Source organism: Leptosomus discolor, chromosome 7, assembly GCF_034619465.1.
Source record: "Leptosomus discolor isolate bLepDis1 chromosome 7, bLepDis1.hap2, whole genome shotgun sequence".
In the NCBI taxonomy this organism is placed as follows: domain Eukaryota; kingdom Metazoa; phylum Chordata; class Aves; order Leptosomiformes; family Leptosomidae; genus Leptosomus; species Leptosomus discolor.
Genome location: NC_141397.1, coordinates 65,205,493 through 65,348,188, shown reverse-complemented (window position 1 = coordinate 65,348,188; position 142,696 = coordinate 65,205,493). Strand labels below are relative to the sequence as shown.

Below are 142,696 nucleotides of genomic sequence, written 5' to 3'. Positions count from 1 at the left end.
TACGAATGATTAGTTCTCAGAGTTCCTTTCATTCCTTTAAGTTCCGTGTAGATCAGTGTCGCTACAGTGTTTGTTGGGACGTTGTGCTCTCTAATAAGCTCTTCACAGTGATCTTTTATAACGGTGCAAAGCTAAAAAGCGAAGGCAGCGTGCTGCCAAGCTGTCTGACGTAGAGTAGTTGTGACCTGCCTGCAGGGCATCTTTTCTTTTCTTTTTTTATTTTTCATTGATGAATGACTGCAACAAAAAGTACCTACCCATGGGACAGCAAGGCAGGGGCGTGCTGCTGTAGTCAACTGCAGTGGAATGGGGTGGAAATCACCTCGGACTGACTCGGCAGCAGGAAGAACGGAAGAATGTGAGTCTGCCCTCTGATAGCCCCAAACTCAGTTAAGCTCTTTGATCAGCACCTGGATGAAGTCCCAGCTTGTTCTCTCTTTCTGTGGCTGTACTTCTTTCTTCTATTTATAATCAACAGGCTCTCCCAGCTTCCTTCTCCGGGAAGCACAGGAACCATCGCTTCCTTTTTTCCACTCTGCTGTCCGTTCTTTTTAATGCCGGAAAAAGTAAGGTTGCTGGGGAAGATGGAACGAGATTCCTGGTTTACTGACACTCAGTGCATTTGTCTGTACATTGCGGTTCTGTCGAGACCTGCCCAACCGCTATTCGAATTGTTCTCCGAGACTTTTATCCTTAAGCTCTGTCCGTCTCGGTGCGGAGCTGAGATCACCTTGGAGGAGTTGACACGATCCCAAGTTCGATGCCGCAGGCCAATAATTACAGTGCTAATTCCGCGCCTGTTTAAAGCGGAGCACTGTCATTTTGTCTTTCATGGCAAAAATAAGCCTTAACTAGAGTAAACCCTGTGAACTTCATAGAATTTTGCCATGATCAACACTTTTGCCGCCAAGTAAGTATAAGTGTGCGGAAACTGCCCAGGTTAAGCCTGAATAAACCGCGTGCGAGTCACACACCATTCCAGCCCTGACCTGGGCCGGGCCATCTGTGAGTGTTGCCTCTCAGCCGCAGACACAGGAAGATGCTGACAGGGACCACATAGAAGCTTTCCTTGGTGACTTATGTGGTTAATTTTGGGTTTTGCAATAAATCAACGCAAACTTGTAAATTTTAAAGAGTACTTCCCTTATCAGTGACAATGAGCATTGTGTAAGTACTGGCTATAGCAACATCTTTGTATTTATTGTCTAAACTTCCAGGCTTGCAGGAAAAGCCTTGTTTTTTCTTAAACCGGTAAAATCTTTGTATCTTTCTAATGGTTTTAATTGCTGTTTTGGGGGCTGCTTTGTTTCTTGTGAAAAACCTACATTTCTTTAATTATAGTATCTGCAAAGTGGATGCCAAACCTGCTGTGTCTGAATTCGGTCTGTGTTGTATGTCTGTAGTGCTTCTGCCTTTTACCAGAACTTCTGTTTTCTTTGTTAGAATAATACACGTGTACAGCTGGTTGAATTTTGTCTCATTGCATTGGGTGTATTTGAAGCCAAATTACAGAAGCAGGATAACTTTTCATACGGCACTACCTGCACTTCATGTGCAGGCCTGCACTGTACACACTGCTTGTTCCGCTGCGTGGCTGAAGAGGACAGCATAAGCAGGTGGTGGGGCTCGCAGCCATCCTTTGCAGTAGCTGCAGCTAGTGGTGGCAGGCACCAAATGTGTGAGAGGCATTTGGGAGGCAGTTTGAAGACAGTGTGCCTGCTCTACTCCTCTCCCTCTCCCTTCCTCTCCTCTCCTTTTTTGGACTAAAGGTGCAACACTGTTGGTGAACCAACAGCACAGCCACAAGGAACTGGGAAGTTCGTACAACTTTTTGCTTACTAGTGTGCTTAAACGAGCTGCAGAGCAGTTACCATAGCTCCATTGGCCAAGAGAAGCCAACTGTCCACAATTTGTTTGGGAACTGGTGATTTAAAAAATTATTTATTTGTGAAATAGTGGGTTGCTATTTCCTAGAAGTTATGTGTTGTTAAGAAGGATATCAAGAAACCAGTAGTTAAAGAAATATTTTGTTTGTAAGAAGTATCCTTCAGGATTGTCCATACTTGGCTTCAGTGCCTTCCTTTGGCAGTGAGTTTCTGAATTGCAGGCCGATGAAAAAGTTTGCTTTATGAAGTTGTGATTGTCCACATTTTTATTTTCTGAAGAACCAGCTGCCTCAGTGATTTCCAGTCTGCTTCACCTCACAGCATTTTTTTTGAAAAAGCAACTCTTCCTATTAACTGAATTACATGTGTTCTTTCATGCTTCTCTCTTCTGTGCTCAGGAATGTCAAATTCAGCTAACACTTATTAGGAAGTACTTGTCTGAAGGTTACTACTGCCACTACTTAATACATAAAGCACATTAGTTCTAATTTGAGGAATAAAAATATTGAATGCAGACTGTAAATGTTCTCGGTAAAATAAATGTTGCTGCTGTTAAAGGAAGCTTATATTACCACGTACTGTGGGAGTTCTGTTGGGTGGTTACTGCATCTGATCAGTTACCACTCCGATGCTCTGCATTCAGAGAGGTGATTTGCCAGCTTCGGGGAACACTAAAGGCAAACTGAAGTGTGTTTTTTCAAACCGTAGACCAAGGACAGGCGCTTGTGATGCAGTGTCCTACCTTCTGGACAGTAGCCAAGCATAATATTTAAAACATCTTTTTCTTCTGGGGACCATCCAATGACTACATCAGTTACTATGTGAGTAAGATTAAGCAACATTTTTGAAGATTAGCAGAAGAATCAAGAGCTAAATAAAACCGCCAGTGAATTTAAAGGTGAGCCAACAAAAATGGCGAACGAGCAAAGCTCTTAAATATTCCATCTGGACATTTGCAATCCAGAAGGGATTGCAGCTCTGTCAGAAGAGGGTTAGTGTAAAACAGCTTGACTCTCAGAAATCAAATCGAGTTCAGCGCGGTGCAATTGTCGTTGATCAAATACACATTTTCCAGTGAAACCATCTGCAATGTGATTTGCGTCTTGCCTGACCAGAATATAATGTGAATGCACTAGTGTGTTGCAGTAAATGAGTTTCTGTGCTATTGTTGACAACTTAAGTGATTCTTTTCATAAAATCAGAAAATAATCATAGTGCTGCCTGTGTAGAAAGTGGGAATATTCAGCGAAAGTTGAACTGTCTTTGAGATGTCTGTTTAAAAGGGGTGGAGGCAATGTGACACTGAGTGACCAAAGGACTGCTAGCCATGGAATGGCAGTTGCCCAGGTCGTGGGAGCAAAGACGGGCACAGCATTCACAGACACCACCTGGTTGGGCTTTTTAGCTAACGTCTTGCAGACCTGTAAAATGTGGCCATCCCAGTGCTCCTTCGACACTTGCAGATTCAAGTGAACGTCTGAGGACATCTTTGCAGTTCTGAATTGAACAGCTGCACTGTTATTAGAAGATTCATAAAACCTACAAAAGACCTCATGAATTTCTAAAGACTCTGAAATGAAGAGTGTGCAGAATAACATCTGCTCATGTTTCCTAAGGTCTATTGTGGCATCTGCCCTGACAAAGAATCCCGAAGAATGCACATTGTTTATATGTTTTCTAAACACTTCATGAGACATCATTTCTAACAGCTCATTTGAATATCCAGGAATATCCTTTCAGATGAATTCCCTCTGCAATTAAACAGGAATTAAGAGGAAAATCTGTTCTTGTTTTAATATTTGAAAAAGAAATCTGCTGAAAATCAAACAATTACAGTTGCCAGAGGCATTGATGAAAATGGTTGGGAACCAAGCGATTAGTCCCTCTCTATGATTTTCCTTTGCTGTCACATGAAGCTTTTCTAAGTTCGCTCCCACTAGTGATTGGGGGGAGGGGGCATACACTGAATTTTCAGTGCCTGTAAAAATCTTACAAAGCTTCAACAGTACTAAAATATTTGAATTATGTTAACAGGAGCGTTAGTGAAGAGGTTACAGGGAAAGGTACCACCTCTTTTTTTCCTCTTCAGAATACCCCAAACAGTAGCAGAGACAATAATGGTAATACTGAAAGGAAAATTAACTCCCTATTATTGACTTAGCTTCTGAACTAACTTTATTTCTTCATCCTTCTCTGTGTTATCAAGGCTGGAGTGTTATTTTGGAAGATTTTCTCTAGAGAAACTTGAAAAAGGCAGTGCTGTAAGATAAGCTTTATAAAAATCACTGAGCTATATGGGGATTGTGTAGTTAAAATAGAAGTACCACCACTGCTAGGAAAAACATCCTGGAGCACATCTGTTGAAACAGAGTGCCAAAGAGAAACTTCCCTCTTGAACCACTTCACAGTCTGAAGGACGTGCTCGGTTACCAGCAGTTCATGCTGTAGGTCAGTGCTCTCACAGCAACTCCACTCTGCTTTTCTGTCCAAACCCTAGCGTTGTTTTCTTGCTGGGCAGTGCTGCCTTTTCCTCTGTCCAGTCCCGTTCCCATCTCACTTGCGCCGCTGTAGAGTCGCCGATGCGCCGTTAGATTCAGGCCCTGTGGACGCTTTTGTTACGTTGCATTTTCTTTCTCCATTCCATCACCACGGTTAATGAGTAAAGAGAGGCTTCATTTAACGTTATACCAACATGATCGTGAGATTTAATATGTTCAAAAGAGACAATGTTAAGAAAACTTCTGCATTTTTCTAACTAGATAATTCTGGCTTCCTTCACTGTTACCTTGCGAGTACCTTGGGTGTGCTTGCCAAGGTACTGGCAGTTCCCCCTTGACTGACATTTTCTAATTGTTTCGTGCCCTTTTCTCCTCTGTGTATCTCTCTCCTTCCTACTCAAGCCAGTGCTTTTTAAAATAAATTCAAGCTTTTTGGATGTAATTCATATGGATTACTGTAGGCAACGGTGCTGAAAATGGGGGTATTTCTTGGCTGTGCTGCTTCACAGACCCTCCTGCAAGGACCTGGCTTTGCAGGTCAGAATGGTGGGTGCTCCCTTTGGGATCTGCACCTCCAGTCTACTCCAGATCGGTGCAGAAGACAGATCCAGCACGCTGCCTGCTTCTTCCCATCGTTTGCCTTAGAAGGAAGAGAGCAGCGTGTCTTCGTGTTATGTCTGGGGCTTGTTCTCCTCAGAACCGCTAGGGTTGGTGTTGGGATGTCAGAAAGTCACCTTGTACTTGGGCACTGCAGTTTTCATCAGTACATACCGTCCTGGGGTTTAGCAGCGCTGCTTCTAAATTGAAGCGCTCTGGCTTTCCAGTACTGCCAGGAGTTTGTGAAAGAGCCAAGAGGAAATTTCGTTCCCGGCTGACGCTGGAGCAGAGCAGACCAAGGATCCCAGCGCCCTGCGGGGCTGCAGTGCCGCGGTGGGGAGTATCATCATTCCTCACAGTGCTCCACTTGGATTAGACTGGAGTAGGATAAAATTTCAAACATGATAGATAGAGAGATAGTTTTAATATAATCCAGATTAATAATATTATTTTCATGTTCTTTTTTGAATGTGCATAAATATTATTTCAATGTTGTCTCTAAGTTATGCACAGGCCTTTTTGTCACTTTGAATAATTGGTAATTGAAAAATCTTTCCCATCTGTTTAGAATGAAAAACATCTGTTCAACATCTGCCAGAAGAAAAAAGTCTTTGGTGGGAGAGAATCTGTGGATTAGGGAAAAGGGGCTCTGTTCAGAGGCCAGAAATCATTGGGTGAACCTGCATAATCTGCATTTCCAGGTTTTAAAAGAATGCACTTCCAGGCAGAGATGGTCACCTAGGGGAAGAGGAAGGGCTGCTGAGCTCCACCTCAGCCTTGACACACAAAATCCTCCTTTCCAGCCGTTGTCTAACTCCGCCTGAATTGAAATTATTATTATAGCAGCATTAATGAGAATCACACGTTCGTCCTAGAATCTCACCACTTTGGATACTGACCTATATTTTAAAAAAAGGGTTATTTGCGATTACATGTGAAGTCATGTCTGCTGACATCTTTGCTTCGGGCCTTAACTGAAGCCTTGAAATCATCAGTCCCTTTGCAAGGTGGGCACCTATATCCATAATCGTCCTTTTTCTCTGTCCACTACGAGAAGTGGTTGGTTCATATTCCTCTGCGTTTTTTATAGTATTGCAAATCCCATACCATTATAATCTCACAGCCACTCCGTTCTCCTTGACTTTTTTACCCCTTTTGAAGCAATAAGAGAATTATACAGTTTCTAGATGAAAGCTTGTTACTGTTGATATAATCGCAGTCTGTAACAGAGAATCAGGGACAGCACATCTCTCCTAAAATATCGGTGCTTTTCTATGAACCATGTACGTGAAACTTTTTCAGAGAAAGACAAGATCTGGGCTGAATTGCAGATTGTGGTGTTTGTAAAGAAAGCAATAAGTGGAATGAAAAAAAAAAGAGTATGAGCTATTTTTGTTATGTTTTCAGAGTCTTTTTACACAAAGGCAGTATAAATACAAATTCAGAATATTCTTTGCTAGTCAGCTGTCTGTGCCTCCCAAAGCCCCTGCCCATACTGCACCAGAAAGCAGCAAAGCCAAACCCTCCCGCAGTGCTCGTGTTCCCTCCGATCAAGCCCAGACCCAAGCGGGAATCTCCCCGTTATTCCCTGGGGGCACTGCACAGACTTTACCGTAGGCAGCTTTTCTGAGCAAATCTGGCTCTCTTAGCAGGCAGCAGGAGCACACGGCTAGGCAGCCTGGAGCACGTAACTCCAGGATCATAATCCTTTGTTTTGGTTTCATGGCAGTAGCTCTCTGAAGTGCTTGCTGTCGCTGACATGAAAGCATGAAAACTCGAATTCCGTGGGTTACAAAACTAAGCTAATGCTGTTCTGAAGTGGATGCTGCATAAAGCAGTGGAAGCCCTTCAAGACAGCAGAGCTGGGCAGTATTTAAACGCAGGCTTCCAAACATTGCGTTTAGGGAATGAGAAGGATTTTGACTAAAAATATTTTTTTGCCTCTTTTTTTTTAATCTAATGAAGTCAATTTACATTTGATTTAGTCCACTCATAATATGGAATCTTCTGTTCCATCTTCCGTTGGCTCACATATATGAAGGACTTGAGGGACTAAATAAATCATTATATATTCCATAGCACACTATTCCTTTGATAGCTTTTTGAAGAAGAATTAGGAAGCTTGCATATTAAACACCTGCAATCCATGGTAATGATAAGGTCAGCTTCAAGGATACAGATTTGTTCTTGGAAGTTTGTAACTCATTATGTTCCTATAAAATTTCAGTTTGATCTAGAAAGATCTCTTCAATATGAATTCAACTGAAAATTTCATTTTTCCTTGTCAAAATGCAACATTTGAAGTATTTCTTATGAATTTGGCTCGTGGTGCATAGGGATTTGACAAAGTGTGCGTGACTTCCACTTCAAATGATACAGTACTTGATGGGGTACTTAAAGAAGGACTAAGGTTATCTTCTAACGTAAGCAGATTCACAGGGTAAGGTTTGTCAATAGTTGTTTTTACAAAACCCAGCTGCTCCTGGCCAGTGCTCTTGCTGATTACCTGCACAAAACCCGCTTGGATTCAGATTTTGGTCTGAACTTGAGATGGAGTTTTCAAACACCGTCAGCTACATGCACTGCTCTAATACTGGATGCTAAATTCACATGCGTTTTATAATGTTTTACTTTTTCAATGTAAAACTAAATAAAATGGTACTGACCATTTTTAGCAGCAGCATTTACATACTCATCCAGACATGAAGGTTAGCAGAACCTTGCAGGTGGGGGCAGACCTATAAGGATCCTGGGATGTGTTGGCACAGATTCTGCAGCGCTGGCGCTGAAGAGAGCAGCCAGGAAACGATATTGCTGAGCCCACAGGGCCTGTTGGCCCAGCTGGGAAGCGGGTGGAGGCTGCCTGCCGCCTCCTGCCTGCCCCTGCCCGGCTCTCCCGGCTCCGCTGGGCCCCCGGCATGTCCCCACGTGGAGAGGGGAGCAGGTGGGGAGTGTCGGCACAAGGGGAACCCTCAGCCACTGCCGCCTCCCTAAGGCATCCTTCTGCTTGCTTTGTTCTGCCTCAGCTGGGGCCGAGAGTCTGACCATGACAGCTGAGGTCTGACATGAATTGCCCCTGTAGACGTTAACCGATCAATTATTCTGTAGTTCTCTTTAATAAATTCTCATTTTGCATTAAAATTGGATGTTGTCTTATATCATAATCCTGTACGTTCTCTCCATGATAACAGAAGTTTATCTGTAAGAGAATGTTTTCTTACCAGCTCAGTCCATAGTGAAAAGTTGATACAGTTTTGCATCGCTGTTGTCTGTCACCTTCTCTTTGATGGTGACACTGGCTGAGTTTAATGTGTGTAGGACAAGAGTTGGAGTATAAAGCTGCTTTCTGCAGCCGTCCTTTCCTCTGGTGCAGCGTGAGAACCGTGTGCTGTGTTCTGTCCTCCAAGGCTGTTAACTCCTGCCTACATTTGGGTTTCTCTTCATCCCTTTGCTATATTCACAAGTGCTTTTGTTAAACTGAAGTCAAAACAGTGAGATGACACGTATGTCTGCACTGTAAGGTGACACATACGTCTGAACCTCTTCCACGAATTCACCTTCTCCTTTAAGCCACTCCGTAGAAAATACCTTCGGCGCTGAGGAGCAGGAGCCTCTCCTGCCAGCCTCGCTGATTGACAGAGTTGTGCCTCTGAGCCCTTATCAATGCCAAAGCCAAATACACTGAAGCATTAGTGGAGGAAAGCTTTGGTCCCATGAAACAGGTAGAACACTGCCCTGGGGCACCAAAGGCAGGTGACTTGCATGGGGAACCAGCCATCCACAGCTCCAGGTTGTTATTTGCAAGCAGTGGAGACAGCGACACGTGAAGTGCGAGAATGTCCTTTGGATGGTGTTTATTGACGCAATTGCAGATCTCCTTTTGACTGTATATATATATTGAGCTGCTCAAGTAACACTGAAAAGCAATTATCAAGCAATTACAGCGACCTAGTTTGCCCTTTCAATATTTGGTTATATGTTTTGTGCCATCTTGTCCTGTCACTCAGTGAAATCATAATTAGGTTTCACTGCAGCATAAATGTTAGTGAAATGTGCTGTCCAAGTCAATCAGTGTTATGAAGAAACTAATCAAATCCAGTTCCTCCTCCTAATGAACTTCTTCATTAGCTGCTAGCTCTTATCTCCCTGCTCTGTGCTGGTCAGGCAGAGAGTAGCTTCAGCAGCAGTTTTGTGACCTCTTTCTCTGGTGGCTTTGTCAATGCATCCCCACGTGAAGGAGGCACGAAGTGAGCCTTTTTCTGGAAAGCTGTGTTGCGTGGCCATCGATCAGAACATGGGCTTTTAAATGTGGGAGATCTGCTCGTGCATTTTGGCACAGTTAGAGTACAAGTACCACGAAATGAGGTGAGGCCTGAGCCTAGCACCGTCGATGACAGTAGGGCAGGGTTTACCTTGCACAATCCTACCCCACATTTGACAACACACTGACCTAATATTTAACTACACAGCAATTAAAGAGCAGCAAAGAATTTACAGTATAATCTTTTGTGTGTAGATATCACCAAATAATTTTGGTGAGAAATTTGTTTTCTGTACTGGTTCCTTTTAAGATTGCTATGATTTGCTGCCCCAGTTGCATACCTGTGACTCGGGAGGGCTGGAGATGGAGATGCAGACACAACCCTGCTGTCAGGGTGGAAACGCAACTGATTTGTGAATCCCTGCCCTTTGTGATTAAGTTAGACAGAGTCCATATTACATTACATTGGTCTTTTATGTAAAGCTGTAGGATAAATTATGATTTGTGTTATATTTGTTGATCAAATTATTATTTGATAAAGCCCAATTTAAGATACAATATAAGAAGAAGCACTCAGATGTAGCCCCATTTTGCTGATCATTCCCTAGCTTTTTGTTCCTCCCATTGCAGTTCTTTTAGCACTAGAGTACCTCCAGTTCTGGTATTAATTATTCAGCTGTTCCTCCAACAAACCAGGCAAGTGTAAAGACAATCTTTTGCTTAGAATATGCTTATTTAGGGGGTGGCTCAGTATGTTGCAGTTAAGCATGCAGTAAATAATACTGTAGCATCTGTACCTCACCTTCCTACGTGAGATGCAAGCACAGAGACAAGAGGGGTTTAGTCTTTATTGCTTTGTTTCTTTAGCATATGATTAGTATCAAGTTTCTTTTCAGTGCTTTGTTTGTGGATGTTTCTTGTTAGCGCTTTTGTTTCCAAGATACCATTCTTCCTCACTGAAAGATAGTTTTTCTGACTGAATCTTGCCTTTTCATCAATTACGCTATGAATTTCCCCTGATGATGCGTGGGGAAAAGGTGTTTCGTTTCCATTTTGATGACAGAATTCCCTTATATGTGATGGTGAATGGGTGAGATCCTGACCTGATCTGAAGTCTGCTGAAATCAGTGAGCATCTTCTGTTGGCTTTTGTTGGTTTTGGATCAGGCTGTAAGAGCACGATCCTGTCCGCAGAAGTCAGTAGGAATTGTGTCTGTGATTTCACTGAACGCTGATGAAGACATTTAATGAACAGTGCATTTAAGTAGTATTTGTCTGTGGCTCTGTTAAAATGAGCTACTTGCAGAGTCTTTGTTTCCCGGGTACATAGTGTTATAGGTGGAGAAGTGAAAAGTCAGTCTGGAAAGTCAGTGGGCTTCTCTTTCTACTCGGTTTAGCTTTTCTTTATGACCAACGTGACAACAATCACTGTTACAGATACTGATAAAGCCTCATATATCACTGAGCAAACTGAAAATAAGAAGTTCTGTCGAAATGCGCTGTACTAAAAAATCAGAGTAGAGTTGGTGGTGGTGCATTTCATGTTGATGTTGAGTTTAAACATCCTCCCAGCAGCCCTCGCATCTCAAGAGATGCATAAGGGCCCTGTACAGGCCTGTTTGTTCATGCATTTTAAAGCAGTTCTGTCATCTGCAGTCGCTAATATTTCAAATGGATTGCTGCACAGCTGTGAAGTGGCTTTCTGTTACTGCCCCTGGGCTGGAGTCTGACCATGTTACTCTGCCATCTCCAAATCCCGTTGCTGATTCCCCTGGGAGATTCAGTCCCCACTGAAGAGTCATTTCAAAATAGTTTGTTAGCAGTTTGGGTCCAGGGTTTAATGTTAGTTTGATGAAAAATACAGTTTTTTCCTTTCCCGTTCCCATTCTGAAGGAACCATCTCCTTGCCTTTTTCATGGGTTTACAGCCGTACAGCTGTGGCACCTTTTCTGCCCCAGAGTCACATTATACCTACATGTTATCGCTCCTCTTGCTCCTGCCAAATCTCCACGGACAGCACGACCGATACAGAGAGATGTCTGCAATTGATCTGTTGCCCTTCTGTAAACTGGAGTACGATACCCCCGAAGTTACAAAGATCCGAAGTGCAGCCTGTATCTCTCTGCTCCACTTTCTCATTGCTCTGCGTTTCTACAAGAAACGAAGCACTACATCTGCTTTTCAGCTTTGTTTGTGTAATGTCATGATCATTAGTCCCCTGGGAGACAGCACAGACCAAGAGCTCACATGAGCTTTATTAGCAGAGACAGTACATGGCAAACACTTCTGCAGATCTCACGTTCCTGGGTTTCTCTCAGAAAAACAGAGCCACACAATCCGAATTTTCTATTGCTTGGCCCATATTTAGTGCGATGAAGACAGACTATATATTTTCATACAGAGCACAGCACATATGCTTTACTGTAGTTAGTCACATATTGTAAAGCTATTTTTTTACATCATGTTTTACTGTTCCCGTTTAATTTTGGGTTGTTGGAGAAATAGTACTAGATGCTGCATGCAGATTGATGTCATGAGCCTTTCTGTTGTTAACAGCATCTCATGGCCAGTGACTGCAGGGTACAGAGTTCTGTTCTGCCCTTCTCCAGAAGGGCGAATGACCCTCTTCATGCTGGCATGCTTGCCTGTAGCCTCCTGGTGGAGGATTCCGAAGTTTTGGAGCTCCAACAGTGGGCTGGACGGGCAAGCAAAAGAGCATTGTACAAGTGAGAGTGTCGAGGTTGCTTGAGAAGCAACGTGTGCTAGCTGCCTGTCCATGCTTTGAGGGGTGGAGTGGCACAGGCAGCCGTGTGGGATTCAGTCCTGACAGGCTGGAGGATCTGCACAGCCCGAATCACCAGGGAAAGTGTTTGGACTTCCAGAGGCTCCTTCATCAGGCTCCGGTCGCTCAATTAGTAATTCCATGATGCCCCGGTAAACTAAGGTGTACTTAAACTGACAAAGGAGGGTTTTAACCTGTGTAGTACAGAATGAAAGGTCAACCTTTGCCAAGTATCCATCCCTCTCAGAGCAGTGTTGTCAAAGCTGATGGACCTAGTCATGGTGGCAGCGTCCAGTGCGTCTTACACAGGGGCCAAACGTTGTGGAAACATGGCAGAGTCCTCCTGGGCACAGCCTGTGTGCCGAGCCACTATCTTCTGCCTTGTGCAGCAGCGCTCTTGCCCGGAGGCCTTCCAGGAAGCAGAGAGGCTGAGATTTGCCTTTCGTATGAATGTGAGGCAGTGAGAGAGAGAGGCCGTCTGGACAGAAGTGGCAGCAAGACCTCCTTGGGTAGCACTCTTCTCCGGGAGGTGGGAAGAGAGACGTGCACCCGTGCAGCCCTTGATGGGGAGCCTGAGGGGGCACCACAGAAGGCAAGAGAGTCCCATCGACTGTGTCCTGGAGCACCCAGCACAGGCGGTGGGCAAGCGCTTGGGCACAGCGAGCAGGTTGCCATCAGGAGGGCACTGTGCTCGTGCTGAACTGCTCCCCATGCCATGGCAGCAGCAGGGTGACTCTTGGACACCTCCCCTTGTCAGCTGTGCCTTTGCCACGTCAAATCTAGCAGCGTCCTGGGTTGCTGGCTCTTGCCATTACTGCCAGCCACACCAGCTGCAGCTGTTTGTCCCCTGGTCTCTCAGGAACTTCTGTTACCCCCTCTTTCCACCTCTCTCTAGCTGGAGTATAGCCCCAACCCTTTCTCCTTAGCATTAGTGCTTGGCAGTGGAGGAAGCGCTGGGAGCATCACCCTAGTCACTCTCCTCGGGCCTCAAGCCCCTGAGCCATTCAGGGATACATCTGCATTTCTCTTAATGATGTCATTTGTTCTACTGTGTGACTACAAAGAGGGGAATTCCCCGGCTTTCTCAGGATGTCCGGTACCATCCTAACCCGGACAGCCAGGAAGATGTCTCATCCTGCTCCTTTATGCGGACACCGGATTCTTTGGAGCACATCACTTATTACCATGGAGTCATCAGTCAGACTTAATAAAACAATAGCTTTGATGGGGTACTTAAAAATACGTGGCTGCTCATAATGAGATCTGATGCCCTGGAGTTATGAAAGGAACTGTAGGGGTCCATGGGTGCTACGGCAATATTGCTTTGGCCTCGGGGGGCTTATTTTGTAATTTGATCTTAAAGTAAGCAAATGGTGTTACACATTCCTGAATTAGTTAATGAAGAGCATGACAAAGTGGTAATTGTAAAAGCTGCCCCTTCCCCAGGAGTACATTCCTTTTCAGCTAGCTAATCCCTGCTGGATCTAAAATTGTCTCTGTGCTGCAGCTTTTTCTATTTCTGTCTGTGGACTTCGATTACTGTCCTTGGACTTTGTTTTTTGAATTGTATGTGAGCAGGTTCAGTTTGAAAGTAATAATATATGTCAGGTTTCCTATTTATAGTTCTTTTCCATACTTTTTCTATTGGGATGCCCCACTTCAGTTAGTTACAGTAGCTCTTTGGTTTGGCACATTATGGGTCACCGTTTACCGCATTACTGAAAAGTCTAGGACTGATGGATAAAAGGGGGTTTGCATTTTGTTGCATGTTATAGTTCTCGTAATTATTTTGGCTAATTGCATCCTAGAGGTTTTATCTTTGTGGGCCAAGATCAATTTATTAGTATTTATTATTTAGAGAAATTATTCAGAACACTGAGCTTTCCTTTCCATGCAAGGAATAAATCTCGATTGTGCCCGTTAGTCGCTGCAAGGTTAAGACCGTTCCTAGGAAACCTTTCATTACCAAAACACTGAAAGTGGGGATACGTACCAGCAGCTGCACATACTATCAGTGTGTGTGATGGGAGGCGTCAGTCTGTTTGCAGATGGAAGCAAACAGGTATTAGTTTGTCCTGGGAGGAACTGGCTGTTTTCTCTGTTCTGTGTTAACGCCCATGCCCGCAGGCTCCAGGTGTTACTACGTCCCCGCGACTGAGGTGCTGTGTGGATGGGTATTGCACACTTCTGTGCTGAAGGGCTTCTTGTCTAAACTGGCTTGTAGAAGAGAGGACAACAGTGAAACAAAGGCAGAGTTTCCTAAAAGTTGTCGCACCTACCCAGGACTCCCACACTTCTGCTGTGGTGCCCTGTCTCTTGACTGTGTCACCTTTTCTGATTTGCTTGGACTGCCACGACGCTACTGGGCAGACGCAAGTTCATACGCAACGACACAGAGTCTCCTCTGTTTCCTCAAGGCAAGCACGGAGCTTCAGACAAAATGTTTTGGCAAGGGTTCCTTGGTTCACTCTTCAGGTGTGCGAGATGAAGGCTACAGCAAACATGCATTTCTGTTCGAGCTGGAAGACATTCATCTGTGTGTTCGTGTTTGTTTTAATTAGTTATGTGCAATAAAGCCATTTCGGGGTTGATCATAGGCTGTCTGCTTCAGAGGCTGGATCACCCCCCAGTCGTACTGCTGAAAACCCCCTGTATTTGCTACCTCTCACGGTGTAAGGTGTTTATGAAGAAATGCAGCTGATTTTGTAGCCTCGGACTTGTGACTGAAGTTTAGGTTGTGAATCTGAGTCAGACCATTTAGCTGATGATCTTTGGCTAATATATCATGGTTGATCTTCCATCCCCTGGGATTAACATTCGCTACTGGATTCCTTTTTTCAGCTAAGTATAGTCTCCCAGCAGCCTGGTTTTCTATCTCCAATATTCCTTCTTGATTTTGCCATGCGCGCCCAGGTTTGCTGTCCCTCCCGGGTGACATGGCAGGTTCACTTCTTGCATCCATTGCCAACTCAGACAAACCCTGCTGACAGAGCTGAAGCTGGATGTCCGACTAGTGCTGAAGAAATAAAAACCACAGGCACCAACTCTCTTGTCAGCCCGACCCGCTGGCTGCAGTGCTGACAGCGCAGAAAGCCCCTGGCGAAAACGGAAGGTCCGTTCGAGGCAGACGGCGGGAGGCAGCGCCAGCCCAGCCCCGGCTGTGCCCCGGGCCGGAGGAGCAGAGGCCGGCCCTGGTCGCGCAGCCGGCCGTGCTGCCCTGGCTGCACAGCGCGGGCAGTGCCCAACAGCTGTCTTGCAGCTCGTGGTACAGAGGTGTCCCAGCACGGATGACATGTGAAATAATGCTACGTTGGGTCACTTTGCATTAGTTTTCAAGGCACTTCTCATTTTCATACAGGACCATGTTTACCTAACCTCGTATTTAATAAACTGTAACTTTCTTTGCCCGTGACAGATGAAAAATTTTTCATCTTCAGTATTTTGTAAGTGTAAAGGTAAAAACTGCTGAACAAATTTAAAAAATAAATAAAATGTCTTCTTTTCATTGACTAGAGAAAACAGTGAGTAAAACTCACTCTATTTCTACCTTGTATTTTTTATCCCAGAGGGATTTTCTCGGGAGCCTTTGTGCTTTCTGAAAGCTTCATTTTAAATGCTCACTAAAAGTTTACAACTTTTGAAAATAATGCTGATAAAGAATAGAACCAGTTGGTTTTATTTTCTTTGTTTTCTCAGGTTAATACGTAGGTACTTAACTTCCCAGTGCCCTTGGTCCCTAGGACCTTGCCAGTCTCGTGTCCACTATGTGTGCACCGAAGCCCCATCACTGGCTGTAGGGCTGCGTGTGTTCGGTGCACGGGTGTGAGACGGGGTGTGAGACGGGGCCTCGGAGGTGCCACACAGGTGTGTGGTCCTGGCTTCGTGGCTGAAGAAGAGCTTTGTGAGCCTGAGGAACACAGAGCAGGTGCTGGAAGCACCAGCTGTGCCCCTGTGTGCAGGGTGACCGCCGTGTCCCCCCGCAGCTGTCCACAGAGCTCGCCAGCTACCGCGAATGTGAGAGCCCATGTACGGGGCTGGATGGCCGCGGGGTCCGTTCTGTTTCCTCTCCAGTGTGTGCGGAGCCTCTGGCAATTGTAGGACATTAATTTTCTGTGTATGTATTATCCTTAATTGTATGTTGCATCGTTGCCATATGGTCTATATCTGGCACTCAGCTTTAGCAGCCAGCCAGTTTCTTGTTATTATCATAAGCAGCAGGACATCGATAGTGACCTGAACCAGCTGGTCTCTAAGGTGTTAACTCCCTCGGTACTTAACTCGTGGGGCTTTCTTTACGGCAGTGTGTAATTAGTTTAAGGTGGTGGGTTCAAACCTTGTGCCTTGTTTCTGTGTTTAAAGTTAACATCTTTAAGTCAGTTGTGATTGCAGTCATGCAGACGTATGATTTTAAGAACGTTCTCTTGTTTAGGATCGTTGCAGGGTAGGTATAATGACTTCATGTTATCTGGAGCAACATTGGGATGAGAGATTTGTCATCAGCTGAAGTTAGCCTGCACATGCCTCAGAGGAAGATGAAGAGCATTTAAACATGCCAGCTGGAAAGCATTTGCTGTTTCCTTTTATTCCCCCTCTAGCACTGCAAATCCCATAATGTGCATCTGCGTAGGTCTCGCAGTGTTCCAAGTAGCGAGAGGTTTGTGTGGCATTAGGGCGTGTTAAGCCATTTAGGCAACCTTGATGCGTCAATAATCCCTCCCATGAATTAAAGCTGAGCAGCATCTCCTGCGCAGCCTCTTGGGCACTGTTGCCTGCTCAGTTCCATTTGCTTAGGGTTAGCAATGGCTTTATTAGGATGTGAAATGCTTTTGTGAGTGTAACCTCCTGAGCAAAGCTGGTGGAAGGCTGCTGAGGATTAATCCCACCCTCCAGTCTCAGACAGCATCGCTGGATACTGCTTGGAACAGCAATCACTCACCATTTGAGGCACACACAAAGACATAACTAACGAATCCAGTTTGTCTTACATGTTGGGCCAGGGCTGCTTTTCTCCTTTTGAATGCCCAAAGCCTTCCTTTGTGCAGGGTGGGAACTCAGCTGAGGGTGAATTGATGCAGATGTCACTGGAGCTTCAGTGTTGCCTGGGGATTAAAGGAAGCCGTTTTGCACCACGCTGTACCAAAACAGTTTAAATCGGAAAGCTAAACCAAGATAGGTGGGTATGTGTTCCGTGGGCCCTGATCACTGAATAATAGCTGCCTTGCTTTCTGATTCTGCAGGAATGCAGACATATATTTCAATATTTTGCTGACAGAACAAAGCTGGCCCCTCACAGCTCAGCTCCAGATGTCAGCCCTGTTCTTGGCACGCCTGTTACACAAGACAATCTTCACTTACCACTTCATCTCTGAAGACCCCCTTCATGTGGAAGACATCTGCTTAATCAGCAGCAAAGTTTTGGCCATGTTTTGACATGAGAAAACTCTTTGTTTTCTTTAGAAGGTTCATGCAATTCCTGACTGTCATCTGCTGATGACAAAAATATGACAAAAAAAATCTTTCCCACTTCTCTAGGGATGTAAGCCATAACCTGCCTCTCCAAATGAGGAGAAGGCAAAGACACAGCAGGCCCTGAACAGCTGCAACTTAAGGAGCGGATCTGCACTTTCATTAACTGCCTGCATGGTAAATGAGTTTAAATATCCAGAGCAGTATTCATTTTTGTCTTCAAAGCTTTGGAAATCCATCTTGCTTTGTAATGGTAGACAGAAAACTAAAGCAAAAGATTTCTCTTTTAAAAAAAATGCTTATTTACAGAAACATACAATACATTGCAGCTAAAAATACATTTAAGCTCAGCTGAAATATCAGAATAGCATATCCCAGGGTCTGCTTAACCATTGAGAATGGAAGGATAAAGCATTCTTGATACATCAGAAGAAAAGCCTTGTACAGTAGGGCCTTCATTTTGGTCCACTTTGGGAAATGTGCTCAACAGGGACAATGGAAGGGCCCAGACCGCTCCGGCTGATGAAAGGCAGGCCTAGATGGTTCAGATTAACATTCTACTGCAACCAAAGAGGCTCAGCATGTCTGAGTAATTTACTGCAAATTGGCAGATGGCTGTAGTAAAAGGATTACCATGAATCAAGTTAGATGGCAAGTGTAACAAAGCAATAGCAAGTAAAACTAATATTGCTTTTCTCATTTCTGTTAAAAACTAAGTGAACGCCAAGAGCTTCAAAGCGTATTGAATGACAGGAGCTGTTGATGCCAGCTAAGAGCTTGCCCAAAGCTGCTCTTCACTTTCTCATATCCTGTCCTGACCTCCCCATGGCTCTGGCCCCGCTGCCTGCACTTGCACCGACTGCCTGGAAGTTCCCTCCCGCCGAGTCGGTCTGACAGCGTCTTGGCTGCAGCCCGCTGGCCGCTGCAGGCAGCGCTGCCCTTTGGGTGCCCCGAGAATCGCCCCAACACCCTTTGTTCTTCACATCGCCCAAAAGCCCCCGCCAAGGGAACATGTCAAGTGGCCAGCCGTTCCGGTGTCACAACCTCTGAGTGTGTAGGGACTGGGCATTAACGTACGCGTTTGCTCTGGCACCTCTTCTTGGGTCCTTTCAACGTTTGGTCCCGTTTCACTTCTGTTACCAAGCAATGGCAGAGCCCACTCCAGATGGGTCTGAGACAGCCTGGATTAAGTTTTAATGAGATGGTCCCCTGGGCTGGCAAGAGGAGGCAGAACAGAAATCATCTTTTCCCGTGCGTGCCCCACGGGACATCCAGCCTTGAGGTCAGGCAGCGCGAGCACTAGCTGGCGGTGGAGAAGGCACCTAGGGGCTGTTGCCGTCTCCCCTTCCCCAGCACCAGGGTGATCGCATTCAGTTCCTGAAGCTCTCAGCTTGTTATCCCACTTCCAACTGCAAGAATTGCAGAGGACGTGTCTTCCCTGTTTGAGGGGTAAGGTTAGTAGTTATAAATGAAGTGGAAGTGGGTGTTGATGACTACTTTTCTTGGGCTGCTGACTCTGAATAATTAATTCTGTGTGGCACCCCATTTGACACTGGAGGTGCAGCTGGCAGCCTGTGATGAATGAGCTGTACGGCTGCTTTCACACTCGCCGGAGTCTGGTACAGAGACACCCTCTAGACTTTCACACCGCTGCACGCTCCCGTGTCGTTCTGTGTTAATAACATGTCCTGGACCCCGGGGGGGACGGCAGTATTAATGGTTGTCTGATCTTCCTAATTAGCTTGACAGATTGAGAGGTCGGAGCCCTACTAGAAAGCTTGTGCCAGGTTAGTTGCACTATGTTGTTTTACTGTTGTGTTTATCACATGCTAGGAATTCCCAAGTGTGGTGTCAGATGTGTTCTGACTCAAGGAAAACCTGAAAGTAAATTTGGGATTCATTTTGAGAGAGCGTGTTTGTTAAAGGTGACAAAATTTACTTATTTACAGTCAGATTTTCCACTATTTTTATTGTACATGCACAAATTAAAGAAAAATTGGAATATCTTTTTCCAGCAGAGTAACATTTAATCTGGGATCATGTGATTATAATGATATCACTTTCATAAAAAAGATAATAAATAATAACAAGTTAGTATAGATGGTGGCTTGTGCTGTCGTGTTGTACTGTGACAGCTTTACACCTTGTGGGAACGGCGGCTTGTTGCAAGAAAGTGGGAAAAATCAGGTCTTACGTGTATTAAAATGCATTTAGCATTTTAGCTGGTGATGCTCGTGTAGCTGCAATATAAAAATCTGCTATGGGAGGCCAGCTAGCTACATCTAAAAGGAAAAGTTGGCATGATGTCATTTAAGTTTACAGCAACTTCCATTGATTTAATATTTCAAAAGTGAGCGTGTGCTTTCTGAATCGGGAAAACACCTCAGTGGGTCACTCATCTCTCCCCACGTCTCTAACAGAAAGGTGGCCAGTGTAGAAGGATGCAGGTTTGTAAAGAGCAGAAAGTTGGCTTGGCTCTACACACCATGAATTTCACGTGAAAATCCAGAACTGGCAGAAGGCTGCCAAAGGACAGGTCTAAGGGCACGTGGATTACCTGATTTTTCTGCAGTAATTACTGTTTAGTTCAGATAATTACCCAAGCAAGGCCACAGTCACATGACACACATGTCCATGTTGCATCCAACTTTACAAAAGTATAAAAATCAATCTGGCACCTGAAACCCCAAAACCCACAGGAGCTCAGAGTTCGGTCACTCTCGTAGCCCGCAGGCCGGTTGGTCAGTGCAAAGCTTTCCCAGAGCTGCGGAAGCGTTCGGGATTGTGTGTTCGATTGGAAAACATGTCACAGGACTCCGAGCCAGGAGGCCCCTTTCTCCACGGCGCTGGGGTGTACCCTGCAGTGGACAGCAGGAGACACACTCCCACCTCAGCTGTACGTGCGGAACTTCGCTCCTCTGCTTGGAAGCCGCTCGGAGCCAGTGAGGCGGTGCCCAGGACACATCTCCACACGAGGTTTCTACCCGTCTCCGTTCCTGAAGTCAGCACCGCAGATGCCTGTCCTGGTCACGCCTACGGCTCGGCAGTGGAGCGAGGGGCGGCGTTTGCTGCAGGTTTCGTCTCGGGGCAGACAAGTTTCCCTGCTGAGCACTACTCTGCAGTGCAGAGCCGATTGGTCACGTTTGTCACCCGTGCAGTGCACTGCCTGGCCTGGGTTTGGAGTCATGTATGTCACAGAGGTGTCTGCAACAGCTGAACAGGACGGTCGAATAAGCCGTTGTGCCTTGGTAAACCTCAGCCATAACAGTGTGTTTCCCTCTTCTGCTTTACCGGTTATTTGGCCTTTTGGTTTCAGACTTTGCCTTCATTCATAACGAGATCGCTTCGTTTGTCCTTCTGTATCCTAACTGTGGCACGGGAGGATGAGCCCACACAATGCACCTTCTGTTTTACACACTTTGCTCATTTCAAAGTGCTGCTCTCCAGATGAATTAAAAGATGAGCTCATATTTTTCAGAGCGAGCTAAAGCTTTGGAAGAATGTGATGTGGCATGAAATCTATCGCGTTTTGTTGATGAACTCTGTTGGTTCCTTCATTCTCTCTATCTCAGACTAATTTTAGAGCATTTTCAGTAATAAGAGTCTAGAGTGTGTTCAGACATGTTCTTATACATTGCTCCATCAGAAATTTTTGTAATATTTCTGAACTATCTGCAGTGCCGCTGCTTTAGCTCAGAGGACAGTAAACAGGTATATTAGTTAGGCACAGCACTTTTCCTTAGTTAATAACTGTATTTTAATCTGTAACGTTTATTACTGTCATTATTTGTGTCAGGCGAGATCCAGGAAGGCTCAGTAATGGACAAGGCAGCTCGCTTGTGAGGTGCTATGCAGAAGTTGAACAGAGAAATGATCACAGCCCCAAAGTGTCAGTGTCTTTCTGCCTGCCGTCTTCTCAGGGCTCATCGAAGGTCTTTTTTCCCCACTCAGTTGAACACATTCTGTTTCCCCTGTCAGTGTCAGATAGTTCCAGGGCACTGAAGTACCTGGTACTGACTAATCGATGTGTGATTCACAAGCCAGAATAGTCTGATCAAAAGAGCAGTCACCTAAAGGAGATCTCTTGATTCCCGTTTCACTTTGGAAAGGTGCTGTATTACCTTTGATTGACAGCATTAGAAATAGCATTGGCACATTTTTTCCAGCAGAGATTTTGTATAAATACCTGCCCCTTCAGATTTTATGGGCAATTACTGTTTCATATGACGGTTTTCGCACTAATTCTATATTAACAACAGAGTTTTAGATGATCTTCATAGTGTTTGTAGCCCTTAAATTAATCTTTTCTCATACCTGCCTTATTTTTCAAATTCTTAAATTTTCTGATTTATCTGAAAATGGTTTGCTTTTAAATACATACATTTAATGCATTTATTTTAATAGCGGGCTTTTTTTTCTTATTTAGAGATAAGCTTTCATTTTCACAGAATTATTTTATATCAATTTGTCATAACACTATCATCATAATGTATCTCTAACCATGGATCTTAATCAAATGCAATTAGAAAATGACTGGTTGAGGATAAATTGCCACTAGTGTAACAGGAACTATTAAAGCAGTGAGCTCTAGAAAGAGGGAGTGGGAGCTCGGCGGTTGCCGGAGCATCAAAAGCAATTTGATTTTATTTCAGACTCTGTGTTGTCCTGAGTAGCATGGGCCAGCTTGCACTCTCTTTACTCACGCATAGCAAAAATGGACTCTTTATTGCAATGATGAATACCATAAACCTGGTTAAGCTCTCCTACCTATTTGCAAATCAATAGTGAACCAGCTTGGACAGCATCTGGGACCCCCTTCTGTACAGCACTTCCTCCCAAGCGTTCCGTACGCCTACGGCTGTGTCACTGCTGTGTGAACAGTCCCGCTCTGCCAGAGAAAGAACAGGTGACGCCCAGTTGGGCAGTTACAGATTCCACACATCCAACACATTACGAGTCTCTCAACTCCACTAGTTGTTGCAGGACTCCCGACAGGAAAACTCTCCCAACAGAACTGTATAGAAGTGAGGCTCTCGGGTGAGGTCCTTGCTGGGACTTCCAGGGCAGCATTTCCTTTTGCTTTGGTTTTCCCCGGGGCACTCTGCAGCAGAGATGCTGGGTGCCTCTCCTCCCCCTCCCGCTCCCTCAGCTGGAGGGGCTGCCCAGCTCTACGTGTAGCTCTGTGCGGGGGTCTCTGCCCGACTGGGCACGCTGGCCCTAAACGGCTGCTTTGGGGTCCACATGCAAAGTCACCCTCCGGTGGACACCCTCCAGGGGGGCTGCCAAATGCTGACGGTGGCTTCTGGGAAATCACTGGGTGTACACAAACAGCCGTGCTGTTTGGGAAGCGTTTCAAGCCCTGCAGCTCTCCCGTGGGCCATTGCATGCAACCGAAAAACCTGGATATTTCTGGGTTCTTCTTTCTGTGAACACTTCCTTTTGTTGGGAACTTTTTCTGAGAGCGTCTGGCTTCTCCTCTCTCTCCCTTTTCTCCATTCCCTTTTTAGTTCCTTTAATTCTCACGCCACTGCTTTCCCCCGCCCTGCAGTTGCGGGCTATTTTCTAGTAACTGCAGAGAGATTAGGACTGAGATCAGGACTTCTGAGTCGCTGGGGTCCCCCAGGCAAGCCCTGAGAGCATCAGGCTGCAAGGCAGGGCTGGCTGTGGCTGACAGAGCGGGCAGGCAGTTGCTGAGAGCAGCAGCATTTCAGTGGCAACAAATCATCCAAAACCTGTTCTCAGATGAGAGGGAGAAGATAACTGCAGGCTGGTAGGGGAGGATATTTGCCAGCTGGCCTGGGGGAGCAGGACTGCTAGAGCCAGCTCTGTCTCCAGCTATCGGTAGTAAGGAAGGAAACAGAGGAGCAGGTTGGCCAAGCCAAAAAGATAATCCTTGCTATGGCAATATAGCATGTCTGGACGCAGGTCAGGGGAGCTGGCCTGGATGAGGATAGCTGGAAGAGGGTAAATTCCCAATGGATGTACCAGAGAGCTCAAAACTGCCAGTAAATCTGGGATTGATGGTAAACTCTTCTGGGAAGACTGCTTGATCATAGCCTTGAAACTGGAGATGAATGAGGACAAAAGTACGATGGGTTTTACTATTTCAGAAATCACTTCTTTTTCCCTCACTTTTGGGATGATTCCAGCTGGCAGTCTTTGCTGGTTGGACACTCACACAGCCTCTCGCAGCCCTACCAGCACAGGGTTTGTTCTGCAGAAGGGAGTCTAAGGCGGCACAGCCCCTGGTACCACTGTTTCCTAGCCAAATCCCGTGCTCCTTGGGGTTTATGTAGGGGCTCCAGCACGAGGGTAGCAGGAAAAGTGATACACTGCCAGTAGATGTAAGGCATGTCAGTGGTGCAGTTAAGGCAGAAATAGCTTTGTTATCTTGGGTACCTGTAGGACAGAGCCCTTCTTGAACTCTGCTTTTCCACAGCTGTACTGTTGCCCGGGCCAGTTCGGGTATGGCTGTGGCCATGCACTGCAGCCCCACAGACACACGTCCTCACGTGCAGCGGGCCGGCAGAGCCTGGTGCCGCGGCGCCTGGCTGGGCAGACCGCCATCACCGCAGCACTGCCGACGGTGCCCCCAGCGTGGTCCCTGGATGCCTCTCGGCATTGCCGTGCAGCTTTCAGGCCTGAGCCACTGTACCCACGTGCTGGCAGGGTACGGCCTGGGTGTAAGCTCAGGCACCTCCTTTCCTTAGGAAGGGAAGAGACGGTCTTTTTGGTTTTCCCTTTTCTGTTGGTGAGCTCCCAGGGGCAGGCGGTGGCCAGCGCGTTGCAGTAGCGCAGCGCAGGGCGGGACGGCGTTCCTTACTGCCAGCCAGCAAATGGCGAAGCCGGCGGCACGTTCAGTACAACAAGCCATTAAGGAAGTCCGTGTGTTTATGTAGGTGGGTGTGTATGTGCGTGAGCATAGACGGTGGGAGGGAGATTTAAAAAACTGGTACTTCACCTGTCCGTGACGTTTCGTAAGTGGGTAAAACTTCTGATGGTTGGACTGAAGGAAAAAGGGTGTATTGCCCTTAGTGTGCAGTACAAATGCTAGGTGCCGTCCATTAGAAAACAGCAAGGCTAATTATATAAAGCTTTATGTGATGCTAGTATCAGCGGAGATCTTTGCGAGAGTTTCAGTGGGCCCAAATTGTTAAGGCTTCACAGGAGGAAAGTGCGCTAGATTTTGAGGGACTCTGTTCTTGTTTTTCTCCTGGAGTTGTGTTCCACTGCTCAGTAACTGGTGACTCTGATACTTTATATTTCTGCTAAAGCAAATATATCGTTTTACTTTTCATTAGTTCAGATTAGCCAAAGGTTGGAAGGTGGACTAAGCAGAAAGATGTCTTTGCCATGTAGTCAACCCAGGAAACTCGCATCTAAATGATCCATGCAAGTTTAACGACGTGAACCCTCTGCAGGGGTTATTCTGGCATGAGCAGAGGGTAATTAGTGGTGACTCAGTGCGGGGGCGGGGGGGGAACCCAGCCGGGCTGTCGCAGGTTCTTCCTCCATCTCTGACTGAAATGAATGGCAACTGCTGTAGTGCCCCGTGGTGGTGAAACTGAGAAACGGATCCGCCTGGAGCTTCGCCCACAAATGCCTGCCGAAATGAGGAGCTGAGGTTCTGAGCTGTGGTTTAACTGCTCAGCTCGGGTGCCCTGGTGCCCCCAATCTCTGAGCCCAGCGACCTCCCCGGTGTCAGCTCTGCATCGAGAAGGGTCACAGGCTTTGACCTGAAGGTGAATGGTCTCCAGGCACTTTGGCCAAAGAGGGTGGATGTTCTCAAAGCGCCGCTGACTTCCCCAGAGTACCACCCTTCAGCCTCTCCAGAGCGAGGGCATGGCCAGCCTTTTGAGCTTGAGTGCTTTATTGGCTGCGTCCTAACCCAAACCTGACTTTGATCCAAAGACGGTTTATACTGTACCAAATATTTTTTAGGCTGTTCTAAATCGCAAACTGCCTGCAACTAGAAAAATCTCAAACCAGGCACTTGCACCTTGACTGGGGCACTGGGGCCTGAGCTGAATGGAGCCGTCACAGCAGCTCCTCTGGATAGGTGCGTGTCAGTGGGGCCTTGCTCGGGACCCCGTGCTCTGGGGACAGTACTGTGGATGATGTGGCAATGCTCGGTTGCGTCTCTTTTTGGTGTCACAGCTACCAGGAGCACACAGGAAAAGCATGACATTTGTTCTTTGGGCCCCAAAACAGGTTATTTATTTTCATTTTGTTTTTCAAGTTATTGTATTCATGAAGGCTACCTGAAACCAAAAAGATGAGCAAGGCTTTGTCCTCTCTTTTCTGGCACAGGCAAAAATATAACCTAAAAAAATCAGGATAAATCTAGAACACAAGATCAACTCAAAACTCCATGAACTTCTATTTTTTATAGTCAGGGGTGTCGCTTTCCTGAAACTGAAAGTGCATTCTCAAGTCTATTTCTCAGGCTTGAGCTTCATGTTCAAGTACCAGCGAGCATTATCGTATCAACTATCATGACATCAAAATGAAATCCATTTACATTCCATACATGCTTCGTGCACCCAACGCTGTTCCTACCCTGCCCAGCAATACTGATGTAATTGCCCTGATTGCAATGGAGCGCTGCTTCTGATGTATGCCACCTTGCATGGGGACAGAAACAGGAACAATATACTGCTTTTATTGGCACAGATACATCGGACTTCTAAGTGCGGGACAGTATCTGCACAGCTTTGCTGCTATGACACTGTCAGCCAATATTTATATCATTTCTTGACCAAGAAACGTTGTGTTTGCTGAAAAAACACATTTGCACATTTGCACATTTGCACAGCAAAAATCTAAGGCTGGTTTTACATTAACTCCTTTTCAGTTCATGGACTACTAAATGTTTTTAAGAATCACACGCCAGGGGCTGTAACAGCCACAGGTTAAAGGATCTTCTATTCAAGGCCCGAAAGCCATGAGGTAACGCTATTTGTATTTGCTGGGGTTTTTATTGCTTGGCTTTTTTTGAGAAAGCAGAAGGGGCCACAGGGGGGTGCAGGCACTGGGTGCCTCTATAAAGACTCAAAGCAATACGTCATCAACATTCAACTGGAGCGCAAGAACTGAAGTCGAAGGTTGCAGGTTGGAAGGAACAGCTGCCATCGAGGCGGCGGCAGCCTCCTCCTTGCTGTGCTACGTTTAGGACAGCTTTTCTCATGTCGCCCACGGGGCACATGCTGCCCTACCAGCGCATGCACAGCGTCGTGGTCGGGTCCATCCTTGGCTGTGTCTTCATCACACCCCGATTCTTCACTACTCGATAATGTTGAGACATTCTAAAAGAGCTGAGCCTTCCCCTGCGGGAGCTGTAAATCCCAGGCTGTATCTTTCCCGCTGTAGCAGGCAGCCCCACAGCCAGCCTCGGTGCCCTGAGAGCTGCATCCTACAGAAAACAGGGAATGCACAAAGAAGTCTTGTCCCACGGCCCCAGGGATTAAGACTGCAGCCGTTTGCTGCAGCTGCGAGCTTCTGATGGTCTCACTGCTGAGCCACCCCGCTGGCGAGGAGTGTCACGGATGCCCGGGGACCCGTGTGACTGGCCTGCCTCCTCCTCCGCTTCACTACTTGTTGATCTTCTTTCCTACCTTTTATCAAGGTTTTCCTTTTGTACCCCCGTAGGCAAGTCCTGACTTTCTCCTTGTCCCTTTTCTGGGGAACAGCACAAGCTTTGCTGTGTTCAAGGCCTCCCATTGCTATGAAGTGATAGTGGAAGTACACTGTGCTGAGATAGGTGCCAGCAGATTGCCCGTCGTACTGCCTTCCCCCTTCTGGCTTTTAAACCAGAAAGTGTGTCTTCTGCATCTCCTAAGAGCATCAAATCCCCTCATTTCCTCTAAGTGTAGCTGCTGTTGCCCTACTGGTGAGCCTTGCTCTTGTGTATGCAGCAGAGCAGGATCTAGCTGGGCCACCCAGCCACTCCAGGCGCCTCTAAAACAATAGAAGGGGGAATTGCTTATTCTCGTGGTTTGTTTTCCATTCAAGTGAAATCGGTCTTTCACAGCAGATACTGTACGTATTGTTCTTTGCTTCATTACATTCTTTTCTTCAAAAGCATACAAATGTTGTTTTGGGTAGATTCAAGGCATTAGTAAGAAAAGTTCAGTGCAGTGCCCTGCTGTCATACTTAAAACCTTGTGAGAAAACTAGACCTTCTCTGAGCCTTTTTATCCTCTCTCCTGCTAAATGATAGATGATCACAAGTAGATACTTTATAGCCTGATGGCCAGAGAGGAGTGGCCTAAATCTAGCCCTGATCACTGGCAAATCTGGAACAAAGTGCCCAAGATGAATTGTCAAAGGACAACAATTCCTGGCCATCGTTGCTGAGGTTGTTCAGAGTGAACATTGCGTTTTATTGCTTGCCAGAGGCTATGGAAAAGTCTAGAGGTACTCCTTTCCCATATTGGCCTTTAGGAGTATCAAATATTGATCTGGACTCCATGACTCTAAGGTCTGGTCACCAACTAGATGTCACGGTAGATGGGCAGGTACAAAAATGTCTGGGGAGGGGGAAGAACGCAGGAGGCAGTAGCACACACTAGAGGAGAAGCAGGACACTGTTAGTTGGCTGCAATTGTAATTGAATTTTGTATTGTCACAACTTAACATTTTATCTATAAGAGTTACCCACTGTTCTACAGTGTAGAAGTGACTGGTTGGACCTCTGTCCTGTAGTTTAGCAGACAGAAGAGCACAGAATTTAAGGACAGCCCACATACCCCATGCAGAAGGGTGCCTTCCGATCCTATGGGCTGTGTGCCCATGTCTGTATCTTTCTTGCAGTGTTCCTCCTACACATCTGCTGATGCTTCTCTCTGCCTTACACATCCTCAAAATCTGACTAATCCTTTGCCAGTGTCCAAAGATCATCAGAGGAACTGACAAAGGGATCATCATTTCCCTTTTTTTAATCTCCACCTGGATGTGACGGGTCCCTTACTGCTTTCAGCTAAAAATTCTGCAAGAGGTGAGGAGGTAATAGGTTCAAGAAATGCCACTGAGTTCAGAAGCTTTACAGAAATAATTAGTGCTGGAAATTGCAAATACTAAATTAGCCTCGTTTAATGTGCTGATAGCTAGGCTGTGCCCCTGTACTTTGCCCCGGGGTGGAAGGCAGAATTCAGCTTTTCTGTCCTGAGCAGGCAGAGAGCAGGGACCTGCCATCCACTCCCAACCTGCTCCTCGCTGCACTGGTAACTCCTCTGCCCTGGCACAGGCTGTGCATGTCTTGGCCCCGGGGTCTCACTGGTGTGTGAGGGGAGAAATAATGACAGGGCAAAACCAAACTGTGCATTCAGTGCCTGTTCCGTTGCTCAGGGTGAGTAAGGAACCCCAAGTCAGACTGGGGGTTTTTCTTTTATCTCTCTAGTTAGTGCTGAGCATGACTTTGGTATGATAGGGGGATAAATGGGGAAGAAGCCTGGGTTTGACTGGCATTTGAAATCCAAGTGCAACTGCAAATTTGTAGAAGGTATCTTTCAAAAAATCCACACAACTTTATGCTAAAGCTTCATAGAAAAAGTTACTTGATGTAATATTCAGTTGTGGCTTAAAAATACAGTAATATTTTGGAGTCCTAAAAATCACAAAGCTATCTCAAATTGCCATGCTTTGCCAAACACAGTTAGTGTCAAAGTGGCAGTGACTGATGCCGACAGGAGCCCTCGGGGTTACACGGACCGTGTTGGAGGCCGGGGCTGCCAGGGGCCGAGCGGCACAGCGTGGCTGGCACGACTACAGGCAGCCTTCCGAGGAGGGCAGCGTCACACCAGGCACGGGCGCAGCTCTGCCTTTCACACAGCAGAACTTGTGGTTCTCCAACTTTGCCTTGCATCACTCTTTTTAAGTCACTAGGCTGCCGGTGCTGGCACGAGGTGGTCTGGGGGTGTTTGGGGGAAAATGAGAAGTTAATGGTATGTTCACGTGGGCTGCTGTGCAGCTGCCCTGCACAGGCAGGAGCGTGCAGCTCGCCGGGAGGAAATGCTGGTCTGGGACCAAGGCAAGGATGGACACAAAGTAAGTGTGGAAGTGAGATTTCACTAAGTGAGAAGAAAGAGCCAAGGATCTATAGGTCTGGTTTTATGCAATAAAGGCATTACCTAAGGTCTTGAAGTGCAATGTGCAGACACTTTTAAGTCCTGTTGTAGCCTTTACATGTCCTTAGAGGGAGTCCCTGGCCTAGCAGAGGCAGTTACCTGCCTCCACGCTTACTGTGCCTGACACTGGAATGGAACCTGAAAACCCACGCCCGATACCAGCAGGGAAATGAATTAAAACTCTTGATAATGCTTCCACCAGCCCCGTGCTGTACGTGGGCTGTGCGGGAACGCTGGCCTGCAAGAGCTGGCTGTGGCTTCACAGCTGTTCCAGCGCAGTCACAAGATGAAATCAATGCTGTGGCTACAGCTGCAGAAATTCCAGAAATTCCTGCTCCCGGTTGCCTGCAACGCGAATCGGGGTGTGAGCCCGGGAGAACCAGCGCTGGTGCTGCTCTCTCTGCTGCCTCCCAAAACGAGTGCTTGCTTTTCTTTAAAGAAAATGTGTTTTACCCTAAATTCATCAGAAAAGACCAGATGATTGGATGATATAAACTGGCATAGCCCCGCAGATGTCAACGAGCATTTAATTTTCTGGGGTAATTTCTGCATTACTTGGCGGGAGGAACTGCTGCTCTGTGATGGGCAGTAGGGCACGTGGGTACTCAAGCATATGCAGTAAGACATATCGTCACCCCGTGATTAAACTACAATACTGTATTTTAACAAGTTTGCATTGTGTTAGTCATTGAATCCAGTCTGCTGGCACTCACACTTAATGACTTTCTGAATGTACATGACCTACCTGGAATTAAAACTTTCCCATTTTTCAAAGGTACCATTGCTCGCACCATTCCAAAATTCTGGCAAAATACATTTGACAGTAAACTCTACAGCCAGGGACTTGTCACAGTGCTTTTAGATCTCCAGATGTTTTGCTTATTTTCAAGTCCAACACATACGCTGTTGTTTAATCAAGGGAAAAACAGATTTTTTTTTCCCCATCTGTCATCTCTTTATCACTAGCTCTTGGTGAATGACTGGAGAATTTATGAGACGCAGATGCAGCCCTCGGCTCCGGTGACGAGATTATATATAGTGTAGTGCAAAAACTATACCCTGGCTGCAAATGCCATGCAGTTGTTACAGTCATGTGCCATTTTTCTGAAGGAGTCTATCATACAAACTCCTCTTGGATTTCTAGCACATCACTGGGCTTATAAATATTTCTGAGGTTAAAAATAAGATGAACAGCTCTGTCTAGTGGCAATTTCAATAACTACATCAGAAGGCTATTATTTCTAACAGAATTCAGCCCATATGTGTTGAATCAAGTGAGTTTAAAAATAGCTGGTTGGCTTGCTTTTGCACATGGCAAATGCTCCAAGTACTTCTGGAGAGACACTGGATAAACATGGGAGGCCATATTCTGCCATGAGTTTTCTGCTAGTTCTTTTAAGTGATTTGCTGCCTTTATTTAATTTTCACCAAAAGCAATAAAAATCCCTGATGCTTTGCTGTTCCTAAAGCTGTGGCTGTAATCTGTACGGCCCTGCGCTTTCCTTCCCCCCTGAAGTGTTCTGTGCTGGATGTTCAACATCCATCTCACGCTCACAAGCCTGTTGTACTGCGCTGGAAGCCCTGCAGGACCAGATGTCATTTTGGTTTGAGTTGTGTGCGAGTTCCATGATACTTCCCTATGTAGTTCTTAACAAAACCACATCAATGGGTAAATTATTCTGGACTCTGCTAGAAACGGGTGGGGGGTCCCCCACGTGAACAGTTTTAAGTCTGGAAAGGTCCCGTTTCAGCCCACTGCTGAACAACTCCCTGTTTCGGGCTGTCTGTGCCCTCCCGTGATGTGAACAGCATAAGCATTTTTTAGCAACCTTAAAATACCATTCTTCTGTTCTCTGTGGGCCATGAAGTCAGGAGTCGAGGTGGCTCCAGTGTTGGGCTGGAAGGTAATGCCCGGCGGGTGGGAGTGCTCCGGATCGCCTGCGGCATCTTCACCTCGTCCCATCTTCTCCCACCCCAGCTGCAGGCTCAGAGCGACTGGCAGCGAGGGGGTGCGGGAGCGCGATGGGGAGAGGGCTGCCTTCAGCTGCCTCTGCCTACTGGGGGTGAAAAACCCCAGTTACAATCACGACATTAACGTGCCCTTCTCAGTGGAGAGACCAGAGCTGAGAGTAGGTATGTTCAAAGGTTGTGGCCAAAGGGTGCACTATCTCTGGGCTGGTTGTTTCACACAGTGAGGAATATCCGTTTCTACTGGTAGCATATTCTTCACAACAGCCCTTTGGATTGCTTGCTGCAAGCTGAAGGAAGTTCTAAAACACGGTAAAAATTCTAAATCACTTCACATCTTCTCCAAAATGTCACAAAAAGATGGGGTTTCTCCCTGAAATATCACAATGATTTATAAAAATATTCTTCAAAAAATGTCATTTAACCTCCTGATTTTTGTACCATAAAATGCACTGTATGATGTATGAAATGGGAACAAAACCATACAAAACAGCTGCTCTGTTAACGATTGGGGTTTTCTATCTCAAAGGATGCTTCCATCAGTTCCTCACGGGCTGATGAGACACATCCATAGATACCACTGCTTGGCATCATTCCGTTTGAGAACATGGGTCCTGTGGGGTAAGAGGCTACATGCCAGCTAGTTCAGGTGGACCTTTGCAGAGGCATTCAAAGCTGCCAGAGAGCTAAGATCTTGCCTGTGGCACCTTCAAATGGCAAGAAAAGCAAAAGTTATTTTTCTATAGCGTGCTCGTAGAATATTCTCAGGTTTTCTGTAGCGTGCAAAGCCACCTTTTCTACAGTGCTGATTTCGATGGTGCCTGCATCCTTCACAGGGATGAACGCTCGTATAAATGGGCCTAGACAAACAGCTTATTCTTCAGCTGAAAGTAATTCTACTGATACAAGCACTTTTATGCCATTAGGTTGCAGAAGTTTTTCCTGAGCTTTATACATTAAATACTCCAACACAGTCAAAGCAGAGAAGCCTTTGAGTGCGGGCAAAGCGAAGGACTGTGTCTGAAGGGCAGTGTCTTCTACCTCCTGCCTCTGGTTTTCTGTGTCGGGGGGTTTACCTGAGCTGTTACAACGTGTGGTCATCTTGTCTGGTGACCTGTTAATAACGAGGCTAATTCCAGCACGGTTAGATAATACCGAGGTGACAGCTGTGATGCAGGGCGATGGTGATGACCCGCTCCTTCGGTTCGGAGTTTGCCCCTCGGGTTTTGTTCAGGTTGGCATGGAGGCAAGTAGCTGGTGTTCCACGTGGTGGAAGATGAAAGGGGACAGCAAGTGCCTACTTTATTTGCAGATGACCGCGATATCCCAAGTGTACGGGACACAGCCACGATTAGCTCCTGTATCTTGAGGTTCTGTTAAAGGCACCGGACCCAACAGCCGGTTAAATCCATCTGCGTTCTACGGAGGCGACTCGGGCTGCGGCGCGTGGCCGTCGGGGTGAGCGCTGCTCTGGAGCGGAGCCTGTTGTGCAGATCCTCCTGGCGCTTGGCCCTTCGCCGTTCCCAGGTACTGAGGTGATCTCTCCAGCCTGTAAACCTTCAGCAGCCTGACACCCACCTGCTCGGTCTTGCTTTTCTTGCTCTGGCATACTGAGCTGTGTGCTCACCACGGTGAGAGGTTTTGGAAACCCAGAGCCAGCCCACCTGCCCTCCTCCAGAGCCACCCACTCCTTCTTACCTGCTGTGACTGATCCTTAGAGAATGATTCAAAGCGTTCTTGTATTAAGATGTTGATGGTAAAAAAATACCTTTCTATCAAAAGGGACAATGGGTGTGAAGGGAGAACTTTGTGAAGGGGTTGGAATTAAAGTGTGTGTTTGTGTCGTACACGTGCGTGCACAGTGCTGCCCAGATCTGAGACTGCAACTGCCCCTATTAATCGTGGTAAATCAAGGTAAGTAAGAGCAAGTAGCAAAGAGATTGCACAAAGCATTTCAGGGTGAAGACCCAGCATGCTATTCAGCATGCTCTCCTTGTCTAATGACTTCAGTTTACAGGAGGATCACAGGTCAGAGCCTAAAAGATGGAAGATGAGCTCACTAGAAGTTGCTCCAGGCTTCAGATGAGCTGCATACCCCAAACAGCGCAGACAGACAGCACATCTGTGCTGCACCGAGAGGGTACAGCTAAAGAACAGATGCTGCATAGATTGCAAAACAAGTGGCACAATCCTTTTAGATTTAAAACTCTCTTGAAAAAAGGACTCTGCTTTTTCTCGGCAGGCAAGGCTTTATTTCTTAATCACGGCAAGCAGGTAGAGGCAGAAATAAAGCTGTGACTAGCTGAGAGAGTCATGTGCATCAGAACTTTCATGTGAAGTCTAAACTTGCACATTTGCCTGAAATCTCCAGCGAAGCCAACAGAATTTTATAAAAGGAATGCATTCCTGTTAAATCTGTCTCCTCCCTTGCAACACCTCCACTCAGCAACATAGCCTGCAGCCCTGCCTCGATTTTTGCATAAGCAAAGGCTGAAGATAAGGAGAGGGAAACGATAATAGAAACCTGCAGTTTGCAAATTGCCCTGCCCAGAAAGAATTCCGGACTTTGATTCAGTTCCTTTCTCTGAGCTGTTGCTTTATCCCATTCTCTGGAAGTGGTTTTCACTGTGTGCCCCATCACTTCGGGTTGCTGCCTCTCCCATCGTATACCAAATCTGGCGAATTAGGTTTTTCGGTTATTATTTTTGTCCAGCATTTTAAAGCTGCAAGTCCTGGATCATGTCTCCTTTTCCTCCTTCTCCCCTTGTGCTGGATTTTCTTTCTCATATCTCCTTTTGTAAGTTCTGACTCATTTCACTCTCTTTGTGCGCTCTCATTTGGCATCTCCCCTGATGTCTGCCTGCCAATTCCTGCAATCCCCATGTCTCCTGCACTCAGTGTGCTTCCTGGCCGCCTGCCAATTCTCAGACTTCAAACTCCAGTATTTCTAGGATCTGCTCTCTTGAGATATTTTTTCTTTTTTATTTCCTCTCCCTTTTTAATATTTCCAGTCATTTCTCCTTTGGCGCTGCGTTGCACGCTCTCTAGGCACACGGAAAATAAGAATGTTCTTTTGCAACCTGACTTGCAGCATAGTGAATTCAGAAGGGTGGTAGAGAGAGTTGTTTAAATGTGCTCCTGGAGGCTTTATTCACAGTGCAAAGGCCTCTCAGCTGCCTCTTTAAAGAGCAAGATCTGTAGATTACCCAAAATTCGAAGTTCTAATATGCTCCAATGATCTATAGATGCCGAACACTTCCATTTGTTGACAGACCTGGGGAAGGCAAGCGATGACAGCCAGCATTATTCTGGCAGTTTGGTTTTGTTTTGTTCTGCCTGTTTGCTATAGAGGGTGTTTCCTGCAAACAGTCGTGTACAACTTGGTGCGAGAAGCGAGCCGATGTACAGGGGAGGAGAAGTTCTGGGACTTTTTTCCATGCCAGCACTTTGATAAGTACTGAAGATTTGAACCACGTATGTCAATTGAAATGTTCACATCTGTACCTTTTTACTGCTGGCTCCTCTGTTCTCTTTACAAACACATTTCTGAGCCTTCCTTTAAGCTCGCTGCTGTTCTGATGTTCTGGTGCTGTTCTTGTGGTTCCAGTCCGTAGCAAGTGGCTGCTTTGGCTGCTTTCTCAGGTAACAAAAAGTGCATACGTGGGTAACATATAAACCAAACCTCCATATGTTAACGTTGTAGGATCACAGTCACTCTCTCATACTCTTCCCTTGTCTTTGTTTTAAAGACTTAGTAAGGCTGGATGAACATTTGGTGCAGGCTTGGTTTTTAACCTGTACGATTAAGGCAGTAATTTCTCATGTCGGATTTGCCACTTGTAACTAACATCATAATCAGATACTGGCATATAGAAAGAGAGAGGGAAACTCTCATCTCATCCTTAGGCTAGAATATTGTGTTATTCATTAATCTGTTCCTACATTTGTATAAATAGGCCATATGGTCATGCATTAATGAATGTTCTGTGCAAGTTTAACCCCTTCTTTCTCCGTGTAATAAGTCGGTCTCGACTGCTGCAAAGTATTTGCTCGATTGGAATAAATTTATGTGCTGGACTAAAAAATTGTTTAAGTCAAGGAGAAGGTGTAAGTCTTTCCACTGAGTTAACTAAGTAGTATTCATATACAATATAGATACATTTGTGATCAGATCTTTCCACCTGTGGGGCTTTTGCATAATAACTTTGATCGTATTGATCACTCATGATATATGACTGAATACGTAAGTCAGACACCACTATTTTTTTTACTTGATTAGAGATTTATAACCTCCTTTGTAGTAATGTGGCCCTCATCAAATTGCCTGGGTAAGGATGTCTACATATATAGGCATACACATACATATGTGTGTGTGTGTATCTGAAAACACAAATTCCATCCCTCGTACATGGTTTCTGTGTAGGCAGGACCACGCAGTTCCCAGACACGGCTCCCAGAGCCGTTCTTTCTGGAGCAGGCAGCAATAGCCTGGTGGCTTGCTGGCCCCCACTTGGTCCCTTCCATAGCTAATGCTCGCTGCGTTTGACACAACCTTCAGCCCTCCTCGCTGGAACAGACATCCTTCTCGCAGCCGTCCTTGTCCTTTGCTGAGCTGAAACCTCACCAGTAGCTCAGGTCGGTGCTGGGCAAATGGTGGCCCAGTGAGCTCTGCCCAGGCGCAAGCCCAGGGCGCTGGCAGGGTCGCCGGCTCCCCGTGGCAGTCAGGCTGACCTGCCCGCTGCACGTGTGGGACGGGCCAGCTAATGCCAGCCCGGAGGGGTACTGACCTTCGCCTTAGGGCTCGTACAGACCAGAAGTACAGCGATAAACTGGGCCGGTTTCTCTGGTACAGACTCTTGACAACTCTCTTTATGATTTAGTGCTTTTATAAATAACTGTTTTCTATTTACTTTCATGAGTTGCAATTGACAGCAGCGGGCCTCTTGTTAGAGTATGTTATGTTTCTTATTAATGCCAGATGTGTTCATCACAGCTAAAATACTGCCGTGAATACCAAAGGAATTACGCCTTAAGTGGAGTCTGAAAAGTAAATGTCAGGGTACTGTTCTCCAGTGATTCATATAAACTGCTTCTCATTTGTTTGCTCCTTAAGTTCTTGTATTAAAGATACCCTAATCTGTAAGTGTAACTGTCACTTAGCAGTGCTGAGTGCCAAAGCGCTCTGCTGAGGATCCCTGCTCTTTGCAGAGCCGTAGGAAACAGAGCAAGCCGAAAGATCCCGGAACCAAATGCGGCGTTTCGCTGAAGGGAGAAATGTGACGGCGCAGTGGGGTTCGGATGAGGGTTTGCCTGTGTACGTTCTCAGGAAGAGTCAGTACCAGGGCACCAGGACCCGTGGCGAACGGCTGATAATTGCTGCGGTATGCAAAGTGGAAATCAGTGAGAAGACCGTTCCTTCGAGGCTGCTCAGTGGTGCCATTAACCCAGAGCGTATCGAGCAGGAATGCAAGATGGCAGGCTGTAACAGATAAGGACAGTGTGCAGAGCAGGCATCTCAGGAGTCAAAGGCAATGTGAGAAAAAACAGTGTCTGGAGCTCAGGGTCAGTTGATGTGATTGCAAATAATACGTGCCGCTCGTTGGATCTGTTTAAGCTGGTTTATCTCACACAAACCGACTGCTTTCAAGTGATTCCATTGCTGGTTGGATGAATGCTTGTAACTGCCTATCAATCACTGTTTAAACCTTGGTTTGCATTTTTCTGCCTCAAATATCTAGCATTAATTCTGGAGTAATATGAGTGGCAAGCTAACACGTATATATTATTCTGATTTGTAAGTGAAAGTAACTATTAATTCATGTCCAATAGCGATTATCACACTAGATGTCTTAGCTGCAGCTCTGTTTTATGTGGGCAGAATTTAAATGGGATTTAATTTCCTGATAAAGAATGTGGTTTTTGGACTCTTTGATGGACTCTTTGCTGAGCTGTATGCAGATTTGAAAGGAACAGAGTCAGGGAACTCATGTGGATGTAAATGAGGACAGAACTTAATCCATAACTGTTTTCTTTAAGCATCTGCTTCTTCTTTTGTAAGTGCACGGGAAAGGGATGGGTGAGGAAATATAACTGCATGATTGTGTGATCTGCGAATTAATTGCATTGATAGATTTATAGCCTCACACTATGGAGAGAAGCAAATAGAAATCCATACTGGGCAAGTTGCTGTGTGTTGCTAATTTTTTTAGGAGAGGATTTTCTGAAAAACTCAGATTGCTGGCTTAGGTCAATTCTCAGGCAAGGACACAAATCTCAGCACTCACCTAATGAGAACAAAGTTAGGCTAATGATGACAATTTTAGAAAGTTCTAGACCTAATACTAATACATATTTTGCATAGCAGAAAAGAATAAAAGTTGTCTTCCTTTTGAAAAGCACCTGTGTAGATAATTCTGCACACAGTAGGACGCGTATATCCTGGCTCGTCATCTGTGTTGCCAAACACCATCGGACGCATCTGCCTGGGTGTTACCTTGAGGTCTTTCCCTTCTTTACTGCAAAGCAGGGGCCTTCGCAGCGTTCCGCCAGGCCTGGAGAGGTGGCACAGACGCATCGGCCCGTGTGGAAACGCCTCTCGGGGAAAGCCCCACAAGAGGGTGACCCACCTCAGCTCAGGCTCTTTCTCTTCTGTGTTTTCGTCAGACCTAATAGTTGGGAGCTGTGAATAATTAAGATGGGGATTATGCTTCTCTAACAAACTGGCAAAGAAAAGCAGTAGATTTCTCTCAAATTTTCCTGTACCTCTAATCTTTTACTTTATCGTCTGTCTCTGGGTGAGATCAGTCAGTTGTGGAAAAACCTCTGTGCACTCAACTTAGGCAGGCTTTGGAAGTAGATGAAAAGCGCTATTAGGAAATTAGGAATGAGTCTTAAGTTTCAAGGGAGGCTCGGGGAGAAAGGTTCATCCATTTATAATCCAATAGTTCAACCGGGGTAACTTTTTTTGCTGAATTTTATCTCCTCAAGGACAGGGGAATCTAGCTTTCTCTTCTTTGTTTGCTTTTCACGTTTCTACTGCTGCCAGGCTCTTTTCTTGGCCTCTGGACTGTGTTCAGTTACATCCTTGCTGGCAGACTGGTGAGCCGTTGTCCACCAGCAGAAAGTAGGTAAGAGGACACTCGTATCTGAACGGTTCCTGGAAAAACGTCTGGTATTCCAGCTCAGTCCTGATGGGACTGAGAAGACTTAGTCTAAACATGACTTAGATTTCAGCGACGCGTGCACAGCACCTCTCACAGACTGGGGACGACGCTCCATGGCCCTGGGACCACCGCGAGGCCCACGCGGCACACACCACAGGGAGCCACGGGGCGGCTGTGCCGGGGCAGCGATGGGCCGTGACAGGTCCTGGTGACAGCGGATGGGCCTTGTAAGCGGTGCTCTGCCGCAGCCAGGCATAGCAGAGGGCAAATGAAGGAGCCTGACAGAAACTTTCTCTCAAACCATGGAAATCAAAACAGAGGCCTTATTTATTAAAGTGATTAAGTCATGTATTTATTTTCACTGACGGGGTTTTACCCTGTGAATACAGAATTTGGAACTGCCTGTTCTTCCCTTGTTTTTTCCATGTCTCGAGCATTCGCGCTCTGATCATGTTTTGTTCCATCTACATCCTTTTCCCTGTAAGAACACAGTGTCTGCTGAGCAGCGGCTTCATAAAATAACTCAGTCTCTAAGGCAGGACACTTGTGCTTTTTGTCTTACCTTTCATCGGTGTTGAAATGCATGGAATAATTCTTAAGTATTTTAAGAATCATAGCAACTATCCCTACTTTACATGTTGGTTTTTTTTTTTAAAAAAGGACTCTTTTACCGATTTTACTCTTCATTAAGTGAACACTCTGTAATAGTGTTTATCTCAAATGCACACTTAAATCTATTCTGTTCCATTCTGGTTTGTCAGAACAGTCTTTTCACTTCTTCTCCAAAGAAAACAAGAACGGACAAAATGTGAAGCATGTGTAAGTGAAATGATGGTGTACAGCCTGGTAGAAAAGTGGATCTTTTTTTTTTTAAAAAAAGTCTTGAAATCTGTCTCCTAATGGATTCAGAAGTTGCCTGCTTCCTTGCTTGTTAATGTGCGTCTATTATAGCTGCTAGCTCAGCTGCCTCTGTTTAGCTTTGTGAAGAGCTTTTCATACTGTATTTTTTAAATACAGAACTAAAACCATGCTGAGCTTTTCTTTTGCCCTGACAAGAGCTTTTATGTGTGTGCAGTGGCTGCCTTCCCTTTGCTATCTTGTTCTTTAGTCCCGGGCAAAGCTCTGCCTGGTTTAGAAATAGACAGCCCTACCATCTTGGCATCACCTCTGGTTACTGGGAGCTTCTGGAAGGAGCAACCCATTTTTGGATTCATTATTTGCCTGTCCTCCCTTTGCATAAATGAGAGAAATATCTGATCCCTTTGGGAGGGATAGGGACAGTGGAAAATAGTACCCTTCTTGATAAAGAGACCTCAGACTCTTTGTCAGTGACAAATCAGCTGTGAATATTTGTACTTCCCCAAACAAACACATACTGTACATACATGCTGATAGTCTATTAAATATCCTTAACCTCAGCTGCTCTATCCAGCAGGTTTGGAAGTATGCAAGGCATGCAGAGTACTCTTCTGGCGGGTACTAGCAATGATGGGTTGAGAAAAATAGTCCATGACAGAGGGATTTCTAAGCTGTTTTTTGAAGAAAGGTGTATGTGATGATATAAATACATGCAGGTACAAGATTAATGAAAATAAACGTGCTGAAAGAAGAAAAGAACTTGCTTTAACTTTAACTTGCTAAGCAACATGCTTGGCATTGTTTTGTACCTCTCTTAACAGTCTGAGTAAAGAAATCGAGCGCTGAATGGGCAAAAAGCCAGAGCTCCCCTTTCAGCTCTATTTCCCTTTGGGACCGCTGTGTCATTCGAAGGGGACTTCTCACGTGCTCTTACAGCCCTGCCAAGGGCCTCTTGAATCCTTCTGTACAGCTTGCTTACAGCTTCTCCAGCGTCCCATCCTTGGTGAATGGGCTGTGCCCCCTTGGTCTGCCCTTTTGGCTTGGGTTGCATCTGAGCAGGCGCCAGGAGCGGCGGCGTGCCTCCTGGCCTCGTCCCGGCTCCTGCCGCCCACCTTGCTCTCAGCCCATGGCTCGGTCGTTTCGGAGCAGAAGGAGCTTCACGTGGAAGCAAGGCTGAGGAAGCCAGGCAGCTGCGGGGGCATCTGGGGGCTGGGGACAGAAGGAAGATCGATCACTAGGGAAAAAATATGGGCATTTATGCGTATGAACGTACGTAAGGATATTTAGTGTGTCCAAAATGCCCGAGTAATTCATTAACGGAAGTGTGCAGGAGAAAAGCCATGCTTCACCGCTCCTCCCAAACCAATGCATCCCTCTTCCCTCCTTCCGAATGCCATGTGCAGCAACCTCGCTATGGGCTGCAGCCGTGTTTCCCTTACACGCCGATAGAGGAGGGGCAGAGGATCCTCTCTTAGGCACGGGGAGGGCTGCCAACAAGATCTCAGAGGCATCTGTTATTGCAGAATGAGATTCCCATTACAAGGATGGAGCCAGAGGCTCATAATTTAAAAATCTGATTTAATGTTTTTAATGAATTAAGGCCATACTTTTATTGTGCTTTCCCCCAAGGAAAAGAGAACTAGAATGGTGCTTTATGAAAAGCAAGACTTTGCAATTAATTGGAACATGGTGGAAAAAAGATATTTGTATGGGATTTATAAAAGCGAGGCCTTGCAGGATTAAGATGCATGAAACTGGAAAGAAAGATTTTCCTTATCATCACCTTCTCCCTTTCTGTATCAGTTTCCTATTTGTCTAGAACTTCACATAATTGATGCAGATTTTTTAACTGAAGGTTTGATTTCCCTGCTGTTCTGTTTGTTTTGTTCCCTGCCTGTGTTTGAACTGTGTATATGGTGCCACAAAATAGAGGAGAACTGCAAACACCTTTTTTTAATTATTTTTTTCCTCCTCAGAACTATTTCATTCAAAATACAGACAGTGTATATAATGACAAATGTATTTGTACTTAAAATCCTTCCGGGTGCAATAATGCAAGGAGTTATTAAAACAGGTATGGACTGTTGTTAAAAGACAGTTTTCTTTCTGAAAGCATAACTGTAAATTAAATCAGTTGGGTAATTAGGAATCAGAATTTAACTGTGCAAAGGGCAAAGAAAGGTTTCTAATTATGTTGTAATTTAAATACATCTTTCACTCGAAGTAGGAGTCTGTGAGAAAGGCTATTTTTAGACTTAAATTGTAGAGCAGACCTCTTTTGTTGTAATACAATGTACTTCTAATAAATCTCCTGTTTCAAAGATCAGCTTTCAAAACCTCTGTGTCATAGAACTTTGCTTTTTATATGTTTTTTTCCCCTATTGGAAGCATCTCAATTTTTGTAGCTTTCGTTTTGGATGGCTCGTTACAGTTAAGTAGTTTAGTCCAAGAATATTAGTGTGGTTTTTATCATTGTGGTTGGACTGTTCTGTTAATGGTTTACTTAAAACAAAGATATATATTTGCTGTGGCGTTTGCTGGCCAGTCATAACTATCTGGAGTATTTAAAGTATTTCTAGGTTTTCACTCACAAGGATAAGAACATCTGTGGCTGGCTGTCCTTTCTAATGTCTCTTACTTCTGGCTTAAATATTTCTCTTGGAATTCTCAGGAGATTTGGGAATGGCTTTTTAAACTTCAAATTGCTGATGAGTTGTAGCTTGACGCCTAGCAGGCTGTTCGGACTGATCTCGTGCGAAAAGACTCCACCGCGAAGCCTGCTGAAACGAGGGAAGAGGTCTGCGATGCCTCGACGAGACTCCCAGCCAAGTGATCCGCCCGGCTCACTGATGGCAGGGAACGGTTTCTTTCCAACTCGCACAAAAGCCTTTGCTTGTCACTGGCCAGGCTGGGAAGGGCCATGTAGCCGCTGCCCCGCACGTGGTCACGGACCGCTGATGCTGCTGCCGCGAACGCGGCCGCCGTTTGCCCCGGGTCTGTGACAGAGCGGGGCTGAGTTCTGCCCTCCGGGAGCCGGGCGCCTGCTGCTGGTCGCTGGGGCGCCCATGACACGGGGCAGCGGCCAGTGTTGTCAGACAGGATCCCAGCATTTCCAGTTCTTGTGGCTCTTAGGTGCTGCGGGCTTGCAGCAATGCAAAAGATGGCTCTTTCAGAATGGGTTTCCTCGTGCTCTGAGGTCCTACGGTGAATGTTTGTTATCATTAATGGAACTGAAGTTAAACATCAACTGCAAAGAAAAGAGAAACAGGGTTCGGGAGGAAGGCTCGTGTGTCTGTGTCGTTAAAGCATATGCATGTCTTTGTGTTCTGCAGAAAACTTTCACACGTGTATTTAGTGTTTTAATTTGTTCTATGGACTGTTAGCTCCCCTAAGAAGTTATTTGGTTTTATCCCACTAAAAAAATGAAGTTAAAAAAAAAAGAGCTGTCGTACTGTTTATAGCAGATGATAGTTGATTTGCACTTTGCTGTTTCTCTAAATGGCTTAAATGCAATGTTGAAGCTACTGCAGGACTCCCCTCCACATCCCTGTCGTACACAGTGAACTGTAGTTTTTATTGTATCCCCATTGGACGCACTTAAATCTGTCTAAAGCTGGCATGTAGGGATCGGGCTTAAAAACTAATTCTAAGTCAGTAAATTCATTTAGGAGTACTTACAAAGGAGTTTGGACAGGCTTAGCCGAATGGATCATTACGAATTACTAGTTACCCAACTCGAGGGGTGTGGATTGTGCCATGGCTCAGCTGTAAGGTAAGACCAAATTCCTTTCCTGTGAGCTCTACTGTACGGTTGTTGCCAAGTCACAAGAGTCCATAAAGGCGCACACAGAGTACAGTAAAGTCCATAGAAGGTATCTGGATGGAAAAACATCTTGCTTGACAAAAATGAACATTTTCTGCCATTCAGCACATGACAGTTCACCATTTGCAAGCATCTGTAGCTGACATTGAACATCCTTGAGCTAGGTCTTAAAAATAATTGCTGTTATCCAAAAGCCCATATAGCTCAAAGTGAGATGACTAAGATCATTTATTTTGGTTATTTTGCTACTTGAAGAATTGAGTAATTATGATACAGAGCAAGGAGGTATCAAGCTAAGTAAACTGGCTTCTAACACATGTTCTTCTCTTTTCTCTTAGAGAGAAAAACACGTTCTCTGTTTCCTTCTAGCTTCTGGCTTTTATCGCTGAAAAAGCCAAGAACATAAACTGCATCATAACATTGCGTAGGCATTGCTGCAGTAACCTGCCGTTCAGCCAGTGGACCCACTGACACTGCAGTGGGGCACTCCTAAATGCTGGCCTGACAAGTGCCAGCTTAATTCAGTACTGTAGGACAGAGGATGCCAGCAACTTACTATCTCTTCTCTTATTTGTCCAGTTTTTTGAGAGAGAAAGAACATGCAGAAACAGGAAGAACAGGAAGCACTTTACAGTATCAGAGACAAACTGCTGCTCGCAGTTCGCTTCTTAGGTTTTCCAAGTAATGACACAAAGATTAATGTTCTCTTACTTTCAGGCTGCGTTTTAAAATATTTTCAGCCAGTTTGTTTGTCTTTCATCTCCTGATGAAACTTTGAATCCAACTGTAAATGAAGCATAAGCATTTTGATGCCACACATGAATCCAGACGTATATTTAACAGTACAGAGCTTGCTAGGAAGGAGCCAGGCAAGTTTTTCTGAGAGCTGCAAAGAAACCTTCTTGCTGTGTGTGTGCATACCTTAATCCACTCTTACCCTGTTGTCTTCTGCACCCCAGAGGAGCATAATTCAAAGTCAAAAAGCACTCCATACAAAATACATACTATCAGCCTGTAAAAACAAAAACCCCAAAGCACAGTAAGACCATGTACAATTATCAGCAGTGTTGTAAGAGGAACCACAGTCCACAGAGCTCCTTCTAATCACTGGAAGACCACAGAGCATTGTCACCTATGCTGCAAAAGCACTGGGAAGCCTCAGTCCGTGTATTAGCTCAACTGACTTTATCCAGCTCCCCGAAGCTGGCTGAAAACCAGCACTGCTAACAGTCGCTGCTCAGCTTAATGGCTCATGAAGACGTCCGAGGCGGTGTCCCAGCGCAGTCAGGGCAGCTCCTGTTTGGTTTTCACAGCCATCAAGTGAGCCCCGTTCGCTTCCAGCTTCAGGTACTTGTAAGGCCTTTACCAAGCCAGCGGAACTCAGCTGAGCACGTCTTTGTCCTCTGAGAAGGGCTCTTGCCTCTTACAGCTCTTCCCAACTAGGTAAAGTATGTGGACTTGCAACTGCCCGAGCAGCCTGCTCTTTGTTAGGCCCACGCTGATGCAGGCTGGCCAGCTGACCTGCGGGAATAAATCAGTCCCCATGACTCTCACGCTAAGTTTTTTTCAGAGTAACTTGAAAATTATTTAAACTCTTTATTAACATTTATAAAACAGCTTATTCTCCACAGCAGCTATGCTGGGCAAGGCTTCTGCTTATTTTGGGTCCCGTATTGCCTCTCTGGAAGAATGCCTTTTTCAAGGTCTTGATTGCCTTCGCTTTGATTTAAGGGATAAAATTAGTCTGTGACTAATTTTGAAACCAACTGAAAAGCACTAAAAATGTTTTGTCTAAGGGGACTTGCACAGATAAAACTAATAATCTCAGACAAATTTCCTGCTTAGGCAGAGTGCACGAGCTGTTCTCCTTCAGACAGAGCCCTTTGGCAAAACAGCACTTTGTCCATCCACTTCTTTTTTTTCCTTCCTTTTGAATCCAGAGTTCTCTTGTGGGATTCTGTTCTGTTCTTGGCTCAGTGTCTCTACCCCCATCTTCTCTCTTCTTAGTCTTGTTAGAAGTGGTGTCTGAATTCTCAGACTTCTCACTCTGCTTCTAACTTGCTGTTTTTTCAGCTGGAGGGCTTGCTTTTCCTTACGGCAATATTCTGATTTACAACCCCCCTCTCCTTTTTGTCTTCCTCATGACTGCGTCTCTCAGTTCCAGAATTGCAATTGCCAGAACTACCATTTACAAACCATGCCAGAAATGTGCTCCTGTGACACTTGGTGTACGGGGAGCCGTGCAAGCACGCTGCTGTCTCCATCCGTTGGGGCGTTCACCCATGCTTTGCTGCTGCCGGAGGAAGTACTTCAGGTACCTGTTGCAGCGGGAGATGCGGTGCTGGCGAAGTTGTGCTTGAACGTGAACCCAGATTCTCTGCTGATGCTTTTGCTAATCTGCACTGAGCCCAGGCCGTAGGAAAGGAGAGCTGAAAGGACAGCTGGAGATGTCCTTCGGACAGGAGGGACACCAAGCTGTAGAAAGCTCTGGTGTCACCAGTTTTGTGTGTCTTACTGCAGCAGTGAGGGAGCAGACGTGGGGCTGAAGCTGATGACTCACTGACCAATCCTTCTGACCTCCTGGCTGGTCCTGGGCATGTCATTTATCCCTTCATGACTGGACAGTAAGCTGGGGGGAAGGTCCTCACCAGCAGAGCAAAGTGCCGTGGCAGCACTCAAGCTGACCAGGTACTACGACAAGTACCTGGAGTTGCTTAGTTAATGCTTGTGCTTTCAACATAGACACGCTGCATCGAGGCGCTGAGGTGTGCTTTGGGGTTTTGTGTACTTGTTTTATAGCTACATATATAGAGATATATACACACATAAATCCACGTGTAATTTAAGGACAGGAATTATTTTGGTAGAGCTATACAGGTTCTCGTGCATTGCGTATCTAGTTGTGGTCACTGTTAATAGTCACCTACCTTAATTTGACAGGACAAGGAGTAATGCTTTTGAGCTAAAAGAGGGCAGATTTAGACTAGCTGTGAGGAAGAGATTTTTTACACCGAGGGTGGTGAAACACTGGTACAGGGCGCCCAGAGAGGTGGTAGAAGCCCCATCCCTGGAGACACTCGGGTCAGGTTGGACGGGGCTTGGAGCAACCTGGTCCAGCTAAAGATGTCCCTGCTCACACAGGGGGTTGGACTAGATGGCCTTTAAAGGTCCCTTCCAGCCCAACCTATTCTATGATTCTATGAATAATTAACATGAAATTATTTGAGAGAAGTGAATGATGACAATTATTTCAGAAGGGCCTATTGTCTGAAGGAGAAAGACAATCGGTTCTGAAAATGGTGGTGTAGGGGATGAGAAAATGGAAGGTTCAGTCTGAGATGTGTCTTTTCATTCATAAGGATCTTTTGAGAAGAAGAGATATAAATGAACTTTGAAGTTCTGTATGGTAGGCTAGGAAATAAGTCACAGCCAAGGTGAAGGATGAAAAAAGGACTTAGATAATACAACAGAAATTATTTCCAAATGAGAAGAACAATTAAGTGACTGCTAGAAAACAAGAGCATGAATCTGACTGGAAAGGAGGCAGCTTCAGAAAACTTGAGCTTGGCGAAAGCATATAGCTGAATTTTGGCACAGACAACCACAGAATAAATCCCACTAATTAAAATGTATTTGAGCTAATTAATGGGTTCAGAGTTGAATTAGGAACACTTCTAATAGTTTGAAGAGGAAAGGGAATAAAAGAAGTGCAAGTTTTTCAAAATGTTTAGGAACTGAACAATCTTACATACACTGCTATTGATGCGTTATTTGGACAACACGTTGTGCATAGCAGCACACTGCCATGTCGAAGGGACGGGTGAGATGTGAGAATGGCCTCTCACGAAACAGATCGGGGAATTCTATCAAACTCACAGTTATCCAGGTCCAATTCGTCCTACTGCAGCCAAATCATGGTCTTGTTGAAGTCAGTAATAAAACTCTCACAGCCTTTCACAGGACCGGGATCTCACCCGCTATGCATGCGTTGATGCATAGTTTCCACTGAAGGGACTTCGGCCAAGAAGCTAAGTGAAGCGTGGAATCTGAATGCAGAGTACAAAGGGGAAACTTGAATTTAAGGAAGAAAGGCACACTTCAGAATTTCAGCTCATTACAGAAAAACAGATACAAGAGTCCATGCCTCACACTCCAGATTTCCTCCTCTTCTGATTCTGTTGCTATGGCATTCATCAGATTCCAGCGTTTGAATGCAGCAAAGGGGAAATTTGGTGCTTAGCTACGGGTTAATCCGTTGTCCAGTTGTTTGAAACTAAACCAGGTTCAGCGTTTCTGAAAATCAGCCCAATTTAGGTAAGCTATTAAATAGGGCTTAGGTATCGAACCGGAGAGATTCGGGTTTGGAAACCTCAGCCTCCATTTACCACAGCTACCCCATCTGTCGAGGCTGCGGCACACCCCATCCGTCAGGGCGGTCCTGTGGGGTGTAGGTTCAGCAACCAAGGGCAAGCGGGACCACGTCTCACTTGAAGCTTCAGGCGAAGTGTCCCAGCCCAGCGGCGCGGAGAGACCGGGCGGGCACGGCCTGGAAGGGGCTGCAGAAAGCTGACTCTCCTGCAAGGAATGACAGTGCTGAGTCAAACCCATGAATTACTATCGAGCGTTACGGAAACAGATCAAAACCATAGTGGTTCTCCAATTACTTTTTTTTTTTAATTTCCGTATGAGCAGGATGTTCATGCCTTAAAAAAACCAAAAACCCAACACAAAAAACCCCAACAAAACCCCAAAGAATAAAAAGTAGCTCTTTGGAGACATACCCACAGTAACAGTCCTCTCTTCCTCCTGTCACTTGTTGAAGCATTTTCTGTGCAAGATGCAGACAAAGAAAGAATAAAGAAAGAGCAGACAGAAAATAGTATTCTTTAGCAGCAAAGACATGTTTTTGCAGGCTCCCAAGCTTTCTTTAGTTTCTAATAGCAACCACAAAATGTCTTCAGCTATGGCGAGCAGGGCTTCAATCCTTTTGTTAGGGAAAGTTTGAAGTACCCTGTCTTCCTGCTAAACTGTTGAAATAGCAACATCTTATGAACTATAGTAATCAGTTACAGGAGTTTATATCTGCATTTTTCAGAGACTTAATTCCTTAACTCTTCTCCTGTAGGAAGGACGTTCTTAGAACTATGGAGATGAAATTCACTGTCAGACTGTAAAACATGTAAATGGAATCCTAAAACTGGAAAAACAATGGATAAAAATACACTGGAGATTAAGGGACCCCTCTTTCAGTTTCACAATTCTCCTTTAAAATTCAGATTCATTACACATCCACTGAACAAAAACCGGAAATAGATGTAACTTTTGGAAAGTTGGATAACCTTTTACGGAAATTACCAACTTCAACAATAGACAGGCCTAATCCTACTGGACCTAATGAGCTACATTGAAGTCCATGGAGTTTCACGAGTGAAAGTATTGTAGGTATAAACTCTGTTGGAAAGTAAAAAGTAACAGCAAATAAGCACATATAATTCAAGCAAGGCAGGCAATGGTTTTCACGTCAAAATTTTAAATACCACATACACACAAAGTTTGGTTAAGTTATTGCAATGTCCAGTGCTTCCTGCTGGAAAATTGCCAGGGACCTCTGCAAGTGATGGAGTTGCCAAGTAGCTTCCTTCTCTCGCAGTGCGTGATCTCTGGACCCACTTCTGATGCGGTAAATGAAGAGATGTGATCAGGAACTATTGCTGTTAAAGTGTCTGGATAACAAGTAAGATCAGCTTAAGTGTTAGTAAACATAAGGTTATTTTTGTGATGAATGTAGACGAGAAATTTGTAACTTCCATCACAAGAAGCAAAGACATAGCAGTACCTCAGTCAGGTTCCTCAGGGTACCCATTCTTTCTTACTCTTTTTCTGCTGTTCTGTTCCAAACTACATCCCAGTTTAACAGTACAAATAGCATCTTGTTTCAGCTTTGATACTGCATGAGCGTTAACAGGTTCGTTATTACTGCAGTACGATGTGATTTCGTTTTCCTCTAAAAGCTTTTAGTTAATGCTGCAAAGCTTTCTACTATTGCAAAAACAATTAAGAGGAAAAAAGAAATAATTAAAGAACGTATCTTCTGCTGCCTTTGACTGACTAAAATTTAGCTGAGCACTATTCAGAGTAAAATCTCTTACAGTCTACAGTTGTATAGGAAAGGAAGAGGGGGGGAGAAGCTAGGAAGGCTCTACCCTTTCTACGTGGCGTGGCTGTAAGTGCAGCGAGATTGCCTGCGTTGCTGGAGTAACAAGTGTCCTCCTCAGTGAAATTCGGCTACTCTCATTGGCAAGAAGCTCCACTCCCTTGCAGGTCATGTCCCTGCCAGAGCGGAGAAAACAGCAACAGAAGTATTTCACCAGTGGCCTGGCTCCGTCACACTTACATCTCGTCTTTCCTTCAGTTGGTGGTGACCTCTGTCACTCCTGTTGTTGTGGCAGGGTTTTTGTGAGACAGTAAGAGTCTTATTCCTTCATGCATGCTAATTATGAGATAGAGACTCGCACTAATCTTCTGAGAACAGCTGGCTCTTTTTCAGCTGACTGTAAACAGACTGGCCAAAGGCATGAAAAGAGTTTGAAAAGAATGTTATTTATATTGGTATTTTGTAGCTGCCAGCTAACACAGATGGGACATAGGGTGGATTTCGCTGCCGATCAAACAGCAGCCAGGCATTCCCTTGGAACCCCTTCAGCCCCTTCACCGTAGGCACAGAAGGGGCCAGATGTTGCTGAAAATGCAAAGCTCGTCTGCGCGGTTCTGAGGGTTTAGGGGCATGGCTAGTTTGGGACCTGGTCTGGGGAGAGGACAGTTTCCAAGTAACACAGCTCCTGGCACGAGCAGAGGAACCATTTCTGCTGCAGTCAGTTTCCACTGGCACAGGTTCTTGCTTCCCACCTCTCTACACCCTAAACTGGACTGGGAGATAGAGAGGACTAAGGCTAGGGATTAAGAAGGACTGATACAGCAACCAGAGTCAAGTCAGTTTAAAGACACTGCGTTCCAGGCGTTTCCTGAACATCTCTGGGTATTTGAGGTTGAAGAGCTGTCGCCCAGCACACACCAGAGAGAGACCTCAGTTTGATGGTAGATTTTAAGTGGTTTTGAAACTGAACATACAAGGTGGCCAAGTATTTTTCTGCCTCTTTGGTTGTTTGCCAGAAAGCACTGTCCCAACTCTTGAGTTTTTACACATCCCCTGTAAGTTACTTCATGAACATTTTAATTTGATTTTTACAGTAAGATCTTACAAAAATGTATATATTCAAAGCTGTAACTTTCCAAAGCTATGTTTAATCTTACTATTACTAGTTGGCTTGTTACCTTGAGAGAATCCCTCATTTGTGTCTGTGTGACAAGATACAATTCTGCTGCACTGAGCTGGAGAGCAGAGAACGGTGTATTTAATATACCTAAAATATGTAGAGTATGATACTGATTACACTGCCATCTGTCAAAAACTATCCTACCAGACACATACAATGAGCCCTGCATTTGGGACGGTGCAGCATGGGCATTTAATTCATAAATAAAGCCAGAGTGTGCTCTTGATTTGGCGGGGGGGGGGGGAGATGAATAATCCTCCATTTTCCCTGGTAGATTTTCAGGGAATAACCACATTCACCACTGAAAATATCAGTGCATGTCTTCTGATCTCCATCTGTCTCATAGTGGTTCCGATCAATATAGTCTTCTGGATGTCAAGGAATGTCCAGTGGCAAGCAGGTGTAGAAAGGCTTTCTGGTTTGGGGCAGATTCGTAACACTAGCTGTTAGGTTTTTTGCACTAGCTAGGAAATGGGGGATTGACTTCAGACTTCCAGTAGTACATGTTGAAGGTCATTCACTAGATTAACCTGATCGCTGTGAAGACATGGCCAAAAGCTTTACTGGCAGATTTCTGCCCTCTCTGTTTCGGGTGTGTGGGTGTGCTTCGTCTGTGAAGGGCCCTGGAGAAGGACACGCTCTCCCTGCCGGTACTTCCTTCGTTTCAGGCTTTTTACTTCTAGAAAAGCACCTCAGTGATTTTACACCGACACCCAGCTTTGTATGAGGTGTTAATAACTATGTTTAAATTTCTTCCGTCTCTTAAATTATATAGTTGATTTTACTTTTCTTATGAAGGCAATTTTATTGTAAGGGTTTTATTTCTTTTTTACTGAGTATGAAATTGAACGCTGAGGTGGCTGTTCAGAAACCAGAGTTATTCCTGTAATTGCATCATAGTTAATAAGTATGTGTAAGGGAGTAATCTTGTAAAAGCTGATTACCTCAGTTATTAATAATTAGGATTTACGAGTTAAGTAATATGCTGCAACTATATCCAATTCCTTGGCAATTTTGTGTGGAAAGTTCAGAGAGAATTTTAGAAATAACCCTGTGTGTGAGTTTTCTTTATAATTAATTCAGAAGTCTGTGAAATCCTCGGTGACAACTGAACTAGCATTTCGGTTATGCCTGTGGCTTCTCCTTGTGTGCTTCGGCTGTTTGAAGCTGGTGTGGCAATTTGCAGTTTTGTCTCCTTTGTGAAACGTACAAATTAGTCAATGGTAATTTCAGTGTGCTTTGCTTCATTTTATTCTTAGCAAGACTTTTGTTTTTTCCTGGGTTCTTCTGGCAGAAGAATTAATACATCTGAAGTTTATGCACGTATACACGTGGTTGGCTGGTCTTCATGTCTTCTATTTTTGTTCTGATTGTTTACTACCTACTAAACAGGCTTAGCATAAACAGTGTTTTTAAAAGGATATAGAGCACTTCTACTCTATTCTTTTCTGATTCAGTGATATATGAACTTGTGGAAGTCTGGAGAGAACTCAAAAATCTTAACAGTTTTCTTCCTGGCCTTCTAGAACCCTTCAAGTTTAGGCAGGAGCTTAAGTGAGTGCCCATCTTTAAACAAGAGAATTGTTTCGTTGAACTTGAGTTGGAAAATTTGCACCCTCGAAGTCAGGCATGTGTTGATGCACCAGAGTGAAATGTAGCCCGTGTGAGGCTCCCCTGGCCCTTTCTCCTCCGATTCCGTACTCACCCGTAGGCGCAGGGGGGATTGGTTTGACAGCCTTAGCAATGCAGTTTGCCACCAAGTCTGATGACAGCCCTTTTCTTTGTTGCAGTTCTCTTTTCTAATTAAAGCCCTTCCTGGTAACAAATGCCACCATCACCTCAGCTTTCAGAGTTCCTGAGTATCAGTTCAAGATTTGGCATCTGCCAAGTAGAAGCCCAGAGGGGTTTTTTGGTTCAACATGCTCCCAGGGGAATGAGCCACCCCCCTCGCTCCCACCAGCCGTAGCCACTTGGACAGTTTTCTACATCTGTGTGCGTTTCCCACCCCAGGACAGAGCTCTCGTTGCTCACTCAGGAACCACCTGTGGCACAGATGCCATAGTGCATCGCTGGGGCGTGTTGCAGGCCCAGTCTCACATCAGAGCTTTTTGCGTTACTCTTTGTGAGGTGAAGTCTGGGGAGAAATCAAGTTTGCACCTTGCAGGTAATGGAAGCAAAGCGCCCTCCCAGCCAGGAGTGAGGGAACACGCTCAGCCTCACAAAGCCTGCCCTGCTCCCCGCTGCTTGGCCATTTCCTGAAGGTCACGGAGGTGTACATGACCTGAGTGTTTCACCCCTCACTTGGGTGGCTGCAAACTTAAGAGTGAGGGCCAAGCTGACAAGAATTGGGATGCACCACATCTCCCTCAGCACCTTGTTGCCCTGTCTCCAGACCTCTGGCTGGCCGTGTCCCGGGCTGTGAAGGCAAGGCCTGGGCTTGGGGCACCTTCAGGTGTTCGAGGTATTTCTGTTCTGCCTGGCTGGGCCGGATGCATTACACGGGAACAGAACTCACACCCAGATCTGATCTTTCGTGCGTTTGAGGGAAGCCTGACAAATAATTCCGGTTTGCAATTCAATACCAGGAAAGCATTCTAAATCATATTTTATATTCACACCCAATGTGACATTTAATAGTGGAGCTAAATAATTATTCACGCTCACTGCTCCACATACTGTGACAAAATGGCTTTTAAAACATAGGGATCATTATATTTTTCCAACAGAAGTAGAGACATATTTTAACTTCAGAGAAGCAGCTAGTGAAGCAAGGTGTCACAGGTTAGCGCTGGGCCGGCCACTGACGAATGACAGATGCATGTTGTAATTATTATTAAATGTAATAGAACAGAAGGGTCCGTGTTACTCGTTCCAGGGACTCTGCTGCCGAGGCCTTCCCCTCCTGGCCGTGCGGGGACCTGTGCGGTGGGCAGCAGTGGCCTTGGCTGGGCTGCAGGAGCCGGGTAGAGCTTGTACCCTGCAGGGGCGAAGGCAGGGCAGCACCCAAACACCCGCACCGTGCGTTTCGGTTTGCCTTTTAAAACCTACTCTTCTCGTCTCCGTGGAAGTTATGTGATGTACTAAAGTCACAGTTACGTTTCCACATTTCCACAGGTTTTTCAGGGTGATGTAATTTGTCAGAATTCCCAGCGGAATTCACAGTTTATGTCCTGTTTTCTTAGTGGAAAGCTGCTCCTTGCCCCAGCTCTCCCCTGCGGTCCTTCAGCCGCAGCAGGCCCAGCCCGGTGCTTTCCCCGGGCGGGGGGCACGGCCGGGGCGGCACACGGCGGGCTGGCACTGCCGCACAGGGCTCCCCTCACGTATGAAATCCGACATTTTCCCCGTGTGGAGGAGGGTACGTGTGCATTCCCCCAGCGAAAAGCCCGGGGCTGGCGTTACTGGGTTGGAAAAAGGCGCTGGGCGCCTGGAGGCCGGTCTGCTGCTCCCTCCACAAACCGGTCTAGATGCCCTTCCTGCGAGTTCACGTTCACACGGAGGTAAAGGAACTCCGCTTTTCGGCGAGGCGCGACTCCAGTGACCCCCGCCTAGTCCCGGGTTCCCCCGAGGCGGCCGCACCGCCTTCCCCGGCTGCGCTCGACTAAAGCCAGGCGGGCGGCAGCGGACGGCAGCCCCCGTCGCCCGCCTCCCGCCCGCCGGGCCCCTCCCGCCGCCGCTACCTGCGCGGCCGCCGCTGGCCCGCGCTCTGGGGGCGGAGGGCAGGGGAGGGGCCCGGCGGCGGGGCCGGGCCGGGCCGGGCCGTGGCGGGGCAGCCCGGCGCAGCGCCGCGGTGTCGGCGGCCGCAGGGGCTGGTGGAGGGCTGCGGTAAGGGCTGCGCGCCGCCTCAGCCGAGCCGCAGGTGGGGCGGGGAGGCGCTGCCATGAGGTGAGGCCCTGGGCGCTGCGGGTGGGAGTAGGGCGGCGGGCGGACCGCGACCAGGAACGGGCCCTCCTTTCCCCTCCCCGCCGCCGGGGCCGGGCGGCCCAGCGGGGGCTCCTCGCAGGTGGGAGCAGCGCCCAGCGGCAGCCCCCGCCCAGCGGCAGCCCCCGCCCGGCGGCGGGAAGCGCGGATGCCAGCCGGGGGTGGGGGGTGGTGTCTTGCCGTCCCTCCCCTCCGCCGCGGCGCGGCCCGACGCCCGCCGCGTGGGGGAGCGGCGCTGCCCGCCGCGCCGGTGGGGCTGCCCCGGCCTCCTGACGAGCGGTGCCGGTTTGTTTCCCCTTTGCCGAACTGCAGGGAGCGGGAGGCGGCGGGGAGCGGCGGCGGCGGGAAGGAGGTGCTGCCGGCGGCCTGAGGTGGCGGCGGCGGCGGCCCCGAGGAGCGGGCGATGGATGGGGAGGGCCAGGCGGATCTCTCCAGCGACACGGCGGCGCCGCGGTGGAAGAGGAGGTCGACCCCCCGGCCGCAGCCCCGCGCCTGGAGCAAAGCGCGGCCCCAGTCGTACCAGAGCCCTAACGGGGTGCTTTTCACCGACTTCCCCGTGGAGGACAGGTGCACCTTCACCGTGACTCAGCCTGCCGGCACCGTCAGCACCTGCCCGGGCAGCGGAGCCCTCCGGAGGGGCCCCGCGTTTTGCAGTTCCAGCATGGGATCGGTGTCCAACGGGAAGGTACGGCCTCCGGCCTGCAAAGCGCTGCCCGCCGAGACGTCTGCCGAGCGGCCCTCCCAGGTGCTCGCCCTGGTTTCGAACGCTTCTGTCGGTTTTACTGCCAACGGCACCATTACCTCGCCGGGAAGCCAGCTGGGTCATCCCCTGCGGGCCTCCACCCCGTCAGCACTCGCACCGCCGCAGGAGCGGGCTGGTCTGGCGGCCGGCCCTCAGCCCTCACCTGCTGCAAACGCGCCTTCCCCCGGGCACGGCAGCGCGGCGGCGCTGCCCTCGCAATGCCATCGGCTGCCCAAAGCACCGGGAAAAGTGCCGCTGGGGCCCCCCGGCCTTTCCCAGGCCGTGTCCCCGGAGCAAGGCGTAGCTCCTCGGGGGCCGGCGTCCCCTCAGGAGCCGCCCGCGGAGCAGCAGCCCGTGGTCCTGAGCACCCACAGCCCCGCCGCTCTCAAAGTGGGCACGCAGCAGATCATCCCCAAGAGTTTGGCTTCCGAAACAAAGGTGACGGGCAAAGCCAGCGGCCAGAATGCGGAGACGAGCAAGAGGGTGCTGAAGGTCCGCAGCATGGTGGAGAGCCTCAGCGTGCCTTTGGTGGCCGACGCTGAGGAGGAGGCCGAGGGCGACCTGGACAGCCCAGGGACCCTGAGGCGAGGCCTGAGGTCGACGTCCTACCGCAGAGCAGTGGTGAGCGGCGTGGACTTCGACGGCTCTTCTGCTTTTAAAAAGAAAAACAGAATGTCCCAGCCCATACTTAAGGCAGTTGTTGAAGATAAAGAGAAGTTTTCCAGTCTGGGGAGGGTAAAGGTGAGTTGTGCTGGTCGGTGGCTCGTTGATTTGGATGGTGTAGAGCAGCGTGGTTTGCAATCTCTGTGTGTTCGTAAGCGCTGGGGTTTCTTTTCAGTTTGCTTTTTGCTGCCACAGGACTTTCCGTAGTTAGGGATGAGCCTGACAGATCACTTAGGAGTGGTGTTTGGAAAGCAGAGTGGCGGAGGCTTCAGGGACGCGGTTCTGCTGGGATTTGGGCAGCTCAGAGAGGTGTTGCTGCAGCCTCGCATTCCCTGCTGGGTTCTCCAGCACGCCGGGGGCTTCTTTCACAATCGAACGGATGATTTACAACCTCTTTTCATGGAAAGTAGTAAACAGGAAAAACAAAAAGATATTAACTTAATAAAGTCTGCCTGCTAGAGTGGACAGATTGACAGAAAAGTGAACTTCCTCCCTTCCTACTCTAAGATGTTAAAGTATTTTTAAAAGTTGGAGTGTGATTCTTAAACTGATAGAGGCCCCTTCAGGTATCTTTTTGTAGCTTAATGCCTCCAAGTAAAAGCAGAATGCCTATTTTTAATTCTTGCTGTAATCCCTTAGGAGTAGTAGATTTACATTGAATATTAACATTTTAAAATAAAGTTATTAAGACTTACTGAAAATAATATTTTACTTGAATATATCATACTGCAATCTTGCATTTCCTTCCTTTCAATTATAATTTGTTACTTTTTGAAAATTGGTAAGTTTCTGCGGAGTGTTGGGAATAGTGTGGTAGAGTACTCTAGGCTAAGGGCTAATGCTGTAGCTGTTAAAATAATTACCAGCTTTATGACAGTTTTCAACCAAATTAAAAATTATGGTTATGGAAGCTTTTGTGAAAATGCTACAAGTGGTGAAATGGTGATGGATCAAATTGTGAGCTGCTGCTGTGTAGGGAGGTGGTTTGTTTTGGTAGTAGACTTTAACAGTAAGTTATGTTTAAAATAGGAGAACATGGCATGTCCCAGTTTTTACATACAAAACCCTTTGCTAGGAGCGTTTTTTTTAAGTGGGCTTCTTAGACCATAGGACTTGTTGCACAAAACAGCTGTTTTATTTCAGAGGTTTGTTTTGGTCTCAAAATGTTAGTTTATGAAATACTGGATGTGGTTGTTCTTTGCAGAGGGTGTGGGACAAGGCAGCCGCTCAGTCGTGTACCCCGTGGCCCCATAGGAAAGCCCATGGCAGTGGAATGAGTTGCAAGTTCACTGAACTGTTGTAAAGCTGGTGTACTGTGCTCTTGAAACGTAGGAAAAGTGAAGCGTTTGGGACTCAGACGGATAAAGAGTGCGTGAGAGAAGGAGAGCTGGAGTAGCTTTTCACTTTCTGTGGTGAAGCAATTGTTTTCATGAGTCCTTGTCCAGCATGGGAAGTTTATAGATTAGGGCCTGTTAATTTGGTGCCTAAGTATTAAATAAAACAGAAGTTCTTGCTACTGTTGGTTATTTTGCATTCTTCTTTTAATGTGTCTGTATCTCTTTTTCTCTTAAAATGATCAGAAGAAAGTGCTGAAAGGACAAGGGACGTTTGATGGGGAAGGTAAGCCCTTTTCTGTGCGGATTTGATAGTATGCTCCATCACAGGAGAAGTGAACTTGGGGTCGGTTTGCAAACTTCTTTCACACGTAGTCCAAGACAAGTAACTTGTTTTTCAGCGAACTGACTAAAACATGGACCATGATGTTGGCACTAGATGTACTTTAGGGACTATTTCAAAGAGCGGCAGGCTAAAAATGGGGTTTTCTTTGAGGGGCTTCTTTTCGCCTTAAACTCCGGTCCCCGCTAAAAGACAAATGGATTGATGTGTCTGCCTCGGCCCTGGCAGTTCTGTGGAATCACGCGGGTGAGGCTCGTTCCTGCGGGTGGGCCTGCCTTCCTGCCTGTTCCCTGGGACTCCCCCCGGGTGGCTTCTGTGGGTCACCTGACAGGTTGGGGGGCATCACTTGCAGCAGGTGCCTGAACTGTTACTCTGCAAGTTTGTGGTTCGTGCAGCTGTTTTTCTCTTTCCCTCGTAGGGCAAGGATGCTGGGGTGAATTCTTTGACTTCGTAATCATTTTCTTGCTACTTCGGCTTCAGGTTTAAGTGTCAGAAAACCACTGTCCGTGTATCTGCTTTTTTATGTTACTCATTAGTTCTGGGCTTTGCCAAGTTTGCTGCTTTTCCCAGTATTTCAGCAAGAAAAATTTTTTTTTCTGGCTATGAGTCCATGGAAGTTTTGTTATAGTAACTGCTACTCTCTTGGCTTGTGTCTGCTTAATGCCTCCTTAAGGTCATGTCAGCTGCAGTTACCTTCCTTTTCCTCTTGTTTTTATTTTCAGAACTTTCCACTTTGTCCTATTTGCATCACCCCCTGTCTTAACTCTTACTTTCATTTTTTTCTCACACTGTCTCCTGATGACGTTTCTAGAGTCTCTTCCAGTGGCTCCCTTTTATCTTGGACTGATCCCAACTCATAACTTTCTCAGTAATGCCTCTCAGAATTCATTTGCTGTGCACAATTTCCTGTCACAGAAGCGTGTGAGCTACAGAGCCCCATCACAAAGAAGAAATGCGGGAGGCCGGACCTTGGACAAAGCGCAGCCCAGGCTGCGCGCTCTGAGCAGGTAGAACAGGCCCGCCAGCCCGGCCTGAGACCTCAGGAGTTGCAGCTGCGTGTGGAGACCCCGAATTCTACTTCCTTCCCCTTTCTCTTGTAGGGGAGGACTGGGTATTGTCCAGAGCCCGGCCTGTCTCTGAAGTACCTTTAAGAGCTTGCTTTCTTAACAGCTTAATCTGCCTGTAGGTCATTCTGGTTCTGACTTCCCCTGTCCTTTTCTGTCTGCTTTTGGGAAAGGGTGTGTGCCAGGGCAGCTGGGAAGCGGGAGGGGTGCGCTCCACACCTGTGTCTCATTGCTGGTGCTGAATCAGTCCTGGCAGCACCGGCATGTGTGAGGAGTCTGTTCTGTTGCAGGGTTCACATTCAAGCAAGCTTTGAAGTTTTTATTTGGAATCATTCTGACCTCAAATTGCTGAAATTTGGATCATTTCCTTCGCTTAGTGAGGTGTGAAGATGGTATTTAAAGCTGACAGGATAAAAATTTGCACATGTGGTGTGGTGGATTTACAATGGTCCTGTAGATTAAAACTGCTAGAGCTCCAGCTTAGTGACGCTGCTCTGCTTACACGCTCGTTCCGTTTTAAAATTGCTGGCTAATTATGAAACATGGTACAGCACCCCAAGGAAGAAAAAAATTGTTTTCTGTTTTTTCTTGACAAAGGACACATCTGTTCTTTAATTCAGTCAGTGTGGATCTTCTTGGTAGCGGTACAGTGATCCATTGTTACTGTACTGCGCCATTGTCCGTCCCAAATAAGATACTATCTTTGTCTCGTGGAGTTTGTGAACAGCACATGGGCATTTTGGTTTCTTTCATTGTTTAAATGCTACAGTTTTTAGGAAAGCAACTAAGCTAACTTTCTAGCAATTACTGACATGCTGTTGTTGTTTTATAGAAAATGCTGTACTATATCAGAACTATAAAGAAAAAGCTCTGGACATAGATTCTGATGAAGAGTCTGAACCCCGGGAGCAGAAATCAAATGAAAAGATTGTTTTCCACTACAAGCCCCTGAGATCGACGTGGAGTCAGCTGTCCGTTGTGAGTAATTGGTGGCTCTTGAGCCAGGCAGAGACGGAGTACCTGAAACTGTGTTGCAGCAAGGCTTGGCACTTGCTGCTGGAATTTTTGGCTGAAGTTCGTCATCTGCTTTTCCCATCCAAAGTGTAAGATGTCTCAAAATATTTTTTTTTACCGACAGGTTTGTAACTATTCAGGCGTTGCTAGTCCAAGTCCAGAGGTCTCAGTTTAGCTTCTGTTTAGGTTTTATGTAAGGTAACTCTGACAGGAACAGGCTGATGCTCCTGGCCAGGAGCAGTTTCCCCGGTTACCTGGCACCTCCCTTTTTCCAGCCCAAGTGTTTGTAGGCTCATGTGGCCCCCCACAGACCGGTTAGAGCATGTGATTGGAAATCACCAGGAAGAAAAATTAGTGTCATTTAAGATGAAATTAAATACAACTTTGAAATGCAGAGGAACTAATATGTCATAATTTTATGCTTTAGGATACATTTCTATTATTTTTTTTTCTTTTTAAACTGCACTGGACAAAACCCCCCAATCAGGCACGCCTCCCTTGTTTGCAGACTGCGTGTGAGCCCCGCAGTCCCCGGAGGCGGCTGCTTCGGCCTTGCCTGCACGGATGCTGGCAGCCGTGCCGGTGCAGGTCCTTGGGGGAGCCGGGGTTACGCTGCCGTACGTTACTGAGTCCGCCTGTTCGGAACGACGTACTGTCAGAAAGCCTGAAGGGACAGGTTTAAATCCTAGCAGCGTGGAAACTCAGTGAAATCTGTGCTTTGTAGTTCCTTTCAGTAAACTGGAGTGGACCAAACCTTAAACAGGACTTAGGTGCCTTCTTATTTTTTGCTGAACTTTGTTTTTCATTTCATAAGAACAACATAGAAGCCCTAATCAGTTACTGGTCTTTGTTTTACATAAAAAGCAAGGCAATTGAGAAGGTTGATTGTAGTGTCATGTATTTGGCAAAGGCACAACTTTACTGATTAATTTTTTTAAAAAAAAAAAGTTGGTGTAAATTCACTGAAAAGGTGAATTATGCTAAAGAAAAGCTTCAGTGAGTTACGAACAAGTTTCTGCTGAATTGTTCTAAATTGCTGCAAGCCACCTCTAAGTTGATTTGACTGCATATAGTTAATGGAAACCATTTAAAAAAAGCCGAGTATTCAGATGGTGGTGGTGTTAGCACAGTCTGTGGCGCATCTGCAGTGGCTTTTTCTTAGTAGCATCGTTAAACTGAGTAGAGTTCAGCTGTTTTAGTCAGGACTGTAATCTTTCTAGCTTCCCTGCTAATAAGCTGGCAAATTTGTGATACTGGTTGATATTTCTACAGACTTTCATCGTATGCATGATTTTGAGACTGAAACTAAAAATTCTGTGTTTCCGTGGTTAATTTTATCTTTTGATCATTTCTGTGGCTTCTGGAGGGATATCCCTAAAATGAAGGGTTTGCGGTTTTTTGGGTTTTTGTTTAACTTGCAGAATGCTTTAGAACCTCGCCTCTAGATGTGGTGTAAGAAAGATTATTGTGTGACGTGATCACTAGAGTGTTTGACAGTGGGGGCCGTTGGCTGGGGCTCTCCAGTATGAATCCGTTATTACGCCAAGGCTGTTCAGATTGTGTGGAAGGTGTCTCACAGATGTTGATGACCTCTTGCAGTATAAGGTATTGAAATATGAATCCATCTTTGATTCAATAATTGTAAAGAAGGCGAGACAGTGTGGTTTTGAAAAGATTTGCTTTACATTTTTTTTCAACAAATGAGGTACTTTAAGTGTGGTTAATTTGCTTAATGTTGCAAAAAAGTTTGTTTATAATGAAGCCAAATTGGTTTTTTTCCTGCCTTCTAGGCAAACTAGCAGTCAAATGTTCAACAGCTGAGGTATTTTTGGAAGGAAGGCTCTTCAGTAATAGTGATAATTTCAAAAACACTAATTTGTTGTGAGACCAGAATAGTATGAAGATCATCTCGGTTAAGAGAACTATTCCTCTGCTGTGCTTACAGTTACGTAAACCAACTTGTTCCGCAGGACTTCTAGCACAGCAAACTTGTTCAGTGTCTTACTTGATTTACTAGGTGGGAAGCGGGGAGCACATGGGAAAAGTTAGTGCACTGTGAAGATGTGGGAATCTGAATCTCGTGGCGTCTGTGTTTAGAACTCTGAAAAAATTACGTGCTGTCGGCATGTAGTAAGAAGCGAGTGGAGTTGTAGCAGGAAGTCAGCTGGAAAATGTCAAAGTATTGGGTTTCACTATACGTTAGGGAAGGAGGAGAGCAGTATGTTTATGGTACTTGTTAGTGACTGTGCTGGGAAATTGAGGGGAAAGACAGAATGAATCCCCTCTTCCCGCAGGATGTTTCTTTGGCCGTGCAGGCTTGGCAGCTGATGCAGTTCTGACCAGACTGCTTGAGGGGGGGAGTGAAACCTTCATGTATGAGGTTGTCAAATCTTTTATGATAATGATAAAACAAAGGGCGTTTCTGTCTTCTTGCAGTGCATGCACACGTTTGAAACTAAGATTGAGCTTTTCGGAGACACTTCAGACCAAGAGTGTGAAATGGGGTGCTGTTTAAATCCAGTTCCTTCCAAATTCCTCTCTTGAACCCTCTTCCTCTTCGAGTTCCTGTTGCAGATTAGACAGCAGGAGCTGAGCAGGTGACTAGGTAAAGAGCTACCTTATCTGCTATCTATGTTCCTTCCAACCCTCATCTATTAATTTAGAAGTTTAATTTAGGGAGAATAACCAATACTTCCTAAATATATTCCAAAAGTATCTTTCGATATTTTTGAAGAATTTCCAGCCGATCACAGGCAGTGATACTAACTTGTGCGCTGTATTAGATGTATTTCCTTTCCCACAGATGCAGCATTCGGTCGTTGTGGTTGGTGACAACGCGTGTGACTGTGCCTGCAAAGAGGCACGGCGTCGGTTAGGTGGGAAGGGACCTCTTCAGATCGTCTTGCCCACCCCCCTGGTCGAGGAGGGGTGGTTAGAGCAAGTTGTCCGGGACTGTGCCCAGTCAGGTTTTTACTGTCTCCAGGGGCGGAGACCTCACCGCCTCCCTGGGCAACCTGTTGCAGACTTTGGCCACTGGACTTTGAACATAAACATCTGCTTTTCCGGGTCCTTGCCATCCAGCCTGGAGAACACGATGCACGCTCGCTTTTCATGGCTACTGCCAGTGCTGCTGTGATTCCTACAAATATTCCTGAGATCTAGCGCTGGAAACAGATGTCCCATAGCATGGATGATGCTCACAATTATTGAAGTATTTAATACTAAGTGGATGTTTTAGCATCATCCTCCACTACGTGCCTAGTAGGCTCAACATATTTACATAGCGCTGCATCAGGATTTCGCATGTTCTCTCAGCTCCTCTCTCTCTAACCTGAAGCTCTTTCCAAGCTTTGGTCATCTGGTGTTTTTGTTTTTCTGATCATCTCTTGCTCTGGTTTGGGACAAGCGCGGTTGTGATTTTTCTCATTCATGTAAAAAGCTGCTGCAGGTTGCTTTGCTGAAACACTGACACCACCACCTTTCCATGGCTGCCTCTTCGCTGTGGTGTCAAACAAAAACTGCTGGGCTTTGCTGTCAAGGGTCTTGAGGGCTCATCTCCGCATTAGCCCTCATGTCTCTCCCAGTATCAAAGGGCTTATGTTCAGTTTGGTTTAGGGTGCAGCCACTTACTGTATTTCTCAAAGAAATATTTCTGGTGAGTTCCCCCCTGCAGCACCTCCCTAATTTGGAGGAACTTCTTGTACGTAAGCACAGAGATAACCTGTTCTTTCATCCTTTCTTCCTTGTCTCCCCAGTCGAATCAGTCATAACTGAGCTGCTGGAAAAAAGCATTCCCGTGTGACAAGACAACATTAGTAGCTGTAGTGGTGGGCCTCTTCCATTCTTTCCGGTTATGTTCTTGGCTTCTGTTAAGTTTTCGTTTGCATAGCATCACAAATGTTATTTTTAGACCATTTCAGCTAAAACATTTTGGACACCTCAAAAATTGTGAAAGAAAATTGAATTCCTACATATGCCAAAAATAGTCTCCGTATTTGGGCCTCTTTTGCTTTGGAAGTGTTGCTGTTGATTAAGAATAGAGGGTTGAGCCATTATGTGATGAACTGATATGTGTACTTTGTACGTGCACACCCAGGTATGACAAACCAGTGCTCACAGAACACAGCGACAGTGTTTTGAACCTGAACACAGCGGCTGCCACATTGGCCTCGCTGGAAATTTGCACTTGGTGCGTTAACAGGAAGCCTTGAAATCTCTTGGATGTGTTCATAGGTATTTCCTGTGCCGGCGTATTTTTAGAAAAGTCCTCCACTGCATCCAGAAAAAAAGTGACATTGTAGTTCCTAATGAGTGCTTTAAAGCTTTCAGGTTGTTGGTTGAAAGGTACTTGATAATTTAATAGAAAGGCATTTAATTAGTTCTTGCTTGATATTCAGGGGGGTATGCTTGTAGTGACACAGGAATCTGCAACTTGTGTCCAAAAGAACAATTGCTTGAACACTGGAGTATTTATGTTATTTTTAGAAGTATATACGTGTGTGTACACACTTTGGTGTGCATGCAAACGAAAGTGCGGCACTTCTTAACGTGCTGTCTTCACTCTTGAGCCTGCTGTCCAGGTTTGTGGTGCCTGGTATGCAGGAATAAAATGAGGAATAATACATCCTTTAAAATTCTCGGGAACAAGTGGAGTAAGAAGAGAAGGCAGCTGCTGATAGTATGTTGGGAGTTTTCGAGAAGACTGTAACAGAGAAATGGGAGAATGGAAGTGCATGTGTGTCCTGGCGTGGCTGGGACAGAGCCCTAGCCTAGCCGTGCCCGGCAGGCCGCTGGCAGGGCCAGCCAGCCAGGGCAGCTGCCCCGAGCGAGCTACGGGTGCAGCCCGTCCCGTAATGTCACGGTCAGCACGGAGGGGGAAGGTTTGCTGAGGAGGGGGAGCTGCTGTGGGGTTCCTGCTGGGGTTCCTCTGGCTCCTCCCTGCTCCCGAGGGCTGCTCTCCCGTCGGTTGTGACGGCTGGCTATTCACTGGGCTGAGTACAGCTCCGTACACCTTTGGTGGTACCAGTGCTGTTCCATTAAATTGTTTTCGCTTCCAACCACGGGTCTGCTCTCCTTTCCCCACCTCTCCTCTGTGGCTAGTGAGGGGTTGTTGGGTGATAGAGCGACTGTTACAGTTTAGCCCCAGGAACAGGTTAAATGCAGATCATCTGTTGGGTCTTGTGTCCCACGACATACTGCTGCTCCACGAAGGGAACGGGGTCTTTCGCGTGTGTAGTGCTGTGCAGTGGCCTCTGTCCCTTGCCGGGGCCAGCGTGCCATACACGGGTGACCCTCCTGATCTGAGATCCTGAGTTTAACACTCCTCTAGGAAGTGCAGTCAGTCCTTCCTTGGTGCTTCGCTTTCTGTGTGGTGTTTGTTTGATTTTTGTAATGTTCTCTTGTGAAATGACATAATGCATGTGGTTTGCACCAGGAAAGAAAAACTTAGGTGGTCTCGGGTGTGGAATTTGGTGTCTGAGTATGTGGCTTCGGGATGTGGAAAACATGGCTGTGGCTGGAGTACATGATGGTTGTACGAGGAGAGCTGAGCAGACTTCTCTTGGCTGATTTGGCTGTAGGGTGCGGAGCGGGGAGAGACATCACTGAGGACAGAAATACAGGGGTATTTACTCAGGACTTTGCCATGTGTGTTTAGGGTAAAGCTGGAGCTCCTCCAGAGGAATTTTTTGGCCAGCACCTTTAGGTGTGTTTAACAAATGAAGACACTAAAGATTTTTTTCAGGCTGACTCGGAACAAACCTTGTGATGCACATGTGTCCGTCAAGAAATCCAGCTTAAAAGGAGAAAGCGGTTTTCATGCTTGTGTGTGTAAAATCTAGAGGGGTTGCGCAGGGTGACCGTGCTTTTGCTGCGGTAGTTCTGTGTGTGTGTCTTGGGATAGTTTTTAGTGAAATTATTTCGTTCTTTCAGTGAGTCAAATGGCAGATGTTACTGACTTAATTTTTCTTTATTTCTGCTGGTTCATTGCTGTCTTTCTGAATTGGACAGATTCTTTAGCTGAATTGTTAGTGCAATGTTTTGATAGTCCTGTATTTATTTTTTAAAAAAACAAAACAAGCCACAGTTTTATTACAGAAGATGTTAAAATGTATTATTTCTTTGTTAGGTAAAGAAGAATGGATTATCAGAAGCGATCAGCCAGGAAGAAAGGAAAAGACAGGAGGTACTGTTTAGAGTAACCCATTCTTTGTCGTTGATGGTTTAGGGATGCACTCCATGCCTGACGTTATACTCTGTTGATAAGGAGACAAGTTCATTGCACTGCCTCCTGTCCTGGGGTGAAGGGTCTTCTCTCCCCAGGGAGAGCACGTAAACCAAACCTGTGTATTGCCGGTGTGCCCCTGTCCCTGCCGCGGGTCTCCTGCCAGCATCCTGCGGGTGGGGTGGTTCCTAGGTACGCTGGCTCCAGCAGATGCAGCCTGGGCACTGGCTGCTCCGCAGCAGCAGCCGGTCACTGCTGCGTGCTGCACTGGGGAAGGTGGAAAATTAACCTGGCGTTCACAGAGGGTAGGAGGTGACACAAATTGTTAAAGGCAGCGAGGAGTAAAGGACAGCTTTTCACAGTGCCCCTCAGTTGTGACTAACCCTGTGAACAGTTGTGAACATGCAAGCGCCGTGTGCCTGGTGTAACCAACGTTTCTCCTTTCACACTGAGGCGGGGTAGGTGCAGCCGTGCTGTCGGCAGTACAGACAACGGCAGCAGTTACTGATGCAGTCACCGTTTCTCTGTCTCTTCCCCCTCTGCTCCTCTTGTCCTCTTTATCCACCTCTCTCTGCTCCTTATGTCATTTCATCTGCTTTACCCTCCTGCCTTACTTACAGGGGCTGTATCAAAATGAAGGTGTTGAAAATAGCCTGACCTAGCCAGCTTTGTACCTGCAGTTCTTGAGGCATGTCCTTCGCTAGGAGAAGAGCCCAAGGGTTTTTGAGTAGGAACATTGTGGGGTCACCTGCCGTGGTAATTGGTTCCAGTACCTTCATTTTGCTTCAGGACATACCTCAGTGAACGCAGCCGAGTGAGACCCCACCGGGGTTGCTGTGAAGCTCCCAGATGTGTATGGCAAGCCTCAACTGCTGGTTGAGCTGCATGACCTACAGCTGCTGTGTGCCTATGTGAAATACAGAAACATCTTGTATTGCACACGGGAGGTTTAGACAGCAGTTTGTTGGGATTTTTCATAACACTGCGTTTCTTTGGCTATCTTCTTTTGCTTTTTCGGGGGAAGAGGCTGTGCAGCAGTTCAGGCCACGTGTTCTGCTTTTCTGTCTCCTCTCACTGGGTGCCTTGGAGACACAAGGCATTTATTTCAGTCACATCCTTTAGGAGCCTTTAGTCTATGTTTCCTGGAGTCATATTTACATCCCTTCAAAGAGAACAAGTTTGTTAGATGGCTTTAAATGTAAACATGAGGGGGTTTAATCTGAATATTACAGGCCCATTCCTTCAGAGGGAGCCTAAATAAATATTCTTAGGGTGTAGTCATACTACCAAGTTGTGCTTTTGCTGTATTTCTTTTAAATTGCCTTCTATCAATTATTCTTTATCTATTCTTTAAATTGCTTTTTAGAGCCTGTTAGGTTATTTTTGCAATCATAATATATTGTCACTGCAGAAGAATGTATTTGTTTGCTTTCTACCTTGATTGAATGTCAGTGTTGTGCATTCATATGCATCCCATCCTTCAGAACACGTTAGTGAGGTGGATCCTTTGTCTCAAGGAAAGGTGTCGTATAGACAGACTGGTTTGAACTGAAATAGTTTTTGATAGATCTTTTATTGCAAGCTGGAAACGCGGTAACTGTGTGTGTGTGCAAACTGCAGGATGCTTCTGGCCTCTGCAGAGTGTTTACTGTCCATTAGCATTCACACATCTGCTTACCTTGGTGCCATGCAAACGAAGCATAGGTGTTTCGGATGTCTTTCAGAAACACTGTTAGCAAGCACCTGGTAAATGCCACCTCAGCCTCTGCATGTGGTGTCGTTACTGTCTGTCAAAGTTAAGGATGTTTCTTAAGCCTTTTTTATTTTTTATTCTCCAAAATGTGTTTGGATCGCGGTAAGATGATGTTCTCTCCCTTCCTTACATATTAGAAGTCAAGTATTTTTCTTTGTCCCATTTATTTCTGACTATGCTAATAACTTTCTGTTACCAAACTGGAAGAGGTCCATGAGGGTCCTCAGTAAAAGCATAAACAAAACCCATCCAAAACAATAATAATGAGATCTTGTATATTTTCCTGTGTTGAAAAACCTCTGGGTAGAAACCAGTTAGCTGTGGACCTCTGCAGCAGTTGCCAGGTAAATCCTGTCTTTGTGAGCACAGCTGGGAGAAGTACAATGAGACGAAGGTTGGAACTGTAACTGCTGGGCAAAGGCTAAAATGCCCCTTTTGGACACCTTTCTGCACGCTGTTAGCCCGGCAGGAGGTGGCTTTGCTGCCAGCCTGTGGCTGACGTGTGTATGTTCTCTGCATTCTTGAGGCTGACAGAGTTGGCAGCGGGTGATTTAACGTTGTTTAAGCATCGCCTTTGCGTATCTTCTTGCACAGCAGGGTTCACTCTTGTGAATAACGTGGTGTGTTTAGCTGTTACCTGGCTGCTGCTGCGTCTCTTGCCAGATCCCTTCAGCTTTGTAGGCGGGTAATAAGATGGAGAGACTGGAGATCTGTACACTAGACTTGCTTTCCTTCTATGAATAATGGCCCTCTGGGTTTTCTGAGGAGTGCAGTCGTCTGTGCACTCCATAAGCCTTTAAGGCTTCAGCTAAAGCAGATTTTGTTTTGTCCTAAGAAATCCAGAACTTGTTATTTCATTATTAAAGTCCCAGTTCTTTAAAGAAGACTTTTTAGAAGGGCAAGAATAATTTTGAAAGCACATTCTGGGAACACTGAGGCTCAGGATACCCAAGAGACATGGTATTTGATCAAGAGCTTACCTTAATAACACTGGCAGAATTCACTAGGCTTGAAATCTTCAAGAAACGTTAGGAACAACTGTCCCCAGCAGAATGTTTTGCGGTTTTGTCCCGGTATTGTTTGTGTCGGTTGGAGGTTGGGAATATTCAGGAAGACTGCCTTCAACCTGCCTGCGGTCTCCCTTGCCTTTACACCTGGCGGTGGAAGAGCAGGGTTTCTCTAGAGCACGTCCTCAGACCCTCCTGTCGACTGGCAGCTGCCAGACCCTCCCTGTTGCCCTCTGTGCAGAGCCATGGGCATTAGCCTTTCCAAATACTCAGATCTGCACTGCTGCATTTAAAGTCTGTATTTCTCCTTTGGTTTGGGAATGCTTAGAGAAGTTAGGTGCAGGTAACCACTGAAATTATGCATGCAAGTATTAGTGTCAGTTATATGGAGAACAAAGTTCTGTTGCCTCTGCTGATGGTGTTACTCTGTGTTAGTAATGCCTGGAAGGTGGCACTGGTGTCAAATGTGACTTGGTGGAGCTCGTGACAAAAGGGTTCATGAAAATGATTTATTTTTTTTCCATGTATGTGCATATAAGAACTGTACGAGATTAACAGCAAATAAAGCCTAGAGAGGTAGAAGGTGTCTAAAAGCTGGATAGATTTCGACATGAGAGATCAAAATTTCCGGTGGAACAAGGACATGGATTTCAAAGTCCAAGAGTCCATTAAAAGTTTGCTCTGTATGCCAGCCAGCTGACGGCCTTACCCTGGCTGCTCTGGGAGCGGTGGGGTGACAGAGCAGAGGAGCTGGCTGTGGGAGGCTGGGGAATGTGCTGGGGGGCTGCCTGGCCGGGGGCGCTCACTCCTCACCGAGCTGGTAGCGGCTGCCACCCCCTCCTGTCCGCTCCTGAGCCCGCTCCGGCCTTGGGGTCTTGAAAGGAGCCGCGGTGTTGCTGCGGGCGCGGGACTGAACCTGCAGCGTGCAGGGGGCTCCTGCAGGCACGGGGCGAGCGGGGGGCTGTTAGCCGAGAACACCTCCCAGGACGTGACTTGGCAGCTTCTGTTGAGAGAGAGCGAAGGAAATCCTGGCTGTCAGCGGGAATGGGGCTGATCTGAAGCTTCCAACCACAGAAATTTAAATTTAAAAAAAACCCCACAATTTTAATTAAAAAAGAAACAAAACAACCCCACAAACAAAAGGAAAGAAAGAAAGAAACAAAAAAACCCCAGAACCAAGCGCACCTCTCAGGAGTATGAATGGGGAGTGATCACAGTTGGTGTGGTTTGTTTTCAAACTCTGTTTTCAGTTGCATTGAAAAGTCCGAATATAGACTTTTTTAGAAGTCTTTTCTTCTAGTACTAAATAACTTACTTCTGAGTAAATGGCGCACCTGTCATAAAGTGGATATTCACGTTACGATCTCTAGCTTACATCTGGTAACTTCGCCTTGCACCCCTCCTCCACGTATTCCTTTGGCATTTTTTGTTGGTTGCTTGTTTATTTGTTTGAAAGGCCTAGTCAATAGTAAGTCTTTTCTTTCCTCCCTCCGCTTTGCAGGCAATATTTGAGGTGATATCTTCTGAACATTCTTACTTGCTGAGCTTGGAGATTCTGATCCGGATGTTTAAAAATTCCAGGGAACTGAGCCTCACAATGACCAAAACAGAGAGCCATCACCTTTTCTCCAATATCACGGATGTTTATGAAGCAAGCAAAAAGTAAGTGTAGCAATGCATTTCTGCATTTAAAAACAATTACACATTTTTAACATCTATAAATTTAAATTTAAAATTTGGTAATTATAAATTTAAATTATTTACAATACTTTTTTTTAAATTATACCTAAGGTGTGATTAGTGATAGTCAAAGTATCTTTCAAGCAAGCAATGGAATGTAGTATACAAAATAGTGTCTTTAGTGTTACCACAAAATGAAGTAACAGTTGCGAGGTAGCAAATTCAGTGAAAATTTGGGCCTGACAATTTAAGAAGTCAAACGTTGCGCGTGTTAATATGCAGAGTCTTAGGTTTTTATAAGCTTTAAATAAACTAGAATGGAATTTGGTTCCCTCTTCCTTGAGAGCACCAAAATACACGTGCTCTGCAGTGCTAAAGAATTATTTCAGGTAACACAGACAGCTAAGGGTTTATTTTGTGAACTGTAGGTTCTGGGTTTGTAACACCAGTAAGCCCCTGTTGATTGGGGTTACATTTTCCGTACGTACCTCACAGGCAGCTCCTTGAATAGTGAGCTTTGGTTAGTGGTATCTGATCCATGGTAGTATTTGCCTTGCCTGTGCTCGTGTTCTCCAAGGCATCTTGCTCTTGTTTGGGAAAATCTTAGCTTTTCTTGCCAGAGTACTCGAGTTCTGAAGTTGAAGAGTTGTGAACTTTGCTGGCTGTACTGGTGTAGTAAGGAGACCTACAGGTAGGCTGAACTGGAGGTGGCCGGTTGTTATTTTAATACCTGTTTGAACATAAAAGCAAGTTTCTTACTGGAATCTCAAGTAACCATTTCAGAGTGGTAACCATTGCTTCCAGAGCTATCGTGCTAGTTGGAAGATGGGAAACAGAAATAGCGGTGGATGTGCACATGAGTTTGACAGGCTCACCTTGCCACTGTGTTTGAGTTCGCCTTTAAATTGGGTAGGCAGGGTGTTAGTTGCTCTGAAAATTGGTAGGGAAGGAAAGAACATTGTGTGTTTTAGTAGGAATCAGCATCCTTCAAATGGAGACAGTTCCTGAGCTAAACATCGCTGCATGAAGCGTTCATAGCTAGTCTTCACAGCCTATCAGATTGAGCTTAGTCTGCTCTTACTACACTGTTCAGAATTGAGCGACAGTTTCACGCCTGCCCTTAAGAACTGGCTCTTGCCAGTGTTTTCCTTCATCGGTTGAATCGCTGTTTGCTTCTACTGAGCGCTCAGGGTGCAGTGACTTGACCAAGGGACCTTTGTGTGAGCAGCGCCGGCCTTCGACTGGTTGGGCCCAGTGCTGGGCGTCCCACGGCACCTGGCACCAGGACTTGCATTTCTGTTACAAAGAAGATAGGTTGTGCTGTGCTGCTTTGGGGTTTTTTTCCCCCTTTTGGTAAGTTTCTTCAGTACAAAGTCAGTAACAAGGAAAACGGACACGCAGAAGTCATGCCCAAGGCAAAGGAAGTGCTGGCAGTTCCCACACAGTGCAAGTGCTGCAAAGTCTGGGGTGTGATTGCTCGTGGTTGCTGCCAGCGTCAGCTAACAGGGGCCGTGCAGGTGTCTGTGCAGTCACGGTGTTCTTCAGGGCTACGAGTACTTCAGACTTGGTTTCAAAAAGTTGTTTAATGAGGCTTCGCTTTGTTACCGTTTGTTCGTTATCCCGGCCTGGTTAACAGCAATTTCAGCCGGTGGATTACTGTGGTCCCTATGTAACTAAAAAAGAAAACTGTCTGCGCTGCTTCTTGTGTACCTTATTTTCAGTTTGAAGCCAAGCACAGTGGCTAAAGGATGTGTGTGGCCTAGTGTAGGCACTGATTGACCTTAACCAGAGCACAGTTTATCTCTGATGTATCTCTCTTTACCTGTGGAACAGAAAAATACTAGCCTCGTTTCAGAAATGGGACTGGTAGTTGGATAAGGAGCCTGTCAGGCTAGAAATAGTTCTGGAGTCAGCCCTTCCCACCTTTTCAGCTTTTTTTTTTTTCCCCTTTTGTCCCCTTTGTTTTGTTTTCGTAGAAATTGTGATGTTCTGAGTTCTTTGGCATTAAACCCATGTTTACCTTTGTGGAACTTCTCAAGTTTCATCTTCCCAGCCGTGGTAATGGCCCTTCTTGGCTTCTGTTTCTCTGAAGCCCCACAAAGTCTTGAAATTTTACATCTGTTACGCAGCACTGTGTCTTCTGAAGTTTATGCAGTAATACTTGTTTCATGGAGCCTACATGTGAGAGAGTCCAACGTAACATGTCAAGTGCCGACCTGACTTCGGAGCCATATGATAGGCATACATCTGGATTTACTCGGTATACCTTCATTTCTCCATCCCCCTGTTCCCTTTTGCTTGTCTGTCTTAGAGTTGAGAACTGTGCTAGAAGTTGGGTATTGTCTGCCTGGACAGGAGTGAGAGCTGAACAGGAGCGGTGTGGTCGGGGGGTGCAGGTTATCAGAGCCCTTGCTGCGAAGGAGCAGTACTGTTCAAAGGCTTCTCCTTACATCATTGCGGGTTGTAAAAGTAAAGTATCCTGAGCCCGTGGTTTGCTAGACAAATGTTGGTGTCACAGAACCATCATGGATTAGAGGGTAATTGCCATCTTTTTTTAGGTGGCTTAATAGAAAGCGAAGGTTTCATTAGCCTGCTGACTTTACCTCTGGTTCGGGTTGTTGCTGTAAGACACTGCTGACCGTACTGGTATAGTGATGTGAATAGGGCTGTGTTGGGTTTTTTCCCCAGGTTGAATAAGCCTTCCAAACCATTAAATCCACTTTCTCACTAAAAAAGTTTAAAGCAGGGATGGGTGTGGGGAGAGCAATATTTTTAGGGGAATTCTTACAACCCTTTTGATTAATAGTCTTCAAAGGAAGTGGGAGGGGAGGGAAAAAAAAGGGAAGAATGGAAAAATACCACACTAGCCGAAAATTATAATCTTATTCTTTCTTGTCTGGAAAGTCTAATGGTTAAAGAACTTGGTTTTTTAATAAGAGTAAAAATGGAATTCATAACTCCTTTTTAGATTTAAATGAAACAGTATTCTGTTTCCTGAGTTATGCAATACTGTTAAACTATAACAAAACTTTGTGCTGGCTTTCTACAACCTCATTTGTGTAAATAATGAAAGTGATTTTAAAACAGAAGCCTCTTTCCTGATATCACCAAACTATCACTTCCCATTTTCAAGGTAGCAAAATCCATCTTTTTGTTATAAAATTGTAATGAAATTGAGCATCTATCCCATTACACTATACGTTAACCAGCCTTTCCTTCACTTAAAGATACAAAATCTGAGTATGAGTGCAGTTAACAGGGGGTTTGGTTGCTCAGACAAGTTTGGTGAGTGGAAGAATGTGAACTGCTAAAAATATATCTTTATTCAAAATTGCTTAAAGCTTGTATCTAGGAACTTTGACTTGGAACATGTTTAAGGGAAGCTCTGCAGAACCACCAGATAGGCTTCTAAGGCATGACAAGGCCATTTCTGGTGGAACAGAGCTGCCTTTGTTAGAAGCAGAATACAGACAGCAAAGACCGTCTCTGCTTCTGGGAGCTCATCGGAATGTCTCTGACAAAGGCGACTTGATCTGAATAATTTGTGCGGCGTACGATGTGATTGCTTATGAAAACGTCTCGTAAGGTGGCTTCAGAAAGCTTGAGTCGTGTGTGTTTGCCTGTGGGCGTGATACGGGAGCCCGTACCGGAGAGAACACCAGTCACACCAGCTGCAGCCTGAGGCGGGGAGAGGTCAGCTGAGGGGGATGCCACAGGCCGGCTCAGTCAGAAGTCACAGCGTGTGTAGTCTGGGAATGCTGTGCAATCCACCTCACTAGTAAGAAACACTCTCTCCAGTCTCGGTCCGTGGGGCAAAAGAAGTCGGTTCCCAAGAGCCTGGCTTGGGAAGGAGGAGTTACAGGGAAACTAGTGAAATGTCTGGAAGAACAATTGATCTGACGGGTCAAATCACCAAATTTACAGGAGAAAGGAAAGCTTTAGCATCTTGTTTCCCTCTCTGCCTTTAGGCCAGCAAAAGGCAGAAGGCTTGTGGAATATCGTGAGATTAACATTAGCAGAAAAGACATGAACAAAAAATATTTTGACAGGTTCTGACTCTGGTTTTAAACTCTGTGTCTTGATTTCAGTAGAGAAGCCCCTCCGGGTTTGTGGGGTAGGTTAACGCCTTGTCTGAGTATCTTAGTTTAGTTTTCTGTGTGTGAATATATGTCAGGAACCAGGTGAGCTTTCTCATGGCACTTCTTTTGTAAATCAGGTGAGTGTTTCACCTCTTCCCAACATACTTTAAATGACGCGACTTTGTCTTTTCCCATAGGAAAATACAGCCCTAGTGTTCATTAGGAAGTGTGAGTATAGCATTGGTTAAAGTAGGCATTGAAAACATTACTTTTGGAGAGCGCAGAGTTCTGTTGCTCAGTTTCTTTGGAAGATTAAAAAAACAAAACACCAAACCAATCCTAAACCCTGGATATAATTAAAAAAAAAAATTAAATACTGTGAACTGTAATGGAAGAGAATTATTCATGAGTCATAGCTCACTGATTCCCAGGTAAGACAGTGATGGAAGTCACTCACATCCTTTTTTCCCTGTTTGGTCTAGGCTGATGGTCTTAGTCTGTGTTTGGTGTTTTGTCACAGTTCTTGCCATTAGCAGTTTTCGAAGCAAGCTGAGTGATATCTTGAGGCCATCCAGCTGAGGGGCTGCCCCTGGGATACGTGATGCTGAGGTGTGACCTGGGGGAGAATTTCTGTGCTCTTTCAAAAGGGTTCTTCATACTGAACGTTTTGAAGCAGATTAAGTGGCAGTAAAGCTGAGTGGTTATGTGGTGGACAGAGTTAACGGGAACAAGAGGGAGAAAAATCCCCCCAAAAGGTCTGGAAGCAGCGTGGGGGGCACCTGTGGTGCTGCGCGGGAGCTGGTGCGTGGCCCTGGCCCACAGCGGGTGCTGGTGAGCGCTGGGAGCACACGTGACACTGGGGTTTCGAGGTGTCGCAGGGCACCACTGGATTTACCACTTGTGGGTTTTGCCTTTCTCCCAGCCTTGCTGCATGATCTGCTTTTACTGCCGAGGGGGTCTTTTTTGGTTGTCAGGAGACTCCAGGGATTCTGGAGGACGTATCCTAGAGCAGGGAGTCCAAAATACCAGGGTTTTTTCCTTTAAATTTTAGGTGCCCACAGAACACACTTATGGATTTGCATCGTATCGATGGCTTGGGACAGTGCATTCATTTCTCCTCGTGTGCCCTCAGATCGCTTCCTTCGTGGCTTGTTCTGACATCCGCGCTCATTGCTGAGCTCCTTGGCTTTAATAACTAGTAATTGTTTGTTCAGAGGGTTCTCCTGGCAGCTGAAATCACTCTCTGGGCTGACCTGCACTGTTGTTTCACAGATGCCTAGCAGCGTTGGTAAACAGTAACTTTAAAATAATATGCAGTTGGTATTTGCATTCCTGACTTAGTGATTGTTCTTCTGTAATTTAGCTTCCTTATTGGAGACAAGATTAGATACATGACTTCAGTACTCAGAAACTACCAATCTGAACAAAATCATACTTCCCTCAGCTCTTTCTTGGCTGAACAGAATTTCAGAGGATGAATGCTTTTTTTAAACAAGTTTAAAATGTTTATACCTGTCTATGCGTTCGTTGTATAATAGTTAATTTGGTAAATCCATGGCAATTACCGATACAGAAAATGCCCTTGAAGAAAATCCCTAGTTTTCCAGAAAATGCAATCAGCCTTTAGCTTCCAGTTATTTGCTTAAACATATTGATGAGAATAGCCCAAGCTCACGGAGTTCCATCCATCCCCTCCGCAGTGTGTTCTCACGCTGTATAGACAGGCTGCAGCTGAGTGGGAGAGGGTCACAGTAGGAAGGTACTCAGGCAGTGGCTCTGCCACGGTGACTGGAGAATGATGGCACTGCCTGCTCGGCCGTGTGAGCCTGTTCTCCCCGTGGCTGCTGCACAGCCCTCCTCGGTAACATGGGCGTCTGTCCCGGAGCTTCCCTCTCCCGTAGCTCTCCTGTGCCGCCCACAGTCGCAGCGGTGACCAAAGCAGGGAAGCGCCTTTTTGGCTGGTACCTACGGAGAAGTTTCTCAGCTCAAGATATTTACTGTTGATAGCGAGCTGTGAGGGGTTGCCAACGGGGATGGGTTTGACTCTTAAAAGGTTTTCTGACAACAGTCGGTATTTTAATGCAACAGTGGTTTAGAGCAGTGGAGAGAAGCGTTTTTCCGTACGTTCCTGTGTGAAGTCCTGCCCAGGCTGTCCCTTGCACTCTACGTTTGAGATGCCCCTCTGAAGGAACGGCAGCTCCTCGTGAAGCAAACTGAGCCTGTTCACCGTTTGCTCATCTCTGACTCGTGCGAGCCCCTGTGAAGTTCAGTACAGCTCGTGCCAGGTTGCAGTCTCTGCCTTCGCGCCCGCTCAGGGCTGTTGCAGGAGGTCACCGCTGGAGAGGCCGGCTGGGAATCGTCAGTGTGGCCGCGTGTGGCACGGGAAGGGTGGTGGAGGGCACTGCAGCCGTGTGACCAGTGCGACTGGCCTGAGCCTCAGGTCAGTTGTTAAAACCAGGTGGGGTGAGAAGGCGAATAAACTTGCCTTCCTTTGTCACTCTCGTGGGTTGTACGGTACCTTCAAGAAACACCGACATAAACATGAAACTTAAACTCTCTTTGTGGTTCTTTTTTTTAGCAATGCTGGGCATATGAAATTTAAGTATTAGTTGCATAAAACTTTTATTTCTTCAGAAAACCTTCTGTATCTGAGAGGTCATTTGCGGTGTCATGTAAATGCTGACCGTGTAAACCATGTTTTTGTTTCTCTCTAGCATCCTGCCTCCCTGGAGTTTTACCCGGCAGGTCTTGAAATGCTTGTCAGGCTTTGCATAGACACAGTTTAATCCCTTTAAAACAGTATTAGCTGGTGGGATCTCTGAGGAGGCCTTTGGATGTGTTTACATGTTTTGCTAATTAAAGTAGACACTATGCAGCTGGATTTTGTTAAAAACAAACAAAAATCAAGGCGACTGATTGGCCAATGTTTTCCAGATCCCTGGAGCTGCCACCTCCTGCTTTGCTCAGAGCAGACCCTTCAGGGCCTTGTTTCTGAACGATTACGTGATGAAGTAGTACATTGGGTATCTTGTTTGGGGTTTAGCATTTTGCCGTGTGGTGGTGCAGGTGGACCCTGTATGTACAGCTGGTTTTACCACGTAATCAAAACCGAAATGACCACCACTTGCCAAGGTCAGGAGTCACAGGTGAAGGTCCTCTCGTTGCAAGCTGCAGTACTGACTGAAGGGCAGGGAGAGCCCATTCTTGAGGTGAGTTTTCTGGAGTAAATCAGCATGTTTTTCAACGTATTCTGGGTTTCTCCATAACTTCTCTGAAGTAGCGTGTTTGCAGTATCCTCAAGCACTTGCACGCCAGGGGAGGAAGGGATTGACCAACAGTCCTGCTCAGCCCTCCTGCGGTGGGGTTGAGCTCACCTGACGAGACGCAGGGTACAGGCTGCACATTTAACTGCTTGGCTGCTTTCTGTATTACTCTCTGGTTTTCTCTTAAGGCCTTCACAATCTCTCCCATGTGATTCTGTCTCTGGTGGTTCTTTTTTCTTCCCCGCAAAACGTGATTCTGCTTCCTCACCTCGCTTGAGCTGGGCTGACAGCAAACGCCAGGGAATAGTGAGCAGTAACGGGCATGTTTCCCAGGGAAAGGTTCAGTAAAAGAAATGGCAGAGCACCCAAGGCTGTGAGACACCCGTCACAATTGCTGTGTCATCTCGACGACGTGGCTGTAGGTGTGCATTTTTATTGATTTTTAGTTGTAGCCGCTGAAGCTTGATGGTACTAACAGTGTTTGTCGGATGAAAGGTAATTAATTTTCTGTTTTAAATTTACAAAAACTGTATTCTTGAGTAGTGGCTGTTAGATTCTTACTTCGATTTACCTCTCTCTGTAGTAATTTTTTCTTGCCTGTCTACACTTGTGTTCAAAATCTCATCTGCATGCTGTCCTCTCAGTATTCTCTGTGTGTTGTTTTACTGCCAAAATTATTTTGACAAATTAATTGTCTCTGTCCCTTTCTGGAATATCTGCGATGCTGAAGCTCTGTACTGTCCGTTTACCTTCCCGTGGAAAGGCAGCGCAGGTGGTGTGTGACCCCGTGTCCCTGGTTCTTATGGGGAGAGACGTGCTGTCAGGTCCCCTGGGAACTTTTCCACTTGTAATTGGAATACTTTTCAAAACTCGTCTCCCAGTCCCTGGGCTAGGACTTTGTGTTCAGTTTGTCCTTTACCTCTATCGTTCAGTACTTTGGAGACACTTTTTTCTTCTTTCTCTTGCTGAGGCCCTCAGCCTGAGAACCAATACTTCTCTACATAATTGTCTTCTAATGACTGTTTTTATTGTTAACAGTATAGTCGCTTTTCGTAAAAGAAAAAAAGCAGCACCCATACCCCAAGTCTTCCCTTGCCAGTCTTAAGATGGTTATCAAACAGCAGACTGCTTTGGCATCAAGTAAAAATACCTCATTTTGAGATGAAATATTGTTTGAAACAAGGATTGGAACCATATTCTAGATGAAATGCCTTAAAATTGTGAGTTTAACCAAAAGAGTTGTAACAGCCGCCTCTGTGGTAGAGGGCTGCTGCGGGACCAGCCTGGTGGAGTGAGTTGGTTTCTTCGTAGCCTTTTTTTAGCGCGTTGATGTGAAAGGTCCGGGTTTGGCACTAGCAGTGCCTGGAGGCTTTCTCCCGTCCCCACTGCTCCCTCAGTTCAGCCAGATGAGATGTTGCTGAAAAATAACCCACAAAACAAACGTGGTTGGAGTTTCTTTCTCTTGCCTCCCTCCTGTCCCCATCAGAGCAGTTCCCAGACCTCATCCTGGGTCAGCCCAGAAGCGGTTGCAGTGACACACCTGAAGGAGCACGGCAGGGAAAGGAGGGGGAGTTGGACAAGAGCTGTGGAAGCTGTTAACAGAACAGCAGAGCCACCAGAACTATGGCATGAAGCTGCCATCTCCCATAATGTTTGTTTGTACTGAAACCTAGCTGTATAGTCTGTAAACATACTGTTTAAAACAAACAAACAAAAAAAACCCCACAAAAAAACCAAACAAACAAAAAACCCAAAAAAACCCCACAGCAGCATTGATAGCTGCCCCCTTGGAGCCTTTGGCTCTTCGGTGGCCTGACCTCTGCATAGAGAGTTATTTATGTGAGTATTTGTGTTAAGGACAGTGGAACAAAAGTACTTAAAAAATTTTAAAGCCTTCAATCTGTAACCCAAAAACTGTTTATCCAGTAGATGTTTATGTGTCCTTCTCTGCAGAGCATCACTGTCAGAGTCATCTGAAACCTGGTGCCCACACAGATCCTCTCGAGAAGTCGCGCTTTGTTGTTGGGTCTTGCAGGGTTTCTTCTAGTAGCAGCTTATGAATCTTTCCCCAATTTTCAGATTTACTGTTGCTGCAGGAAGGACAAAACAGGAAAACTGTGTTTGTCTGAGTATTTCTTTGGTAGTAAAGGAGCTGATGTTCAGCAGTTACTCGAACATGCATCTCTGCTTTCCTTGCACGAGAGGCTGATAAGGAATGGAGCAGCAGCCTTATTAGTTGAGACTGAGCAGTAAGTCTTCAAGAGGGCAGTCTGGCTTCAGAGAGCTGCCATTGCCCTTCTTGCATGAAAAGAATGTGCAGCTTTGAGAAGGCACCAAGTTGTTATTAAGCCTAGAAATATCTGTGTTTAGCAAGGCTGTCATAGCGGGAGGATATATGTATGTTCCCTTGGCTCCTCTCGTGCATCATTGGGTCGGTGTGCTTTGTTTAAATGAGATTTTAAACCTCATATTCATGAGATGAAAGCTTTCTACTGCAGATAGATGGGTTACCTTGCGTTGCCCCGTGTTACTCTGGACAGCGGTGAGGCGGGTCTGCGCAGTGTTCGTACTGAGGAGATCTGCCTGCCAAAGAGTGGCATTCGCTGTCCGACAGGTCATGTTGTCACTTCTGCTATGGCTGGGGCTGCACTGATACGAAGATCATGTCTACAGGCATTTATTTATACATTTTATAGGAAAAGCAGCTTTATGTGCAGCAGTAACAAAGCCTGCAGCTGTCTCCCTGCCTTTAAGCGTGTGTGATAGTTTCCCGCCCTAGATGACTTTTACAGATGTGTAGACAAGAGGCTGAAGTGCCTGCGGCGGCACAAAGAGAAGCCCAAGAGCGCTCGAGCTGTGCTGTCATCTCTCGGCGCTGCGTCCTGCCCCGTGGCCTTTCCTGCGACAGGCGCTGCCGCTCCGCCTTCCGAGCGGCACCTGCAGAGCAGCGCCACGTGGTGATCCCTGCTTGCCCTTGGAGCTTGCTTTCCTTCTGCCGTGGAAGCCAGGCGGTGCCCAGTTGGCCCAGGTGCCCCTGTGAGAGAGGTGAACCTGGGAGTGTTGGTGATCTCCCTCTGGCGCAGGGCTGCCGGGAGGTGTGGGCCGTGGTGGGACCCACAGCAGGACCCGCTGGGCGCTGAGAGGGAGTGGGGCGGGAGCCTGGTGGGGGAATTCGTCACTTGAAGTGAAATGATAAATTCCAGACTTTCTCTGGAGAGCATCCTGGGCAGTCTCTAAATCACCGTTACTTCCAGGTGGTGGTGGAGAGTTCCCTGGCTGATACGCTTCCCTCAAGACGGAGCAGTGCTTCGTTTATGTTTCTGTCTGGTTCATACTTTATATTAACAAAAATGCCTTTCCAAAAGTCGAGATGAATGAGTTGTCTTGCGTGTAGTAACAACATCAGTATTTCTAGTACTAACCCTCGGGATTGCTGGGATCGCAGGCGACGGCCCCGGCCTGTAGAGCAGAGAGGGGCTGACACATCCAGTCGTTCTCCGCTCTCGGAGGTCTTTGCTTGCGGTGTTAGTTTGGCCGTTCCAGCAAGCGTGCGGGGTGGGAATAGCCTCATCCCTGTTGCTAGAAAGCTTCACAAACTGATTTATGAAGTCATTGTTAGTGAAGTGCAAGGGATCATTTTGTCCTGCGACACGGCATATGTAGGTGACTTCTCGGGCTGGAGGGGACGTGCAGAAGCCCCCCGCTGCTTCTCCGCTGTACGGAAAGCGTCGCTTTGTTCTGCGGGGGAAATGTTCTTAAAACGGAGGCTCCTGTCGTGATGTCTTCGTAACTGATCAAAACCATTGACGCTTCTAGTGCCACAGAGCGTCTCGGTGGGTTCGCTGTAGCAGAAGGCACTGGCGGGGCTGCCACAGCCTTTTCCTTGCTCTGGATTTCTGCCACAACTCTCTAACCCGCTGAAAAGGCAAGGGGCTTACCACGGGGGCAGTTACTTGTGGGTGGGCCTGCTGAAAGCTGTTCCGCTTTGTTGCAGAACGAACAAATGGGCTGTCAGGGTTGTTTCATTTTTTTTTTTCTTGTTTGGCTTTGTAGTTGCTCAGTGGATATGGCCTAATAAAAGGTATTTTTATGGGCTGTTGGCTTTGCAGTGCTTGGCGTTACAAATACGTGTGTGTTGTTTTGCATTATTGAGATTGTGGGAACCCCCATAACAGACTGATGAATTTCAAACACCTGTGGATGCAGTCCCTCAATCACCCTCTTTTTAGCCATTCTTTTGCTAAAAGCTTAGCATAAAAATTCTATGGAAATAAGGCTGTAATTTTTCCCATATTTACTATTTTAAATGTTCCGTCCTGTCCCCCCCCACCCAAAAAAAGAAAAGAATTTGTGAGGCAGATGTTAAGCTGCTGTTCCTGATGAGAAGATTCAGATTTGGAGAGGCTAGTCAGAAATTTTTATTACTTTTATCTGAAGTTACCTGAAATTGGTGATTATTTTTTCCAGTTCCCTTATCTCTAAGAGGAGGAAGCCAAGTTGTGCTTGTTCCACTCCAGTGGTGCTTTTTCTGTTACTGGATAGTAATGTGTCAGCAGCAATGTCACTCTGAAGCTAAACCTGCCTTATAATCTTCTTTGTGGCAGACATACAGGTCACTATAACTTTGAAAAAGTTAAGCAAGTGTAATAATAATAACAAACTTTGAAATAAGTGATTTACAGGCCAGGGCAGCGTTCACTTTGAATGGCTTTGATGGTGACGGACTGATATTTTCAGTGGCTGTGGGATCTGACAGAGAGGAGCAATCGCACTGTCCAGTGTGGTTAGCAGTGGAGAGGTGCATCAACCCGCAAGGAGACAAAAAATTAGTACTGTAAGAGTCGGAAAAAAGTCAGATAAATGTTTGAGAACCCTGATTCTGTGACTGCTAGGTAACCCGTGCACAAAACCGTAACAATACTGTGCCATCTGTCCCTCTCGCCAGCCTGGCAATGCTATCGTGTGTTCTGCCGTTCTGCAAACGGAATAAAATGATCTCAAGGTAACTTCATGAGATTTCCCCCCCATTAGCACTCTCGGGTACTGATCTGGGGTTCTGGTGACTTCTGGTGCTCCACATGCACCTCTGTTTCAGCCAGGTCTTCCGCCAAGTCGGCTCTTTCCCAGTCTTGCTCGCCAGAAAGGCTTTGCTGTCACTTGTCGTCTGTAGTGACCCGTGATGAAAATACACGATTCAAATGTTTTGTGGGACCTCTGACCTTCTCTGTGTTCCTTTTACGCGCTGTCATTTGATTCTACATTCTTTTTGCTCCCAGATAATAACTGATTCCATAAGATAATTGTTACTCTTCTAACTCTAATTTGGCCCACCTAGTTAAAATCTCTTCTACCTGCCTAATGGGAATTTTTTTAATCCAGTGCAATCTAATTTTAGGATATCCAGGCAGCACGTTACAGCATTCATGAGAATGTAAGTGCTGCTCAGTTGCTGTCTTTGTCTAAGGGTGAGGGGAGAGTAAATGTTGAGGAGAGATGTCGACCAGAATGATTTATGGCATCTGCAGACCTCTGCCATGGGCGTTTTGCAGGCGCAGATGCATCGTTCAGGCCTCGTGAAGGTGAACTGCTCCACACTCTCCTTCTCTCTTTTTTTTTTTTTTTTTTTTTCTTAAAAGTCTTTTGCTATCTAGGATTTTTACTGTTCCGAAAAATGACTCTGACCGATGATGTCATTGCTGAGGCACCAGATAAATTCTAAAGGTGGAAGTTCTCACCCAGCACGGTGGAACACCTTGTCAGCCCGCTGCAGCACGCAGCGGGAGGAGCTGTTGTATGTCCTTGTTTCCTGAGCCAAGTGAACTGGCAGCGGGCTGAGAGGCTCTCCCAAGTGTAAACAGTCAGAGTGGAGTAGAAACGGATTCCAGGGGCCTGCGGTTGGTGGTGGCCAGCGACTGAAACCCGGCTGTTGGGGTTCGTGGGAAATTGTAGACTGTGGGACTTGGAGGCTGCCCCCACCCCACCCCTTCTCGGACCCCACTGAAATTTCAGGCAACTGTTGTTACCTTGAGTGTTTGTCCGTGTATTGTACGAGATCTCATCGTGACCGAGCGTGCTCTGCCAGTGCGTCCTGTCAAAACCAACCCAAATACCAGCGTAGCACAAGTCCGTGACAGCCTGGAAGGTTTTGTGCTGTGAGGGTAGAAGGATGCTGGAGGGCTCTGCCTTCCCAAAGTGGCAAGGCGGTTAAAAAGCACTGCTGCACCGCTGACAGGGGAAGAGCGATAAAACTGAGGACTGTAGCAGACAGCGTTGGGCCTGTGTGTAGGCCGTGTCCTGGTTTTCATGAAATGATGATACTGATGAACATCAGTCAGTTCCGTCTGCAGTTAACGTGTAGGAACTTCAAGAAACCAAACAATCCAAACCCAAACCAAACAACCCCCCCTTGATTCTTCTGCCTGTGTGACTGACCAAGTGAGACAGACTCTGGCAACTGCTCGAGTCAGGCAGCTTCTGAGCACACCTGAAAATATGTTGTAATTTTAGTTAAACCAGGTTGGTAAACACTTGTGTGATAAGCTTCTGTTCGTCCTGTTCTCCTCTTCTTGCCTGATGGAGGTTGTTTGTAAAACAAACTGTGGAGAACATTGGTGACATGCTTGGGGGAAAAAAAAAAAAAAAAAGAAATGCTGCAAGGTGAGAGATTTTGAAGAGCCAGTGTTAGTAATGAGAAAATGTAATAAAAGGCCGAAATCAAATAAAAACATGTTTCAACATACTTTAGCTTGATGTGAGGTCATGTGTTCCAAGTATTTCCTTAATTTTTCTGCACTATATGAGAATTCTTTTAGTACCTGGTTTACTCTTGGGAGTTTGGGTTTCTTGTAGTGAATTGTCTTGTATAAAGGCTGCAGGCGAGATCAGTGCGTGAGAGGTTTTTCAGCAGCTGCTGGGCTGTTGAGGATCACGCTGGTGTCGGTAATTCCAGTGACTGGCAACAGCGGATCGGTGCGAGCTCCTGTGCCCCAGACCGTAAGATACTTCTGTGAGTGTCGCGGAAAGAAAGGCTTTTGTTTTCTGGTAAAATCAGAAGTGCAAAAAGGAGCAGAAAGCTTTCGGAGGCCAAAGGGACTCGCGTGGAACAGAGGATGAACGGTAGGGGAGTTCTTAGAACAAGCACGTTTAGGGGGAAAAAGCTCAGGATTTTGGTTTCTGTTCGCATTTTCAGTTTGCAGTCTGTGTTCGGTGTCCGTGGCAGACTGAAGTGTCTGGTCCGCGAGCACCTCGTCCAGCTCAGCCTGCTGGGTGTTCTTTTGTCCTTGGTTTAGCAGGCACACGTAACTATTGCACTGAACACTGTCTTGTACTTGCTTTGTTACCAGAGGAAATGTGTTAATGTGTGCTTGAAATGGCTTTGTTTCTTTTTCAAGCCTGTTTCTGGAAGTTCTGGTCGAACCAGATCAGCAATGCTGTTTCGGTTTTGGCAGCTCGAGAATGGGAGGTGACTTTGCTGGCGCTGCTTACCGGAGCTCTGCCAGGCGCACCGGCAGCTCTGCCAGGTGACACTGCCACCCTCCGACTGGTGTCGCGTAGAGCTGTCCCGTGCTGTTCTGCCGAAGGAGGGAGGGTCGCACCCGCTCACAAACCATTCGAGTTGTCGTTAGTTCATAAAAGCCAGGGGTTGTGTCAGGTGAAGTGTAAAACGTTGTGAGAGGTGGCCTGCTGTTTTTTCGTGAGAGTGATTATTTTCTTTTTTTCACAGGTTCTTTAAAGAACTTGAAGCAAGACATCAGAACAACATCTTCATTGATGATATTAGCGATATAGTTGAAAAGCACACTTCTTCAACGTTCGATCCCTACGTCAAATACTGCACCAACGAAGTCTATCAGCAGCGAACGCTGCAGAAATTACTGTAAGAACTGATTTCAAAATGTGATTGCAAAATGTGACACCCCTTTGTAGTGGGAGCGAGTAGCAGGCTGCAGCGCTTGGTGCAAAACCTACGGCTTCCCCCCAAGCCTGTGCTGACACGCTCGGCCTTCCTGAGCGTGCAGGTTCCTTGGAGGTAATGGGGAGTGAAAGCACGCCTGGCTGCACAGCCCAGGCCTCTCTGGGTCATGGGTGACAGTCCCCTTCCAGCGAGACGTCCCGTTCAGTCAGTGTCAAAGACACGGCTTCCCTCGCGCGTCACATCGGTCCCTCTGCCCTCGCGTTCACGTGTGGGAGCACTGGGGGTTTCCAGGTGCCGATACTGGTCTTGCACGTATCTGAGTAAATACAGCTGAAGGCTTACTTGATACAGCTACTTCAAATCACACTTCCCTGTTAATAAAATCAGGGCTTATTTAAAATCTAGCAACTTTCACAGTTCTTTGGCAAAACGTACCATTTAATTCTCTCCCCTTTTCCCACCAGAGCCACAAATCCATCATTTAAGGAGGTGTTGTCACGAATCGAGTCCCATGAAGACTGCCGGAATTTACCAATGATCTCTTTCCTCATTCTTCCCATGCAGAGGGTTACTCGTCTTCCCTTACTGATGGATGTGAGAACAGTGTTATTTTTCTACTTTTCCTTGATGCGTGTTCTTTTAATGCTAGCGTTCTTTCACGTTCATTCCTAGTTCATTCCAGTCTCTTCGTGTCTTCTCGCTTACACCAGGTACAGGGCTGTAGATACTGGTCTGTGGATGTGAAGTACCGTAGCATTTGTTTGCTTACTGTGGTTGGTATCTCCTGTTCCTGATCCCCCATTGAAAAATTAAAATATTTAGGCATCCTAATAGAAAAGTAGTACAGTAAAGGGTCAAAAGCTTCTGAAACCCAGGAGGAACCTAGTGCAGAATTTGTGTATTATGTTAGGATTAAAATTAAACAGTTTAAAACCCAAGACTTCTAGCATACAGATTGGGTAGGGGTCCTTTTGCAGTAAATACTTACGTTGAGGAATGGGGTTGTTAACCGAGGGTCTTAGGAGGGTCACAGTGTCCCCCTGAGGAACGAACTCCATTCTCAAGGGCAGGGGAGCTACTCGTGAGCGGAGCGGTGTTGATACTCCGTTTCCCACCAGCGTGTTACGCTGCGAGATGTTCCCTTCCTGTGCAGGTTACCGGGTGACTTGGGAAGTGTGATGAAGTGTGAGTATTTGCGAGGCACAGTTCACACCGAGATCCGTGGTATTTCAGTTAAGATGCTAGAACTAATTTGTGAGCCGGACCACAGCAATAGTGCAGATTAAAACCCAGACTGGATTCTAGCACTGGGAGGATCCAGAAACAGGACTAATAATTTTCTTCTATATATTTGCAAATTGTGTGCTGATTAATCATCTGGATAGTTACTTAGTTCATTCATGGACATAGAATGCTTTCTTCTCTGCAGTACATTCCTAGGTAAAAAATGGAATGTTGATCCAGTGTTGCTTTGGTGTTGACCTTCCCCTTGTTTGTTAATTTTGCCTCCTTCCCCTCTTTGGCTAAAAAAATCTAAAGAAGCAAACCAAGCATTTTATTTTCCACTGTTCCAGTTTTGTTTGTTTGTTTTCCTTGGAAATGGTTGTGTAGATTATATTGAGGCTTCAAAATGAATTTGGTTAGTAGTTTTTTGTTTTGTTTTGTTTTTTAAGGCTTCAGTACCAGAAGTATGGCTCCAACTACATTCAGAGATGAGGGAACGTAATTAAACCAAAGACTAATTTAATGTAAAATATCTTATGATGTTTTTGTTTCTTAATCAAGAAAGTGATTTAACTGGTCTGGTTGTGATAGGACTTCTCCTCTACCTCAAAAGAATAAACTCTGTCATGTGTAAATCATGGATCGGATTTACTTCCCGTAACTTCCCAATGTTTCCTCTGTTTGGATGCAGCAGGTGTCTCTCTTCCATGTACTTTTTGGTTCTAATAAACCAGTAGTTATGTATACTCCCATGGTACATGTGACAGTGTAGCCTTAAGAGCCTTTTCTGTCGATCCTTTGGAAACGCTTCCCTCCGCGCAGAGGTCAGGCAGAGTAACCTGGTGCGGCTCCCCACCGCAAGGGCGGTTGCACACAAACGGGTGTTTCACCTTCTAGGAAGAGCTTAACATTGGCACAGGGAGAACTGGTTCTCTGCGGCCGCAGTGGGGTGGCACTGGGGTTTGCAAGAAGTTCCAGATGGAACAGCCATCCCTCTCCTGCCGCCGCCCCTGAGTTGCTGCCGACAGAGGTTGGCCAGAGGCGCGAAACGTGGCTTTGCTCCAGGGGAGCCACTTTGCTTTCAAGGGGCCGTTCCTCAGCGTGAGGAGCGAGCTCGTGTTCCTGCCTTTATCCTGCTCCGCAGCTGAGACTTCACCGCTTTGGGCTCATTTAATACGCACGGAGAATTCTCGTTGTTACAGCGGTCTGTTCTGTAGTGGTGCTGCTTGGTCCTCTGAAGTAACTGACGTTTTGTTTCAGACTATTTGTCAGAAAACTCCTAAGGATTCATCAAAATATGAGAACTGCAAGCAAGCTCTGAAAGAAGTGAGCAAGGTACGTTCTTAAAAGTTCCGTCTGGATGCAGAGTTTTTTCTGCTTTGACTGCTTCCCTTCCCGACTTGCACTGCCTGCGTTTGTCATCTCAGACATCCACTGTGAAAGCGGCTGCTTCTGTGTTTCCTTAGTCACTTGAGGATTAATTTTCATGTTTATTACTCATTTGGATCACCCGTTTGATTGTGTAGCTGGACAAATTTATTCTGTTTGCTGCCAGTCCTTCCAGCAGAAAGGCAGGTGAGGGACCATGTGTAAAAAACAAAACCAAAAACCAACCAAACAAAAACCAACAGAAAACAAACAAAGCAAAACCAAAAAAAAACCCCACAACAAAAAAACCTAACAACAAACAAACAAAAAACCCAAACAAAAAAACCCCCAACGCTCTGTGCTGACAGTAGAGAAAAGAAAGCCTGAATGTTCTAAGCAAACTTAAGCATTCTTTCTGCATTACTGCGAGTGAACCAGCTCACCTTGTCAGTGGTTCAGAGTTGTTCTCTCCTCCTGTACTCGGGCTTTTTTGCCAGGAGTCGATGGTGGAAGAAGAGCACAAGTCCATTTTCCGTGCGTAGATTGTAAATCCCAACAGCACTTGGGTAGTACATTCCTGTTCCTTCCAGCTGAACCTGAGCAATCCATCAGGTTGCCTTTTTTTTTTTTTTTGTCTAAATTGGTGGGAAATTCCAGCCCATCTGCTTAATACATTTATATTCTGGAAACAGACAACTCTTGGAAACAGAACATTGCAGTATGAACAGAGAACCGAAGGCTGTAAGGACTGGCTATTTGTTGCCTCCAGGATCTCACAATTTCAGAAACTATAGTGCATCGAGACTGTTGTGAAATGTGAAGTGCTGGGCATTCGTTACTGAAACGAGTCTTTCTCTGCACGTTGGGGCTAGACATTACCTTGGGCCTTGAACATTCTTCTGTACTTTCAAGGGAAAAATTGATGTTTTCCATGCATAAGTAGTGCAAACGGGAAAAGCGCTGAAGCATGAAAACTCTGAATTGTTTTATTTAAGAGAGGTCACTAGGGATTGTTTTTATGCTGAAATTACTGTTTGTTACTTGGGAAAATACCCTAAACTCGGCAACGCTGTACTGCTGCCTGCGCGGCCGGGACTTTCTGTAGGAGCAGCATGCGGCGTGTGAAGGGCGTGATGGTGAGGGGAGGAAAGGCCTGCTGGGGGCTGGGCAGCCCCGCCTGGCGGTGCGGGGCCAAGGGGACGCATCGTCACGCCTTTGCGCCTCTGCCCCCTGGTTTTGGGTGCTCCCGCCCCCCCACGCTGGCTTCAGTAAAACGGTAACGTGCTTGGCCGCGGCGTTCGACAGGCCAGCGGTGAGGAACCTTTGCCGGGATGCTGTTTGCCCGAGTTCAGCGAGATGGTGCCGTAACGTGTGGGCTGGGGCCGCCCGCGGCGCGCGGGCCGGCTCTGCGTGGCAGACGTGGCAGGTTGGTGGTTGTGGGGCTGATGATTAATGTGGCTCCCAGAGCTGTAACCCTCCTCAGTCAGGACTGGGGGCTGAACCTTAGCACCATCTGGGCTCCCCTGAAGAACAAATAATTCTCATAGTATCGTGGGATAATTTGGGTTGAGAGGGGTCTCGGGAGGTCACCCGGCCCAGCCCCAAGGTGGAACCGCTACTGGGTTAGACCTGGTCGCTCAGGGCTGCATTAGCTGGTCTTGGAAAACATTATGTCTGTGACCCAGGGCGAAAATGTCAGCTCTTTAGCAAGTTTTATGCTTCCCCAGAAGTGCATTTGACACAGGAACAAGTTTGTATTACAAGTCTTGAGTACATTAAACCGGTTAAATAAACGTCTTGTTTCTAGCTGGTGCGTTTGTGCAACGAAGGTGCTCGGAAAATGGAGAGGACAGAAATGATGTACACCATTAACTCCCAACTGGAATTTAAAATCAAGGTATGATGATGATCTTTCTGACCATAAATAATGTGGCCTATGAACAGCTTTGACTATGTGTTAAGTTTTGATGAGTTCACTGCCAGCATAAACGAAGTCAGTTGGTGTAGGCCGTAATACTGACGTGGTTTCTCAGTCGAGGGAGACAAGTTCATGTGCTGGGGTAGCAGAAGCCCTGGAAACTCGGTGAGTAACTAAAGACTGTTGCATCTAACCAGGCAGGTTAAGCTTTGGGTTGAGGCTTTTTAGGGAAGGAGAGTTTTGGGATGTGTATTTTTTAAAAGAGTAAATTATCATTAATTACTGAAGAACGAGGTATGTTACCTTTGTGGATGGAAACCAGCCCCTGTCGGAGTGACAGTACCTAGTGGCACAGTTTTAGGCAGTTTTGTGTAATTCCTAACAATGTGTGAGATGGTCTCATCACTGCTCACGTGCAGAATCACACGTTGCTCAGCCTCCGTGTCCATCCTTCTCGTCAGTCGTTTCCTCAAGGCTCGTCAGAACTGGAATTGCTTTTTGTCCCCCTCTTTCCCCTCAGTAAAGCAACAGCAGAACGCACGGCATCGTTTCCAGTTTGTACAAGAGCTGCTGCGGTTCTCCGCTGCCCGTGGAGGCCGTGTCGTTGAACAGACACCTGGTGAACCGAGTAACCTGTTGGGGGCTCGTGCAGAACGGGGACCTGTTGGGTGGATTAAAGAAGTGTTTGGGGGCAGGCATGGCATCGCGAAGCAGTTCTGTGTCTCGTTTTGCCCCGTGGTCTGGCAGCGCGCGAACAAGTTCTGATAAACTCCGTCACAGTGAATCGATGACTCTGAGCTGTAGCCAGGTCGGAAGTTTGGCTTAGATTTCTAACTGCAGTTGAAGAACAAATCCTGTTTGTCTTCAAAGAGTGAATTAGTATTTGTGATTGAGACTGTAAACAGCGGGACGGTCACAGCACCTTCATAGCGCACAGTAATTCTTGCAAAGCAATGACCTGCTACAGGAGGATAAATATTAAAACTTGTGTCAGATATTTTTGTATTAGGTAGAAGGGTTATGTTACAGCAAAATGGTTTTTATAGTATCTGTTGAATGAAGTATTCTTTGCTGTAAAGGCAGAGTAAGTGGCTGTGAAGGTTTTGCTACTAGGAGAGAGGCCGACTGCTGCTGCTTGGTGATGGGACGTTCCCGTGTGCGTGACAGGAGAAGCTGCCTACGTAAATACTCCCAGGCCAGGGCAGGATCAAAGAGTATTTGACTGTCCGGCTTCACAGCAGCATGAAACAAAACCCCAGGCCTGTTGGCGGTCGCCTTAGGACATGTTTCTGGGAGTTACAGTCTGTTTCTACACGAATCTGACGTCTGCTGTAAGAACCGTCAGTTTGAGGAGCCGTCCTCGGGCGGGAGGTGGCCGAGAGCAGGGTGGCGCTGGAGCCAGGGCGTTGGAGGCGGCGGTGGTGCGGCCTCCCCGGCAGCCGGGCACCCCGGCTCGCGCCTGCAGGCAGGAGCTCCCCAGCTTCGCCTCTGGGAGCACGGGGCAGCCTCGGCCGGGCAGCGGGGCGCTGTGCCACGGCAGGCTGTGGCGGCGGCGGAGTGACTCGAGCTAAACTCCACCCTCCGTGACACAGTTCCCTTCGATAAGCCCAAGCGATGGCCTGGCTGCTGCAGGTGCTGTTACCCTCAAGTCATTTGAAAGAGTCCCAGTTAGGATACCGGGCGATTCCAAAGTCTTTTCTTCCTAGTACTGAAAATGCAATTTAGGCTTTTATTTCAAAAAGCTCCTTTACAATCAGTCTTTTCGGTAGGAAAACCGCAGACATAGTTAGTAAGGGTTTATGGTACTTTCAAGAAACTTCTTCAAGTAAATTTACTTTTTTTCTGTTCAATTGTTAAAATACCATTTCTATAAATAACCTCTCCTACCATTACATGATGAGTATTCTTCCGTGAGAAGATTTTTACTATAAGCGTAGTAAGTAGAGGTTCATGTTTTTAAAAACTCAGGTCTTTAAAGTCTTGGTCAGTCTTTAAGGAAATGCTCTCTCCAGAAATGTTTTTCAACTGTCTAAAGTATTTTTATTTTCAAACTTTGACTGAAAACAGTGTTTACTGACAAGAACAAGAACAGCAATAAATAAAGCACTTCTTAACAAGTGACATCACTGCATTGGCTAACAATGGTGAGAACAGCCTCAACTCTTTGGATACTCTGCAACAGAGTTGTGGACAGTCTGGAGCCCCCGGGCAACCTGCTTTGCAGTTTCTTGCCCAGTTTTCACATCTGCAGCAGCACCCAGCGGCGTTCAAGGGCTCGACTGGCGCCTGGCCTCTCGCTGCCCCAGGGGCAGAGGACGAACGCCGCCGATCCCGGTTCGGCCGGAGCGAGAGGCCCTGAGGAGTTCCTCTCCGGCCCTGCTGTAACCGGCAGCTCCGCTGGTTTCATGGCAGTAACACCAACGTTATGGATTTTGGGTTTCTCTATTTTTTTATGCATGTGTTTTCCTTTGTGCATCTTAAATATAACCATCGAGTGGGTCAGGCCTTATCTGTGGCTTGAGAGCTTGCCAGCTGGCGTATGCAAGACTGCTTTGGCCGCATTTCAATGCATTTTTAAGTTCTGACAGCTTGTTTTATGTGGAAAGGAGATGGTATACATGATGTACTCTTCTGGCAATTAAGGAGAAATTAATATTAGAGTAAAAACAAGCTGCCTCTGGAATCTGGTCAATTAGGAAAATGAGATGGACTCACTTGGAGCACAGATCAGAGGAATTTTTAGTTCGTCCTCAAATAGAAAATTTTAAAAGTACTTTTTGTCTGTACAACAGTCATCGTGGGGCTGTAATTCTGTTTTATAACCATTGTAGATTACGTAAACTGTTCGTGTTCTTGCTCAACATCTCAGAGCGTTTTGGGACTTCTGTTTAACTTTATTATTTTGTTAGATATAACGGTGGGCTATTTATGGGAGTACGAGAGAAACTACTCCGTTAACTGTGTCACTTTTGTACGTGGCTAATCTGTAGAATTTAGGTTTTAATTAAGATTCAGAAGTTTTTATTCTTAAATTTTTCATCTTTAGCACCAGAAAAACTGTGGGTTTTTTTCCTCCAAACATGCTTTTGTGTTCCTGAAGCAAGCTTGTTGGTGACTTCGGTGTTCAAGCACCATCTAGCCTAAAGTCTTTCACCTTCCTAATGCCACAAGAAGTGTGACTGTCAGGGGTGGGCTGATGTATCACATCCCTGCATTGTCACATGGAGTCATTCCTGCATTTCAGGAAACATAAAAGGCACGTGATTTGTTTAAAAAATTGATTTTCGTGTTACTTGAAGGTGCTGAACCAGCAGAGTTCAGTATTGTTTTTTCATATATTTTCACTAAAAAATTCAGCCAACTTTTAAAAAATTGTTGATACAAAACTTTGGTTACTGAGCTGAACGGGGCTGTCGTGACCTGTGAGGTGTAACGATGTGTCTTTAATAAAATGACATGGTGCAGTCCGAGGGGAGCGTAGTGGAGTTGGGTCGGTAGAAGTCTGTTAGCCACTGAGCGACAGTATCAGTCAGTGATCCTGAAGCTACAGCGGTTTGTACCCAGAGCGATTTACTGCAGTTCCCCAACAGACCTGGATAAAAATCTGTTTATGAAATAGAGATTTGAAACCAAGTTCTGTGTTTCCAAACTGGAGAACACAGTACAAAATGCATTTAATAAACTAACGGGCAATACAGAACTAGAAACTTGCAAAGAAGTCCTGTAAATAACACAGAGCCTGTGAGCTTGGATTGACTGGGAAGACACATCTGAAGGGAATTCTGTCCAGATTCACGCTGTCTTGGTGGCATGAATGCAGATATCCTGGGAATCACAGCAGGTACGTGAGATAAGCTGGCATTTCTCAGGAGTCACGCTGACAGCTTACAGGTTTGGAAAGGTCCCTACGGGATGTAAATCACTGCAGGGCAAGGGGTGAGTTTAAGGCTTCCTTAGTTGGTGGCAACGTGCAGTAGTTCCAGAGGGCTGGTGCTGCGCAGGCTTCAGCTGCCCTTAGCGTGCTGCCTCCCGAGGGAAGGTGGAGGCAGAGCTCCGGCAGGAGAAGCTTCTTTGGAAAAATGGTTTTGCCTTGTGCCCTTTCAGAGGCACCGTAAAATCGTACCCCAGAATTCAAAACCAAGAAGGTGGCTGCACACAAAATTGGCAGTTAATATTTTGTTCCTCCAACAGCAAGTTCACAGTCAAAGTGCTGTATTTTGGTTTTGGCACAGTACTGCGGGGCAGGTATTGACAAGTTGAAGTTAGCTCAGTAAAGGGCAGCTGAAGTGATTGAGAGAGATAAAAAGACAACCCATGCAGAATGAAGACAGCTGACAAACTGAACGGAGAAATATATTTTTTTTTTTTTTTTTTTACAAGCATGTGAAAGGTGCTTTAAAAGAGGGGGAAAAAAAGCAGTTGTCTTTGTTAGTCTAATCCTGCAAGACAGATAATGAATTTGAACAGCAGCAAAGGAAGCAGGGATGTTTGATAAGCAGAAAGCCAGTTACGCTGAAAGCAGAAACAAAAATTTGATTATTTCACTTGGGATGAAGAAGAATACATAAGCTCCATAAAATTTAGCAGTAAGCGCCCATTTACCACGGCAGGTCTTAGGCACCAGTACTAGCGTGGGCAAAGTGGGTGCCTCTTCACATCCAGTGGTACCATGTAGCTCCTGCTGGAGAGCCTGTCGGGTGCAGGTTGTGCAGCTCAAGCTTCACTTGCAGACGTTCCCCCCGAGCCTGGTCCTGTCTGGTACCAGCGGCAGGAAGGTCCCAGGCGTCCTCAGGCGCGTGGGCAGTACCCAAAGGCGCACAGAGACACCAGCATCTTCAGCGTGCAAGTGAGGGCCCAACCAGGTCATTCCAGCGATGAGGGGTGAAGCCTGTGGCGGAGGTCAGGATCTTCGCTTAGGGCATTGCCCGGTGACAGCACAGCCAGGCAGAAGGAACCTGTCCACCGTGTGCCGTTGAAGAAACACCACATGCTGGCTCTGCTCGGTTCAGCGCTGGCGATCAGTCAGTGAGGTCATTGAGGGCGGAATCCTGGTCAGCGGGAGAGCTGCCTGCTCTGCAACGGACCTTTGTCTTTCTGGCAGCGTGTGTCATGGTACAGCTTCAGAGATGATCTGTTCTCTGTATGACCGGGACATGCAGTCTCACATCTCCCTTCGTGTTCGTGGCCCAGAGAAACAAAAGATCCTTCTGTGGTGTCTGCTTCTCCTGCAGTTGGGAATAATTTGGATTAATTAAGCCTGGTCTTCACCTGGGGCAGCTACGATCCTCTCTGGCTTGCTTCAGCTGTTGCAGGTGTTGGCCCTCACCCTAGAGAGAAATGGAGATCCTGCTCCACAGAACACTTAAGAGTTCAACTACATCAACAAGAGTAGGAGGAGGTACAGTATTCTTAATTACCCATCTTAAATAAAGTTATGACAGTGGGCAGATAACTGTGTGGTATTTCAAGAGCTCCTAGTGAGAACAACAAGTAAGTGAAAACTTCCTGCTATCAAGGGAAAAAGCGGAAGCATTTGGTATGGTAATTGCCTTGGGAGAATGATTCCACTGACACCTCATAAATGCAAACCCCACTGACCTTCCCAGGAACCAGTGACATACACCCGGGGGTTGTCACGACTGGTCTGAGCGGGTGCCGTCACCAGCTCAAGCCCCCGCCTCGGTACAGCAGCCAGACGTGCCCGTCCCCGTCAGCTGCAGCAGCAAGTTACAGAGCAGTTGGGGCCAAACGTAGCTGTCGCCTTTTTCTGACAAAATGGAAGACGGGGAAAAAAGACCCCGAGGTTCATTCTGAGGAAGGACAGCTGTTTGTTAATGCGGCCCCTCACAGGCGGGTGCCAAGGAGAGGGCCTCTGAAAACTTTCCGTCGTGTCTTTCAGACCACTGCTGGATTTACGGCATAACCTGCTGCTTCACGCGCTCTTTCACAGAGCTGTGCTGGAACTCCAGGTTACTTGCAGAGTAGAAGGTGGATGTTACCACATTTGATCGCCATCTTCTGGCATTCCTCACCTTACTTCCTAGTGGGAAGAGGAGCCTGTGTACTCTGAACATGGCAGTAATAGTGTTCATTCTGTATTGGGACCAGTCTCACCTGGCGTGCTGCCTCCACATGGCTTCACGTACTCGCCGCGTGCCTCAGAGGGGACTGCGCGGAGCGTTCCTCTGCTAAAGGCTTTTAGATGGTTTTATTCTGTGCGTGGTACAGAACACGCCGTCAGACGGGAGGCACAGCGTCGCTTTGCCTGGCCTTAGGGACGCGATGAAGCGCGGTGTGCGGCAGCCCTCGGCTCTGAGACGAGAAGCTGAAGCTGCTCTTTGCGACCGTTCAGGTAGAAAAGCCGTGGGGTACCGAGAGGGAACTCCGGTGTTCGTACGTGCCTGAGGAATGATTGCTTGCGCTGCAAAAACCTTGTGTTCCTGCAAGACAGTCCTTGGATTTTTAATCTCCTTGGAGATCTCCCATCGTCTGTTCTGTCCCAGGTATGACTGATCGAGCCTGTTCGTTTTTATCTCGGAGGAGCAGTTATGTCGGGTGCCTCAGTGACTTCCCAGTATTTGCAGGCTGTTACCTGTGTGTTAACACAAGTGGTGAAGATACCTTAAACCTTGATAAACTGGTTTGTGCTGGTACTTGTGATCTCTGAGCTTTGAGTTTGTTCAGGCATTTTTTCCCAGCTATCTAGTACTCTGTTCCCTGTTCCTTACTTCTGAAGGATTAAAATGTTATTTTCTTGCTTTGTAGCCATTTCCATTGGTTTCCTCTTCGCGATGGTTAGTGAAAAGGGGCGAATTAACGGCGTATGTAGAAGACACTGGACTTTTTTCTAAAAGAACTTCTAAACAGCAGGTGTACTTCTTCCTCTTCAATGACGTCCTCATTATCACCAAGAAGAAGAGGTAAGATATATAATATAATATAAATAATATAAAATTGCCTTTGTGTCCAACCCTTGAACCACAGAGAGAACAGCTGAGTTATTGCTGTCTGTTAAAATTACTGTGACTGTTGCGTGTGCCTCGCCCCAGGGGACATGAAAACTGAAGCTTTCTGGCTTTGGAACGGCAAACTGGGTTGCATCCGCAGCATTGCTGCGTGTTTTCTAGCCCCTTGCTTGTTTGAAAGAATGAAGGAGATTCAGAGAAGCAAGTGGACTTGGTACATTTGCAGCATTAACCAGGAGAAAATGAGAGCTGAACATGTTCTAAGTCCAGCAAATGTTTGTAAAGCCAGTTGTATGTTTTAACATGCTGTGTCAGCGAGAGGAAGCGAGTTAAGAAGTTACTTGAGTTTCCAACATTGTGCTGTTGGATTGTGTTTAGAAATGACAAGTAACCGCTTGTTAAACGGGATTTATTTTTGGTACACGCAACTGAAATTCCAAATTGTCAAACAAATTCAAAAGTTCATCCTTGATGCCTTGGCAAAGGGAGGAGTTTTGGAAGGATAAAGGAGCAGTGACTTCCGTTCCCCTCCCAGCTTTCCACAGATTGAGGGTGACATACGGGATACAACTTCTAGCAACCTCCGTTTAAATCTTTATCACTAGATTTGAGGGGAGCTTTAGAATAATTGAATTGAACAGAATTTGCATCCTGTGCCATTGCTATTAGATAATACTTGATAGATAAACCAGATTCCTGAGGCTAAAAACTGTTTTGAAGAACAATTGCTTTGCGTCTGGGTTGGCCAGTTAAGCCAAATACCAGCTATTGCTAAGAGACAGCCTTCTGTGAAACTGCAAATCTATAATTTACGTGTAATAATATATAATACAGAGTCTGGGAAGAAAACACTAATATTTAAGCAAAGAGAAAGCTAAATGAAATGGAGGGGAAGAGAATATTTTAAGTGAAGAGTTTTTCTAAAGATGGGAAGAAAAGCGAATGGATTTCTCCCCAGCTGTCTTCCTGACACGCGCACGTCTCAGATTCAGTGTTTATCAGGGCTTGTGCTGAGGCGTTTCTGTGCAAGTCCCTTGTTAAACCGCTGGCAGCGCCGCACAGGCTTGTGTCGCGCTTCTCTGAACAGCGCGTTTCTTTTCCCACGGGACTGCTGTGACGGGGCGCTGGGGTGGGAGCGAAGTACGTAAACACTCGAGCGGGGAAGGCAGCGAAGAACCAGTTATCTGTGTTGTCACGTTGTTTATTGGTTTCCTATGCGATGGCTCCTTGTCCAGACTATAAACCAGATTTTTATAACAACATATCTTATCCAAACTTTGGGGCTTTTGGCTTGTAACTGCTTCCAGCTGTTGGAATGGAAATGTCCTACATGGGCCCAGGAGCTGGAGCTAAGGAACGCTTCGTGTTAATGATCAGATCCACAGAGCTGCTCTCCCAGGGCCCCCTGGACAGACGGAGGGAATTAGAAAGGGCCGGTTTCTGCGAGCCTCACAGATACTCTGAGCGCGTACTGTGCCCAAGTGAACAAGCTTATTAATCATATTTGAGCATTTGGTGATCTGTTTTCCCACCCGCAGCGTTGCCATGGGCGCCACAGCACTGGGCAGAGATATTTGGCACTAGTTGAGTTTAAATGTTTGTATTTTTTCTGGAGCAGTTACATTTCAGAAGATTCTTAACATTGCACAAAAAAAGTCACTCCTCACCACCACACTAAAACCAGGGGTTACTGGGTGCTCCAGGCCTCTCCCAGCGGTCACCCGCCAGCTGCCCCCCGAGCGGTTTGTCGTGGGCACGCGTGAACTTGCGATGTAAGTCAAGGAGCTCCTGTGGCACTCCGAGGACTTCAGAGCAGCGCAGCTGGCAGCAGCTGGGGGGGAGTGAAGGGAACGGGGAGGCTGCCCCTGTGCGCTCTGTTGGAGTGTGGGCGGCTCCGCAGCGGACGGCACACCAGTAGGTGCCTGGTCTTCTGCCAGTGCCTCTAGGATTGGCACACCTTCCCTGCCAAGGGATATAAAATAGTCCTGTGGTGGCATCATCTGAATCTAAAGAAAATTTTAGCAAAAAAGTTCAGTCTTAAACTGCGGATGAACACTGGCAGGTCTGGATCACCTGATCACCATAATTTTAAAGAACGTGTTCAGTGTCCGCCCTGTCACGGCGCCGCCTGGCTGAGCGCATTACGTGCCCGTTCACGTACAGCTGCTCACGCCGGCGCTGGCAGCTCTGTCGGCGGATTTCGTTATCCATCTGGAAGGCGGAGAGTTGGTGGGCCTCACCGGGGGCACAGGAGGCGAAAAGGTGGACTGCCTACTGGTTTCAGTCGGGCTGTTTTGTTGAACAGAGATGGGATTTGTAGAGGTTTAGCTCCGTTGATGGATGGTAAGGAACGGACTTGCTGCTCGTTACACAAACGCATAGACTGCATTGCTTTTCCAGATGCGAGATTCCCAAGTAACAATGGCAGCATCCCCGGCCGGTTTTGCTAGTTCTGCCCGTGGCTAAGCAGGGATTGCCCAGACTAAAATACTGAACTGACCTCTTTAGATAAAAAAACCCCAAAACACACAACAAAAATACAAACAAAAACCCCCACAAACCAACCCCAGACAGACCAACCAACCTTTCCCTGTTTTAGAGTATCTATTTTAAGAAAAAAGGAAGGGGCGGGGGGGGAGATTGATAAATCTTAGATATAAAATGGTCTTTCCTTCTTCAGCTGGAACCTCAGCTACCACAGACGGCACTTGAAACAACTGTCCTCAAGTGATAAGTAGCATCTTTTTGTAGATAAACAAACGAATTTGAATCTAGAGCCGGCCTGAGATCTGCGTCTCTACTCCCTCCCCTCTCGTAGCCTCTCTTGAACCACTCGGGCTTTTCTGCAGTAGGACAATGACAGTCCATTTCAATGTGGTACTTTTGGGGAAGAGCTGCTGTGCACCTTCCCAGAAGATAAGGACAGACACAGTATGTTTTAATTAAAATCCCTTTCAGCATCCTTGGGTTGTACGTGCAGAAATTACAATTTAGCTTTCCACATGCTGAAATACCGAGGATTCTCCCAGCTTCTCAGTGTGCTCATGTTAAATTCCTTTAATTAGACCTAAACCTACTTGTAATCTCTATTCTTTCTACTTTGGGACCCAAGAAGTCATGTGTAACAGCATGATTAACCTGGCTTCATTTTCACAGGGCTCTACAAGAGTTTGTTGCTTCCATTTTGCTTCCTGCGTGGTTTATTTTTTTATTTTTTTACTCCAAGGAACATGGAAGGAACAGGCCGCTCAAAAGCGAGGTTAATTGAACCGTGTGGGGAGGATTGAAAGCTATTTCAGCTCTTGCAGCAGTGCTCTGGGAGGTGCTGGTATGTTTGTGCCTTTGTCAATGGTGCCTGAATGGGGAGGCGTGATTCTGGCCCTCGGAGTGGGAAACACCAGCGGATTGTGGGGAATTGTTGGTGCCGTTGTGAGACCTGGGGAAGAAGAATGTTCATCTTGGGAGCTACAGTGATTTCAGTCCTGTGACAGACCTTACTAAGCTTGTCAGTCACTGCTGCTGCTTGCTTTGTAAAGCCCCCAAACCCCTCAACGGAAGAGGAGAAGAAAAAACACTTGTGAGAAGGATCAGTTCCGTTAGTGTCATGTTCTGTGTCGATTGTTTAAGAAGGTACAAAGCTGTACTGCAAAAAAGCCCATTTCAAGTATTTAATTCACCGAACAAAAGTAAAAACATACCCCACACAGCTGAAATGAGAACTTTGTTTTTACATCAGACACTGGCAGAAACTACTAATCCACAAACATGATATGGTCTGTGAACCTGCTGTCACTTGAATGGAGAACGCTGTCAGAGTCACAGAAATCAGCAGTAACTTACGTTTAGGTATCATCACGTTGTAATGTTGCTCAGTGGTGTTTGAACAGTTCTGCAGGATTAAAAATAAGAGTTACAAAGACCATTGTATTCACTACCGAGGTACTCGCAGGTATTTTTCTGACAGTTCGCAAAACAGGTGGATAGATCTCCGTTCAGTCGTCACCTCTCCCTTCTCGTACAGTAGTTGAGCAACCGTAAGGGAACACGGGGCTTCCCTTGCACCTGCCAGAGGGGGACGTCGCCACCAGCGTGCCAGAGGCGTCTGTTCCAGGTGTTTGGGATTTCATTCGTACCGGTTCAGCGCATCTCTGGCAGCCAAACTAATCTGCTCAAGTATTTTTTCAATTTAAATTATTTCAATGACCCATAGTACTCTGAGGCTCTAGCACAGCTTTTTAGCACTCGAGACTGGGGCCTACGTAGATTTTACTTCAAGGTGGAGTGTGTACTAGTTGCACCTTAAAATTTGATGTATTTGATTTACTCCAAAATTTGACAAACGCAGCAGCGTATGGGCCAGGAGGGAGCACTGGCTTTGTGCCGGTGTAGCAGGTTTTGTCCTGCCTTTTCGTGTTACACCGCTGTAGGACAGTAAATCTGAAAAAGTTGACAAACTTACCTGAAGTTATGAGGTAGTAATTAGTTGGTCAGCGTTCTGGGTGTGTGATAGATCCTGGTAACCTTGCGAACGCACCAAGAGCTCTGGCAGGCAGGCTCACCGGCTTCAGTGGCAACAACAGCTGCTTTTCTGGTGATCAGTGCTGATTCCTGAGTAAGTGATGTAGATTCTTTTAACGGTTTCCTTAACTGTGCTTCATGACTTCAAAACTTTGGAAAGGCGCAGTTATTTTCCCCTTGAAAAAAACACGTTTCCAGTATTGCCCTGACAGGAGTAAGCAGCACAGCCAGCAGCCGGGGGAACTGGCTGAACTCCCGCGAGTGCTGGGTGCTCTGAACCTGGAGCACGTGTCGCAAATAGAACAGGGGAGCTGACCTACCTGCTCCCCGCTGCCGCCAGCGCTGCCGTGTGGGACAGCGTGCCGTGTCCGGATGCTCTGCTTCCCGTCTCTGCCATGGCTTCGCCTGTCAGCGAGATCTCGATGAGCTGAAGCGATCCTCATGTTCAGAAGTAAAAGGCTGCAGTTTAGGGAAGAGTGTGCATTGTCATTTAAGTCCTTCCCCTGTTAAAACTGGCAACAGTTCAGCACCGTGCTGTTTTGTCCACCCCTCCACCTACATTTCAACCGTAAGGAAAGCAAAGCTCCTGACTTGCGTGATTTCTTAGAATTCTTTAAGGTCACTGCTGGGAAGTTACTAAGTACGTGTAGCGATCGTTACTCAGATCACTTAGAGCTGGTGTATATTTACAAAGTACTTTCTAAAAGGTAAATTGCACAGTGCTTTTGCAAGACCAACAGTGTGTGACAAACCTTTGCCCGTTACTAAAATTCTCAATTGACTAAGGTTATGTTTCAGGATACTGTAAAGTAGTTTTTGGACTAGACCTTCTATGTGGACAGGGAGCACAGGTGATTATCCCGTATTTAAAATGAAAATCCTGTCTGGAAGCAGGATACATACCCATAGCTTTGCAGGCACAGGGAAAGGGAAACTTACTTTTTTCCCTATAACATTCTAAAATTAAGGTCTGTTGTTTATTTGAAGCTATGGGGAAAAAAAGTGCAATTTTACGTAACTGCTGTGCCTGTTTTCAAATTCAGCAGAGTCAAGTCGAGCTTACGCCATCTCAAGGATGCCAAAGTCATTAACTGTGCCACTAAACGAAATTCCACAGGGTATAAAAACTGATCTGCTTTGTATCTTGGAAAACTAGTAGTTTCAAAACGAAACAAACAGAAAAGATGAAGATCTGAGGTGTCAGAGGAACTGAGCCGTACCACGTAGTTAGAAGTGGACTCGAAGGCTGAGTTTGCTTCCAGGCATACCTAATGGGAAACTAAACATTAAACTGGGGGTTTTTTTCTTCCCTCCTTTGTTCTGCAGTGAAGAGAGTTACAACGTCACCGATTACTCGCTAAGGGACCAGCTGGTGGTACAGCAGTGTGACGGGGAGGACCTGCCCTCTTCTCCTGTAAAGAACGCTTCAACTATGCTCTACTCGCGGCAGAGCTCGGCAGCTCACCTCTTCAGGCTGGCGGTGCTCAGCAACCACGCCGGCGAGAAGGTGGAGATGCTCCTGGGAACAGAGACTCAGTAAGTCAGTCTTTAGAGCGGCTGTAGTTTCTCACTGCTCACCTCAGCTGCTGCCCGCCCTGCCCCGCTCGTGGGAGCACGAAATGCCCAGCTGCTGTCGGGCGAGCTTAAACCAAACCGAAGCAGGTGCCCCAGCGGGCAGTGTGCGGCCGACCAGCCGTGGCCAAAGCGGCCTCTGCCGGGGAGTGCTGAGTCCCTTCTGGCTGTTACTGGGGAGGCAAACCAGCAAGGGCTGCAGGACAGAGATTTAAGCAGTTTGGATTTCTTGGGGTTTGGGGGGCGTTGTGGAAGGAATTTCACTTAAATTAAAAGTAATTTTTCAACTGAAGTGTTACCACAGTAAAAAAAATCACTCCATGCTCTGCCATACAATGGGACTGGAGTGAACCACACGACCTAGTGATTACATGCTGCCACACAGCGATTTCTTGCTGTTTAGTTTGAACTACAGGTGTGACTTCAGTAGCTGAGTCACCACGGCGTTTTGTCGTAGCATGAGTACGAGGTGCTTAAACACTTCTGTAACAAACCTGAGAACTGCAAGTCAGGACACAGGTTTTCTGCCCGGCTTAGCTCTTAAGGTGGCGCTTTTATCTGGTGATCGCTGTGCCTGGAGGGCGAGCGCCTGCAGCGAGCCAGACCAGCGGGCAGCGTGCCGCAGCTGGAGGCGCAGTGCGCGCGTACAGCCTGCCCGCGGCACGGCTGTCTTACCAGTTCAGCCCGCGGCAGCCCTCCAGGAGCAGAACGTGGTGCCAGTGGCGGCAAGGTCTGAACTTTCTGATGCAAGGCCCGCTGGAGCGGGCGAGGCGGTGACAGTCAGCGTTTGGGGCTCTGCAAGGACGTTCCCCCCCTCAGCCCGTGGCACGCTGTGCTGCTGGGCACGCCGAGCACCTGAGCGTGCAGCTCTGAGCGTGGTGCAGGTTACTGTGAGGAAAAGGAAGATGCGGCTTTAACGTAGGGACGGGAGGCTCCCGGGGTACCGACCTTGATCAGGCCATGGATACTCTGACTGCAGAGATTCATTGAAGCTTGCTCTGCCTCTGATACTTTCCTGCGTGGTTTGTTCCTTATTGTTTTAGTTTCTTGCCCTGATTGTCGGTTCTTGTAGCCATGTGGCATTTGCCCCGTGTTGTCCGTAGGCAGAGCACAGTGTTAGCAGGCCCAGGTGCGCCCGATGGCATAGCAGGGGTAGCGGGCCGGCCTTGGTAGGGTGCGAATGCCGAGCGCTCTGGTCCCGGAGCAGTGATTTGTGAATTATTTACTAGAATGGCTGGATGGTGCAGAAATGGAAACGGCGCTGGATGGAATGGGAGGAGGAGTTTGGCATTGCCTTGGGGAAGCTGGAGCGGTCTGGCATAGAGGTGGTCCTTGTTCTCCGGACGCAGTTTTGGAGAGCGTTCTGCTTTGGAAAGGAGCAACAAGAGGTGTCTTGTTCTTTCGGGTGCAGATAGCCGAGAGGCCATCACTGCTCTGTGGTGCCATTAGCTTCCACCCAGCCCTTCTCAACAGAGAAAGATTTTCTCTGTTCCTGGGGAGGCTGGAGGCAGGACAGATGACATGAAACAAGAGTGCTCCAGACGTATCCCAGCCCGGAAACATTTGCAGTTTTAGGTTTGCTTTCAAAGTTTAGAATAACCCTGAAAGAAGCTATAGATCATTAATGATTTCTATTAAAGATCTCATTATAAAGTAAGCAGATGATTCAGACTTGTTTGGAAGTGCCTTTTTATCGGGGAAAAACTGCAGTACATTTTTTAGTTGTCTGGGCTTTTTATGAAAAGGCATTTTGTTCTGCAGATTTATTACTGATTTGCTCTACCCTGTTTGTAACATAAATAGCAGTCTAGCAGATTGTCTTTTAGAGGAAAAGATTCCGAAAAGAATTACTGCATAAAAATAGGTATTTCAAAGAGAGCATTATCCTGTATACAAATGGTACAGAGAAATGTAACTGTCTCGTAACTTCGAGAAGAATGGGAAGGGAACCTGCACTCGGAAGGCCAAGCTGGATGGTTTAGCGTGCTTCCTGATGGGTTTTGCAGGTATAAAACTTAAATGTTTCCGCTGAAGCAAAGATTTCGAGCACAGTTCGATTGTGCTTTGTGGCTTCATGGGGCCTGTGGTTCCCAAGCACCCGCGGTGGGTCAGGCACTTGATCTTGCCCCGTGAGTAAGGCACAAACCAGCTGGTACCTGGGGACTGTGACACTGTATGTGCCCAGCCTGGCGTTACCCCGTTTGTCTCGGAGTTGTCTGAAAGGAAGTGTAGTTTTCTTGTTAAGAATGCTTACAGGGAAAGAAAATATGTCTTAAGTAACATGTATTTCTTAAAAAAACAACGCCAAAGCCACAAAGTTTATTACAAAAAATACACCAAATTGTAAGGAGGCGTTCTTATTTTGGCTGAAACACAACGAGCTTCGTACCACCTACGTTCAGTGACTGAAATGTCAAAGTAGCACCACGTGTTGTGGTTTTGTCCACCTGCACGAGATCAGCAGGTACCAGATGTTGGTAGGACACGTGCAGTGTGAGGAACAGTGTGTGTTGGGATTTAAAAAGAATAATGACAGTTTGTGATTAAATGCCAAAAAAACAGGTTTTATTTAAAACTGAAGTTACCCTAAGATAGCAACAACCCTTTTTTTTTTGTTTTAGAGGGGGAATAGGAAAATTTAGCCCTGCAGCTCCCTTGTGTTACTCTGATCTGCACTGATAGCAAAGCCCTTCAACAAACAGGAGATTTCACTGAAGTGTTTGTTTGGGGAATCAAGTTCAAGTGTTGATTTGCCAAAATTCAGAGTTACAGTGATTAAGTTGTTCTAGTTCAGCCGTTAACAGGGGTGATTCAGGATTAGCTTTCCTTTTCCTTCGCTGTCTGACATCGCTTTAGCCTCTTCCACTCCCTCCCAAAACACCAGTTACTGAAAGCAGTTTGCACTTCTGTGATTTCTGTGTAACACTTACTTGGTTAGAAGCGAGATGGTTCTGCTCTCCCCAGAAATACTGACACGTGTGTAATCTGACGTGGACTGTGTTTTTCCTAGCGTTGTACAAGGTGAGATTCAAACCCCTAATTTAGGCCTTTGTTGTCTCCTTGCTTATCTGTGCTGGCTCTCAGATTTCCCAAACTGACACATTTGGAAACAAATATTTCCTTCCCAGGGCACAGGGAGACTTTGGTTTCTTCCCCCCCCCGGCTTTTTGTTCTAAGTAAGTGTACATCGCAGATAGTTCTTACTGACAGGAAACCTGCTGGTATTGTATATTAAAACTGCTGTATTGCAATTACCACGTTTTGTGTGTTAAATGGATTTTTTATAATAAAATTACTAATAAGTATTAGTCACAGACACTAGAGGAGAAGTTTACCTGCATTACTTAAAACTAAAGTAAAGGTATATAAGACATCATGCCAGTAGGTGTCATGTTTACAGGCTTTTTTTTTTTCTAACCCAACCTAGTTAAAGTAGTTTTAAATATATTTGTTTGAGTAGTACTAGAAGTAGCATCACACATCCTGGCTTTATTTTGAGAGGAGGAGGAGAAAAGAGGTGGTGGTGTGTGGTGTTCACCCCAGAAGAAAGGAAAAGTGTGAATACAGCCTGGAGGGAGGGAGGGAGGGAGGGAGGGAGGGAGCAGTCCGGGCCGTTACAGGAGCACGCCGTGGGGACCTGAGCCTTGCCTTTGCTGTCCGCAGGAGCGACAGAGCTCGCTGGATCACGGCGCTCAGGCAGGACAGCGACGGGCAGGACACGGACAGGACAAGTGAGTTCCGACAGCCGCGGCGTGCAGACGTGCTGCCCCCGAGCGGGGACGCGCGCGAGGGTGGGCCTACGGACCCGTAGGGCTGGTGTCCGGTTCTTCTGCCGGGCTCTGCTGCTGTCGTACCGGTGACAGTGCCATCTCCTCTGCGCCCAGGGGCTTCTCCGGGGCGTGTGGCTGGCCCCGCCATTCCGTTGGGCCGTTAACGCTGGTTGGGCTGGTTGCCTCAATGGTAGCAGCAGTGCCATGCCCTGCCCTTCCAGGTTTACCCCACGTTGTTTGTGTGGGATTGCTCAGGTAGGAAGCCGATTGCATAATCTGCGGCCTCCTGTGAGTTTTTTTTGGGGGAAGTATACTCTCAAATGGAAATTTCTAAAACAAATTGTATATAGATTTTAATAGAAGATCCTCTGCTATGTGAGTTGTTTTAACACAGCCTGGCTTATTTCTTCCACAGCTTTGACTCAGGTAGAGATCATCAGAACTTACACGGCAAAGCAGTCGGATGAACTCTCTCTTCAAGTCGCTGATGTTGTTTTGGTGTATCAGAAAGTAAATGACGGTGAGTGAGAATTTTGCTGTCAGTCACCACTGCAGCGGAATCCAGCCAGAAAAATGTGTTTCCCAATAGCACTGGCTGTACAATGAATCTGGGTTTAGCTTCCGAGAGCAAGGTGAGCATTCTGGGTCAGGTTTCTACAGGGCAGCCTCTGTTCAGGCAGCAGATGCCCAAAGTAACTCGTCACCTGCCATAACTTCCATCAGTAGCTGCACAAAGTGTGTCCTGGGTGGGTCTGGCAGGTAACGTCCACAACAAAGAAACTGAATTCTGCCTAAAACCATGGGACTCGGGCCTTTTAGTGAGCAAGCACTGGGTTCGTGCAAGAGAAACACACCCGGTGCTAGGTGTGTCGTAGGCTATTTCAAACTATATTTCAATTACAATACAAAAAATGATTACACTTGTTTTGTATTTTTATTTTTATACACTACTTTGTTCTTTAATCCAGCTGTATAGAAAAAACATGTCAAGCCTCTCTTAACTTGGTACTTCATTTGCTGCCAAGGTGCATGTGTGCTGTGTGGGGTGACTGTGTCAGCTGCGTCTAGTCAGGTGCAATGCACACGCGTGTTGAAGAGCTCAGTACCTTCAGGAGGACTTGAAAAGGTTTGTTCTCCTCTTCTGTTCCCCTTGCAGGTTGGTATGAAGGGGAACGCCTGCGGGATGGTGAAAGAGGCTGGTTTCCCATGGAGTGTGCTAAAGAAATCACATGTCGCGCCACGATTGACAAGAACATGGAGCGGATGGGACGCTTGCTCGGCCTGGAAACCAACGTGTAGGCTGTTCCCGCTGCTCCAAACTCTGCCCCAGGATTTGCACTAACTGCCGTCGGCAGGGGCACGGTTGCATGCCCTGCGGCTCTCGCAGGGAAGATGTGGGTCACCAATGCAAAAAACCCAGCTAACAGAGCACTGATGCTTCGGATACTCCCCCCTCTTTGTTCTGTGAGCTCTGAACCGAAACCTGGCTCGACCGGGAGCAGATTCCAGCTAGCAGGGTTCCTCAGGCACGGGAGAGCAGCCATGCGTCTTTTTGACTCACATTTCGGTTTCAACTTTAGTTCCTCCGTCCCAGCCTCCTTAAGTGTTCTTTCTCCATCTGGTTTGGAGCATTTTGACTTCCTTTCAGATGCAGACCTCTGCGTAGGAGACTGAAGACCAGAACCCAATCCATTGAGCTGGAGGTGAATGGCAATATTAGGGTTTCCTGCCCCTAAGGAGCTGCAGCATTACATTCCCAGTACCTGAGTATGTTAATGGGATATGTCCCAGTTGTGTCAAAATCTGTGTGTAACCAGCACTAGAACCACCAACCCTGTAATTCACAAAGGAGCACCTCTCCAGCACATGTCCACAGGGGCTCCCAGGCTTTGGCAGAAGCAATCAGATCGCTGACCGACGTTAGCCAACCTGACACAAGCCCCAGGGAAGACTCCAGGGAAGCGCCTCCAGCAGTGGTGGGCTCTAACGCTGTGTCAGACTTTCTGCTTCCAGGGCTGCAGTGGGGAAAGCAGTTCTGGAAGAAAGAGGTACGAGACACTGCAAAAGAGATGATGATGATCTCGTTCTCAGATCTGTCTTAGTACAGGTATGTTAATGGTGTGTAACTGCTGGACGTGAGCCCATTCTGCATCTGGTTTTGCCAAGTGTTTACCTAGGTCTTCACATTAAGTTCGTGCTTTAGAGCAAGGGTTTTGATGAGGACTACAGAAACCATGAAGTACTTTGTTCAGGTTTGTTTTGGTAGCGCTGTGGTTTTGTTACTGTTTTAGTCTTTCTGCTCTTCTGTACTAGAGGAGATTAATTATTTCCTCCTCTGGAGGCAAAAAGTTCACCCGAACTTCAGTTTACCGACATCTTCAGCATTTGTTAGCATCACACTGAGTCCACAGGCAAAAAAAGAGGGAGAGGTAAGATCTGCAGAGGTTTGTTAAGGTGCCAGGTTCTCTCATCTCCCTTCTGTGTATAAATGGGCAAATGAGGAAACACGTGGAAGCAGACAGCTGAGCACCTTGATGAACTTGGGATCGCGTGGTCTTGGCCTTCCCCTGCTGCAGACTTGATGCCATTGGGTGCTTCAGGCAGGAGCTGGGGGGGCTGACGGTGACATGGAGTAGCAGTAGTACTCGGACCTTGATTTCAGCGGCGTTGGTGCTGCTTCACACGTGCTCTTCTCTGCTTCGGGGAAGATGCCTCACACTTGCACTACACACAACACCTGCAGGTTTAGCTTTGGAATTTCACAGCAAAAAACAACCACTTTGTTGTGTGAACAAAACGCACTCAAAAATGAAGTAAACTTCAGTGCATCTTTTCTGTATATAGGTGTGACAGGTTGTATTATAAAAATCTTCACCTTTTTAAGGACCAGCTGATAACTCAGCAGGGTAGAATACACGTTCGATAAAAATGAGGGAAAATCTAGAACCGAGGCTTTCTTCTTGTTGCATTCCCCATCTTTTTTAAAGGGGCTGTATGTTGTTTTACATACTGTATTATGTTGATTTGATTTGTGAATGAATGGGATGTTTATAAAGATGTATCTCTGTAACAATTGATAAACTACTCAGAAGGCAATAATTTTGTACAAAAATACTTACCCTGACAGTCTGACAGTGGTTATACAGCCTTGTAAATTAATTTATACGTGGACTGAAATTGTAAATTGAACAGACTTATTTAACATAGTAAAAATACTGCTAATATTTTAACAAATTCTATTGTACACAGGCAGATGTTTAACACAACTGAATGTATAAAATCCAGACTTTAATTTTATTCAGATTTTTTTAATACATTGTATATATTTTTCATACCTAGTTTTTCCAAAAATGCTGTAATGTTTTTTTAAAGACATCTTTCATTTTTCCTATTGTGGGACACAGTTCTTCAGGAATTAAAGACTTTTATGATTTTATAGGACAACAATCAATAAAATGCTTTTAAATCCTTACTAAAAAAAGCTTCAGATTTTCTTTAAGAAATACTATTAAAGGGCAAGTTCTTACCTTCATTCTCGTTACAGAAACTGCATCTGTTCTGTAACCTGGAGCACTGTAAATTTTCTGTTCTGTAGAGATAAACAGCACCACTGTGTGTGCTGCTTTGGCTGTCATAGATCCAGTTTACCAGTGTGGCCATGAACTTGGAGCACTGGTGTAAAATGCAGGCCCAGGAGGGCATCTCGTCTCAGACTGTATTAGGGGAGGGAGGCAGGAAAACAGTCAAGACCACAAGGCTCTTCAGCTGCCTTTGCTTTCTGGAGCACAGCGTAGGCCAGTGCCCGCACTCCAGGGCTGACCAAAAGTTAAAGCATGGTCCTGGGGGCATTGTCCAAAGCCTCCTAAGCACTACTGACAGGCGTGGGGCATTGACCACCTCTAGAATCACAGACCCACAGAACCATTAAGGTTGGAAAAGACCTCAAAGATCAGGTCCAACCGTCACCCCAACACCCTCATGCCCACTAAACCATGTCCCAAAGTGCCACATCAACACATTTTTTGAACACCTCCAGGGAAGGTGACTCCACCACTTCCCTGGGCAGCCTGTTCCAGTGCTTGACAGCTCTGTCAGTAAAGAAATTTTTCCTCATGTCCAAGCTAAACCTCCGCTGGTGCCACTTAATGCCATTTCCTCGTCGTGTTGCTTGTTACAGCGGAGAAGAGACCAACACGCGCGCACACGCACACGCGCGCACACGCACCCTCTAGGAAGCCTGTTCTGGTGCTTGACCACCCTCTTGGTAAAGAAATGCTTCCTCATGTCCAGTCTGAACCTCCCCTGAGGGACACAGCTTTGAACCATTCCCAGGTGTCCTGTCCCTGGGTCCCAGGGAGACAAGGCTCAGCACCTCCCTCTCCACATCCCGTCCTTAGGAAGCTGCCAAGAGCAATGAGGTCTCACCCTTCAGCCACCTTCTCTCCCACCAGGCAATCCCCGAGTCCTCAGGGGACATGCCCTCCTGCCCTTGGGCCAGCTTTCTCGCCCTCTCTGAGCCTCTAAACCTGGCTGTGGGAGCCAGTACATTTTGCACACCTGGCTGCTGGAAGTGACTCTGCAGAAAATAATTCAAAAGTAATCAAGAGAGAAGGATGACACAAGGCCCTAGTGTGAGCACTGGGGAAGCGGAAGCCTTGGCTCCAGGTCTGCTGACTGCATTAGTTACTGTGAACCAGTTACAAGAGATGCTGGAAAACCGTACTGCAATTCTCTCCAGGGCACAACGTCCTTACCTGGGGGGTAGCATACAAAGGAAGCGCATTGCTTACACTAGAGCTGACAGCTTGGGGCAGGGGGAGCCTCTGGCCTGGCCTCACAGTCATCTGGAACCTTCTCGGGAGCAGTGACCAACTCTCCCTTAGCCTGGCAGCTGTTACAGCCTTGCTGGTGCAGGTGCAGCACCTACACATTCGGTCCTGTGTATGTTTGTCCCACCTGGTCATTTGCCCCCCACCTACACAATGCCTGAACAAAGGCTCAAAATAAAACAAAAATTAAAAAAAAAAGAAAAGAAAAAGGGAAAAAAAAGGTAGCCTTTTGGCCAAATTTAGCACAGCATGACCAGCAATTTAACTACTAGTTTGTATAAACAAGTTTCCAAAAAGCAAAGGATTGTGTTTGTTCAAAAAAAAAAGAAAAAGTCATCTCTTAACTCTGACATGCTCCAAGACAAGCACTTCTGTTGCAAAGGGAACAATCCAAAAGTCTCAGTCATTACTTTCACTAACCAGTGTGCACCCACCTACACACACACACACGCACGCTCTCTCTCTCTTTCTCTCCCACCCAAGGAGGAGGACATGACACTGGCATCTCCTTTTAAACAAACAGCCCAGCAGTGATGGAATACCACTAGGAGTGTGTTACTGCAAAATCAATTTTCATTTCTGCAGGGCCTGGAATTTGTGCCCCTTCCTTACGTGACTTCTCTCATCAGGTTTTCAGCAAGTTCACCAAAAATAAAAGGCTCTCCGTTCCCCATATCAGTTTCATTTTACACAACGCCATTGAATCACTGAATCCACGTTACACAGGGGGGCAGAAACCACAGCCATCAGGCACCTGTGCGGACACGAACGAAACCCGAGGTTTACCCTCGCCCCCGCTGAAGCCAAGGCCGTACTGAACGCCGGCACTGCCGGAGGAAGGGACCCCTCCGTCCTGCCCGGGATCTGCGGGCTCCTGCCAGCCACCGACACCCCTCAGCAAACCCCTGCCCACCTGCCTTCAACCTGTCTCAGCCTTTCCAAATACTCGTATGACACAGCGAAAGAACAGTTACTCTTTTCTGCTTCATTACGTCATCCCTGCAACATAACAAATAGAACATTATCTGCTGAACTTTTGAAAAAATGCTGTAACACAGCATTCTTCCTGACTCATGTCAAGTAATACATTTGTTCTCCAGTACACAAAGCTAATTTGCTAAAAATAAAGAGGTAAGAGTAGCACTTCAGTCAACCGACACAACCTCATGCAGCGTCCTATTTACACACACATACCTTAAGCCCTTTATCTACAGAATACAGTCACACAAACTCCCTTTTTTCCCCTGTATATCCTGTTTCTAAAGTAACTCAGTCAAAACAAGCAGACAGAACACAACTTCTGTCCTCTAGGAACAAACCTAGAGTAAATTTTGATGCCAGGATTGAGGAAAGCTGAGGAGGTCTTGTTTCCTGGGAATTACACAGAGATAGTGTTGCTCTTAGCTCCACTCTTAGTCTGCAAATAGGTTTTCAACAGCTGTAGCAGAACAACTACATCATTTAGGCAAACTGGAGGTGACACAAAGGTCAGGAAGAATTCACCACCGCCACTGAACTCTGTTTCATTCCATAACCTGGAGTTCCAGAAGATGCCAGAAACTTAACACACAGGCAGAAACAGCCTTCATTTAGTGCACAATGAACTGCGAAAAGAAACGTTCGTGGTCTCTGGCTGCTCATATAGAAGTTAAAAACCTCACATCAGCATTACCTCATCAATTTCTTAATAACCTGATATCATGGTTTAACCCTGGTATGCAGCTAAACCCCACACAGCCACTCGTTCACTCCCCCCCCGGTGGGCTGGGAAAGCAAATCGGAAGGGTAAAAGCGAGAAAACCTGTGGTTTGAGATACAGTTTAATCGATAAAGCAAAAGCCACGGGCGCAAGCAAAGCTCAAGCAGGCGCTCAGCCATCTCCAGGCGCTCAGGCCTCCATCACACCCAAGGGTGACTTGGGAAGACAAATGCCACAACTCCCTCTCCCTCCTTTGCCCCATGGCTTTTATGGCCGAGCAGTTCCGCCATACCCTTGGTGGGGAACGTCCCTTTGGGCACCTGGGGTCACCTGTCCCGGCTGTGCCCCCCACCCAGCTGCTGGTGCACCCCCAGCCCGAGCAGGGCCTCGGGGCTGTGCGAGTGCTGCTCAGTGATACCCCGAACACCCAGCGCTGTCCTCAGCACAAACCCGAAACACCGTGAGCCCCACGAGGAGTAAAACTGTCCCAGCCAAAACCAGGACACCTGACATTGGGAAAAGGCTAATTTTCAAAGTCTGGAGAACACAGAGGTTTCTGATACTTTTCTGCTTAAAAAAAAAGTACATTAAGCTACAGGCTTTAAGCACAGTTGGGAAAGTGTCGCTAAATACGATTATTTATGCACTAGTCACATTACTTTATAAGATCTGACCATACCAACCCGTGACCACCTCAGAGTGCACTTCTTCTGGCGGTGGCCCCAATACCACAGCCCGATCCTTCACAATTTGGGGGGGCCGGTGGGGGTTCGAGGGACCATTTGCCTTTGTCCAACACCCCTCTGCCCCAACACGGAGCAGCCCGGCACGACCGGCCCCAAAGACGCAGCTCCCCTCCCCAGGCGCCATTTTGCTTCCTCCCCTCCCAGCACCACACCGCCTTTCCAAGACCAGAAGCCAGCATTGCAATCAAGCCATCACCACCCCCGACGCAAATTAACCACCCATTTAATTTCCTTTACCACCCACTCCCCCCTCTCTTTGATTCCAGGCCTCACCACCGTGGCGCTCCCGCCTCCTCCGTTGTGTGGCTCAGGCCCTCAGGGCAGCTTCGCCGCCCTCCCACCGCCGCCCTGAGGGGGACGGGCCGCTCGTCTCCCCCGCTTACCTCCATCCCCAGCGGCTGGCGGGTGTCTGCGGCCTCCGGTGGGTCCTCGCAGCCTCGGTCTTCCTCACAGAACCGCGGGCGGCTCCGGGGACGGGGGGGTGCCGGGCCATGGCGCCGGCCGGGAGCGTTCGCTCCCGGCCGGCGCCATGGCCCGGCACCCCCCCGTCCCCGGAGCCGCCGGGGCTTTTGTTTTCCCCTTCAACTGCCTCCTGCATCCCCCACCCCCAGGGTAATAATGTTCCTCCTCCTTCTCCCCCCCCTCACTGATTGAAACACCAGCCTCAGCACCTGGGGGTGAAATTAAGCAGCTGATTGGGGCTGGCTGGAGAGGTTGAACTATGTTTTTTTTTTTTGCAGCTGTGTTGTAGCAATAACGAGCTTGGCATCACCCCTCACATCAGCGCGATGGAAAGCAGGGTCTAGTCACTAGGTCAGCCTTATTTCTATAGTAAAAAAAAAAAATAAAATAAATTTACCTGACTTGTGTTTTCTTCAGGATAAGGCTCACAAATCCCCCCCGAGCCTGGTGGTCAAGATCATTTTTGCAAAGCACAAGGACCAAAAGCAAACCAAACCCTAAGAGGGGGCTGCAGTTCCAGGCAAACGAAACGAAAGGCAAGAGGGATAAACCTAGAAATAACCATAGTTAGGGCTGCCAAGGGCAGTAACAGAGGGCTGCCAAGCAAAGTGCCAACACTTTTCAGTGCCTTGCCTGGAAGACCCATCCTCAGGTTTTAGCTCCATCCCCCAGAACAGAGCCCGACCCCAAATCCAGCCCCCAGGGTTAAAGGAAACAGCAGTTTGGTCAAAACGGTGTTTCTCAAACTAGTCCCCCTACTTGAATTCCTAAACAATGCCCTTGCATAGCTGGAAGCATCCAAAACAGAATGACATTCAAAATATTAAGAAGAGATAGAGTAACATTTTAAAGAAATGACTTTAATACTATAACCCATACACATGGACTGCTTTAAATAAAAAGAAAAATTAGAATGCCAAACCTTAAAGCGTATCCCACCATGACTTTTATCTAACCATGTTTCCTGTAATCTGAAATTTTAGTCAGTACTAATGACGGATGGGCGCAGAAAGTGAAGAAAGATTAACTGAATGGGATGAAAGGCAGAAAAAGAAAATATTTCTGAAGATTGTTTCCTCCCACAGTACAAATTTAACAAGTGTTTTCAAGTTTAGTTTAATTAAGCTATAATTACCTTCTGTGGAAGTGCTGGTGAGACGACTGCTGCACAGCTGGAATAACACAGTGTAATTACTCACCAACCCCAATTAAACAAACAACAACAAAAAAAGTCTTTTGAGATGTTTCTACCAATAGCAAGAACAGTTTAAGTATTACTAAGCAGTATTTTAGCAGGTTTTTTGAGTATCTATCTGCTACCTCATGGGTAAAAAAAAAAAAAGAAGCTGCCGCAGGACACACACATCAACTAACACAGCCAGCATTGCATTTCTCCGATTTAAAAAGCTACACTGAACACAGAATACCATGCATATACAGATATTACCAACTATTCTGAAATAACTGCTCTTCAGTACAAGGGCATTACCAGCTTACCCTAAAAAAGTTTTCCTCTAGCTAAATAAATGCTATAAAAAACAAAACAAAAAAGGTGAATTCGTTGGCTTTATCAACACAGAGGAAAGTGTGTCAACTATAGCGTTCACTCTGGAACCGGGGCGCATAGTTTCTGGCACTTTCATTCTCCTGTGTTGTGATTAAGTCTATAATAGCTGTCAGTACTGCTGTATCCCTGGATTTAATATCATTCCAGTCCACAGGATGTGGGTTTTCTATTTTTTCTTGTAGAAGATCATCGAGCTCTTGTCTTAAATTCTGGAAGCAGTTTGTTGGAATAAAGAAAAAAAAGAAGAAAAAAAAAAAAGAGACAGGCAATTAGAGCTACACACAGCAACGTTACTACAGTAAGTTCAAATCCCTTGAGCCCTCTGTTCTCCCCGTCTTTGCACCTGCTGTTCCCCTATCAATTCACTTCAACATCGCTATTTTCAGGACCAAATGCTGCTTCTCAAAAGGTAACAGTTTTAGTTTCAATGACAGGTGACAATCTCTGCATGTGACAGCCTTTAACAGCCTATACATCCCATGAGCTCACTGCTTCAGGATTAAAAATATTTGGGTTTAAAAAAAAAAAAAAAGAGTCAGATATGATTTCTATGATCTAATATTAAATAGAGCCCAATTCAGCTCCTCCTTCCACTGGAGCCCTACGGCTAGCTCAAGAGGCCCTTCCTCATGTTTCCACATCCACACGGACATTTCACGCACTAAGTCATCCTACAGCTTTCGCTATGGAAGACTACAGAGATTAAGCTCTTCAGATCTCTCACTGTAAGACAAGGTTATAAATCCTTTAAATCCACCCTATGACTCTTCTCTGAAGCTTCTACAGTTTTTCAATATCCCCGTGAATTTTTCGGCAGAGGCTGCACCAGCTGGGCAAGAACATCACCGCCACATTCGAGAGGCACACGGCCTCCTTCTCTTCATTCAAGGGATCACATTGGAAACAAAAAACCCCAAATAAATCCGAGTGACTGCTCCTAAGGCCAAACATAAGGGAGTACATTACTGTTTACTTCCACCCAGCTTACAGACTGTTCAGAATGCTGACTACTGCGTTTTAACCTGCCTTCATCCACACACCTTCAGATCTCCTTTGTTTACCTTGTGTACTTGAACTGCTCACTGAGAATAAATTTAACACACTACCATCTCCCTCTAGCGACCAATCAGCAGGTAAAGTCACAGCAAATACAGAGATCTGAGCAGAATCAGTGTTACACTAAGCCTTCCATATACATTATTATCAAACACAGCCACCTTAACCAAGTGCGCTATCCTTGCCGGAGACTGGAAAACAATCCACTCGTCCACAGCGATGGTATCCTGATCTTTGTCCTTCTGAATGGATATATCTCCTCCGAAGAACAAGAGGCAGTATGGAGAGACCTCTGTGCAATCGTACAAGTAAATCTGCAAGAAGACAAAACTGTCCAATCACCCTTCGAAACATCTTAAGTGACGTGAGCAACCCCCAGTGAAACTCGTAACAGATCCCACAAGATCATTATGCAGCGTCACGCATCAATCTGCAACACACATATGAAGCAACCCAGTTGCAAAAGTTACACGAAATCAGATTGAACAGGAACAGAACGGTTCCAAATACAGTCCTTCAGTCCCAAATACAGTCCTTCACACAAGGTGGTGAAATCAAATGAACTACCTCGTAACAATCGGAGAAAAAAACCAAACAACTAACATTTGAGCATATTCAGAAGTGTTACACTAGATTGAAATGGAAAAAAAAAATGATACCTGTTATTGCCAGAACCTTAACCCCCACCCCAAAAAAAAAACCACCAGCCCAGAATTTAGTTTTTTGTGGAGCACCACCACCAGTATCACCAAGACACAATCTGAGAGCATGTAAAAGGAATGACCCAAGACAGGAAGGCTTCGAAACAAAGGCACTGTTCACATCCCCTCTGAACCTTGATCCAATCTTATTAAAGGGCTACAAAAATAAATGACACAACTATAAACTTTCACATACACTGCTAGTTCTCATCTTCAAATGGTACACGAGCCAGTTATAATGGAACTCTGTTTCTTCCACATTAACTGATTTAGGATGAATATTAACTGTTCCATCTGTCTTGGTGCAAACTTTCACCCTTAAAAAAAAAAAAGAACAAGTTTTTATTTTAGGATTGAAATAAGACCTTGAAAGTTTAGCACAATCATGTCCCAAGTGAAACAACCCCTCCGGTTCTCCACTAGCATACTAACTCTGACAGCACAAGGGCATCTGAAGAAACTTTAACTCCTTTCCTGAAAGATTACAACTGAATCTACAGTATGAATTTTCAGACACCTCTCTGCATTTAAGAAGTCTGAATTTTTTATCAAATTAAAAGAAAATGCTGTCATTCTCTCAAGCAGAAAAAACAAGTGGCATTCTTTTTCCAAATGAAGGACTCAGAGTTTGGTTACATTACCGAATTTGGTTACATATGCCAAGTTTTAAGCAATTTCTTTGGGAAAAACACATAAGGGACTTGGCATATCTTGAATTCTTTGCTCAGTGTCAAGCAGTGTCAGTGTGAAACAAGGGACGAGCTATACCAGTATCGACCAGTCTGGAGTGGTGTAACTCTGTGCGTACCATGTGCCTGTGAAGGCATTTGACTCAAGGGATAACGTTCAGCTGCAGGGGTTATATTGACTCCCTGAAATCCCATTTCCCTTCTAACATAACCAACAGTGCCCTCAGACAGGAAAAAGCAGAAGCCAAGCCCAACGGGGGCGAAGCACGACCGCCCTCCCGCTCCCCGCAGCTCAGGGGTGCAACGCTTCGGGTGCGGGTCACCCAGCTCTCCGCTCCCCGCCTGGGAAGGGCTCTGCAGCTCCCGGTGTTCAGCGTCCCCAAGCTGAAGCGGCGGGCGGCAGAGGCTGGCCAGCACCAAGTGGTTAGTGGGAGGGATCTCTGGCTTAGGGGATCACCAAGCCGGGCCCTCCCGGGCAGCTGGCTGACACCCAGCTCCACCACGCAGCACAGCCTCAGCGACGCCGTAACACGCGCCAGGTTGGCAAGCTTACTGCATCCCCTGGGCGGCTGCAGCACAGGGAATATCAAGGGACTAGCAGTGTCAGCTATGGACTGGTCTAAATTACACCATCTCAAGTCTAATTCTGACTACTCCTTCCATAGAAATAATCACTTGTGAGGTTTTTTGTTTGCTGTGTTAATAATGATTGCTCCCAGCTTGTTGTCCCGACATTACACACCCAGAAAGTTGATGCAGATGTTCAACCCTTCATTCTGCCTTAAATCATGTCCATGAAGGACATCTACATTCTGATGAGTGCACTGTTACTGTCAGTAACAGTTAGTAAGAATAAATAGTCTGATAATATAAGAAGTGATAAATCAACAGACCAGAATTTCTGAGCTCTCTCTTGCCAAATAATAAGAAAGGACAGGGTTTAATTTCAACTGCTGCTGCAGACCAAAGAGGACGGCAGGACTCCTTTAGCAGCACTGTTACTGATAGACTGCAACATCATCCGTGGCACGATCACGTCACACAAATGATTTCACAGACTAGCAGGTACCCAAATGTTAAAAGTAAAGATCAACAATCCACGCTGTCATCTACCCTTCTCAAATTAAGTAACCTACAGCCACGCCTTGAGCTACAGAGATTCACACGTGCCCTCAGCCATTCCTTCACCTCACCAAACTCCCTGATGCAGAAAACCCCTTGAATACAAACCAACATTGAACCAAACCCTCACATTTTCCTCTTTTTGCTGAAGCTTGGCCGGATCTTTGCAACTTTTGGATATAAGCCAGCACAGATGACCGCTTTGAGCAACTTCTCATTGTCTGTAGGAGACAGCAAAGTAAATAAAGCAGTTCTGCAAACCGAGGTTTCAGCTACCAGAAATTTTCCATTTCCTTCCACTCTTTACCCGAGTTCGTATTCGATTTGGGATCCTTGGGGTCTCTGCTATTCACAAATCCCGCTGCAAGCAGATGCTCAGCAAACTGTCCTTTCATGTTATGCAGCATCTAGGAAACAACAAAAATTGTCCCGGCGTGATGCTGTGCCAAAAGGCTAGGAGCCCCCTTGCCCCTCCTCTTTTAAAGTCATGATCCTCTCTTTGAAACTGTCAGGATGATACCTGCAGTGTATTTGAAGACAGGAAATATTCCCAGCAATAGTCTTTCTCGGTTCTGAAACCACGGCGCCGAGTCTCTTCCCAGCCCTAAAAATTAAAACCGTAGTTCAAAGGCAGTTTGTAAGTGAACACGTACTAAAAAATGAAGAGCAGCAAAAACTGGAGGTCAACAAACAATATAGTTACGTTTTTCTCTACAAGAGAGAAAGTAAACCCTTTGATCGCTTTGTTTATGTATACGCAGCACAGAGCGGAAAACCACAACTTCACAACGTTTTGAATCAAAAACTTCCTTTTTCCATGGTGAGGAGTACAACCTAGCTCAGTTTGCCAGCACTTCCTTTGTGGTTAACAGCCCTGGATAGAAACTGCATTCCAGGCCATTTATTTCCTCCTCTTCTCACCCCAACACTATACAGCTAAATCTCCAACACCTCTGAAGTCCACTTCCACCTCTTGTAGAGGCCAGAAGGACAAGAATTAATGACTTCAGCAAGGCAACTATAACATTTTCTTTGTCTCTGTCACTGACTTAGCCACATGAGATTAGGTTATTGAGCCTGAAGACAAGATTCCTCAACACTAGAAGGGTGACAATTAGTTCGGTTTTATGTTTCTGTAGAAGCCAAGAAAGAAATAGGAGAGCATAAAACTGATACGTTCTTTTCCTTGAATAAGACATAGGACTCCAATTAAAATTCTAGAAGAAAACCAACATTAAAACATACATACCGTGAAAGCATTCACCACAGTCAGATGATCACTTTTAGTGTTCTTCGACAGTTCCTTTCTTCTTGCATCTGCGACTTTCTCTTTGCCCTAAGAATAATTAGAACCTATAAAATAGTCATGACTGACACCTCATTAAGGTACACGTATACAGCAAGACTTGTACGCAACATACAGGAAAATTAAAGCTACTGCCACTATTCTGCAGGCAAAGACAGGGCTTCACAGTATGTGAAGGCAAGCTTTTACCAATAAAAACGTGAGTAACATGAAAATAAGATTGAAGTGCTTTTAAACTGTAACATCCCAGTAAGCCCCGATATCCATCTGGGACTCGCACAGTCTTAGGTGTAGTTCTCCTCTTAGACACTTTACCAGAGGAATGACAAAAGGGTCTTTGAAGCTGAGGCTAGCTGCAATTGTAAGCACTGGATCCAAGCAGCAGAACAAAGCTCCAAAGAGGATCATCTTTCCAATATGTGGCTCAACTGGTAATCGTGCTAAATGGACACCGAGCGGAGTCAGTTCTTCTTGTCTGTCCAAAGCATTCTGTCAGAAGAAGAAAGAGAAAAAAAACAGAACAAACACAGAATTTGAAACGGGGAGGATTTCCTTGAAATAGTCACTAGTACACCCAGAGCCCAAAGGAAAGCCTCGCAGCTGGAGGGCGCAGTAGTAAGGTCCGGCGGGGGAGAGATCAGGCAAGTTATGGAGAAACTGAAATGGTCAATCAGATCCACAGAAACAGCAACCATCTTTCATGGTGTGTCAAGTGGTTTACTAGGGCTCAGGCTCTGTCTGGACAAAACTATGAAGAATTATTAACACTGGAGTGTCTTCCTATTCTCCTGATCAAGCTCCTTTTTAGACTTGTATCTTACCCTCAGTATCACTCCTGTTTTCATTTCCTCTGCCGCTGTACAGCACTGCACAGACCACCAAATGTACAGCTGAATTTTATCTCAACATCTACAGGATCACACCACCACTCTAAATACTGCCCTTCATCTACATCAGATGTTCCCACTTACTGCTACAACCGATTGTACAAATAACACCAGGGCAAGGAGTCAGTAGTGCAAACGGGTCATTAACCTCTCCTTCCCCAGCATCCGCAGGGGCAACGACACGCGACATCTGTCTCCTACATGCCTTGTTTGCCCACCAAAAAGTAGCCCAAACTCTTCACTAATCTGACGGGGACAGGGAGGCTTGGCAGATGCAGCCACGAGCAGGGCAGTACAGAAGCAGCGAGCTAAATAACTATCTGCAGGGAACTGGAATGCAAGGTGCATGTGTGTGTTTTGAGCCATTTAGAAGGTTCCATGGGAATTACTCTACGCAGCCCATCAACATCAAGTATCATGTGAAATTATTTCCTCTGTTCAGTCAGGACATAATAAAGGATCTCCACAATACGATAAGGGGTTGCAAACCTCCAGACCTGTAGAATCAGAACTGTCTGGTAACAAACAACGCAGTAACGTGGCTCTAACCCAGATTTTTCCTGGCATGTACATTAAGCAATACTTTACCAGCTCCATTAGATGATTGATGGCCAGCATTACAGCATCACGAGATGGTGGATCCATTAGTTTGCTCAGAAAATAAGCAATTCCACCAAGCTTTAGAATCTGAAATGAAAAAAAAAAACCCACATCAAAAACCTACAGCAATTGGAGAAAGCTGGCTACCTAAAATTAGTAAGCAGAGCCCACACCAATTAAAAAAAGTGTGAATAATTCACAGCTTGAGTTAGAATGTCACTAATTAAGAACTAAGCACAAAAATAAAAATGTATTAATGACGAAATGTGAGCAATTCACAGCTTGAGTTAGAATTTCACTAATTAAGAACTAAGGACAAAAATAAAAATGTATTAATGATGAAATCCGAACATAAAGATCTACTCTTCGTTCCGCATGCATACACATGGCATATAAACTGCTAAAAAGGAAACTCACGTCAGTTCTAAAACCACTTTTTAGTAAAATTCTTTTAAGACTTCATATCCTTGGACTCACTGACATTCTCACTGAATGAATGATATGGGGGGGGGGGGGGGGGGGGAGCACTGCCTAATTTTTTGTTAACAGACTTCAGCTTTTATTTACACCAGACAATCCTATTTTTCTGGGTTTGACGCATTGAGATACAAGCACGCATTCTGCGAAAGCTGCTGCAATTATCACCTAAGTATACTGTACTTCTGGTGCAACAGAATTTTGACTTCAAGACAACCCTAGCGGCATTAACTTAATCTCTCAACCTCTCACTCCACCGGAAAAGTAAACCACAAATACGTTTGAAGATTCGTGTGTTTACCTTGATTTGTAAGCAGAGCTCTTCCAAAGGCGTCCTCAAGATCTCCGGTAACTGGTAATCATCTAGCAGGCTAGCACGCAGCCCGTTGTACAGATGATAGCAGTGGCCTGGCTGAACTCTGGAATGATATAAATAAACAATTGTATTTTTCCCCCCATGACACTGTGATGTTATGATTGTGTTTGTTTATAAACAGCTTTCCAAAACACCTCAAGGGATTAGAACTGAAGTGTATTCTAACCATAAAAGCCATTTCAGCTTTCGGAAACACAGACCTGTCAGCAGGCAAAAGGCAGGCAGAACACAGAAACCTCCCACCAACGGCTCAAGAGAGCCATGAAGAGACCAGAGAACCGCAGGTCTGAACAAGAGAGAAAATACTGCACAAGGTATTTTGAGAGGGAGGGATATTTCAAAAAGCTCTGGTACACAGCCAAGTGATACTCGTTTGACTGAATGTGTTTTAGCCTCATAGATCAGGCATGAAGGCAAATGCTACCAACAAACATTTTAAAAAAGTGGGACTTATTCTGTAAGGAGTGGGGAGACTGGGAGGTAAATGCAGCACAAGCTAAGCCGGCTTCCTAGAAAGACAAGGAAACCAGCCTCTCCACAAGGGACCGCCGTGCTGGCATCTGCTGCCCAACACACCAGTGACAAAGCAGAACCTCCAGCAGGCAGGCGCTGGAAACTCAACCCCACAGAGCTTTTCCAGCCGTCCCCGTTATCCTTACCTTCCTGCCCGACCCTTCCTCTGCTTGGCATTAGCCTTGCTAACCCACTCTGCTGCCATTGTGCTGATGTTGTTCTGCGTGTCAAAGTGGGTTTCCTTTATTTTTCCACCATCTATAACGAACACGACGTCATCTATTGTAATGCTGTTTAAAACAGAGAGGAACAAAAGGAACTCTTCACCTTTGCAAGCCTGACTGGATGGGACAGGGGCTCAGCCTCTCTTTCCCCCCTCCCAAACGGTGAGCCAACAATAAAAGAAAGTATCTGCGTTTGGAATTTCATGAAGAATTAGGTTACTCAGCAGTTCAAGAGTGAGCTTGATTCACTCCCCTAGGCCTGGAAGAGGTCAGCACGTGGGGTTACGAAGCCTGCAGGGAGGACAGGCAGCTCGGATTTATCGTACAACCAGGCGGGTCGTTATAGTAACGGCCACGTTTTAATTGTTTAAAACAATGAAAGAAAAACTGTTCAGTCTATAAATATTTCTAAAGGTGAAGCGTTACAGGACACAAACATGAAAACATGCCTTTTTGGAAACACTGAACAGGTTTATATTTAAATTATCACTTGTTTGCTCTGTTAAATGTATAGCTTTTGGTGGTCCGTCGCTAGCTATTTACCTAGTCTCTGCAATGTTGGTAGCAATCACGATTTTCCTCACTCCTGGGGGGGTCTTCTTAAAAACCTGCAATTATCCATGGCCCATTTAGATGTTTGCCAGAAGCAAACACACACTTAATTCATTTTTTGTCTAGTTGTGAAATATGACAATGAAAGAAAAGCATACCTGAGTCTGGTTAACAGTAGGCATCAATGAATGTAAAGGTATGATAACAAACCTATCTGAAAATTTAAAAAAAAAAAAAAATCAGTGAAAAATATGGTGTAAGCACAGAAACTTTACTTTTACAGGAAAATCAACTACGCAGAATAGAGAAGATATGCTGCAAGTAACTCTGCTGTTTCTTACTCTGAATTCACAGGTATATGTATCATAATGGCAAAATCTAAACTAAAAAGGTACAACAGAATTTTTTTTTTTATTATGCTATGATGACTTGACAAGCTTAAGAAAAGATATGATGTCCAGTAATTTATATTTCATTTTTAAATTCTCAAAATGATTTAATAATTGGTCAAGTTTAATAAACAAACTGACATTCTCCTCAGTCTTTCGATAAATTGAAATTATTTATGGAATGCACACAGCAACTATTTGAACAGTCAAGGGCACAGCTAGATGAAAATATGAGTTATGCAAACAAGACAAATTCAAGTCTATCCAATACGCAGAGAGTATTTCAGTGTCCTATTAAAAAAAACCCTCTAGGAATAAACAGGATTTAAAAGAACTATCAGCAGTGCAGCAGACAGACGCTGCTGAAGAAGCAAGAGCAGAGGAAACGAACACAGAATGAGTCTGAGATTCCTTTTCAGACAGTTCACTCCTACACTGAGGAAAACGAGTTGTTATCATTCGCAGCTGAAAGCTACCACAGAAATGCAAGAAACACTGACCACACTGCAGTCATTTTGAGAGGAGAGACAAGAAAAACAAAAGAAAATCCCGTGCAATACCAGCAATCCCATGCAAAAATCGTTTCCTGCTAGCACTACTGCTAGAATCCCCATGTAGAATTTTATTTTTACCTGACTTAAACATGACTTGTGACATCAAGAGATCGTGCAAAGTGCTAATGTTGTCCCAGCCTGGAAGAAACACTAGAATTGCACCATCCTATATAGGAGAGAGGGAGCGGAGGGAAGAGAGGTCAGAGTAAATCGCACGCTCTGCAAAGGACCAGCTGCTTGCACACCGATACATCTGCGTCGGGCAGGTGATATGTGAAACCTCACTGACTCAAACGTGGAACAGCTCGCAAGATGGTTTTCTACAAAAGCGTTAGCTACATGTATTCATCTGAGCGCAAGAAATAAAAATTTGATTTTAAACACTGTTCCCCTGCAGTGTTTTAAACACCGCGTCAACACCCAAACTTCAGCTGCAAATAAACCAGAGAGACAGTAAGGTATGATTTTCACCACAGGAAAACCAAAACATGCAACAGCAGCTCATCCTCAGTAGCCACAGCTTAAACGATGTATCCACTGAACTATTAGATTATTTAATATTTTTAATAAACAAAATTCTCTTTAAGGAATCAGCCAAGGTGTCAGCTCGTCCACAATGTTTTTGAACACACAAAATACGTAACTTCAGGTGATGACAACATACACACGTTACACCTACGGTAACAGGAGTTATTCTTCACTGTCACTGCTTCAGGTACAGGATCCTTCAGATGTTAATATTCTGACGATGTTATCGCTAACTAACAAGGTAAGGCACATTTGGAGGTAACTATCAGTGCAGTGGTGCTAGCTACCAATCTTGACAAGCCGAAAGCTGGAGGAGTCTCCTAGCCCTGGGTTTGGTAAACGTGACTAGACTTCTGCTAGGCTGTACAAAAATTCTGTCTTCACAGCATTTAAGTCCTGTGGAGGTTACTGGGGCAGAAAAACCGCTGAAGCCAACTGCACAGTGTGGACAGGAGGCAGTGAACACCAACTCTATTGCGTGTGCCCTCTCCCTCCCGTTGCTGAGGAACTAAGAACAGAGATCAGTTGTACACTCGAGAGGTCTTCAGACTGTTTTCTACAGCTGTTCCACAAAACGTAACTTCTACTACAGACGACCAAGACTACTACTTCTGACAAACAAGTACAGAAAGAAGTTAAAATTTAATTTGCAATTATATTACTTTCCATCAAATAACTAAGGTGTAGACTTAATTTGAAAGCTTATTTAAAGCTTATCCAAAAGAAAAAAATGAAGCAATCTGAATCAGAACAGCACCCAAACCTTCAGGTACCTACCCCATTTCATTTGCGAGACAATCCCTACCGTCAGGGAAAGAATGCAGGCTCTTTTTCACCCCTTGCTCAGAAGGGACGATAAATGAGCACATCAAAAGCATTCCTACGTTTTCCAAGTTTCTATGTACACAGCTCTCGTTGATACCCACAACCCCTAGTCAAGAGAACACTGGGGTGTGTGCTCCCCTTTACACACGGATTCTATCTCATTCAATACACACTGTAACTAACCACATTCTAAACTCAGGGCTTAATAGCAATTAGATATCCAAAGCTGCTAGATCGCTCCTGAGAAGAGCAAACCCGAAGATGACTACATCTGCACGATCAGGCAGCTGTCAGCGCTGACATTCCCAACAGCCACGGACCGCACTTCAGTCACACCATTAAAACGCGGCGACCAGAGACAGCAGCCTACCTCTTCTTCCAAAACGATGTGTCTGATAAGCGCTGCTATAAGGTCAAGGTCAACCTTGTCATCATCCATCATTTCCAAGGCATCTATAGTACTCGCCGAATACCTGCGGGCATTGGAAGCACACGCACTGGTAACTAACAACGCACAGTCACGCGCTGCTGCGGCTGGCGCGAGGCTCTGCGGCCTCACGCCTGTGTGCCCCCGGCTGACCAACGCGGTTCTTTGGCTGCTCAGCTCCTGCACTCCCAACACACTCCTGGGATTTAGTTTAGCGCGACCACTGTCAGTGTAGAACAGGAAGTTTAAGAGTCGCCATGTTATGCCCGAGCTGCGTTTGAAGCACTTGGATGGCCTCTCCCCCCGTCGAGGATTAGCTGGGACCTGAACTACCCGAGCTGACCCTTCAATTTCTCTCTCGCACGCAGTGAGCAGAGCAGGCATCTCATCTGGTCAGCCCTTTGATTTCATGAAAGCTAATGCTATGGAAAGAATTGCCAATCAGTTCCCAAGACGCGGTGGGAAAGGGAAGGAGTACAGATGGGATGCACAGAGCCCAGGATAGGTCAGTCAGAGATACCGCATTGAGGACTCTTCCCTTTGAAAAGAGAGAGATCACTCAGGCACCTCTATTCACTGTTGTTACCAAGCTGGATACATAGACAGTCCTGAAACGCAGAAGTCAAATAAGACAGGAGGAAAACAGGAGCGTGCTGTTCCTGAAATCAATCAGCCAGGCTACCCAGTTAATCCACTCACCCAGGTTCCCGACACAGTCAAACGCTGGCAATCAAAGGACTTTCAAGTGGACAACCTCTACTAGGTGCTCAAGAGGCTAAATTATTTAGCTTGGTTTTAAACCACTCTAGAGGAGTATCAAATTGTTCTGAGGAAAAGGTGGTGGTGGGTTTTTGTTTTGGTGGCGCTTTTTTGTTTGTGGTTTTGTTAGTTTGTTTGTTTGTTTGTTTGTTTGGGGGGGGGTGTTGGCTTTGTTAAAACCAGCACATTTTGTATTATGTCGATTATGAGACTAAAAAACTGTGAGATCTCTCTCAAGGAAAAAGACTGAAGAAGGGGAGAATTCATCAGAAGAGAACTAATGACCAAAGCTCAAGCAGCCTGACGTTACGCTGGAGACTGTAAAGGACAACACTGCCATCCACAGCGAGCGACTCGGCAGCTCCACATTCTCTTATGGTTTGCACAGACGGAGCCAGCAAACCCTCTCTGACCCCTCTGAAGCACCCCAGTGCTGCCAGCCACCTGCACTGGCAATCCCATCGCTACCTTTCCTCAGCAGCAGCTACCACAGCACCGATAAAGCGCAGTAACAGAACACAGCACCAGGTTATGCTGCTCAGTTAAGACGCATCTAAAAACTTAACGCAAGAGTAACTCGAGAACGACCTGCCCCGCAGCTGCCTCAAGTAGTCTGGCCATCGTTCCCTGTAGATTTCCTCTTTTTCTTCTTTTTCTGGTCTGCTTACATGTCCTTGCATGAAGCCCTTCTTCCACCGCGGCCGACGGTCTGTGTTTTCCGGAGTGTACCTTGACATTTAAATAACAAACATGAAGCTGAAGTCATTTAAAGCCAGCTGCGTAGCAGTTTTCCGAACCATGGACAATATGCCACACTTCAGCTACACCACGTAAATCAGATTCTTGAATTTCCTTTCTGGAAGAAATCTTACTTATAAAAACAGGTACCATGTAAGCATGAGAACACACAGAAAAGAGCCTGAACAAACAGAAAGAACAGCTTGATTTTGTAGCCTGAAAATTCACCACACCAAAAGACAGACAAGGCTTTTTTAACTCCTCAAGCCAAACATTTCCAGATAGCTGTCTGCCACTGGGAAAACTACTAAACCTCCCTCGAAAGGCTTCCTGTTGAAAAACACAGCTAATTCTTCCCCAGGTTATTTATACCAAGATAATCTTTGAAAAGACCTACTAAGCAAAACCCCCGAAACACTCTTTATAATGGTGTTCAGAAAATACACTTACCTCAACTTCTCAATTACATCTTCAAGAAGATATTCCACCACGGGGAACGTGAAGCCAGGTATGTGAATCATTGGGCAATTATCTGTCGATGAAGGCACAACTCAGGTTTTAATCAGCAAACAGAATACTGTACTGAAATAGTAGAGGCAATTAACATTCTTCACTGTTTTTGCAATACAGCTGCCAAGTCTATAAGGTTTTTCTGTTTGTTTATTTTAGAATTCTCACAGAAGATGCCAAATTCAATTCCAAATAAAGCTGCTGAATAAAAAAGCATAGGTAGCAAGCAGTATATCGCTCTCCAGCATTCTCATCGGGTTCCAGATATGCGATAAAGCTGGAAGACTGAACAACTGAAGGCTTCAATCTGCTTGCCCACTTACACCAAGACTTCTAAAATATGGTAAATATTAGTAAATATTTAATATGAAAACACTCTGGAGATACTGTTTCCATAACATGTATGAAAAGCAAAACCAGAAGCAACACATGCTCATGAGGAGACAAAGTAAGGGAATAACATCTCCAGCAGCTGGCAACTATTTGTAAAACTGAAGTCATTACCTCTTTTGATAAAAATCAATCCTGAAATTTCAGAACGGCATTAGACTGTAGAAGCCCAAATTACTCAAGAGGAACATTCATAGGAAGCATTTCACCTACCAAAATACTCCGAAAACTTCTCTGCATTTAAAGTAGCACTCATTAGTATTACTTTCAGATCCAAACGAATATTCAAAAGATCTTTAATGATGCTCATTAAAACATCTGATTGAAGGTTTCGTTCATGAATTTCATCAAGGACTACATGACTAATGCTGGACAAGTGCCTAAAACAGAAGAGCAGGAAGTTAAAACATTTGTTTTTAACAGAACTTAAAAACCAAAGCCAAGACTGTTACAAACAGCTCAGAGGACAAGTAATTTCATAATTGTATTCAGTTTCTTACTAAATGGGAAAACTTACTTATCTGACTGGAGCCACTGTAGGACAATTCCTGTGGTACAGTATAAAATCGAACCTTGTTTCCGTGGTAACCGACTGAAAGAGACACATTAAGAATTCCTCAGTTCTCTGTATTTTACAAAGTAAATTTTTTTTTTTAATGCTTTAAAATCTAAAATTTAAAAGCTTAAAAAAAAATCCAAATGCAGCTAGTCATTACAGACAGGCTGAAGGGTGCCTCATTCGCTGACCGGCTCACCCCCAGTCCGGCTGGAGGAACAAGGAATGAGGCCACAGCCGCAGCATTTCTGTGACGGGGAGTGACCCACTTGTAACCTGACAGAAGCCCCGACTCCCCACACATCGTTTCTCACCATTTGCACGTCCATCTGCTGACCCCAAATGCTGGCAGCCGCCTAAGCTCAGCACAGGCGACAGCTAACTACAGCAGTGGGACGTTCTTGATTCAATAGTAAAGGAAAATACACAGATGAGATTCTATACACTCCAATTAAAATGTTGAAAGGACCAAGCTGTCATCTCTCACCAGCAGTTCATCCTCAGCGATAACTGAGATTCCATTATCTGCTGGTAACGTTTCAGGTGGTTTTTTTAAATTAGAGATGGCTCCAGTGTAACAGCTTTTGCTCTATGGCTCTAGGTCTATGAACTCTTGCCCATGCACCTAACTGTATCACCTGATCCCAGTGGGATTACTCAACAGATGAGTCTAGCAAATGCATAATTTTCCCCAGAAATACGGCTTACAGCATTCTCTCCTTTAGCATTTCCATTTTTGCTTGAAACTCATGGATTGGGGACATCAGTTTTATCTCTACCTATAGCAGAACCTTTTAGAAGAGCTGAAAAAAGGACTTTTAAGAAAAAAATACAACTTGGTGGCAGCCACTGTTAGATGTTGCATAAAATAAGATAATTGCACTCAAACGTTTTGCTAAATCTCAAAAACCTTACTCCTCAGGTCATAGGAATTCCTTCTCGAGAAAATATCAGAATGAAAGCAGTCATCCACGGTAACAACTACTTTTCAAGGCTTGCTTGAACAGCAACAGAGGCTGCTTGACACGAACGCACAAAAACTGCCCAGGGAGCCCGTCCTACCTCTGCAGACGGATTTGGTATCCTGTACTCTTGCCATTACCACATGCTTCTGCCCTTTCAGCAGCAACTCTCTCAGCCACCTTAGAAAAAGAAAGAAAATCAAAATAGTGCCTTAAAACCCCCAATAATTAGAATATCCCACAAGGCTGACGTACAGTTCAGCCACTCGTCAGTGGGAAATACCTAGAACCACGATGTTTGGCAAATAAGAAACACACCCCCTGAAAATCACTTTTTTATCCTCCACCGAGAGCAGCGTTTCCTGCCAGCAACCACGAGCAGGTCTGCGACCCAGGACGCGGTATGAGGAACGCAGCCCTCGAGGCATCAGCAGTACACCCGCCCCTTCAGGGGGGCGAGCTTTTCCTGATGGGAGGGAAGGTTCTGTATCCATTTGATACGTAACTATCAAGAAGAGCAATAACCAGTGGGCACTTCAAAGCCGAACTCTTTCTTGCTCATTAACACACCTCTGAAGGGCCTGGCACAACAGTAAGTGCTTCACTCCCACCTGCACTGCCCAAACCTGTTCAAGTGACAGACATAACCCACGACTACATTCAGGGAAGACTGAAGCTTGCAGTGCCAGAGCTCCATCAATGACCAAAACTTATGAAGTATCAAATTAGTGTGTATTAACAAAATTGTATGTGCAACAGAATCGAAGACGACTGTAAAGACACACACACAAAGCCACCTTCACTGCCCGCTACAGGCTGAATGATTGTCCTGGGCCTCAAATCCAGCAGGAGGGCACGTGACAGCAGAGCAGTTTCTTCGGGAGGTGCACAGCACCCATCCGGTCACTCGGAATTTTTTCAGATCTTAACTTCAAATAACCTGGCAGGTCGTACACCCAGCGCGTAAGCCTGCCCATGCACCCCAGGCCCAGTAAGAATTATGTTTTGATTCCGAGTAAGGCAGTACTTTTCCCCCAGATTTATTAGGGAAAAAAAGCAATCGGAAGAAATAAGTTACTCAGTGTGTCAACACGGCACCTACCGAGATAGCACTGATCCTCCGAGGCTGAGTACAAACAATCCTGCACGTAGACCCCTTCCCTCGCTCTATATAGTCATCCAAGATGAACTGGGTAACTTGGGTTGTCTTCCCACAGCCAGTTTCCCCACTTATCACTGTTACTCGATTATTGTTTATGAGGTTCACAAGCTCCTGTTTCCACACAAAGAGAAAACGTTTATTGCACTACTGCTCAAACCAGATTTTAGAAGGATTTTGACAATCCTCTGCCCCTGTGTGGTGAAGTTAGAAGACAGTATCATAGCAACTAAAGAAACAGACACGCACCTGCTTCTGGTAATACTAAAAAAAAAAAAGCTTAAAAAAAGTTTAAACCACCCAGAAGTAATTTCTGCACATTTGCACTTCACGTGTGTAAGGTTTAAAGCATATCAAGTCTGAACAGTAGTTTTACATACTTAAGATGCTCTATCAAAACAACAGAAAATAATGAAAATGAAAGCCTGAAATACATTTTTCTAAACGTTTCTCCCTCCTGCTTGCCCTTCTGTGTATCTTTGGTGACCAGAAAGAAGCGTTTTCCCTGTTGGACTCCAAGACTGTACAAACTGAAGACTTGCAGCGCAATATTTTAACATTTCTTACACCGACAGGAACAGACTTCTTACACTGCCACCCTCCACCTCCCACCCCGAAGGGCTGCAAAGGGGAGTGTAATGGTTTTAACAGACACACGCTAACAGAAGGACCACGTTATGACAACACATTAACTTCAGAAAGGAAGCTCACTAATCATTCATTGAACCTGCAAGAGAAAACATAACCCAATACTCAATTTCTGTTTGATACAGGCAACATCAAATGAAGAATTAGCACCAATTAATCATGACCCATACTATCACTAATGTTAGACTTTGACTGGGACCCTGATGGCAATAACAGCCAGCAGTACAGCCGTTAAGTCTGTGATTAAAAGAGAAAAGATTTAACTGGCACTATATTCAATTCTAAGTTGGGCAAATGTTCAACAAATGGCCTTAATTTTTTGTATAGACATATATATACACACATATATATACACACATATATATATATAGATATGAAAAAGAATGCATGATAATTTACATAGTGGTCAATTGCTCTATACAAAATCCGGGAAACTAGGAATATTTTACAAGTTTAACTGGCAGAGAAAGAAGAAAAGACCTATACTTAAAAAAAAAAAAAAGGCACTTAAATATCTCTACCATCCAATACCATTTTCATGAATACAACTGCCCCTACTGATAAAACCATATACAGCCCCGAGTCACTTCATCCTGAAGCAGTGAACCTGAGCTACTTTCTGGGAAGAAGTCAAACCCAGTGTCAGAACTTGGGAGGCTTCAGCACCTTCATAAAAGGCAACAGAGGTTTCCTTAGTCCCAGGTACACAACTGTTCCCTCCTATTTTACAACAAAGCAACAGAAACAGATACTCTTTCAAATTAAATACACATTTACCTGTCTCATCCCGTATGAGGGGAGTTTCTCTCTGAACCTCTGGGGAAAAAGAAAACAACAGTGCGTTATCTTTAAACAGCTGAAGTACAGAACAGATTTCATCTATCGCCTAGGCTAGACTGCAAAATGACCCGACAAACTATTCGGCTAACACCTATGTAAACACAGGACCACTAGAAATAAGTTTAATTCCACGCATGTCTTCAGTTTCATTAAACTTAGCAAAATAATTTAAATCCAACAGTTCAGTACCCGCAGAGGTAGGCACGCAGAGCTGCAAGCCCAGGGCCCGGTATCAGAGGGAGAACCGCCTGCTCACGGTAAGGCCGTTTGGTTTGACAGCCTTACACACGGCCGCTGGAACAGCAGAAACTGCCTTTTTCAGAGGCAGTTCCTTCAGAGCCCGTTTTTGTGCTTTCAGTTTTAGGACATAAATGCAGGGATACTGTCTGTTAAACAACAGAAAACCCCACCCAGCTAAACTATGTGTAAGCTTAAAATTTTCGGGTTTAAGCAATCACAAATTGTCACTGAAAGGCTGTTTTATCATTGCTGTCCTATTGACAGGCACGTGTTTTGCGAATTCTGAAGGTAACTGTCAGCCAAAGCAACATTATGACAACTTCCCAGTAAATAAACTGCAAGAAGTAAAGTTTTCAGGTTTAATTAAAACAACAACAAAAAAATCCAATTAAAAGCTTTCTACTTAACGCATGGAAAAGTACCTGCATTTCAACATATCTGGGATCAGATTTCTTCTTTCTTAAGTCTTCTTTAAGTTGCTCATCTAAATCAGTATCCTGCTCATTGTTTTCAAAGAGATATTCCACATCCCGGTCAAGAAAAGTTTTTTCCAAGACTGGCCTCTGTCTTACAGGAGCTTTCTCAGCATCTGGCTTCACTTTTGCAGGCTGTTCAGGAGTAGGTCTGAAATGAGGGCAGAGAACAGAAACTTCAAAGATTATCCACGACATGCTGGGCCACTGTGAAGAGCAAGTTGAACTGTCCAGGGCAAACCTTACATCTGCTTTTGAGACATGCCATCCGTGAGTCACCTGCCCCCAGCCAATGAGAGTATGGCGTATGCCATTAAAGCAATAAAAGTCTGAAAATCACCAGCCATCAACGGTTTTACATCAGCATCTAGAAACATAACATGCTCTTTTCTGCCAAACAAAGCAAGAGAACATCTCCAGAGAACTATTGCCTAACCTGCTGTCAGAAACCCTGCCCTGTAACCGGGTCACTCGCTCAAAGAGACCCAAACACCTCATTTCAGCGGGCTCTGAGTAACACACCCGGCTGCCCATTTCACTGCTGTTATTTGAAATCCTTTGAGTGTTAAGAATGGACCTGATTTCACAGAGGCTGAGAAAACATTCCAAGACTGCACAATAACTGAAAAATGAAGTCAAACGCCACCTCTGGAAGAGTAATTCCAGAGGCCAGGGGAGCTGAAAAATTCCCTGTATCTACTCTAGTAAGTCTAAGGACCCATTACAGGATATTAAGTAAAAATTTAACACCCCAAGCTCAACAATAATCTGGAGAAGAGTTTTATGGCAACAGTTACAACTGTTTCACTACGACAACACGTGCAAAAAAACTGAGTCTATCTGCTAACTTAATTCACTCATGGAATTTACACATCTTCTGATGTATCTTCCTGCCCGTTTGTGCAAAGTTTCATAAAATCATTAAGGTTGGAAGAGACCTCTGAGATCATCAGGTCCAACTGTCACCCTAACACCCCCGTGCTCATCAAATCATGTCCCAAAGTGCCACATCAACATGTTTTTTGAACACCTCCAGGGAAGGCAACTCCACCACTTCCCTGGGCAGCCTGTTCCAGTGCTTGACCGCTCTGTCAGTAAAGAAATCTCTCCTGATGTCCAGTCTAAAGTAAGCGTGTTCAATTCAAATTAGATAAAAGCATCGGTAGCTGTTTCTCCTCACCCTTCTTCATCCCCAGACCACCAGGACATGGCTTCCTGCTCCTTTTCATTTTTAGTTTGGACAGTATTCAACAGCTGCACAATTTGCTCTTCCCTGCGTTCATCCATGCGCACAACTGCTCGCTAGCGGGGAAAACAAGCAAAAACAAGGATCATTTTCACCAACACGCTATTTTATTATTAACACACACGAAACCAGCGCAGGCATCAGCCGCCCCTCACGAGTCGTTCCGACAGACCCACCTTCCTCACCGCGCCAGGCCAAACCCTCCATGAACGCGCCCCCCCGAGGTAACGGGGCAGCGCGGGCCGGGCCCGGGCCCGGGGCTGGCGGTCGAGCCGCTGTCCCGGGCAGTGCTGCCCCGCGAGGCTCTCCGGGACCCCCCAGCCCCGCTGCCGCCCCTCATTTCCCCTCCGGCCCGCGGGGATCCAGGAGGCCGGCAGCTCCCCCCGCCCGCCCCGGGGCACCGCAGCCTTTCCTCCCCCGCTCCTTCAGGGACCGCGACGAAACCCGAAGGCCGCGGCGGCGCAGGGGAGGGGGCACAACCGGTGCCGCTGCCCCCGCGCCCGCGCCCGCCCCTCACCTGCTGCCGGTCCGTCGCCTCGCTCTTCTTGCCCTGCTTCCGCGCGTACCACAGCCCGATCTCGCGGCCCTTGAGGTGGCTGGGGTGGCGCCCCCGCCCGCCGCCGCGGCCCCCGTGTCCCCCCGCGGAGGAGGAAGAGGAGGAGGAGGAAGACCCGCCATCGCCGCCGCGGCCGCGGCCCCGGCCCCAGTCCCGGCGGTGCTCGTAGCTCATGGCCGCTCGGCAGCCGGCTCCCACGGCCGCCGCCGCCCGCCTCATCCGCCGCCTCACTTCCGCCCCGCCCGCGTCACCGCGCCCCGCCCCCGAGCCCGGTGCCGCGGGTTCGAGTCCCGCCTCGGCCCGCCGGGCACCGCCGGGTGTCGGAGGGCGGCGAGGCCTGGAAACGCGCCTGGGGTGAAGCGTCGCCGCGATCAAATACGGCAACAGATTCCCCGCAATATGCCACTGAGGTGCCCCTTGCACGAACCTCTCTTCTCGCCTCGACTCACAGACCCGAGATCCGACCACCCTTTCCGAGGCCGCAGCTGAGATTTTAAGGAGACATTAAATGTCACTACACAGGGGGCTACTGTCCTTCCCGTGCACCGGCCGAGCATTCCTATCGTAACTTTTAAAAACAGAATACACATATTTAAACAGCTCCAGTTCTGGGTCTGCTGGCTGCCTGCTGCTGTACGTGGTGCGCTTTGTCCAAGTTCTCTCAAGTGTTAAATTAAACCTCTTAAATTAGACAAACATATTCACAGAATTACTACTCTTTCAACAGTTAATCAGTGCGTTTTTTGTTTCCTTGAATGCCATTGTGCAGCTGTAAGTGCTTCTTCAATCTCATTTCTTTATGTATTCTTTTGCCTTTTTTTCTTTGTCAGTATGATTTACATCCATTTAAAACCTACTGGCATTCAGATCTCTGAAATACAATGTTACGCACTCATTTTCAAACCTCTCTCGGGTAAAGGACTGCTTCTGTCAAAGGAAACCATTTTCTCTTTTTTTCTCTGCCTGCAGTTTACCAACAATTCCCAGAAGCTGGCTATGTAAAGAAATAAGAACTAGGTGCTCGAACTGAAGATCTGCAGTCTCTTTTTTCCTTTCCCCTCACAAAATGCTTTAGGCATCCAAGTAGCCATGTGTCTTGCTGCTAGGCTCACCCTTTTCCACACTTCAGGAAATGCTTATTTCGGTGGCCTTAAAACACACAAACCAAAAGCCTCGTCACAGCATCCACCTGCAGCCTTTCACTCAAAGACGCCCCACGTGATGGGGGTGAGGGACAAGGCAGCTGCTGGAGCTCCTCTAGTGACCATGGCAGTAGGTGGTAGACGGCTGAAGGGCCCCATTCCAGCAAGGAGAGAGCTGCGCCGTGCTGGGGGCGAGACCGCGGCGCACCGCAGTGTCCTGCTCGGATCTACCAACTTGCCCAGAGCTCATCTGTACATCTACAAAATGGCACGGCATCACGTCACGGTCTTGCACGGGAGGGTTTGTGCAAGAATCTAGAATCACAGAATCATTTTGGCTGGAAAAGACCTTTAAGACCATCAGGTCCAACCATTAACCTCACACTGCCAAGCCCACCACTAAACCCTGTCCCTAAGCACCACATCTACACGTCTTTTGAACGCCTCCAGGGACGGTGACTCCATCACCTCCCTGGGCAGCCTGTTCCAACATCTAACCACTCTTTCAGTAAAGAAATTCTTCCTAATATCCAACCTAAATCTCCCCTGGCGCAGCTTGAGGCCATTACCTCTTGTCCTGTCATTAGTTACTTGGGAGAAGAGACCAACACCAGCCTCACTACACCCTCCTTTCAGGCAGCTGTAGAGAGCAATAGGGTCTCCTCTCACGTGGTCTTTCTTTAGCTATACCCCATTTCAGGTACAAGGAAATCTCAGAGAAGCTTGGATTTTAATTTGAATAGAGACAAGTAAGGAACAGAGGGAAGATCTCTGAGTCATCAGCACAGCGAGTAGCTGAACTTTGGGTGAGGCTATCCAGAGAAAAGAGGGAAAAGGAGAGGACCAAGAACAGAGAGTACAAGGGCTGGAGGACACTAAGGAAGATCACCTGAAAGGCAAATTACAGGAAGGAGCACGGGAGAGAAATGAGAAATTTAGGAGGAAATACACTTCTTCCTTACTTCTCATCCTGCATCTGCGGCTTAATGCAGACGAGGGAGGCGCACGCCATGGCTTCTTGCATTTGTCATCCTACCTAAACCAACAGTAACGTCACAGCGTTCTCCAACAGTCTCACAGGGGCAACCAACTAGGGAGTAAAAATAAAAGAGCCAAAGAAAATTAGCACAAAATAAGTTATTCAGAAACCTAAGAAATGTTAAAAAATCCGCTGATTAACTATGTCGCTGGCATACCTACACAGGCCGAACGAGGGAGAACGGCACAAGCCCATCGGAAAGGGCGGAGGATCCTAGGTGGGAAAACACATCCTGCTGCTCAGGGCTGCACCTCCACGTCAGTGGCACACCACCCCCACACAAGGGAGCCAGCCTTCCCGGCCTTCCCAGCCCAGACGTAAACCGAGGCAGTTCCCTCCACTTCTGTTACTGAGATACACCAGGACAGGGGGCGAGCCTGACGCTGATCTGAAACGCGGGAAGCCTGGGATAAGAGGGCCCTCGGTGACACCCACAACCAGCCAGGGCCCATGGGACGCGTCCTGCCAGCAGCGCGTGGGGCCGCGCTCTCGGGCGCCTCAGGCAGGCCCTTGGGTCTCGTGTGAGCTCCGCACGCCAAAGCCAAGCTGTCAGAAAGCTGGTTTTGTTGGTGGTATCTCCTTGAAATTACTGAAGAAAAATATTCTGGGGTTACCTTGATCACTTGGGTGACTGAACAGATGTATCCTGTCTGCTCCAGGATCTCTCCATGACAGTGTATTTGGACACCTAAGCAGTGCACACCTTTGAAATAAACGGGATTTCAGTGGCAGAGAACTCCCACATGCACACATGGAGCTACTGCATTTCAGCCATGTCTTTTTAACACTGTGAAAAAAACACACGTTCTAAAGAAAACGTTACAAATTCAAGTATTTTCAGAAGGTTTGTAGTTTCAGATGTTGGAAAGATAGTAAATGTGCATCTATTCATGTAAAGATGATTTTCTAATATGTATGAAACGACCTATTTCTTGAAACGATCTCAGTGGTTTGCACGCTACTGGGCCTTTTCAGCTCCTTTTAACCACTGGCCACGTTCAGTTTTCATCCACCCCCGCAGCTCTCTATCGTGAAGTAACGCATCTGCCCACCACGCTCCCTGCGCAGCAGCACGCGCTCAGAGAGGACAGAAGATAGCGCTCTCCTCGCAGGACACTGCAGGGAGATTCCTCCAAGTCAGATTCCTGACGAGGAAACACAAAACCCGTCAGGTAAAGCCCAGGAAGGGGGAGACACAATGAAACAGGATCCCACCTCGCAGCCCTCAGTCCAGCGAGCAACCCTTGCTACTGCACGCCAGCAGTATGCCGTCAACAGCACTGTCTCTGGGGGTAAAGACTGTCTGTGCACGGCCTGAAGGTCGTTAAAATTAGTTTTATAAAACACAGAGTGTACAAGACACAGGAGCATACAGACATGGGTATTGCCATTCTTACAGGAGCTGCTGCTGGAGTCTAGAAAAGCAGAATTCATTCTGCTCCAAGACATGTAAATCTGCTAAATTCATTAACAGAGAGGAACCTAACGCTCAAACTCTCACCTTGGAAACCATTACAGTGATACCGGGAACTGAAATGTTCCAGAATCTAGGCATCAACCCCAAATCTCTAAAGGTAAAATAACATGTAAGTAACGTCTATTATTTTTTATAAAATTACTGTATTTTGAAATAGTATGATGCTGTAAGACAGACTTCCTATCAGATTAGTACAGAAAATTTACATTTCAGCACCTGGCTCTACCTTTTATTTCAAGAAGCACAATCCTTTGAGGCATTTGGGACTCCTGGGCCTGGCCCTGTGTATTACAGATTTATTTTTCCTGTAACTCTGCTAATGCAATGTCATTGTCAGCGTACGTGAGTGCCACTTAAAGGAAACTCTGACCCACTGCATACGCTGCTTACCAAAGATTATCTCACAAATTATTTCCCAGTTTCTTGGTTTCTATCCTTTGCATTATTCAACAATCCACGTCCCAAAAGCAGGGAAAGTCCAAGCGATTTATTTCAGTCAGCTGCTGCGGTGTCTGAATAGAGATGAGGTCTCTCTCAGGTCACCTTCAAAGGGTCATTGACAAGCACTCTGCCCTCAAATGTCACACTGTCACTGAAATACATCAAAAGGTCAGATGGGGGAAAAACAACAGAGCAGGAAGAAAATAATTTTCCTTAAAAACCCTTATAAAAGAATTGTTTTCAAAATTAAGTCCAAAGGATAAATGAAGACCCCTTAACACTTACCTGAATAAACAAACCAGGCGCAAATTGTCTCAAACAGCAAGTTTTCTGGTGCGCTGTGCAAGGAGCTGGTATCTACTCAGTAATTACAACTTGGGTTTTCAGACACTTTACATTGTTTAATGATGTGAGTCATTTAGAGCAAAAACCAAAATAATCAGACACCTGTACATTACCACATTTACAGGTTTTATCAGAGCAGCAAGACAACACTCTACAACCAGGTCAAGCTCTAGGTCACAGCTACGCAGAATTTCAATGCCTCCGAATTTGAACCCTTTGTAGACCCTGCCCATCAGAGATCAACACATCAGCACGTGATCCTGCTCACACCGTCCCAATCACTGCCAGGGAAAACAGGACACCTGACCCAACTGAAGCTGTGACAGACGGCACCCTCCATCACAACCCCGCTACCGTGATGTGGTCCGAGTGTGCCTGTGGCTGTAAAGGTACTTGGTTCCTGCTGCAGAATGCCAAGGAAAGCAACACACTCCCAGAGCAGAACGTGGCTCTGCTCTACGTGTATGGGCACAGATTTAGCCAACAGACTTACCACTGACCACTCCTTCTACTGTAGTTTCTTGTCAAATCTGAAACACAACACATTATCTTAGTGGAGCCAAGCGCCTTGAGGCAGTCTTGTGAGAGCCCTTGTTTTCACCTTGGACAGGCAGCACACGGGAAGCACAACTTGCAGCGATCCACCTCTATCACAGCAACCTGCCGTCTTCGGCCCTGCTTTTCTCCAGCGCTGCACCACTGTCACGCCAGCACAGCCCAGTGACTGCGACGGCAGCCCCGATGTGCGCTGCTGAAGGGAGAAGGCAAGTCGTCTGCTTGTCTTCATGCCTCCACGTCGAACGCTGAGCGCAAACACACACGGTATTTGGTCCTTTTGCTCTCTCTGTTCATAACCCACAAAGGAACCCTGAATAGGGTGGTGCTCGTTTTCCCTCGTGTGTTCCCACCAAGTGGCACACAGGGTGACTGCAGACACCGAAATGATCATGCCGTCACGCATACCACTGGAAATTAAACCTATTCCTCAAAGAAGCAGTGCAATTTTTAATCAAACTGCTGAAATACAGTGAGAGTACATTCACCTCTGTTGAACCGAAATGAATGACAAACCCTCAGAAAAAGAGCTCTCGGTCAAAAGGCACCAGCATTTCAAGCACATGCAGCGTATTTAATGTATGGCTCAAGGGCTCCATTCACTGTTTCTGCCTTGGCTTGTCTGAATTTGACACAAATTAGAGTTTTTCATTGGTTTTAGGTTGGCTTTAGACTTAGTTCTAGGTTCCTTGTAAGTCGGTAGAGACACGGGCTCCTCCTCAGGGTGATACAGGCTGGGACCCGATTCAGGTGACCAGACCACTCTCTTGAGGTTGATGTCTAAGCTCAGTCTCTAAGTTTGGCCACTTGGAATAGCTCCTTTCCCCTCTCCTAAGGAGTCACAAATCAGTTGTAAACCCCAGCTCCTGACTCAGAACTAAAGCATGAGGGTCCATCCGAGGAGGAGTGATGACAGGTTTACTGACAGAATACATATGCCAGAAAAAACAGCCGTTCCTTGCTGCGAGCCAGTGGGACTCCTGCAACTACCCGCAAGC

The 142,696-nt window shown here is 46.2% G+C and overlaps 2 protein-coding genes across 2 annotated transcripts; one reads left to right on the top strand and one right to left on the bottom strand.

Annotated features, from left to right (window-relative positions):
- The first annotated feature begins 55,075 nt into the window (after positions 1–55,075).
- Positions 55,076–108,413, top strand: ARHGEF26 (Rho guanine nucleotide exchange factor 26). Its single transcript, XM_086467987.1, has 14 exons — positions 55,076–56,161; positions 57,664–57,703; positions 59,657–59,802; positions 65,966–66,022; positions 70,323–70,483; positions 85,567–85,719; positions 86,223–86,352; positions 88,243–88,317; positions 90,158–90,247; positions 97,034–97,188; positions 103,078–103,287; positions 106,987–107,054; positions 107,509–107,613; positions 108,250–108,413. Exons 1-14 carry the CDS (start codon positions 55,082–55,084, stop codon positions 108,390–108,392), a joined length of 2,613 nt encoding a protein of 870 aa, XP_086324113.1. The 5' UTR covers positions 55,076–55,081; the 3' UTR covers positions 108,393–108,413.
- Positions 108,414–116,164: 7,751 nt separating this feature from the next.
- DHX36 (DEAH-box helicase 36) lies at positions 116,165–136,873 on the bottom strand. Its single transcript, XM_086468644.1, has 25 exons — positions 136,661–136,873; positions 136,078–136,199; positions 134,847–135,048; positions 134,122–134,160; positions 132,640–132,810; positions 131,638–131,717; positions 130,537–130,611; positions 130,233–130,399; positions 129,570–129,651; positions 128,970–129,110; positions 127,566–127,668; positions 125,921–126,008; positions 125,058–125,113; positions 124,891–124,955; positions 124,270–124,413; positions 123,536–123,653; positions 122,746–122,844; positions 121,586–121,759; positions 121,214–121,300; positions 120,485–120,568; positions 120,272–120,371; positions 120,095–120,185; positions 118,350–118,470; positions 117,614–117,766; positions 116,165–116,605 (listed from the first exon to the last, which is right to left on the bottom strand). The coding sequence occupies exons 1-25, from the start codon at positions 136,871–136,873 to the stop codon at positions 116,420–116,422; spliced, it is 2,961 nt and encodes a 986-aa protein (XP_086324770.1). The 3' UTR covers positions 116,165–116,419.
- Between the last annotated feature and the right edge of the window lie 5,823 nt (positions 136,874–142,696).

What these genes read in the sequence shown, in the direction of transcription:
- ARHGEF26 (XM_086467987.1), top strand. Translation starts at nt 55,082, where the DNA reads ATGGATGGGGAGGGCCAGGCGGATCTCTCCAGCGACACGGCGGCGCCG. An exon ending in CTCTGAAAGAAGTGAGCAAG is followed by an intron (nt 88,318 to 90,157) that starts GTACGTTCTTAA and finishes TCTTGTTTCTAG; the next exon opens with CTGGTGCGTTTGTGCAACGA. An exon ending in GTATCAGAAAGTAAATGACG is followed by an intron (nt 107,614 to 108,249) that starts GTGAGTGAGAAT and finishes TTCCCCTTGCAG; the next exon opens with GTTGGTATGAAGGGGAACGC.
- DHX36 (XM_086468644.1), bottom strand. Translation starts at nt 136,873, where the DNA reads ATGAGCTACGAGCACCGCCGGGACTGGGGCCGGGGCCGCGGCCGCGGC. An exon ending in CCAGATATGTTGAAATGCAG is followed by an intron (nt 134,161 to 134,846) that starts GTACTTTTCCAT and finishes CTTTTTCCCCAG; the next exon opens with AGGTTCAGAGAGAAACTCCC. An exon ending in TGAAGATGAGAACTAGCAGT is followed by an intron (nt 117,767 to 118,349) that starts GTATGTGAAAGT and finishes GTCTTCTTGCAG; the next exon opens with ATTTACTTGTACGATTGCAC.